At 44.9% G+C, this 124,369-nt stretch overlaps 1 protein-coding gene and 1 long non-coding RNA gene across 3 annotated transcripts; both read right to left on the reverse strand.

Annotated features, from left to right (window-relative positions):
* Positions 1 to 7,339: 7,339 nt before the first annotated feature.
* On the reverse strand, positions 7,340 to 24,572 carry LOC118218208. The gene is made up of 4 exons (XR_004763384.1): positions 24,198 to 24,572; positions 16,623 to 16,733; positions 9,323 to 9,450; positions 7,340 to 8,069 (listed from the first exon to the last, which is right to left on the reverse strand). It is a non-coding gene; the product is annotated as an uncharacterized LOC118218208 (long non-coding RNA).
* Positions 24,573 to 66,677: 42,105 nt separating this feature from the next.
* anapc1 (anaphase promoting complex subunit 1) lies at positions 66,678 to 120,994 on the reverse strand. Of its 2 annotated transcripts, XM_035400751.1 has the most exons (48): positions 120,808 to 120,994; positions 119,549 to 119,785; positions 118,351 to 118,512; positions 118,133 to 118,175; positions 117,893 to 117,993; positions 116,933 to 117,015; positions 116,299 to 116,372; positions 115,576 to 115,721; positions 114,898 to 115,118; positions 114,583 to 114,792; positions 113,922 to 114,017; positions 113,565 to 113,655; positions 112,967 to 113,032; positions 112,456 to 112,593; positions 110,950 to 111,093; positions 109,986 to 110,046; positions 107,359 to 107,546; positions 106,355 to 106,429; positions 104,876 to 105,141; positions 103,095 to 103,186; positions 102,069 to 102,217; positions 100,065 to 100,143; positions 99,335 to 99,371; positions 98,241 to 98,314; positions 97,418 to 97,596; positions 95,955 to 96,184; positions 94,106 to 94,224; positions 92,047 to 92,318; positions 88,360 to 88,594; positions 87,798 to 87,889; positions 86,873 to 87,007; positions 85,927 to 86,009; positions 84,871 to 84,949; positions 84,481 to 84,555; positions 82,937 to 83,007; positions 82,726 to 82,816; positions 82,284 to 82,337; positions 80,887 to 81,080; positions 77,908 to 77,994; positions 77,132 to 77,249; positions 74,564 to 74,641; positions 73,791 to 73,858; positions 72,932 to 73,070; positions 72,171 to 72,257; positions 71,384 to 71,479; positions 68,952 to 69,150; positions 68,015 to 68,149; positions 66,678 to 66,870 (listed from the first exon to the last, which is right to left on the reverse strand). In XM_035400751.1, exons 2-48 carry the CDS (start codon positions 119,759 to 119,761, stop codon positions 66,740 to 66,742), a joined length of 5,856 nt encoding a protein of 1,951 aa, XP_035256642.1. In that variant the 5' UTR covers positions 119,762 to 119,785; positions 120,808 to 120,994; the 3' UTR covers positions 66,678 to 66,739. The 2 variants fall into 2 exon arrangements, with proteins under 2 accessions (XP_035256642.1, XP_035256641.1); XM_035400750.1 differs by lacking the exons at positions 66,678 to 66,870; positions 68,015 to 68,149; positions 68,952 to 69,150 and adding an exon at positions 69,228 to 69,430.
* Between the last annotated feature and the right edge of the window lie 3,375 nt (positions 120,995 to 124,369).

Below are 124,369 nucleotides of genomic sequence, written 5' to 3' on the forward strand. Positions count from 1 at the left end.
ATGTTACAGCGATTACTCAGTGGGGGGTTAATGACCATTTTGACAGTTGCTGCAGGTGTGTATTCAACAATCACGTGCCGTGTCATAACGCACAGGTGACAGTACACAACGTCATCACATTTTACAGATTCTAAATACAATTTTTTTTGTGTAAAAACAGATAGGCAGAGTGTGTTAATTCATGTATTTAGTTATATATTCATTGGCTGCGATGATCAAGGCCTCCTCGTGTCACAGTAACTCTCTGTGTGACATCGGTGCCAGTGTATGAGAGCACATAGGCCCCACTTCATTATTTTGTTGTGTGAAATCATGAAAATTATTTGGTTGATTTTTTTTAAAGCACAAGAGCTGGACCAATCAGAAATGACAAAAGGGTCACAGACCCTGTGTATTTTCAGTTGCCACAGGTGCCGTATTGGGGGGGGGGGGGGGGGGGGGGTTGGGCTCAAACATACTGTGCTGTATAACTGTGCGGGGATGGGGTGGTGGGGCCCAAAGTGGGATCTTTTAATTGGCTTAAAATCTCTGTCGGCGATTCTGTCTATACCCAAATACAACTGAAAAGATTTGTGCAGTACACCTCAGGCTAAGCGTAGATTGTGGAAGTGGTCCACAGTGAGTGGGGTTTGGAGAACTCAGAGCAGAGAGCTTCCAGGGGCCCCACAGTGTGCGAAACAACACAGGAAACCTCGAGATAAAACCGAAAAAAAAAACAACCCAGCCCGACGAGAAGATGAAGCAACACCCGCGGACCCAGGCGCTCGCAGCCGCCCCGGCCGCCCGCCCGGCGTTCAGTACCTCCGCGCTCGAGGCCTCCTTCGCGTGTTTGTTTACGGCCGCGCGGGACCCCGCGAACCACGCCCACGCGCTCGAAAAGGGCCGCCGGACAGGCAGACCGCCGCATCTCGGCCTGGCACGGCACGCGCCGCGAGTGCGGGTTACCCAAAAACGTTTGTGCGGAATGTGCCCTTACTCCCATCCCGTCCCGATACAACCAAGCCCTCTTTTAAAATCAAATTACTTTAAAAAAAAATATATATATATATTTTTTTTAAATCAATGTTGTCCTGTTTCAGATTCAGTGAAAAGTCATCATATCAGTCATAAATGCTTCTGGCCTGCCGCTCTTTGTCTACACAGAGAATCGGCAGCAACTCTAAGGAACTAATGGTACATGAGTGTAACTGACAACAGGGGAAAAGTTCATGGCTGTGGTCAAGTTTCCCCAGCCGGTGGTACCCCTTAACAGCATGCATGTATTTCTCACACACACACGCACAGCGTAATCTCCTCACAGGCTGCAGCAGTGAGGACAGACTGCTTGGCAGTGTTTACACTGTGCTGGACAAAGAGCAGTAAACGGGAGAGCTATTGCAGAACATGTCTGGGCGTGTCCCTCCCTGTCTGAGAGCTGCAAAGCCGGTCGCCCCGGGCACCGAGCGTGCTCAGTGCGATCCCGGCTGCGGCGCAGGCACTGACAAGGTCCGGCATAATTGTAGCCTTCGGAGACAAAGGCACAAAAGGCAGACGACCAACCCAGAAACGGTGACCTCACCACAGACTAATAAAAAGGGGGGGGGGGGGGGGGGGTGTTTTCCTTTTTCATGACACAGACACATGTGTTGATATTGTGTCTTTCTGACACACAATCTTACTCACGCATACGTGCACACACACGGACACTTTCTATTAAAGCTTCACCAAAACCTTTTTTTTTTTTTTTTTGTTCCTTGTTTCAAAATAAAATTTTGAAAAAACACAGTAGTTCATAAGCCAAAATGAATCACCCTAAAAGCCAAAGTTCAAGGCATATATATTGTAATTTCCAAACAGCTCAGAAAACAAAGACAAAATACGAAGTGCTTTTAGGCCAGGAATAAAACTAGGCTAATTGTTATGGTCAGGTTGGCAATTAAAAAGCCGTCAGGAAGAGCTCCAGAACCTGCAAGACCTACAGTCTCCCTTGACTTCAGCAGGCCCAAGGTAAAAACTGGATCCTTCGAGAATTCGGATATAAGCAAGGGGTTAATAATGAAGCGTGTTTCTAAATGCCGTGAGTCAGTCAGGCTTTTGTTTAAGGGGCTCAGTGTAACGATGTAAACAGAAATTAATCATACCTGCATCACGTAACCCGTGGCTCCTCAAGGTCTGCACTTCGACTGCACTACAATAGACATTGGGTCTTTTTACCTTTCTCCCTTTCATTGCGAGACATTGACCATGACATACCACTCTCAACACGTCCTCACTCACGTCCCGTCAGTTCGCCCACTTGCTGTTTTCAAGACATAATATGTATTTTTTTCGCGTTTATTCGCCGATGTAGGATAGTATGTACATGCTAAGTGATGTGTGAAGCGGCCGAGGCGTTTTTCGTTTGTCTTCCCGGCTGGGCAGAAAGCCGACGGCAGACAGAGCCTCGCGGTTCGCGTGTTGTGAGCACGTTGTTTTCTTTTGCATTTTCTAGCTTCTAACTTCCTGTATTTCACAAAGTCGCCAGATTTGCCGAGGGGAGCAGCCGAAAAGGCAGCCGCGACCCCGGATGTTCCACCTGCGTAGTCAGGGGAAAATGCACATTTCAAGGAAATGCTGTATGGCTGTATTCAACGGACACTTTCTAAATCACATTCAGTTAAGAGAGCAAAACAATACATTTTTGCACATAACACATCAAAGACGTCAAGAGTCAGAATTACACTTACCACTGTAACCAGTAAACTGCATTATGTGTGTGGACAGTGAATAGTAAGATAAAGCTATGTTTCACAACTAAAATAATTAGATCAAACTGAAATACTTCCTTCAGATGTTCTTCCTGTAATGTGGTTTGGTCCCACATCATTGCCCAAGTCTGTCTCTAACTCCTGTTTTGGCCACCAAGGATATTACAAAATCTTAAAGCATGCAGGGCACAAAAAATGGGGGGGGGGGGGGAAACAACCTGCTCGTCATGGCTACAGCCACGCTTGTGACCACCGTAAAATCCAGTTGAGGCATTGCCAAATCCTGTGTGATTAATATTGATAAGGGTAAAGAACATTTTAGCCATGTTTTATTTTCTTTTTTTTTTAGTCATGCTAGTAATATCTAAGAACAGTGTCTAGAAAAGGGACAAAGGCTAGAGGGTAAACAGGCCAGCGAGAATATTAGTGACTAATACTGTGCAATATGTGTATGAGACCTTTCATTTGAGGCTTCTGTTATGAGTTAACTTCCTCGTATATTAGTGGTTCGTGTTCAACTGAGAATATTGAGCATTTTTAGCAATCCAATCACCAGACCTGAAGCCAACCCCTGCCATCCCACTGAGGTTGGGGTTGATGAGGTTGTTTTGTTGATACAGCTTGCTTCTCTACCTCTAAGCTAAAGATATGGCAAAGGGTAGAGGAATGTTCTGGTAGCATACACCCTGAAATGTACAACACGTTCATTCTGAAATGGGTACTAGGTCAGAGGTGGCAACCAGCGCTGGTCCTGGAGAGAGACAGGATGAACTAGCCTGAGTCACATGAGTCCACAGAACGACTGGCAGATAAAAGCTGAAGTAGGAAGTAGCCACTGACACCACTTTGTTTTCTTATTTGCAGTCATACTTCACAAATATGTGTATGAAAACGGCTGCATCATCTGAAATGTATTTATTTCCATTTTACCTTCATAAGTACACAAAGGATCTCCAATATAAAAACTTCTCAGTGCTGCATAGACGAGACGCAGAAAATTAGGACCCACGGGCTGAGGAAAAATTATACCTCTAAAAATACTTCACCTACATAGAAACCACCTGCAACTCCAACTGTAAGACACGAATGTCAGACTCCAGCACCTGGGGCCACAGTGTCTGCAGGCTTAACTCCAGTCCTGGAGGGCAGCAGCATCTACAGGTTTAACTCCAGTCCTGGAGGGCAGCAGCGTCTGCAGGTTTAACTCTAGTCCTGGAGGACCGCAGCGTCTGCAGGTTTAACTCTAGTCCTGGAGGACCGCAGTGCCTGCAGGTTTAACTCCAGTCCTGGCGGGCCGCAGTGCCTGCAGGTTTAACTCCAGTCCTGGCGGGCGGCAGTGCCTGCTGGTTTTAAATGCGTTTCAACACTTGTTTTTCATCTAAACTATAGATCAGAAAAATCCACACACCTTGTTCTCAAGGTCTTATTGACAGGAAACAACAAAAATCTGTAGACACTGAGGTCATGTGATCGGGTCACATGACTTATCCCTGATTACCTGCCCGAACAAAATGGTATAATGTAGTGCTGCCCAACCCTGTTCCTGGAGATCTGCCACCCTGTAGGTTTTCATTTCAACCCTTATGTGGCACACCTGATTCTACTAATTAGCAGCTCAACAAGATTGCTAGCTGTTGAATGAAGTGCACATTGTTAAGCCTGATTTATACTTCGTCGCACGACCATTTAAACAAGCGTCGTGCGACAAAGTATAAATCAGGCCTTAGGGTTGGAGTGGAAACCTACAGGACGGCAGATCTCCAGGAACAGGGTTGGGCAGCCCTGGTGCAATGCAATGCAGTGCAATGCAATGCCACTGTACTGAACTGCTGCTGATGAACACAAGTACTGTACAGCAGTGGCTGTAAAAGCAGCCCCAGAGGGTAAACCGCTTCCTTTTTGAGTATTTTTCACACAGGAGAGGAGTTGCTTCGGCCTGCCATGAGAGATAAGCACTTAATTGCCTGGGATGGCGAGATAACTGGTAAATAACCCGCGTTTCACCCGCACGCCTACGTAGCCCTCAAACGGAGCCCTCTGAAACTTGGCATGCGCTGATCTGATAACACTGTGGCACAGGATTCTTGTTGCGTACTTGAGTCATATCACAAGGTTAGGGTACTTAATTTGGTTTTGTTTGTTTTGAGTTTAGCTCTGAGGTCAAAGGTCAGAGGCCTCTCTCGAACGCGGGCAGAGCACAGGGTTTCCTAGACGATGGGCCTTGGACAGGCTGCAGGCGGTCCTCACTGCCGTTTCAACTTGAAACGGCAGCAAATGAACCGTGACTTTACCAGAACTGCATCAAAATGATTATTTTAATAGTTTGATACCTTTCAGACACCTGTAGTATTCATCCAGATTGCTGAGAATTTACACATAGAAGCATTTTACACTCACCAATATTCAGAACAAAATTTTGATTACTGTCATGTTTAGGTTAGTAGCTTGTTTTGTAGATAAGCCTTTTCACTGAGAATTCTCAAAAAACCTTCTGGACTGATTTCAGATTTTACTGGCACCAGAAGAGTTAAAGTATTTCAAATACAAATTTTTACCCAGGTGGGAGTTGTACCACTGCATAGCGTATGACTCTCCGATACACACAGCTAGAATAACAGAGCTTGTTTGTTGAATTTTACAGTACATTGTAACATGCAAAACACTCTCAATGCGTTCATTTTGCCACCTTTACTCTCTCCATTCATCAGAGGCAAAATCTGCTTCATGTTCCTGAACTGTAATCTCTTAAATTTCACTGTTTTTGTAAGAATACCAGTGTCTTCCTTTCACTTGTTCTGAAAATCACAAGGAAAATCGTGCCTACGATTATTAGTTCTGCAGGCACTGTTATTTTTCTCTCTCACTAGTTTAAACACTGTTATTTATTTTGCCAAAATCAAATTACTTTTTGTTTTCTTTAAAAAAAAAAAAATGTCAAGTGCATTGAGTGACGTCAGTTGCTTATTGTGTAACTGATCTCTGAATAGTCTTTCAGAAAGCCTGGGTTCCATTTGTAGCATAACCACAGATTCTATGCACTTACCATAAACTCAGCTCCCATTTTCCATCCATCCCCCCTGCTTGGCAACTGCAGGAGGTTGGTAACAGAAGTTGTATCGCAGCATATAATTTCTGTCGCCACAGGACCGTACTCGACTATGCTCCTTAACACCTTTTCAGATGATGTGTCAAATCAGTTATACGTTTCAGCTAAAATTGCACAATTGTGAATGTTAAGAAGACTGAGCTGTGTGTCTGCCGGGTCAGTCTAATTTGTGTGTGAGCCAGAGACAACATAGCTAAACTGCTGAACAAACTGGGAGAAGCAGACAAGCTAAGGGGGATGGGGAGATGTGGGAACGGGGAATTGGGGGGGGGGGGGGAAGAGTCCCCACGGCAATGTCCCCTCAGTCTGGCTGCTTCCTGGTTGTAATCACTGTAAGGAGGCCGGGTCCCCATGGCAACATATCAGACTGACTGCTTCCTGGTTGTGTGACAGTTATGAGGCCTCTGCTACGCCCACCAGGTCTATTTCTACCCTCCTATAAGGGCCATTTCACTTGCAGTGTACGACGTCAGTGCACACTGAGCCACAAGTCTCCACAGCAGGCAGGCGTAGAAGCAGTGGCTAAACTGACTTTTCAAACGACTACTGACCTCCACTCTTTCAGGCTCAGGCCCTACCCTCTGAATGTTGGTCAGACCACAACTGAGGCATTTAAGCTGTTACTTTAAGAGTTATCTTCAATTCCATTTTTCTCATCTCTGGTCGTCGTCGAGCGATTCACGCGGCGAGTCGTGGCCTGCCCCGCTGTTTTCGTTCTCCGTGCGCATGCTGACTGCAGTTACTCATTTCCTCACACGAGGACGAAAAACGAAATTTGAAACCGATTTGAAAATAAAGTGTAAAAGCAATAGTACAGTACGGTATTGAAAGGGAGATGGCTTTGAAAACTAACAGGTTTTTTTTTTTTTTTTTTTTCCATCAGTGTTAACTTCACCGTCATCAAAGGCCAATATGAAAAGGAGACAGCCCACACAGTGGTAGTTCAGCCTTTCTGACAGCCATTTCCTTTCCTGGGGGGGGGGGGGGGGTGCTGTCTCTTGACTGACCGACCACTGTGTGAGGTAGCTGCATAAGTGTGGGTGGAAAGTACATTATATACACTAAGTTATTTTTTTCAGGCTTATCTTGTGACCCACCTCCATCCTCCCCCCCATCTCCCCAAGGTTTGGGAGAAAGGGGAACAGACAACATCATCATCACAAAGCATTTGTTCTCGCAGGGCAATCACCCAGAGTGTCCTGATAAAAACAAATACAATAACCTTTCACATCTGATATGAAAACATCCGGACGTTGCCACGGCAACACCCAACCCTGGCGTGGTGGAGTCTGTTGGCAGAAGCAGTGCCTTGTGGGTACTCTCTCTCAAGTGCTGGTGTTTGCGGCTGAGGGATAAATGGAGTCCTCTGCTCATTGTCAAAACAGCAAACAATTCTCCAGTGGCAAGCAGTCTGGCGTGGTTTGTGTGACTTATCCGTCAGTTGGAGAAGAGTCATTTACAGTTGTGTTACAAGAGTATGGTGGAAAAAAAGGGTTCAATGAAGAAATAAACTTTTTTTCTTTTATTTCTGAACTATTAAGAGATGTGATTAAAAAACCACTACATAGAAGGACAAAAACAATAATTGTAATGTAATGAATGATTGCAATGAAGTCCCCATCCAATGTTATCATACAGGTTATTGTTGAAAGACTCACGAGATACTCATATTTTGAAACAACATCTTCAGAAATAGCACTTATTAAGATTAAAACCACTTCCTACTCCGGTATTTTTTTAAAGATGCATTCTATCCTGGCCTGCTGAAGCCCTCCCTCCCCGAGCAATGCTAGCGCCAACGATGTGCCAACGATGTGCCACCTTGCAGCGCTGCCAGCCAAGGTAAGCGCTGGCACAGTCTGGATCCAATACCACAGTGTGCAGCCCACCCATGCACTGGAACATAACACAACAGCGCCTTAACCCTTTGAAAAATAGTTCTTTTGTAATGTTTTTTTTTTTTTAATTCTATGTCAGTGTTCTAGAACCAGTTTTGCATGTTACATCAGCAATAGAATGTTCAGTTAAGAACATTCCAATCACACCAGAAGTTGGCATGAAAACCAGATACAGACAGGGCCCTCATTGCCCACCTCTGCCGTAAAGGGTTAAAAGGATGAGCCGCCCAGCAGCACCAGACATTCCGATTCTGTTTAACGTTCACGGTGACGCGTGTTCTGTGGTCAGGAAGCGTGGCTTGTTTTTGGGTCGTCCTTGAGCCGGCCTCTGCAACCAACCTGTGTGGAAGGACACACTTTTCAGTAAGAAATCTCCTTCCACCCCCCTGGCCACCAAAAACAGTGCTTGGAGTGAAAACGCTGCAAAGCAATGCCAGGCAGGAAGGGGACAGCTTGCCCCTAACCCCTCTCCTCAAACACTGTAATGTAGCATGTAGCAGTGTAGCATGATGGTTATGGGCTTGCGACTCAAAAGGTTGTTTGGTTCCATTCCCGGCATTGGTGTTGCCGTGGTACCCTTGAGCAAGGCGCTCAACCCGAACAGCTCAAGTAACCCGACCCGACCGTAGGGCCAGTCCACACTCTAGAACAGCGCCTTAATAGGACTAGGCAACTCACAGGCCCCAACAAACTGACCTTTTTTAAAATCAAACTCATGCCACTGCATGATCTCCATCAATGGCAGAATCACATGCTTTAACTCCACCACTTTCTTGTTTTTTCTACAGTGAGAAAAGCTAGCACCTGTTCTAAGTCTGGATGACATGGGGTTCTGTTTCTGAGGTCCAGGATTTACACAGGATGAGGTTTGGAACAAAGAGGACATTGCTGAAGTGATAGTAAAATAAAACAAAAAAGAGGAACATGGTAACTTAAGAAGCTGGTATTTGATATTCACACCTGGGCAGAGTGTGACAAAGGTAAATAACAAAAATCTACATTAGATTTAAAAAAAAAATTTTTTTTTGTATTTCATTTAAAAATTTTTTTATTCTTTTACAGACTATTAGCGAACACTGTGCAGAATAACAGCCTGGTCTACACATTACATTTAACATTGATTTACACAGTGTTAGTAAAAACACACTGATAGAACTGGGTTGGCGAGGCTCAACCTTTTGAGGCCTGCCCATGCCCTGAGCTCATCCCTCATGAGGCCCTATGGGTAATTCAATTACGGCATTTATTTTTATTATTGTCCCCAAATTAGAAAATCAGCGACAGAATGCTACAGTAGACGGTTACTAACTTCACAGGATCTTAATCAATATAAAAACCAGATGCAAGCCCCAACAAAATAAAATATCCAGTTAGTGTATACAGTAATATCCAAACAGAGCAAGGTACTTAACCTGCATTGCTTCAGTATATATCCTGCTATATTAAGCATGCAATATAAATGCAATGTAAAGCTTGTGTAAGTCGCTCTGGATAAGATGGTCTGCTAAATGCCTGTAATGTACTGAATGTCTGTAGTTTGTGCCACTGATTTTGTATGTACTCTGCCAGCGTAGCAGTGTAAGTGAAATTACCTTTTTATCGAATATGGAATATCCCTTCTGGTCCTTGTAGTCTTTCAGTCTCTGAATGAGGGAGGGGGGGGGGCAGGCAGTGGTTTCAGGGGGCACCACCCTCCATTTTGTCCCCCTCGGCGAGGGTCCTGAACAGGAAACAGAAGGAACCAATGATAGATTTACATTTTAGGCATTAAGCGGGTGCTCTTATCCAGACAATCTTATTCTCATGGAGATAATGTCCGCTCATAAAGATTACATATTTACTGAGGCAACTGCTTGGTACACCTTTTGCTCAAGGTTACACTGGCTGAGCTCCACATGGGATTTGAACTCGCAACCACAGGGTTAGAAAAGCTTACATGTTTCTTCATGATCACTTAAAAATACACTGCCTCCCAAAGATGTGCTATATACCAAAAAGGCACATGAACAGCCATATTTTATTTTGCTTTTGCTGGGGAGTTTTATGCAAACCCTCATCAGAATAATGAGCGTCAGAATAACTTTTTTATTTTTAGGAGTTTATTTTTATTTTTCAGTTTGTTCATTAATATTTGATAAATGAATGTAAATGCTCTAGAAAAGAACTTTACTGCTTTTTCTTTAACCGTCAATATATATATATATATATATATATATATTTTTTTTTTACAAATCTAATTTGGATAGCACTGTTTAGCCTCCTAGAAAATAATTAGATCACCAAACTCAGACAGTGGAAAAAAAGGTCTAAAAACAACCCACAAAAATGTCAAACGCAACTGAAAAAGAATCTGGCAAGAAAAAAAATTACAGGAAGAAGAGTTTAAGTTTAGGTTAACCTCAGCATGTTCAATCTTTCAGTCACCTTCACCTCTTGTTAGAACTTTGCCCCTTTTGCTCTTAAACTCTTAAATTATAAATACTTAATTCACAGAACATTGTTGTTTCAAACTTTACCTCCATACATGTGCCAGTCACATCAGTAAATTACTGTGCTTCACTAGCAAACACAATGGTGAAGAAAAAAACTCACAAGAGTTGTAAATCACTTTTTCCCCTTCAAACAGGAATAAGGCTGCCACAAGTGACTTATAACTGTCCACGGAAAAAAAACAAGATGTAAAGAACCCAATAAGTCAAAGATATTTTTCAGTCATAATCCTTTCAAAATACAGTATCTTTTTTTGTACATTCTTGGAGCCACTATATCCAATAACTTTCCTGGACACAAACAAAAAAAGAAGCATTTATTTATTCAGTAGTTAAACTTTATGAACTTGTTTCCCCCATTTGCAAGTTTAACTTTTTTTTTTGTTTTTTTGTATAGTGTCAGTGACGGCACAGTATTCAGGCAAGAATATCATTCCACCATCCAAAGCTTGTCAGTCTTTGGCCTTTCTTCCTAGAGTCCATCGTTGACAGCGTAAACAAACTGCACACACGCAGCACGCAAAATACGAAGAAACTGAGCCGAGGGTTCGAGCTAAAAATACCAGGTTAATTCACCGTTCCCAGCCAAAATCGCACCACGTGCTATTTATAGCGCGAAGTTCGTTCAGCGTGCCGGTTGCCGACGGCAGCCCCGCGGTAACAGCCCCGCCAGAGTTTGACGAGGCGTTTCGTGAGGCGACGCGGTTGGGCGTGCTTGTTTATGCCCGGTCGGGACAGTCGACTGTAACTAAAGGGATAAGCGGCAGAGACGTCCACGGGCAGGAAGGGGCCGACGATGAGGGCGAAACCCGAAACGCCAATTAAGGGGGCCGGCGGCAGGGACCGAAGGCCTTGTGGATACGAGCAGACATGCTGCTGCACCCTGGGGCCCTGAACTAGCCCAGTGGTCCACTACCCTGCTGTTCAGTCTTCTGTATATACACAAATCAAGTTCTTATACTTCTTCTTCTTCATAATAATAATAACAACAACAACAACATCATCATCATCAACAACAATAGTAATAATAATAATAATGTGGATTTGCAGGTTTGATTCCCAGGAAGGACACTGCTGTTGCACTCTTGAGGCACTTAACCTGAATTGCTTCAGTATGTATCCAGCTGTGTAAACTGTGTAAAAATGTGTCTGCTAAATAGCCTACCAGTAATGTAATGTAATGAAATTGCATGAATAAAAATTGCAAGTGCTCAATAGCAACTTTTACCACCAGCCACTAGTGAGGTAGATTATCAAGTACTGTATGTACTGTGTTAGCTTTATTAATGGAATGAGCCAGTAAAGACGATCTTAGTTGGCTACAGAAGTGTAATATTGTTTGCCCACAGAAGTGTAGTTGTAGTATTGTATGCTAGTCTTTACCAAGGGTGGCCAAAGCGGGTGCTTTTCGGTTTTCAAATTAACATCAGCTACCAATTCAGACCGAAGCCACAAGGTGAGATGAGTTAACTGCCATAAACTTTAAACGAGTCCATTACTTGCTGAGTCACAATGAGAACCAGCAGCACTCAGCACCAGGGTGCTGGGACCCAAGCACTCATGCTTTTTTAGTGCCGGTTCACGTTACCGTATTTTTAGGTTATGTTTCTATGGTTTTTTTTATTTATGTTTCTCTTCTCTTACAGATGCAATCTGTAAGCATTCAGAAGTTGCGTTTTTGTGGTTCTAGGGCGAACTTAGTTCCTGTAACACGCACGCAAGTGCTTGAGTGACGTTGCCTGTTTACTCGCTGCTCTGGGAATGTTGTTCGCCAGGTCGAGCGTGATTGCTCTTATTAATCAGCTGAATGCGCTTAATGTTTCTCCCACATTTGTAAGTCACTCTGGATAACAGTGCCTGATAAATGAATGTAACGCGATGCAATTTTGCAAACCCCCGGATCAAGATATATCACCATTAGCCATCTTCCTTCAAACAGAACTGCTGCCAGGTGCTCGACGGACAATGCCAAGGACCAGTGACCTCGCGTCATAGTACACAGCAAAACTTTCAGCAATAAATCAGCTCCACAAAACGTGTATGAGTCCAGCAGGAAACAGGTGCATTTTAGTACAGTTAAAAGTACCATATCAGAGTTGATTTGACATCTGCAATCTGCGGACACACTGGTACATACTACATGTGACCTGGGTAAGTCACTCTGGATAAGAGCATCTAATAAATACCTGAAATTCAATTAAATGCTTATCAGCTTCTCCATATTTCCCATAAATAAATAAGACTGAAATGATAAACATCACATACTCATAAAATGGCCAGTTGTAAAGTAAATCAGATGTAGACACCACCAATAGAAATCTGTAAAAGTTATTCATTTTGTGCTCATATTAAAATGTGACACTAAGCGTGCTATGACTCAAGAAGCACGTAATAAAAATAAGATTTTAAATTGTGATCACCAATGTAAATATCAATGGATAGGCACCAGAAAATCCTCTAGTCAATCAACGTTCAGTGTGGGCGCAGAGGTGACATTCAAAATCAGCCCTCATACAATAGACACATTTCTTCAAGTTTCAAATCACTGATTTCCGTCAGATAACCATTTTAATCCATGTAACACATAGCAAGACACTCTGCATGTTCTTAAATGTCACAGGGTCATTTGCTTGAAGGAATCCAGTTTTATGAAGTTGGCATTTTACTTATTTGGAGAAAATAATGGTTAAGAAATTCATATTTACACTGTTTAGAAACATAATGTAATATGATTTGTTCTTGCAATGCAAATTCCAACGTTTCTTTTTAAATAATGGTATTTGTATTTTAATTTATTTTAGTTTTTCAAGGAAGCACATTAAAAATCATAAGGCCCCTTCCCTTCTAATAGTGTTCCTGTTTTTTCTGTGGTCCTAGTAATACTTTTCTTCTGACTCATATTGAATATTACCTAATACACACACACAGACAGTCTGGACTATTTTCGCATACAGTAATTTGCCTTAAACAGCATAAAATGTGCGTTTTGTTTTGCAAAGCAGTATATTCTTGCATAGTTCTCACTTGTGGCAGTATATCCCGAGTTAATGTCGTTGAGCTGAATTTGCAAGGTCAACACACTTCCCCTGGAGTATGTCAAAGGTTGGGTACGTCTGGATGCAAGCTTCAAGCTTTATAAGTCAGATGGCTCAGCATTCTTGCAGCAGAAGGTAGCAAGCTTGTCAATCAGGCAAACACTTGGCAGTTTCTTTTTTTTTTTTTTTTTTAAAGAAATGCAGCAGTAACTAGTTTTTCTCGCTTTACTCGCTTGCTAGCATTACCTAGCCGACAAGCTAGCTAATATTAGGAAAACATGTTATATTTCGGCGCGCTCGCCTAACTTGATTTTGCTGTGTACGAACATGGCTCCTTGGTACAAAAACAAACTTGAACCAAACCCAGGTGCAGAGTGAGGGTTTAAATTATGCTGTTTGAGGGTTTGAGTCATAAATCGGAATCATGACCCCATCTGCACCCTGTCCCTCGTCATGAAAAATTCTGATTGGGTCCCAGGACTTTTTACAACACCGCTCCGAGCAGGTAATTTGTAATAATTTGTTGGATGATAATAATTTGTTGCTCATTATGACTGGTCTCTAACTCATTACCAATGGCAATATTTTTTTAAATGTTTTCAGCTACTGTGGGTAGAGACACACCGAATTATTTATTTTTCTGAAATTTACTACAAAATGGATACCACTTGCAGACACATTGTAACAGCAGGCTATTACTGACCAGACAGGTAAACTGAGAAATCATTTCAGCAACATTATCTCACTACAAACACATCATGTGTCATAGTGAATTTAACACCTGTTTTACACAAGCATCCAAGATACATTTAAATATTGTCATATTATGTCAAAAATGTTTTTTTTTTAAATGTCTTTTTCTTTAATGCATTTCCGCATTCATTAAAATGTCTTTTTTATTTTTTTATTTTTTATTTTTTTGTTCTGAAAAGAATTTGTTCAAGACATTTATAGTTTTAATTAATTGTAACATTTTGTGTAATGAATGTTAGTGTTAGCATATTTTCATAAAATATTTCTTCTACCATGCATCTACCATGGTATTCATTGGAATTTTTCTTCTGACATTGTGGTAATACATCCAATAACTGCAATGATTTTAAAATGTAAATATCCTGTAAGCATCCATCAAGTGTAACACACAAGTGCATAACTGCCAAGAAATAAATCCAATCAAAATTTTGTCTGTAAAATATTTGCTCAGTCATAAACGTTATGTAAAAACACAAAATAATATTATCATTTTTTTAAATTTAAAACTAGGATCTGATGGAAAAAATAACAAGTCTCTATCAACTGACCTTCAGGTTAACACACAGCCAAGCCACAGATATGGCATCCCAACTCACAACTTTCATGACCTATGACCCTCACAGAAACTGTACTTATCTACTCTACAATGGTGGCAGTAGGGTTATGCAAACCAAAAGTATCACTTTTTTTAACTGCTTGTGGGGGGGGGGGGGGGGGTTTGTTGGCACTTTTCAATTAACGTTAAAGATTAACCATTTCTTAGAACACTTTTTAGAAGAAAATTGCACAACCTAACAAAAAAAGGAAAAATCCATGAGTCCATGGAAACACAAGTTTCTAGTATTTTATATTGTCTTGCAAAAATGAAAAGCTGATTAGTTGAACAACAATGGTACCTTAAATTGGTTGTCAAAACAACTAGTGTTAGCGTAAGAACCAGTGAGAGGAAAGGGCAGACAATAACTTTCTTTAAAGATTAGTCCATTATCTCACGAGTGTCACTTTGCTGATAAACTAAATTTAGAAAGCGATGCTGGAAAGGGGCAGAGCGCTGGGGAAACAACGCTGAACGGCCGTGGCAGAGCACATTCTCTCCGTATGCAAAGTTCGTTACCTTGCACAACATCCTCGCGCGTGGCCTCACACGAACGGCAGGCCGGAAACAAACTCGGCAGGTTTACGCGATGTCCCGTGATTATAAAGTGCCATGGACGCTAAACGGGAAGTTTGTAGTGTTTTCCACGCCATAAAAATAAGCCATGCCCCCCGCAATAAAAACATTATCAATGGTGTGCGTTTCCAGTATACAGCTCAAAATATATGGATGACAAAGCGTTTTTCTCGACGTTCTCCGTTTAAAATCCCTCTAAAGCATGCAGAATAATAATCATAGTAGGCTATGCATTTTGCCAATGCGCACTAAACCGTTACATTTTAAAACTGAGCGTGACTGCATATCCAGCACATTAACCTTCCTGCTTCGCAATATAATATTGCTCATTCTAAACGCTATTAAAGATTTTAAAAAATATTTTAGCGCGAGAAATCCCTGTTCCTCCATCTTTAGCATTCAGGCCACTCACCGTAAGTCTTTCTGCAAAGCAGATCAACACAGGACCATCCTATGTTATGACAGTATGGAAATAGAATATACCGTAATACACTGAAACTAAATATATAAACATAATCAGAATGAGATAACACCGCACAACATATGGGCAAATATACACATTCTTTCCAGCGCTTTGATCAATCCACGGGTACAGCGATTATCTGGTCCAAAACTGAACAAATCTAGTCCGCTTTTTAAAATCATTGTTTCAACAAAGAAACACCTAACATGATTTCCATTAGTTTGCTTATGGGATTTGGGCTGGACCGTAAGTAATGTATTCTATATCAGGGGTTTATTACGTTGGGCACGGAGTCCCCGTGTGCACGGTGGTTTTAGTTCCAACCATAACTGTCATTCTTCAAGTACAGTATAATAAGCTGTTCAGTATTTAATTAAATTATTTTAATGTCTAAAGAGATGGTACACCCTCTAAATGTCACATTATGTCAGAAACAGATATTCACGTCAAAGAATGAATATTACTTATTCATTCCAATACTTCCAATCAGTCAGATCAGTTCTCTAGTGTTTTCATTTACTATAATGTGCAAAGGCAAAATAAAAAGTATAAAGAGATCATGTCTTGTATTGATTAATTGACTGACGCACAGCCGAAATCAGGGCAGGCCTAAATGCTGAAAGTGTGGACACCTTGCCACAGAAACCGAAACATTTGTAGAAAATGTTTTTAGTTCAAAGACAGAGCAAATGGCAACAGGCCAAACGTGCGGCGTGTTAAAATCGGTTTCGGCACAATGTCACAGGGACACGTTTTCAGCGATGTCGATTCACGAAGAGATTGGCTGGAACAAAAAGGCAGCACCGGCGGAGGCGTCCTCCATGACCAGGGTTTTCTCAGGAACCAAAAAGGGAGGGTTAGAGATTTTACCCTGTGAGACATGGGCCTGTGGGCAGGTCAGGCCTGCTCTGAGCGTGCTCAGTGGCTCAGTCATCAGTGTATAAAGGTAAGCGCTATAAGTCAACAAGGGAACATACTCACTCCTTCCTCATGACCACCCCGCCATGATCTCACCGGGGTGGGCGAGTGGGACGGGGGGGGCTAACCGGCTCCTCCATCTTCATTTCCTCCCATCATCTCTTCTTAAGGAAACTGGCAGAGGAAGACAAATGAAAATTTATTTTAGACAGTCAGCAGAGGTTATTATCCAGAACAACTTAAAAGAACACAACATACAATTTTACATATAAGGCATTAATACAGCTGGAAATGTATTGAACCAATTCAGGCTATGTACTGTACTTAGCTCAAGGGTTCAAGAGCACTGTCCCTTTCTTGGAATTTAACCCTATGGTGTAAGGTCACAAATATGTGATTAGAATGTTCTCAACTGAACATTCTAATGCTGATGTAACAGCCTCTACTTGTAGTTGAAAGCAACAGAGTTCTAGAACACAGATGTAGAATTCTGGAAAAACATTCTAAAAAATCTGTTCTTCAAAGGGTTAAACACGCAGCCTATCCCAGTTCCCCAACCATTAATCTGCACTTCAATTCCAGTTAGCCTTATTGCTACTATACGCTTACTCCCCCCAAAGTGCAATGACCATTTTGCCAAACACACTGATGGTGTGACATACACATACAGTTATGCACATGGACATAAACTAAAATATAATGAGCTGAAAAACATAGTGACATGAATATTGAATACTGAATCACATTGAATGCTGAATCAATATGCCTGCTCAGTTAGTCAACACTTGGTATTCAACATACAGTACTGGACCAAGCAGATACAGAGTTTACACTCTCTAGCAATAGTACAGCACATGTAACACTATACTGCAATATGAATAAGTAGCATAAAAAAATAGAGCTCTGTAATTTGTACAGTAGACATTATTGCTTATACCACAGTACAATGTACTGCTTGTAACTTTCTGTTGTGTGTATTATGTACATGCATATATAATACAGCCAGCAGAAAGGTTCATTTTAAATTTAGGTCATTACTGCCATTAAAATAAAGAACCATCACATTATACCAAAGTTACCCTGTTGGCTGAGAGGGAGCAGGGTCAAAAAAACAAGAAAATGTTCAAACAAACTGCCGGTAAAATAGATTTAAAAATAGCACCTTCAATGGTAAACAAAGCAGCTTCAAACAGGAAGTGAGCAGCTAATATCAGTGTGTTAGTAGAAAAAAAAAACCTGCTAAAGACAAATGTTCAAATCCAGTTAGAAGTTTTCTCATGGAAAAGACTGAACACCCCTGATTACAGAAAATATTGTGTGCACATAAACACACGATATACCATTCAAATGTACCAGTGATACACAGGGGGAGTATGTAGTCTTGGTTCTACTAGAGCTGGTTTATAGTGCTGAAATTATGATCCATGTTTACCATACAAAAGAAAATTAAATGGGAAGGAAAAATTGCCATAAAACCCAAAACATCCAAAGACTGGATTGAAAAACAGTGCTAGTGTAACCTAAATATACAATCATAACTTTGTAATGTGATGAGATTTGGAATTTGAATAGCAGATTATGAAAGTTTGGGCCATTAAAAAAGCATAAACTATTTCTTAACTCCTTTCCATCACACAATTTTGTTTGTGCATTACAAAAAAAAAAACACACATTACCCAAAAAACCCAAATACAAGGAAATATTTCAAACTGACCAAGTTAACCTAAGTTAGAAATATAAATCACAATGGCATTGGCCTGCTGTTTTATATATATTAGCCTGCACACTATGAATACTTCTAACAGCTCAACATGAAGACCAACAAAAATATAGAATAGAACACTTTACATGGGTTATTTACATCTAGAAACTTTATATTACATATTTTGAAGAGAATTTTGCATAAAAAGTGACAGAACTTTCATATGTAAATCTGGGGCCATTTTCCCAAAAGACACCAATATCTTGTAAAAAAAGGCAGCCATAAAAACACTGCTCAGGTTTTTTTTTTTAAAAGGCATTTGTTGTTTGCTGAAAGGTTAAAGATTTTCCTACTGAAACTGAGTGGGTTGTGAAAGAACAGCTAAATTTCCCCTCCACGGCAGTAATATTATCACCCAAGCCATCAAAGTTTCACAATGACTTTTTTGTATTTATTTATATAAAAAAACAACCATTAAATACAAACAGCAAAATTCAGATTGCATTGCCATAATTAAAACAATATTTATGCTCGAGCAAAAAGACAGGTAGCCTTTTCAAACAAAGCACATGTGGGAAAACACAGAAGGCTTTGCTATAAAACAGTATACAACATATTTTTAATTCATTTTCTTTTTATGCAGCAATAAATATCAATCACAACATGTTAACCTTGTGTCAACATAACCTGTAAGAGGCTCACCATTTACATGCATACTTTATATATAAAAAATAACACACCTCAAAAGATCCACAAAATTCTGCCTTCGATAAGAAATATGGTTTACTGTGCATTTTTTGTTATCAAAATTAGTCATGATCCACTCGATCGCAGTTTGACGAGTTCTTTGATGGGCTCCGCGGTTAAACAAAGAGAAGTTTTGAGAACACTAGTCTCATTTTTCCCCTCACAGTGCTCGACTACAAAAAGAGACATGATGAATAAGCTGCACTTAGAGCAAAACTACACAAAGTCACATCCACTGAGGTCATTTTGCAACAGCAAATTAAAGTCCAAACAAAACACATTCAAATGAAAGTCTAGAGGAGAACCTGCAGTTTAGAATACAAGGCTGAAATTATGGCAAAGGGGAAATACCGCAGAGCAGAAATTACAGTGAATATAAATTGAACGTCGAGACATAGAATTTCTCTCTATACTAAAAATTATTTTACAATTATAAAAATAATTTTTGCGGTTTAGAATTAATTGAACAGAAGGTAAATTAAGAGACGGTTGGTATTTGACAAATCTAGATAACGGTCAGACAGAGACAATCCTCCTACACATTGGCAACCTAAATGATCAATATTGAAACTCGCACGCACACACACAAAAAAAAAATACGAAATGATACCACAATGTATTTTTCACAAGAGGCTTGAGCAGTCCCCACGATTCGAGTCAATGTAAACAAAAGCCAAGACCTTAACTGTCCCACTCAGTCTGTCAAAACAATTGCTACTCAGCACTGAAAATGGACATTAATTGTGCAATATGAATTTCAAATTAAAGAGGCAAATTAAAACAAGAATATTTTAAATCCTGACTTTAGAACTACTTACAGAACATTAGTGATTCAGTAAAATGAGAAGGAATTGACCCAACCCTGCAAATGTGTGTACATACATACATATATATACATACAAACATACAATAATAAATTATAATACTAGGAATAATATAATATAATATACTATAATATTGGAATATTTTGTACTGTATTGTTTAATTTATTAAAAACATAATTATTAACATTTGAATTCTTACAAAAAGTTAAATATTCTGTATGTCTGTAAAGATTCCACTTTCGATAAGAGTGCTAAGACCCTCTGTGAGTAATATACAGGCAAGAACGATGACAAATTCTGAAACTGATCCGCGTCATTTGCTATTTGTTAGAACTTGCTCTGACACAGTGAAGCCAAAGCCTCCTACTTCAAACGACAATTGTCCTACACACTTATATTTCAAAGTGAGAATGCAGAAACACATAAGGAAGTCACAAATGTGTTGAATAAAGCAAAGGAGAACATCTCATCAACTGGTGGAACAAACATTTAACAACCCAACAAGAGTCACACAGACATTTTTGTGGCTTGCAAGGAACACAAAAAAGAAACACTACTCGTACCTAGTGGAAGAAAAACAAACAAGATCACAGCTAATGCCAGTGTTATGTTATTGCCAACATGCTAACCAAAAATTACACCTTGCACATTATTCCTGTACAACCAGCTGAAACAAAATTGAGCAAATACTAACTAGCAAACAGCTTAACCGGGGACAGGGGTTACAAATTAGCTGCCTAGAAACCCTATATTTAATGCTTCTGATGGTTTTTTTTTTTTTTTTTTTTTTTTTTTTTTTTTAAACCTGTAATAATTTTAATTGCATTCACGCTGATAAATAAACAAATGAATGAAATGAACAGTCAAACAAGGCTGCATCTGCAGTTGTTTTCTGGGCAGACTGAGAAGCAGCGACAGGCCTTTCAGCTTTCCTCAGGCAGCCCGGTGCGTGTCAGCCTCTCTCTCTCTCTCAGCGAACCACAGGTGGGTGTCCTGACTCAGACACAGACAGACAGACGGCCGTTTCCACGGCGCACCAACAGAGTGACATGCGCGTACATCCACGCAGGGCTGATAAACTCGATAAACATTTCCCTGTAACCGAGGCCTAATTTTACACTCGCGGTGTGCAGCGAAAAGCTCGGGAACCTTGATGTTTTTCATCTGAAAAGCCTGCCCACATTAAGGCTCTGATTGCTTCTGATACATTTCTACTGCATACAGAGGTTCTTTTTAATAGGGTAGAGGATCAAGTGTCCAATGAAACTACAGTTTAGTTATCTTGTTAATATGCATCAAAACTTTATTTGTTTCTCACTTCCTAGTAAAATGCGATCATGTCAACACAATACTTCTCAAAATACTGTGTGTGTGTGTATATATATATATATATGTGTGTGTATGTGTGTGTGTTAACATTTTTCATACTTTATTTATAAAATATGATTGGCTCATGGTGTTTAACTAGTGTCCATCAAAATTTTGATTCACAGAGCATGAGCTATCAATTTGCCTCTCATAATCTTAGATGTCATGAGGCTTCACTCAATTTCAAATGTACAGAACAACAACAAGGCTACGGCCGTCATGCCATAGGGGGAAAATATTACGCTATATTACAATATTTCAAGTTAATTCACAGGATGTTCAACCAAGGTTCCGAGAAGATAAATAAAAACCTTTCAAGTAGAAAAAAATGATGCTTTATGCGAGAAAACAAAACTGAAAAGGGCCCTGTGGTTTCACAAAGACAACGATGTATTAATATCAGCCAAGCAATATACCGTGAGGGGTGTTACTGACATTTAAGCTCTCCATAAGCTTCATTTGTGCCAACTGCCTAGACAAAGCAAACCCGCCTCTTATTAGAGCTGGGGGGTCAACTCTATTTCAGTTCATGTCAATTCAGGGAAGAAACTGAAATTCAGTTCAAGAATTGTAAAAACATTTTTTTTTAAAAACCATAATAATAATGTCCACAGTGCTTACGAGGATGTTTTTGAATTTATGAACTGGATGTCAAAACATTTCCTGAATTGACTGAATTGAAAAGGGAGTCAAACAGAACTCTCCAATTTGCTGTACACCTTCTGTGGATGCTCAACACTCTCCCGACACAAGTTTACACACCAGGAGACTGTTGGTAGGAACTGGTGGGTCATGAGATTTGGTTGAGGTAGGTTGTAAAATAACTTTAACTAACATTGACATTATAACACATTCCAAATACATTCACTGTGGAGTACATGCAGTTGCTTTGACATGTATGTACTAAATATATTGAATCTACACATATGTTCAGCCACATTTAAAGGGTGGGTAAGAGAAAATGAATTCAATAATTAAGAGGATAGAGACTTGGGAACGGCTGTTGTACATAAACACTTTACAGTGTTGTTAAATACGAAGTTGCAAGGATAAAGTGTACAGATATCATATTTACTGTTGATTTATAACTTAGTCGTGGACTTTGTTGAGGGATGAATTCTATTTTAATCTTGGCAAAACATTGGGATTTTGTCATTTACTATGGGACACATGCATCACCATTTCACCATTCATTAGTGACATCTACTAAGGTCAAAGGTCAGAGACAACCAATAGAATTTTCCATTCAGCTTCTTTTCTTACCCAACAGTGTATTACATCTTTTATTCAGATGCTTTGTCCTCGGATCCATAAATGAATATTGCCAGCAGCAGGTTAAAGATGTCGACATTAGGCTGGTAAAAGACATTAAACTGAATTTGTCAGGCCTTTAAGTCAGACACATATTCAACTGGAGCGCATCCAACAGAGAGCGGAGAGAAAGGCCGTATGAGTTTAAATGCAAACTGGTGGATTCACAAGTCAGTGCCGGCCACTGGGCCACAGATGTGTTGTTCACGTGAAATAAGGACAGAACATCAGTTCTATTTTCAATTAGGGTAGCCACAGTACAGAGGTCCACTAGGAATATCACTACGTCTGAGGTTTATGTAACAAATCCAGCATGATTTATGCAATACCTTTTTTCAGGAAGCTTTGGTTTCGTAGCTCTAGAGTCAGACTCTTGTGTTTAAATGTCTCAATTTACGGTTCTTTACAACCCTCCACGTAGAATAAATTTGTCCGACCAATAATTTGATTACACATTACACAAATGGGCATTTTGAATGGCCAATTTGGTTTATACATAAAATGAGCCTGAAACATTACACTACCATCAAGTGAACATTTTTAAAAAACATCTTTACTGGATATCAATTATGATTTATGTTTCCAACTGTTACTTGCAATTCTTAGCATATATATTTTAACAAGTCTGTGAGGAATTAGAACAGAAATATCGGTGCTATAAACTTATCCAAGTAATGTTTCAACAGTAGAGTTCCTTTGAATTTAAATATTAGAGAAACCTTTAGTAAGCATGATTTTTAAAAAGGTCAGATTATTATATTATTATACTGTAAATTACCATGAACCTAGGATATAAAAAATTAATAGCAGGTCTTTTTTTAGTGTCATTTCAAATGTTCTGGCATATAACTACTCACAACAATTTTGTACATGGGAAAAGTTAAAATTTCAAACCTAAAATCAGAAGTACTAAATATGATAATTAATAAAACCATATAACTGTCTCAAAGCACAGGTGAAAGAGCAGAATGAAAATACCACAGTCGTCAGTTTAAAAAATTTTCAATCCAGTTCTTTAACAAAAACGATGTCAAAGTGGAAAATATGCTCTACACATTAAGGAGAATACATAGCCAATCAGTGAAAATATCTATATTGTACAGTAGGTCATGTCCAGTTCTGGATTCTCCAACAGGGACCAGAGAAACTGCATGCTTGGTTTCTCCCGTCACGGTGAGGCCAGGTATCAAAACAAACTCGGCCAATGTGCTATGCGTTTCCTCTCGGTGTTTATCGCACTTGCACACACACACGTATTACAAATCCTGTCCACATTCCATAGGAACAGGGCGGTGACAACAATGATCTGCAGTCATATCTATTTACATGACACCAAGAAACACAACAGCTAGGACACACGGGACAATTCCTATTTAGTCTACAGAGCACGGTGTCTTGATTAAATATTAAATTATACATGTACCTGTTATATACATATATATATATATATATATATATATATATATATATATATATATAGGTACATGTATAATTTAATATTTAATCAAGACACCGTGTTGTGTGTATATACATATATATAATCTCACAGGCACACAGTGCTACAAAGATGACACCTTAAAATCTGAAACATCGGCAGAAAACAATCCAAGTGTAAATCTTCAAAGGAAATAAGTTTTCAAAGAAAGAAACTTCAATCAACAGTATTTCTATGGTATATTTACTGACCCCATTTCTTGCACCGATCTGGTGTCGTCTCTGTACAGCGTTACAGAGGGAAAAGAATTGTGTTCGTGTGTGCGCATCTGTAGTCACTTTCGAATATCTAAAACACTCGTGACAGAGAAAGCTCATTTTAACCCCGACTGCTCTCATTTTTCCCACTGACTAAGAGTGAAATAAGTGAAAAGGATAAGTATGTCTTTTTTTTCTTCTAAGAAAACCACAGGCTGTGGAGCCGTGGTGGGAGAGTGAATCATATATGAAAGGCAGCTCGCACCAGCCTACATAAACCCGCGCGCTCGGTGCATCGCGCATTTTCTCACCTAGTCGTTGGATTAACGTTAACCTTACTGTCGTCCAACGCATTTGCAACAGGAACTGTTTCCGACGCTTAACTTTTTCAAACGAATTACGTTTTGGTTTTAACATATGTGTAGTAGGCCACGTCCTAATATAGTAATGAGTGCCCGTGGGAAGAGTTGTTTTAGATGGGCTATGCCATCTTTTCATGTCTTAATCCTTTGATCATTTTTACATTTCACAAAAAACTTGCAAAACCTCCAATTATGTGACTCAATACTATAAGCAGATACGTTTAACAGGTCATAGGCCTACACACTTACACGCTAAACAGTTATTCTGTAGGCCGACATGGCACCTTGAGTAGAGGTGGGAGCTCGAGCCTCGGGGAGAAAAATCATTAACATAAGTTCCGAATCTGTCACTAGGAACATAAACCAAAATTTACAACAAACTAGGGTTTACACTCATGCCTAACGATGCAGTTGGGTCTGCTTAGTATCTGGTGTTAAATTTAAATTGGGTTCTAACGAAATCGGTTGGAAATAAAAAGTTAATTGATATATATATTAGTTAATTGATATATATATATATATATATACACACACACACATGCATACATACATACACTTCTAAAGGTTTCTGCTTTCAGGTTTTCATAAATCGAATTCAGGGCAAGTAGTCTATAAAAGATGTCACATGCACAGGAATAAAAAGTCCTTCGCCGACCCTGAAACAAGTAAAGTAAATACAACCAAAATGCATTGTCTTGATCACTAATAAGAATGACGGGCTTTTGAAATGCAATAAAAATGAACGACTTCAAGTGACTCAGAAGGCTCATATGCGCATACACGTGAACGTTAGAAAAACACATCCCTCTCCAAAACCTCACAAATGTCAAGAGACAAGATGCACGTCTATTATTATCATCACGCCCTTATCGTACAGGAAGTCTCCAGCACGGGCCCTGACATTTAATCAATTGTTTGTTCAGAAACCAGTATTAATAAACACCGTGAAACTGTACAGATTCAAATGATTCCCACAGGTGCATCTGAATCATTAGTGAAACGAGATAAATAGATACATTACGAGATTCACTGAAGCATTCAGTTATCCTATATCAATAGAAGCTGATTATCTTCTTTTAAAACAGTAAACAGTATAATTTTTCCCCCTATGTAAAAATTGAATCGTTTTTTCGCGTGTTTAAATTTTGTTAGTATTTACAAAGGCGACATATCAAGGACTAACAAAGAGCAAATCGGTAATTCACCATAAATTACAATACCCCGAATCAGAATATGAATACATTTTCGTATGAATACATAAATTCATTTACTAAGTTTAAACATATTGTTCATAAAGTATAAAGTGTGTGCCATTGTTTGTCACAAGTTACAGCTTCCCGAATAAATACAATACATAATAGGCTATCACCTGTAGTCATGTGTACGGTATGCTTGTATCCAGTTTAAAGACAGGAGGGGAACTATATTTTTAAACAAATTAATACGGGATGGAGAAAGTCTCTGAATTTTGCCCATTTCAATATATTTATATTTCCAGACTTTAAAATCTGATGACATTAAGATCATATTTACACTAATTTCTGTAAGAGCTGAAAGATATCATACAACTTAAAATAGCAAAATAAGTCATTTTTATTACAAGATCGAGATAGTACACTAAACTAATGTATAGGTAGTGGAAGTTATATGCCTAGAACATAAGTGTTCCTTACAGAAAAATAAAACCACATTCTTCCTCTGACATGTCATGATATTCAAATCTGAAATTTTTATACTGTCTTTTTTCTAGGTCGGTATAAACATTTCAGATTTGGAGACAGTTTACCACTAGGCCTAGCATTTAAACAAAATGCCACAGGAGTATCTGAAATTAAAAAGAATCAAAAACAAAACTGCATGATATTACAGCATAAATGTGTGCATTATTAATTTGGACAGACAGAAATAAAAGGAAATATGCTGTATTTTTTAATACAGTAATGCTGCATCACAGTGATACTGGGATATGTATGTGAAATTACATTGCATAGAACCCCAAGTGCAAGCCATAATTGATAATTGATTCCAGACATAATTTGATTAATAATGTATCAAAGTTATCTTAATGTATTTGTTTATTGTCAATTGTTCACCCTTGATTATTGAAGGGATTCACTCTTAGAATTTACTGGCAGGCAACAGTCTAATAAGTAAATATATGAGCATCTAATCTATAATTCAGAAATACATTTTTTTTCCAAATGGTAATTTGGTGTGCATTTACAAGTGATTGTTTTTTTCACAAATTATTCATCAAACATCTTACAACTGGGACAATCAGTGTTCAATCAACACGGTTTCTCACTTCTAAACACACATAAAACATTCTATAAAAAGTGATTGCCACACTTACTGTATTTATTTAATCACCGAGTACTATTCTTACAATTATGCAACCTGAAAAGGCCACAGTGCACTATGCCCTCAAATAATGCTACAGTATGTTCTGCTACTACATGTTATCTTGAGGTTACATACGGTATGCTTATTATTGTGTTTAGATATAGTATATACAATAAGACATTTTCCATTTTATGTAACATAAAGATGTTGTTTGCGAAAGTAACTGTGCTGTGCCTATATACCATTCATCAAGGCTTTATGGGCTGGGCACTTTAATGTGCTTTTTTAACACACACGCACACGCACACACTTATTAGGTGAACTACCGCGCAGTTAAACTATGGTACACAAAGTAAATATTGGACTAGCGTCAATTTTCACCGGTATCATAACTCCTTCAGACTGGTTTTCGATGTGGTGGCAGAAACTAGAACAAAGGGAGTAGGTGGTTATGCAGACTTGTTTTCTTGCATGAAAAAGTCAAATGTCAGTCCAAAAACAAACATTACAAATCCAAAAATATGGCCATCTGAACACACTGATCAGGCAAATAGGACAACTTGTTTGTGGGGAACTACGGTTGCGGTTATGGTAAACAACGCTTCATAACTGAAGACAAAAACGGAAAGTTTGGGGGACATATTTCATGCCGTTCGCTCGCGAACACAAACACCCAGCCGCGTGCTACTCATTTCTTTAATAATATTGCCACCTACTGTTGGTAAATGAGTATCACCGCTCTCAGTGAAGACCACAGGCAGTTGCACATAGTCACCGAAGGGGTTCCAGACAGCTGTCTTTGACTTGCAATCATTTAGTGAGTTCATTAATTATATTCATGGCAAACACCTACGCAGGAAGGGATTCTTTTCGTGACAGATCAAAAGTACAAAGTGATGAGTTCAAAATGACCGATGTCGATTAACATGCCTAGAGGCTACCCCCACCCCACCCCCCCGCCCTCCAAAAAAAAAAACCAAAAAAAAAAAAACAAAACTTGGCGTACAAGTTTAACCTATAGATGACCAGGTTGTTTTTCACAAGATCAATTCCACCTTTGTTTCTTTGTCTTTTAAAGTGAGTCACACAAGCCTGACAGGTTGACTAAAGCAGAGTCACGACTTGAATATATCTGTTCATGGTAAAAAATTTGTTAAATGACCAAACCCTACTCAAACACGCCTAGTTCTTTGAATTACCAATTCTTCTATCTTATGTGTCGTGGAAATGTAAGCCCGGACTTGCCCCAGTACTTAAATAAAACAATAAAGTGCCGCAGTTGAAAATGTAGGCTTATGCTTTGTCCGGTCTTCGTTTATTTGGACCACGACAGAGAAATATCAACGAATCATCAGCCAAAAAAAAATGTTCTGACACTTCAATAATGGTGTCGGGATATTCTTGAAATACAAAATATACCACGACTGTGAAAATATATAAGGACCGTTTTGGGACAAATCCTTCCGTGGACACCTCCCATCTCACAATAAAAAAAATGTGAATAAAGGAGTTGTTCAGAATGAATTTTTAAAAAAGAAAGAAAAAAAAAGATGTTGCGCACTTCGCTGCACAACGCCGTGTATCTGCAGCAAAACCCATGACTGGTTTCAGAAGGTATGACTGAGCCCTCTCATTCCTGTCAATCATGAGACGAGCGGCATGATTTCTCAGTGTCCCACCCTCCCACGCAGTCTCGGTCTCGCCCACGCTCTCATTGATAAGAAGCCCTCTCGGTGCTCCACAGCTGAGTCAACGACAGCTCCCCTGTTAAGCCCTGCCCTCACATACTGAGGACCCACAGGCCTCGGCCATGGCACTGAGAGCCAGTGGCCACGCCACGCTGACACTATCACTGAGAACCAGGAGTCACAGCATACTGACACTATCACTGAGAACCAGGAGTCAAAACACACTGACACTATCACTGAGAACCAGGAGTCACAGCACACTGATATCACCACTGAGAACCAGGGAGTCACAGCATACTGACATCACCACTGAGAACTAGGAGTCACAGCATACTGACATCACCACTGAGAACCAGGAGTCACAACACACTGACACTATCACTGAGAACCGGGAGTCACAACACACTGACACTATCACTGAGAACCAGGAGTCACAGCATACTGACATCACCACTGAGAACCAGGAGTCACAACACACGGACACTATCACTGAGAACCAGGAGTCACAACACACTGGCACTATCACTGAGAACCAGTAGTCACAACACACTGACACTATCACTGAAAACCAAGAGTTACAGCACACTGACACTATCACTGAGAACCAGGAGTCACAGCATACTGACATCACCACTGAGAACCAGGAGTCACAACACACTGACATCACCACTGAGAACCAGGAGTCACAGCATACTGACACTATCACTGAGAACCAGGAGTCACAACACACTGACACTATCACTGAGAACCAGGAGTCACAACACACTGACACTATCACTGAGAACCAGGAGTCACAGCATACTGACACTATCACTGAGAACCAGGAGTCAAAACACACTGACACTATCACTGAGACCCAGGAGTCACAACACACTGACACTATCACTGAGAACCAAGAGTCACATCACACTGACACTATCACTGAGAACCAAGAGTCACAGCATACTGACATCACCACTGGGAATCAGGAGTCACAACACACTGACACTATCACTGAGGACCAAGAGTCACAGCACACTGATACTATCACTGAGAACCAAGAGTCACAGCATACTGACATCACCACTGAGAACCAGGAGTCACAACACACTGACACTATCACTGAGAACCAGGAGTCACAGCATACTGACATCACCACTGAGAATCAGGAGTCACAACACACTGACATTATCACTGAGAACCAGGAGTCACAGCATACTGACACTATCACTAAGAACCAGGAGTCAAAACACACTGACACTATCACTAAGAACCAGGAGTCACAGCGCCCTGATATCACCACTGAGAACCAAGAGTCACAACACACTGACACTATCACTGAGAACCAAGAGTCACAACACACTGACACTATCACTGAGAACCAAGAGTCACAGTGCCCTGACATCACCACTGAGAACCAGGAGTCACAGCATACTGACATCACCACTGAGAACCAGGAGTCACAGCACACTGACATCACCACTGAGAACCAGGAGTCAGAGCATTTTTATACATTTATGTTCTCAGATCGCTTCATTAATACTGAAGATGCAGCTAGCATATCCATGAAGCTGTATTTAAATACACCTTAGTGACACATATCAGCATTTTTAATTAGATCACTGTGTAGCTGCACTGAGTTTATAAAAATTGGCCTACTGACATAAGAGGATGTTCTTCATAGGCAACATGTGAACTGAATCCTCAAATTATGAAAAACCAAGGAATGTATTACGTGTACATGTGTCAGTATATGAGACACACTGCTAATATTCATTTGATTTTGTGTTTAGTTTTGCATTTCTCATACTCAGTGTTTTGGGATAGAGCAGCCTGCTCTAACTGCATTAATATCTAGATTTTTGTCTGGCAGAGGTCATTCTGCCGTGCTTTGTTTTGACTGAAACAGAACATGAAACAGACCGAAGGAAGTAGCCTATCGCACGCATTTTTTTATTTTTCAGCGTGACTGTGGTGGCGGCGGCGGCGAGCTCCCCGGGGATGAGAGGACAAGACAGACTGCGTTGGTGGGGACACTGCCTGGAGCTCTGGAGGCATTTCCCCACCTACAGAGAGCTTTCAGACCAGACACACACACACACACACACACACACACACACACACACACATACATATATAATATGCACACACATACACACACACACACATGCATATACATATATATATATATGTATATATATGCACACACAAACGCATGCAAACACACAGAAACACAAACACTCACCTTGCCAACATGCAGAAAAATTGCAATGGTTTACTTTTTGTGGTACGGTGTAGCAATAAAACAGAAAAGGTGATAAGGATCCAGTTTTCTGTTGGACCCCATAGGTTTCATATTCATTCAGCATTGACTGCGTTTCCAAAGTGCAACAGAGTGGGTGATTCGTACATTCTATAACCCATGTAGGAGGGAATGTCATCTCATGGCACTGTCATTTTTTTACATATTCACTTAAAAAATAAATGCCATTACAAAATACACATGAATACAATTATTTTGAGACAAATAAAGATTTTAGAGTGTGATTTTAGTCATATATTGATGGCAGCTAAAAGATTATAGACAATACATAGATTTTAGCAATATATTAGCAACAGCTAATAAATTAAATACATTCCCTGAGGCAGGAACTCCATGTCTAACACAGTCTTGCATACAAAGAAAAATGTTTTCACGTATTATACAAAGAACCCCCAGAAAAGTTCAATCATTCAGACAACCGATTCCAGACAACTGTAAGTCACTCAGAAATGGACAATGGAAATATCACTAGCTAAACTAAAGCCAGCTTGGCCACTATCTGACAAACATGAGGAGCCATTTCTGTAAAAGCAGCTCCTCTCGTCTCTGATATGAATTCTAGTTCATAGATTGTTTTGCAATAACCCAGAAAGGCAGCCTTCCACTTACACTTGCACTACACAAATTTTGAGCCTGGAGCCATCGCGTGTCAAGAGAGGGGTCGAACAGGGTCATATGATACACACGAAAAAAAAGAGAAATGTTGCATATACCTGCGCTGGTTACATTGTACATACAGCCGGTTTGACAAATGTTAAAAAATAAACATTTCGATTCCATATTCAATGCACCTTACACCTGACAATGAGCAGTGTTAAGCTACTCTATCAGGGCAAATTGAACAGCAATTTTGCAGTGTAGTCTGCATTTTAATAAAGGGCAGATCATTTAAAAAAAAATTCACTCTTAAGGCAGGTCATAAACTCAGAAAGTTCTGGAACCCCTGCCCTAAACCAAGGGTGCCCAATCTTATCCGAAATGGGCCAGTGTGGGGGCAGGCCTTAGTTTTTAGCCAGCCCCAAGACACCTGGCTCAAGTGAATAACTAATCATGGTCTTCGATCCAAGACCTTGATAAGTAGAATCCCGTGTCTTGGTGCTGGGCTAAAACAACAACCTGCCCCCACCTCGGTCCTTTTTTTTTTTGCATAAGACTGGAAACTCCTCCCCTAGACAGCGAGTGTGTGACAGAGAAAGCAGACTGAAAGGCGAACCTTTCTCAGACAAGGAGAGAGGTTAGAGAAAGTATGGAGCTCTCTGCACACGGCCTTCCCACCCGCCCCTCAGCACTGTCACTTTAACCTGCGGCTCAGATGGCTGTCTCCACAGCCAGCGTGTCTGTCAGATCAGCCAGTCATCCATTACTCAGCTAACGCAGCTGCAGCTGGGTCTGGCGCACCACCCTCATACAAACATAAAAAGAAAACAAAAAGCCTTATCTGCAAGAGGGACCATTTAATTTACATTTAGCAGATGGATTCAGTGACTCATATAAGGGCATATATATACATATATATATATATATACAGTATGGCAAAACATTTATAAGAGCAGTTCTGGTTAAGTATATTTCTCAAGGGTATGCTTCACCTGGAATAGACCCCACATCCTTGCAATTACAAAACCGATTCTCCAATCATTACGCCACAATGCAGTACATGATGGCGTACGATTTCCTGACATCAGCTATTAATTGTGATAAGCTGATCTTGGAATGTTCATGTCAAAATTATTTTTTGTCAGTGTTCTAGAACACCATTGCTTTCAATTACTTGTAGTGACTGTCACATTAGCATTAGGATGTTCAGTTGAGAACATTCTAATCACATATTTGTGATCATTCACCTAAGTGGGGTTAGATTGCTAACATGTCTGTGATCAGTGTAATATAAGCTAAAAATATGAAGGGTCAGTGCAAAGTGGCTAGTCTTCATTTCCCTGAAGATTGCACAAATACACAAAACAAGAGTCAGCTCAATGAATGATGGTTCAAGGTAATTAGTAGAACTTATGTTTTCACTTCGGGCATTTTTGGCCATTTTATATTTTTTGTAAAATATATTTGTGTGTCCAAAAAGAAAGTAAACATTGTACAATCCAGAGTCCTAGGAAAAATATATTTGTGAACACACATATTTACTGGTGAATCATATGCCATTTTTAGCACGACTCTGTAAAGTGCCGTACATCACAGACTTTCAGAGGGATAATCTCTACATGGGCGTGAACACAAGGTCTGACCTCATACTTGCAATCAAACCTGTTACGGATCAATACCGCAACCAATCAGATTTATGGGAGGGCCGGACTTTGGCACAGTTTCAGGGTGCAGGAAGGACTTTGCCATTTACCTCAGACCCTGAATTAACAGCATTCTCAGGAGAAAACAAAGAGCAAACTCAGTTCTTAATAACAAAATGGGGGTGGGGTGGGGAGGTAAGTATCTCTGCAATGCTGAACAGACGTGACAGCAACTCCTTGTTTGTTTTGGTCGAATCGGTGTAGCAACACGACGGTGGTTAGTCGCAGCGCAGAGGCGGCTAGACAAAACCTCTCTCATGACCCTGCGACCCCGCGACCCTGCTGCAGTCCCACGATAGGACTGCAAAAAAATAGTTTTGACAACGGTGAAGACACGACGACAAGGTCAAGGACAACAAGGTCAAGGACAACAAGGGGCCTGGGAGGTGGGGGGCGGTGGGAGTGGGTGGGTGGCGGCTGGGGGGGGGGGGGGTTAATAACAGGAGCCACCTGATCGTGCATGGCCGTGGGGTGTAAAAAAATTTTTTTTTTAAAAAGGCACAAAGATGGGCGCGCACAAGTCCCCCACCCCCCCCCCCCCCCCAAAAAAGAGCAGTGACGCATTTAGCGCTTTTCGTAATACGCCTGCACCCCGCCCGCCTCGCCGCCCTGCTCTCGGTTTGACCGAGCAGCTGCCTGCTGACTGCGCAGCGCTCCATGCAGACACCTGCGCAGACCCGATGAACCCTTCTGCACAAATGAGTGTTCTCACATGATCACTTGCACTGTGCTGATTCTTACTTCGACATATTGAAATAGGCAAAAATGACTACATAAAAGGGGATGGGGGGGGGGTGGGGGTTTCAGGGTTCAGAAGCTGCCATCTAAGAATACAACAATAACCGTAAATGAAGCCACAATGACACTCATAAAGAGAATGTGAACAACACAGGTGACTAGAAACGTATAGAAAAATACCAAGCTAATGAAACCTATATTTCTATTCACCTGAAGCTGGCATTTGTTAATTTCATACTGAAAAAAATAACGCCTGTAAACACTATACGTCTCCTTTTCGAAGTACAAATCCATTACTTACAACACTTAGGACAGCTCAGTAATTTGAAATAATATAGTATATGTGACAGAAATACCAACCTACAAACAACTTAATATCTTTTAGTCCTGCAGTTTTGTATTTACTCACTACATAATATGGACACTGTAATTACATTTACAGTACGGTCCATCATTATTAAACATCACAAACCTGCTTTTTTTTGCCGCTTTAAATAAACATCAGGAAAAAATTCATCTAAAAGCATTTTACTACCATATGGGTAAGGATAATGCACAATACACACCCAAATGTATTTTGTGACCACTGGATATCTGAAGACGTATCTAAATGCAGGCATACAGACCATGAAAGAATGACAAATTCCCATGAACCAGCCCCAGGGGTTCAAACAGAGCTGTAAAACAAGAGGAGTGGTAGGGACGGGCATGTCTGGGCATGTAAAATCGTCTGTTACGTCCAATCGTTCAGTAGATGCTCTTAGCCAAAGAGACTTGCCAGAGGACTCGGTGTCACAACCGAGGCAAACAGTTAATACATAAACCTTCAACATAAACTTGAGTGCCACAGCAGGCAGACTAAGAATGTAATTCTTCATATTGCTCATTGTGTTATATTGTCCTATGACCTGGTGAGGCTTTTTTGTCCTCTATAGGGGACAACATGAGTCTCTGATCTTAATAACCATAAATACCATATAGATTCTACTATGCAGAAAGCAACACTACACGGGACATTCACTAAAAATAAAATAAATATTTCAGAAAATATTTTCACATGAAACATTTTTGTCATCCAAGACACTTGTATTATGTCAAAAAAACAAGTAATTCTTTATCTTTTTTTTTTTGGCTGGATATGTAGCCTAGCTAGGGCTAGTGAACACAGAGTTCAGCATTAGTTGAGCTAAGATGCCAGATACTGTAGATGGGGGATGGTTTTCAGTCTGCAGTAGAAGACAGACCGTGACTGTGCTGTCAGTGACTGTGGTGGGGTGCTCATTTCTTAACGGCCAACGATGTCATCACTGTACTTCACAATGTTAAGCTCTAATACCTCATCTATTGCTGACTAAACCAGAGAACGCTGCCTCAGTAGATTATTGCTAAAGAAGTAGTCTTTAGAAAGGACCTGTGACATACGCGTACAGTGGATTCAGAAAAACCGTTGGTCAGATTAGCATTTTAGCAGTTTCATATAATACATTTCCATTATTATCTGGTTGTAAATTATACACAATAACGTGACATGATATTTACAAACTGTTTCCAGTTCAAAAAAATAATGCAATTCAGATATCACATACTTTACATGATTTAGGGAATATTAATTAACATTAAGTGAAGATATCACATGGAGTGCAACTTAAATGCCAAAAATGTAATATCAATCACACTGCAGATGAAGATCACATCACAAATACACTACTTCTTGTTTTATTTCCTGCATTTCAGTGTGAGAGAGAAATTTTTATCAAGTACATAAATAGGTTTTTTTTTTTTTTTTTTTTTAATCTTGTGCAATCACATTTACTGTATACTGTATTCACCAGGACTTACTTTGATAGCACTCAAAATATTGTGTCAAATTCAGGGCACAATGAGAGAGGTCAATGCATTGAAGTGTTAATGTTAACTTCACATACAAAAAATGTTTTCTCCACCTTTCAAAAATCTGAGGATGACCAAAAAAAAAAAAAAAAAACCCAAGACACAATTTAAACAAATGCTATCAATAAACGTTGGTTCTCAAAAATGACAAGTAAATGTGAGTCAGGAAGAGGCAGAAAAGTATGTACATAGCTGCATTTGCGTTCTGTTTCATGAATTTGGAATACTGTCATCAATATTAAACATTTCATTCAATTTCATACAAGTTGGAGCTTATCGTTATTTTCCCAGGCTGTCACATGTGCTTTTGCAAATGAACTGCATTATGGGAGATGATAATATTTGTTAGCTGAACAGGAAGCTGCAGAGACTTGAATTACTATACTGTATTGGCTAAAATAAAATAAGTATATAAACATACATATACATACTGTACATACACCTACTCATACAGTATATATGTATATACCATTACATCTGCACTACTATAAGAACATAACATAAAACATTGAAATGTGTAGCATTCTTCTTAAAGGAAACATAATCTGAAATGTACTAGTTGAGTGATTACTTTAAAATGAACCCCAGGGAAAGTCTTTAATTGGATGTGTCAAGCAAGGGCACATTAAAGCAGCGGGGTTTACACGATTGATTTATAAGTACATGGTACCACATGTCCAACCAAAAACTTTCCCTGGATTTTATACTCTTAAAGCAATAGAACCAACCGCACCAATTATCTTTCAGGTGATCAGTTTAACAGGGTACACTTTTGGTAAGACACTGAGAGAAGACGACTTCAATTACAGTACGAAAATAAAGACCTGCCTGAAGAGCTAAAGAGCATTAACTTCCCCTTTTTGTCCTATGGGTTCCATGCTGTTCGCCAGCTCCTTTCGTAAAGCCATCATCATTTCCAAGAAATATATTAAACAGCTCTTCTATCACTGCTGTACACACATTTCAACATGTTTCTGAATAAGTAACATAATTTGTAAAATCTCTTGGAATGCAGATGTATTTTAACCAACGTAGCATTTTAGTGTTCAGTAATGTAGCACATATACAGTACACACAGGAAATAGCACTGAATATTGATGTCCAGCGCTCAGTATTACAAAAAAACCGTATTCAAGTAAAAATATTTCCAGTTAGTAAAAATGTACATAGCAAATTTATTTTAAATACATAATTCTTTATTTTTTATGAATAATAATTTTCTTTGCCATGGTTGCATCCTTACTCGCACAAAATTAATATTAACATAAACTGTTTGTGGGTGTGCAGGAGAGTTCAAAAAATATCCTGGCATCTATAGCAAGTTAAAGTATTGTTTTTCAAGTATATATTCGATCCAGATGTATCAGACACAGAAGGCTGACTCAGCATGATTCACTTCAGTCGAGCAAACTCATATATTCTCATACAATTTGACCAGCGAACTAGAAAGAGGATCAATACTCACACTGCATGTCCCTTTCTAGCAGAGTGTCCTATTCAACACCCTGAAGTTTCAGTGAATTTGTTCGATTATGACTGAGAGGCTGTTTCGTACTGACAACACTGCATCAGTGCACATACAATATTACCAATACGTGACTCACCAGACCATTTTTACCATTCTGTTCACAAAAGAACGTCACTTTTCACAAGTGAATAAAAGGTTGAGACCACCCGGAAGACCATAAACACTCTTTTTTTTTTTTACTATTAAACAGACTTACTAGCAGTGTCTGAATTCAGTGAGACTTGATTGATTATTTCATCTCTATATTAACCCAACCAACTCACAGCCAGAAATTCTACCATAAATACGATGCTTTTCAAGCTCGCTATGAGACATTCTTACAGCCCACTCACTTGAGAACAAGAACATTAAAGACAAAAGACATAAGTACAGTAAGAGGACAAGCTGAAGATGCACATTTTCGAGGCATGAGATTTCCGCGAGACTGCATTAGCACGGACCCATTAAAGTAAGCCTCACGTATGAAATGGGTACATTAACAAGACTGCATCAAAGATCGGTAAAGACATGGATGACATGTGTCATCATTAACTCTTACCTGCTCAGGTTCATTCCACTGTCCTTATCCCAAAAAGGCATGCTTGACCTTGTTGTTTAACTGCTCAAATTAAATCCAGTAAAATAATTCCAGACTAAACTGCTGGCAAATCCCTACCATCCTTTCTTCAGATAATTGGGACTTGGATTAAAATATACATACGTATAGGTATAAAATATATATTTGCTACCATACATGACACCAGAATTGCACAAACGTCCCCTAAACCCACTTTTAAATACCAAACAATTGAACACTGTAACTGAAGTATTAGATAGTTTTCTTTTTTTTTTAAGTCTTCTTTTTTTGCTGTTCTGGAGGGTGACAGTGAAATTACTCAAACAGATAGCAGAAGCGGTGGGTTTTTTTTTTTTTTTAACAGCAACAGAGTGCTGACTCATCTCAGTCAGGGCGGCCCACGCAAGGCCGTGTGGCTGTGATGTACAGATACAGCTCCCATGGGCAACAGGAGGCACGGACCCACACTCTGATTACCAAGAACAGCTAGCATTTTTAAACATGCACCGGCCTAACTGTCAACATTTACTGTAAGCGGGCTAACCAGACAGAAAGGCGCGCGTGGGGAATCATGTACCACCCTGACTCCACCTTGAATGAGACTTCTTGCACAGTGCACCATTGCTGATCTGCATCGAGCTTGAAAAACAGTGGGTTTCCACTCAAAACAGATTATATTTTCCATGATGTTTCAATGATTTTAGGATAAATGTATCATTGTCAGAAGTTTTTTTTTTTTTTCTGTTGCAATAGTCAGGGCTACTTTGAGCTATCGGGCTACTTTGCGAGATTGCACATACAATATGAGGCATGTTACTTTCAAAATATTTTTAATTGATGACTTTTGAGAGTAATGTAAAAATGAGTGAGCTGTTCAATTAATAAGCAAATGTAAACACACTGATACAGCAAGAAAAAAGAAAAGTGAAAGTAAATGATCTCAAGCTAGTGAGTTAGCACTCCCTTTCCCCGGCCTTTTTAAAACATATTTGACTACAGTCCAAGTCCTTCAAAGATAAAAACATTTTCAAGAGTTCTCAAGAACCGTGGGAACCCTGTAGAGGCTTATGTAATCCTGTATCCTCTGTATGTGTGCATAATTTCTGCTCTGCTCCACGGAGTATGTGTGGCGAGTGTTCCGATACAAAGGTGTGTGTGTGCTGAACATCAGTGGTAAAGTGGCTTGAGATCATGAGATTAAAGGCACACTATAAAAATCTATCAATTATTTTGGTGCAAATTGAGTTCAGGTCAATTTCATTAGTTAGACAAATTAGGTACTAGATGTATTTTACATATTTAGATTTATATTTACATTTATACTATATTAATAAGTTTTTTCCACAACAAAATTTCTGTAAGTAGCTACAGGTATACATAATATTTGTTTCTTAAATGACCAGCACCACAAGCAAGAACTGACTTAAACAGGAAGGTTTTTGACTTTCTGGCTCTTTGACCTTGGAATAACCTTGAGAGTTTCATTTCATTAAAGGAATTTAAATCAAGAATTAAGCAAGAAATGCTTGAAGTCAGTAGTTGTTTCATTGGTTATTCTTTTTTTATTGTGCATCGTTCATGTGCTATTGAATAATTTTTGTATTTATTTATTGAGCTGCATTTTTGCCAGGTCTCCATTGTAATATAGATCTGAATGGGCTGTTTGGTTAAATAAAACATCATCAAACTTATGATTTGCAGATTGTTGAATGGCTTGTCCTATTTTAACCCTTTGGGTTAAAACTAGATGCATGTAATCAGAGGACTGCTAATTCTGATCTGGGACCCCTGCTGAAAATCCCAGCTAAGACCAGCTGGGACTCTAACCTGATTTAAGATGGCTTATGCTGTGTTTTCAATACTTCCAGCTGGTCTGTGGCTGGTCAAAGCTGGTCTCTAGCTGGACAAAGCTGGTAAAAGCTGGTTAAGCTGGCATAGTCAGCTGCTGATCAACTGGTGGACTAGCTGACTATATAGACTGGTCAACTGGCGATCAACTGTTTGACCAGCTAAAAGTTTTGAAAACACAGCTTAAACCATCTTGACCAGTTTAGGCTGGTATAAATTTTCAGCAGGGACCCCACGGTATATGCTGGGTTTATTCTGAACCTCTGAATTTTGACAACTTGTTGTTATTAATTAAAAGTCTTTAATGTCTATTAAGGGATTATCTACCCACTGAAAACCACGCTACTTTATATATTCCATATATGCATATGTATGTCACAAAGAATAAATTCACATCCCAGGGCATTTTTATCTATCTTATTGTACATCTATCTGTTTGAAAACACAGGTAAATGAAAAATTTAGTTATTACATTCGTAAAAGATCTGCACTCAATATTTTTCAGTTTATCTCAACTAAAAATAACTGTCTGCACACCTTTCATGAATATAGTTACTGACAGGAAGTTTCTATTCAATCTACAAGAAGATATGAGTGTACATACATCCATCTGTACAAAGTTATATCTACTTTAATCAGACATTTACTCATCATTGACTCATAAGACATCTGACAAGCTATTTTTCTGGAAAAGGCTACACTTCCAGTATAAAAGTTGTGCAAAATGAGTATGTTCCTTTTTGTACTTCCTTTTTCTCCCCAAATTTGAATATATACACATGTCAGCACTTCGGAAAGACATGAGTCAGACTAATGAGCAGCTGAACAGGTGGACTTGCAGGGACCCATCTGCCCAGCAGGGGTCCCAGGTGAGTGATGTAAAATTTAAACTCCAACCGACTAAAATACTCCCTTCTCTGGGTGATGGCTGAGCCAAACAAGAGAAACATTTTTTGTGGATTATGTACATTTTTGCTAATATATATTTCTTTATCGAATATTAAAATCAATTTGCTAATGTCTAATATAATGGGTAAGGAGCAGGTAATTGAACCTGTGACCTTTAGGTTACCTAAAGGTCACAGGTTCAATTCCCATGTTGGACACTGCCATTGTGCCCTTGAGCAAGATACTTAACCTGCATTGTTTCAGTATATATCCTGCTGTACAAATGAATGCAATGTAAATGCTATGTAAAAAGTTGTGTAAGTCGCTCTGGATAAGAGCATCTGCTAAATGCCTGTAATGTAATGTAACGTAATGTAATGTGAACCATGTGTTGTGTTTGCAGGCCTCTCTATCTTATTATTTTGTAATGACTACAATTAGCCTCCATATTGGATCTTACAGCCAAACCATGTGACCAAAAATTTGCTTTGCTGTTTAAATTTTATACTCATTTTTTCAAGTGTCAACAACTAAAAAATAGGATACTTAATTTAAAAAAATAGATTATTAAAAATGTGTTGTAAATGTTCATGTAAATAATTAAATAGTGTTCTCACAAATCAAAGACCCTGACATATTTCAATGATGGGAATTTAATGTGGACCCAAATGTATATGATACATGAAAAGTGCTTCTTTTAAAGAATAAAATGTGATCGAACAACAGCTGTGACTTTCCGCATGTTCCTACACAAATATACTATGAGTGACTCACTTCTTAAGAAAACAACACCGCCATACTCAAATGACCTCCGCCCTTCAGTTTTCGACACGCAATATCTGAAATGGAGCTACGCTTTTGCTGACTTGACCCTTCCGATATTGGCAGCAATATTGTGTGCTGCATGTCGAAGAAATGTGTCACCTGAAATGTCACATAACAGCACAGCAATTCAAATATCGAAACAAAATATTGCCCTAACACGGATTGTAAAGGGTTACTCACTACATCTATCTGTACAATCTACGCACACGGATTACCCAGCAGGCATTTCAAGGCTGTCTTTTGAAAGAGAAAGGACAAATATGGAGGCAGAATCACATATGGTGTCCACAGGAGTCTACAGAGGACACATACATTGAAGTGCCATATATCATACATATATATTACCTATATATAAAAATATACTAACTGTAGGCATTATATGCACAAAGGATATTTTGACTGTAATGATAGCCTGAACCAGCAACTAAAGGATATTTAGCACAAAAAATACATTTTGACAATTAAGACAGTCTTAAGACAAATGAGACATTCTTATACTGTTCCACTGTTACACTGTTCTGTCCACTAAATTATGCTGCGGTGGCAGTCATTGATTTCGGTCACAGTGCAACCGTTACATTTCTGTACTCTCAGTCCCGTTCACGCATTGGTGGACAACGCTACTCTGCAATGTTTTACTTCCATTCAAAGTAACACTTTCCTGCATCTCCAAACTGCGAGGTTCTACAGCCAGGCGGTCAGGGACAGCAAGGGAAGAAGAAGAAGCAGCAGCAGCAACAGACGTCAAGCGTCCGTCAGACAAGCGTTTCTTACCGAGACTCCTTGCCGTTCTCCACTCATCTGAGGCAGAGGACAGGAAAAAACAACGTCCAGGTACGTCTGCCAGCCTTCTTGTTACACAGAGTCTGATAGCAGCCCGCTTTCCACACACAGTTGATTGATGTCCTTACACTAATTCTCCTTACCGCCCCCCTTCCTTCCCACCAACCCCCCTGCCCTGCCCCACCCCCACCCCCCTAAAGGAACTGAGGCATCCGAATGACTCAGTGAAAAAAAAGAGCTGAACAGCTAATGGAACACAAATGCTCGCGCTGAGCTGACTCACCCTAGCCACAACTTCCTCTCGCTGCGTGCTTCTCATAGAGCTGCTCATGGCTGGTCAAGTTCCCAGGATCTATCCCAGGATCTCTGTCACCAGGGAGGACTCCCCCCCCCTCCCCCCCCCCCCCCCCGGAGGGCCCAAATTCACTTCCAGGGGCCGGGGCCGGGGCCGGAGGCGGGTGGGGGGGGGGGGGGCCTGCTCTCCCACATCGTTTCCATGGCAGTGGACAACCACTACGGATGCGCTTCAGGGGCCTGGAGAACAGCAGTGACCATGGGCTGATTTTACCCACCCGTTTTTTAACGCTCAACTTCAGGCGGGATAGGAAAACTTACTCTCTCAATTTCAGCTCGAAAGCAATGTCCAGAACACAAACGTCGAACCTCAAACCTCGAATGTCTTTTCAGCAAACTTGTTCGCGCCAGTGTGCGCTCTTCATACTGTATAAGTCAAAATTCTCACTGGCTTTATGACGCAAGTAACCAGAAAAATGAAACCAAGCACACAGCTGCTGTTTAATATTCAAAATGCCAGCTTCTCGAAGCAATTTACTGTAAGTTGAAATGCAAAGACGTTGACGTCAAAGATTCACTATGACCAATTTTTTCTTATGCTATACAGAGATAAAGTCTTTTACAAAATAATTGCTATGACACATTGTCACAGCCTCAAAACAGGATCATACTGTCATCAAATTGGAAACAGACCAAAATGGCAAGCCAAAAATCAGGATTAAGGGTAAACTCGCTCTTTCTAAAAACAAATACTCCCCTCTTCCCACCCTCCCACTGGGCGCCAAGACGGAAGTACTAAGAATAGAAGGGTCATGGGACCAATAACAGCACACATTATCATACCTCCCAAGCGATAGTTAAATATTGCTATGTTCAGACCTATAATAAATAAAGTTGTCAATGAATGAAATAACTTGCCAGTTCAAATACTGGAGGCAAAGCCCAGGGTTTAAACAGTGCTGGATACTCCAGAGTCGACTATAAGCCGAGAGACAAGCCTGGCTGGCTTGAACATTTTCTAGTGTTGCAACATACATAACATGAATAACAATGTTTGTTGAGATGAGAGGTCAAGAACAAGAATAAGAAGGAGAAGGAGGTGGAGGAGGAGAAGGAGGGGGAAAAGAAGAAAAGTAACTAACCAAGCCCCGCCCTGCTTAGCTTCAGTGCCTCTTAGCCATTGTCATTGTGATAAATGACAAACCCACTGAAGTACTGGACAATTTTAGGTATTTGGGTACATTCATAAACAGCAGATTGAGCTTTACTCAAAATATAGACTTTAAAAAAAAAAATTATTTTTAAATGCATGCAGTGATTAGATTTGCTTAGAAAGCTAAGGAACATTGCAGTAAGCCATAGGTTCATGAAATGGTGTACATAACCTTCACTGAAAATGTTTTGACTTTAAATATGACCTCTTGGTATGGTACCTTGTACATGGAAAAATAGAAGCAAGCTACTGAGAATTGTAAATCTTCCAAGCAAGATCATTGGCAAACAACAGAATCAACTGAATGATATGTACAGTGTATATCTGCAAGAAAGCCCTAGGCATTTTAAGATGGAAGGGATCATATAATAGCACAACTTACAATTGAATTTTTATACTGTATTTTACCTGTCTAATTTAGTATAGGGGACGTGCAGTAAGGATTTGTACTGCTTATATTACGGAATTCTGGACCTAGTGTATGAGGCAGTCTTATGTAATTACTGTAACCTCGTTATCTCAAGGTCTGAATGTTGAATGAGACTCAAACGTGAGTGGTGATCGTTTATGTTTTTAATGGATGTATACATTTCCGCCTAGTGTGGACAATAAAGTCTGAAGTCTGGCTTCATCCATCAGGCAGGACAAAGTCACGAGACAACACAGCTGCCTACTGTGATGGATTGCAGTACAGACTTCTCAAGAATACTGTGGTGGGGTGCACGAACACGGAGAAAGACCTACAGTTAAAAGAACAGAGTTCTACACACAAGTGCGTGGGACTGATAGGGGGGTTGTGATTTGAGTCTAAAACTGCTGAGTAATTACAGGAGAAATGTCAACAGTTTTGAAAGCTGCTGGAAATGCAGGCAGAATTTCAGGCAGTTAAGGGCGATTCAACTGTGACATTCACCAGTAGAAGAACTGTAAGCTGACAGCCTTGATCCTTGTTCCTACCAAAACATCCTGCATGTTAAAAAACAGTACATTGGATGACAACTATAATAAGCTGTTACCTTATTTATCATAAATACGGTGCAAAACACAATTTCAAAACGCGCTCAGAGGTTTTGATAAACGGCTAAATGGCTCAAATGAGTAATAAAAACATCTATACACGGCATGAGCGACTGGTGTTTTTATCACCTTTGTCATTGCCCACTCAAAACTGTGTTGTTATGGCAAAGTTCCAGTCTTACCAGAAGAAGGGGCCAAATAAATGAAGCATGTGACTTTTCAGAAGTCATTACAAAAGACGTCGATTTCTGATAAGAGGGCATGACGAGTTTCGTTCACGTTACCAGGCAGTTTCACAAGTTCGTACACACTAATTCAGCGGGTATTCTGGGATTCACAGTCCCAGTATGAACAACTAATCTTTGTTTCAGTAACTGAACGTGCACAAATATACTTCTTCTCAGCACATAATGGGCCTCATTCTCAAAACTTTTCTTAAATTGTTCTTACTTTTGTTCTTAAAATGTTCCTACAAAAACCCAATATGGGATTCGCGACACACGTGCAGACCTTTGTTTGTGTGTGTATCCCCCAGGTGTATGAGATGATGAATGCTGACTGCTTGTAAATTTTACGTGCAATCCTGTTCATGTGATTAGCATAAGGAAACAGCCATGAACAGATACAGATAAGAAAAAAATGATGAATGGCAAAATGTTCTTGGAAACGTTCTTACACACAATCAAATGTGTCTACAATGTGTCTACAAATTCAGAGTAGCTAAAGATAAACAGCAACTGAGATGTAAATGCATAAGGGAAATATAGCAATCTTCACAAGAGCAATCATTTTAGAGCAGTTCTTCTTCTTCTTCTTCTTCTTCTTATTATTATTATTATTATTATTATTATTATTATTAATTTTAAGATCATGCAAGTATCATGATCTTGACCCAATGCTGGATTCTCTCTAATCTGCAGGTACTGGTGAGCACAAATGGGCTGAATGGTGTCATCATTATGGGTTCTAACATTCTTACGTAGCCCCTCCATTTCTTTATTATTAATAACTATGCCGTACGCAAAGGCGGTCTTGCTGCGCCCATACATGGTTGGAAAGTAACACCCTCATAGTCTGAAAAATGAAGTTAATCCGGTTAAGTATAACTACTTCAAAATATTTTTTTAAAAAAAAGGAAAACACTGTTTTCAATGGTTTCATTTTCCCTTCTCGAGCGCTGCCTCGTATTGCACCCGAGAAGAGATTCTAAACCATGACGTGTCACTCCTGCAGCGCCACTTACGGTATCTCCACGCTCACCAGGGCCGTTTCTGTATTGATTCTCACTGTAACACAGGTGCATGACTAATCACTGAGAGCGCCAGCGCTACATGTTTTTACGCATCGGGTTTCTGTTTGAGAAATAATCCTCTGACGTTTAAAGGTCAGGGGAACCTTTACCAGACGTGCGACAGAAGAACCTTTCAATTATTGCTTTTTGTGCAGGATTTAAATGCTTCCATGGGCGTTATAAGCACTTATATTTATCACCCACCCACACTAATTTTAGTAATATTCATGAGGGGAATGTGTATCTACTTAATTCATCTTAGATAAGGACATTACTGTCCTCATGAAACAGACTGGCTGCCTGAGAGGTAAAATTGAAAGGACAGGAGCAGCCGAGTCAGCTCTCTGGTCAAAACCCAAAAACCCATCTGTTTACACCGCATAAGGTTTATGGTCTGCTCAACAAACCTTAAACCTGAGCATTCGTCCTGGATTAAATACCCACTTTTTGAATTATGCCACATTTAACACTACACCCTAAAGTCCATCGACTACCTAAAGAGCTATATCTTCAGTCTCCCTTGTCCACCCACCATGGCTCTGTGATGCTAGTCAACAAGGGATCATTTTGCCTGAACCACGCCAAAGCCTTTGCTGGTCTTTATAATAGTCTCCAAAACACATAAATGTAAGCTAACGTGCCGTGACGTCAGGTGGTCAGGTGATGTCACAAAAAGGAACTAAGAATGTGCCAGCCGTAGTCAAAAAGGTTGATCCTCTCTCCAACGCTTAACTAAGCGGGAGAGGCCTTGTAACTCTCGTCGAGCGGCAGGCGGAGAGAGCGGCGAAGAGGCCGGAGAAACACAGCGCGGCTGCGTGAATTCCATACACGCTCATCACGTGACCGACAGAATGCGTCTCCCGAGGGGGGAGGTGGGGGGGTGACAGGAAGTGCTCCACACATGCCACCGCTTCCGACAGAATATTCCCACGCTTCTGAGCCGGGACCTTTCGCACGCATCGCCACAGATACTTCAGATCTGCCAGATGCTCACTGCCCATGTTCACCCCGTCCGCTCTGCTTCTGAACTGTGGGTTACTGGGGCTATGCTGCTGCAGTGCGGACCGTCCGTTGCCCTTGGTTACGTCTCCTAGTTGAATTTTCAGAAGATACATTGAGAGCAGGAATCTTTAACGGAAGGGAGACTTTCGATGCTTAGTCTATGATGCTTAATATCTGGTCGTCTGTAGTATCTGTGGTTTCGACTGCATTCTTGGACGGTGGTGGTCCTGTTTAACAGCATGTGACACGGGGGTAGTGGAGGATCATACAGTGTTTCTGCATGGCCGTTAAGTCTGGATGGTTGGGGTTGGTTGTCACAAGTATTCAAGAGTGGCCAACATGTTCTAGAAAAATCTGTATCAATATGATGCAGTTATTATGGTCCATGGCCCCTATAACCAGAGGGTTATGGGCATGAGTCCTTTGCACAGTTGTAACAGTGCATCTGAAGCCTTGCTGTTGGTAAAACCCATTCAGTTTCACTGTGGACGTAAGTGCAATAATGAGGCATCATTTTCACTCAGAAGGTGAATTTCGAAAAGTGAAGGAAATGCAGTGGGGTGTAAATCTGTGAAGGACAGAGCACTGTGCCCCCCCACTGTGAGTGGGTGGGGGCTGGTGCCCTGGGAACGGGGATGCGAGCGCAGTATTGTGTAGGAGTCAGGCGGAAGTGAATCAGAGCCATCCAAATTTGGCGGGTTCTCGCCACATTGCACTACTCATTCCTCGGTCCATTTCACATGCAGTATTAGCTGTACTTACCGGCATTTATGCACCAGTTCATTTACCACTTTGGAACGGAGAAAGAAAACAGACGGAAATGTTTTACATTAGTTATATTCAAAGAGTAAATGGCATTTTTATCAGGGGCCGAGCATCAGGTGAGCTATCATAAAGTTGGCACTGGCACGGAGAACCAGCGTCAGTCCAACATCACACATCGGTGCAAGCCAAGAAAAATACAAAGTCAATGTTCTAGAATTCCATCAGCATTAGAATGTTCCGTTAAGAACTTCCATTAAGAATATTAGAAAGTTATGAACTTTCTAATATTTGTGATCGTACACCTTAAAGGTTTAAATATTATTGGAAAATGACCACCCCGGGTTCACGACTATGGCTGTATGCGCAAAGCTCATATAGTGGTTTATAATGGTATGCTCTTGCTTCTTGCTCGTCATACTATGGCCCCGCTGCGAGTGGCTGCCTGTTTCAGTAGCTCTCCTGTGTTCATCTATACCGTTTTAAAGCAACAAAACTCTTTTTTTCTCCTGTAGCTTTGTTTCAGAATTGGATATCTACTCCCCTTGACTTCAATATATGCTGCCAAAATTCCTTATGATAGAATAACGGCTTGTTCCCCCCCCCCCCCCCCCCCCCGCAGTCATAACCTGGCGTTGGATGGATGAGGTCATACAGTGAACATCTGGATGGCCATTCCTTAGCACACCCTATAGTGTGAGTTCTGTTTCACAGCCAATCAGAGGGCTGAGAGGATGCGTAGGATTGCAGGATGAGAGGTGACTCAGGCCGGATCCTGGATGACTGGCCTTTGTGTTGGAACCACGGGCCACTCAGAGCGACCGTTTTTTCCCACGACCGGAATGCGGTTCAAAGAACACGACAGCTTGTCACTTCCTGTTCCTTTTGCCGTGTGCTAAAAGTCATGGCTAACTTTGCACGGCATCCGACCATGATAAATGTTCCAGGGAGGGGAACCTGACAACGTTCTCGGAAAGGTCCGGTCTTTTATAATCCCCCCACTGGAAGAGGTCGGAAAAAGGCGTTAAAGTTCTATTATGGAGGAAAATCCAAAAAGACTGCAAGTTTATGTTTTCAGGAACACACTTTGTATCTCTATAGGCCTACCGCAACTGAAAAGGTATAAGAATTAGAAGTCTTTATAAATTAAACTATATCTTTTAGTTTTAATTTAGTTGCTATCGGTGCTAAGGACCTGCTCACCTACTGTTTGTTATGAGCAGATTCAACATTTTGAGAAGCACGGCATTATTTTGTGTAAATGGAGACCATGGTTACCAGTTAGCTCAAGTTCCATTTTGATTTCTTGACTCTCACGCACGCACGCACACGCAAAAGCACATGTGAACGTGCATGCGCACACACACACACACACACACACACACACACACACAAACACACACACTCACACTCACTCATACACATAAAGGTTCACCTTACAATGTGTAGATCTGAATCAGACATGCTGGGGAGACAGATCTACTTTATATGCGTCGTATTACCTTTCGTTACTGTCATGTAACTTCACAGTATGTTACAGATTAGATTAAGATGCAAGTAATGTGTACTTCAGAGTCCTGCACACAATCCTGTTATATTCAAGGTAGGCCAGAAATGGCCAAACTGGCAAACGACACTATCTAGCACATACATAAAAGAACCAACTCATAAACAACACCAGAAGAAGGGGAATTCTGTGGAATGACAGATGTCTTGACTGTGGGCATAGACACACATTCTGGAATGTTCACTCTCGGCAAAGATTCCACTGGATGAAAAAAGATATGAGCTGCAGGCCACATCTACAAGACCACGTGACATACCTCCAAGATGGCCGACCATCGCATCCCACAGCCTGGGTGACCCAAACTCTTGATACGGGTTCAAGCAGATAAAATATGGCAGAGTCATCTCTTCAACACTCAAAACAAGGTGTGGGATATGTCCGAGTTTTCACCTCTACGAGCAAGAAGAAAGCAAAAGATGTACAACAAAGTATTTTTCTAAAATCCTAAAAAAACATCAGTACATTCATACTGCTGAAGACAAAAGACGATTCATTTCACCCCCTCAAGCTTATTCTATGGATACAATTCCCACACCAGATTTATTGAATAATTCTGTGTCAGAACACAGAGTTGAACACCTTATTTGGCTAGTCTACATTTTAAGAACATCGATGTTAAAGAGTCTAGTCCTGTTCTTTCTGTTTGTGCAGTTGCTCATGTGATTTTATTTCATGTGATTCTATATGGATGAGAGCTGTTTCCAAAGGGAGAAGAAACGTGAATGTAATGTAAGCATATAAAGTGCCATTTAGACCACACTTTCAGGTTTACATTATAAAACACGAATGAAGCTTAAATCACAGCGCAGTGTACCGTAGAGGATAAAACATAACTTAGCTAACTGTTACAACTGTTACAACTCTTCCCCATTTTTTGCTTATGAGCACATTACTGTGACCTCAAGAAAACTTGTCAGTTTGTCATTTTAAGAAATGACGCATAACATGTTTTAGACATTTTCTTGTTAACTGATTAATTTTATACATCGTTTATTTACAATGGAAATTAAAAACATGCGTGGGTGTGAGTAGGTTGCAGTCCCACAAGGTTTCCTAATCTTAACAAATACAAATATTTCCCGTATTTGCTTGCCTCCCTGTCAGTCAGTGTCGTTTCTCTCAAAACCGAACATCAAATTTTCATCAGTTCGACAAAAACGTGACTGTTTGCTGTTTGCTGGTTTTTAACCGCAGTGTGGGGGGGAAGCATTTTTTTTTTGCGTTAAATTGCAGGTGACGAAACCACACGGTGGACCAACATCGCAACACCTGGCGCTCACACAATAAAAGAAAAGAACATTGTGCATCAAAAAGCAAAACAGAGGAGACAGACGCTGGGCTTTGATCTCTCTGAACCAAAGAGAGAAGAGGCGAGTCTGACGTGGTCTTCGTTTTGAGGAAACTCGCGTTTTTTTATGCGCCACCTCAGCAAAAAAAAAAGGCTCCCTACGCCATCCGTGCTGGTCGTCATTCGCCAGACGCCCAGTCATGTCTGGTTTTCAAATTATTCGTAAAAGTGCTGTTTGCGCTTGCCGTTCCATATTGGTGTCAAAGTCCCATTAGGACCAAAGCTGTGTATCCCAGTGCTTCAAAATCAACCCCCCTTCCTTCCTTCACCTTATCTAAAGAGCAGAGGCGATTCTGGAGACTGAAGGGGGGGAGGGTTGTGGGGGGGGGGGTCCTAGCCATAAAATCCCATGGGGCCCTTCTGACCAACTGTCATCATGTTACCCAAAACCCCTAAAACTCAGCCCTCGGAGGCCCCCTAGTGCTCGGGGCCCCAGGCGGCTGCCGGCCTGTTCAGGAGGCCTCTGCCTCTACCATAAACAAGCGAAAACAAAATGGCTGAAACCTCCCTAAAGACTTTGCATCAGTGAAATGAGAAAGGAAGACAGGGAGGGAGGCTGCTATTTCCAAACATTCGGGGGGGGGGGGGGCGGCAGATACGAGCTGGAAGAACAGTGCTCAATCAGAAGTGTAGAACTCCAGTCCTGGTGGGCTGCAGTGTCTGTGGTTTCCTTTCAACCAGTGACCAATGGGGGCCTCGGAAACAAGCCGTTCATAGCTGAAGTGAATCATTTCAGCGCTGAAAAGCACCGTAACTGCGCAGACACTGCAGCCACTCCCGGGACCGCACCGCAACGCACGTTCGGAACGCTGGTTCTGTGGTCTCTCGACACACGCGCGGTACAGCAGATCCTCGTTTCAAAGCTTCACTTGGGACTAACGGTCCATTTAGACCTGCTCATCCTGGATCTGCTTCAGAGGGTGAACAAGAAAGAGAGCCTTACGAGGGAAATGAGTCGACACAAAGGCACTGAAACTGCGACAGATTAGCACGGCTCGTATTTTTACTGAGAAAGAATAAAACTCAGGGCGGATTACTTCATATTTGAGAGAAAAAAAACCAGTCACATAACAAAGAGGCAGACATGACACAATATTCAAGCCCCTTTTTGAAATCAAAAGAAATGCCTTCTGTACAAATGTCACCGACAGTTTCCTTGTTTGACTCATTTTATGCTGAAACATAAGACCCTGGCCTGGGGCAGCCTCAGGGCTTGCTGTTCAGCGTTTTCACCATTAGCCATTTCAGGTGTGACATCACAAATATGCGATGAGAAAGTTCCTAACCGAACATTCTAATGCTGATGTCACATTCTCTCGGGCCCTGGGAGAGCCACAGATTGTACACAGGCGCAGGGAGAACATGCAAATACCACACAGGGAGGCTGCAGCAACAGTGCCAGGCCAGACAAGCAGCTTTCCCACAGCAGCAGGGGCAGAGGCAGCATCAGCGAAGCACTGAAAAGCAAAGCAGCTCGTGCCTAGAATCACGGCTTGGCAGAGGAGGCCCTGAAATTGTGGAGCTGCAAAAACAGGAATTGGAAGGAGACACGCACTGTGATTCACGGGTCCGTCCTCAAGGCTGTTCACCCGTCACCTCTGCCAAAGGGAACTGGATCGTGAGCCTCCATGAACACGACGCTGCACCAGACTGGTGTTTGCTGAGCGCTAGCTCATTCCGCTGGACCCTGGAACGGCCTGTCGCCCCCTCCACCCCGTGCTAGACCGTACACAGCGGCCCGTCTGCACGGTACGCCTTTCACAACCCAGAAAATGGCCGACAGCGGCTTTTTCCATGCTCGGCTAATTGATTGTGAAAGCATTAAGAAACTGAATCAACTGAAAACTCCCGGGTTAAATATTGAAGCCAAGTATTAATCTGCGTTATAATACATCTCGGAAAAGTTCATTTCTGAATTGCAAGGAGAAAATATAAATGTTATTAAGCAAAAAGGCATGGTTTGGCAATAGGAGTGTGTAATCTATACCTGCTCAAATGAGAACATGACCTCACCTTAGGGACAGAGGGTATTCAGTGCTGTTCAGACACACCCTCTGGCGGCACCCCACCGACCCCCCCCCCCCTTTCCCAGCCTCCAGCCCGTCCCAACTCACTGTCCAAATGCGTGTGCGCTTATTATGAGTATGGAGGGGTGCATTGTGGTGGGGGGGGGGGGGGGGGGGTTAGCAGCTGGCCTCTATGACTGACTAATCTTATGTGTGAAAACAACCCCGCTCGCTCTCTCACTCGCCACGAGCACAGCAAGGACCCACAGCCCCTTTCAGTCAGACCGCGGAACACAAAAACCGCCAAATCAATATCGTCCGATTCCAAATCCCGCCGGAGAGCCGCCGCGGAGACGGGAACGTTCCGTTTCAGAGCACAGCAAGGGGGGGGGGGGGGGAACGCATCAACAATGAAACATCGAGCGTCGGGAGGGTGGGGGTGGGGTGGGACACAGTTAGGTCATCAATATTAGCAATTCCCTACAGTGCGCCTAGGCACGCATGCCTACGTAAGGAATGCATCTGAAAGGGAGTTAATTAACGGCATGGGGAGAACAGAGCACTCTGGGAGGCAGAGACAGTGGGACACATCCATTGATTGCCAATCCTGGGTGCTGGGCTCTTTGGCTGCTGAATTTGCTTAGCTATGCGTCCATTACGACACAGGAAACAAATCATCATGCAAACCGTGTGACAGCTCAACAGAAGAGCGAGCCAGTCATTCTTCATTTTCAATTCTGAGTGGGTTTAAAAACACCGGTGGACACGAAGGTAATATGACATACACTAGAATATAACACACACACACATAACGCACATCACGGTTTCACTCATCCAACTCTCATTGCAGTTTGAGAAAATCTTATCGGGGGTTTTAATCACCATTTCTCACAAACACAGTTTGGCAAGTTCAGCAACTGCTAATACTAACTTGCCAAGGAGAAATGTAACACTGCTGTTTACCTGTTCGTCAGAGTTAAGGACCAGTGTTGATTTAAACACGGGCCTTTTGTGATATGAATTGCACTTGATTTAAAGGCACACATTCCTCTCGCCCCACCGGACGTCTGAAAAGCAGCGATGCCCAGGCGACGCGTCTGTACTCCTCCCAGCAGCGCCCGTGGGGCAGACAGTCTAAAAGGCCGGGTTATCAGGTTCTGAGAAAGAAAGGGCTGTTTGAGGAGCCGAGTGAACTCTCTGAACTCGGCCGCCACGGCAAGGGCGGGGGCGGGGGCGGGGAGCCCCCCCCCACCCCCCACCACCCCTCGGGACTCTGGGAAATTCTGGAAGGGGCTCACGAAGGACCACAAGGCCGTGAGTCACGGGCCCCTGGCCGCCACCGGCCCAGACACCTGCGCCTCTCCACCTCTCCCCGCGTCTCCCCCGGCAACCACACCCGGAGCTTTGAATAAAGGGCTTGAGGAAGAGCTCTGTTTTCTGCTGCTTACTTACATACACAATCATGACCTAATCCTTTCATTTAAAGCAAGCGCATGCAGGCGTTACGCGTGCTGAAAAGCATTCGGTGTTTACAGGGTTCGCACTCATTTTAGGAAATCATTTTCCAGGACTTTTCAAGGACAATTTTAGACTTACAGACATGAAACATGGACAATGCTAGCCTGAAGCCGGTGGTGGACCGAGGGGGGGGGGGGGGGGGGATTGTGCAAGTACCATAACCATTCAAAACTTTGTGCTGCATGTAATCGCAGCAGCTAATAAAAATGAGAAAAGCGGAGAAAAATACAGAAAAAAATACAGAAAAATATGCAATCTCACCTCTAAATATACTGTTTAATAGCTAGACGTATAGCCTAACCTACAATTTTCCGGGACCTCACAAATATTATATATATATATATATATATATATATATATATAAAATATATAAAGATCATATGCTAAATGAATAGCCAAATCAATTTATCGCAAAAACAGCATTGTGAGCCCAACTTCAGGAATTAAATATTACAGATGTTTGTATTTTAGAGGCCTGTCTAATGCATGAACATTGACCATGATTTAAGTAAAATTTTATTCACTGCAGCAAAGAGAGAAATGCTGCCATCTAGTGGTACAACTATTCACTGCTCTCCCTTCGTAGGTAACCTGTGATATCCATGAATCTACTGCATCACTGCAGATTTTAAGCATAATAATTCATTTTAATAGAAAAACTACATACAGCTATTTCAGGAACACTGCATGTCTATATTGATATGAGAATACATATTGTGAAAATGTTGACAGGATAGAATACGATGAGAAATTACATTTAATTAGGTACTAATGGAAATATTATACCCCATAAAAGCAGTCATCTTGAGAAATTACGTGAGAGTGACGAGAAATGTGATGTGAGAGTGATTTGGTGATAATAAAAAAGAGGACGATGTGGGTACCTGACTACAATTTAACATACGTCTATTACAAGTGACTTAATCACCTATTTCCTCTAAAAGGTCCCTATAAAAGTTCTGACACACAAAAACAAATGTTTAGTGTTAAGACAGCTTGTCCTAAACTTTGCATTCACACGTGAAGAACTGAAGGAAATATTTCAAATGTTGCAAAATGGAAGAAGAGTCAATTTGTCTATAATCCACTAGATGGCGGTAGCGGCTTGCGATAAAGTATACAGCCGTTTCTCAACAGTTGTTCACTACTGTTCTGACGGTAGAGCTCTTCTGTTCTTAGTTGAAGTGCAATAAATTATTTGTTCACCTACAAATAGAAATAATACTATTATAAACCGGTGTATATTTTTGGCAAGCCTTTCCACCAATATATATATATATTCCTTGCATTATATTACATATAAATGTTATTATAATGTCTTTCACAAACAAGTTTGTTCTCTTGCAGTACTGGATACAGTGACATGAAATAATGAATACACATGTTCTCTAGTTAGATGTCACCATGTTCAATCATATATAAAAGATAGCATTACGTATGTGAATACGTCACTATGAGTAATCAGAGAGTTCATATCGTGGATTAAATTACAGTCTGAGCTGCATAGCAACTGTACACTCACTGTTGTACTCTAGGAAATAGACTCCACAACAAGTCTGGTGCCTGTGCAACAAATCTGGCCATTACTGCCCAGCCAGTCCATAATTTCTGAAGAGCATCGATGTAACATAGCAACGTGATAATGCCTCCTAACTCTGGACGGAACTGGGATGCCTCCCCATAATCACCAGTCTGAACACAGGAGAAACAAATGGGTTGCTTGGCAACATGTGGCTTTTTTATTTGGAAAAGGAACTTTATGTATATGCTTACATTCACAGAAAGAGTCAACAGCAGTTTACTTCTCCATTCCTGAGACCTTGCCTGGGTTGCAAGCTATGCTTTCACAAAAAAAGGCAGTGACATGTGTGCGTGTTATTGTGAGTGTGTGAGTATGAGTGTGAGTGTGTGTGTGTGTAAGTGTGTGAGTGTATGCGAGTGCGTGTCTGTGTGTGTGCATGTGCGTGAGAGTGTGTGTGTGCGAGTGCGTGTCTGTGTGTGTCTGACAATGTGTGGTAAAATGTTCAGTTCTGACAGCAGTACATTTTACGCATAGAACACCTTTGGCTGGGGTCATGCAACTCTCTAACTTGCAAGAGCTGAACTAACACTGAACATTCGACTGTGTGAGCATGCTCGAGAGAGAGAGAGAGAGAGAGAGAGACAGAGACAGAGAGAGAGAGAGAGAGAGATTGCACCCTCAGTGAGCCTGAAGCAGAGCTACACTTCCTCACCAAATGTGAAAAGTAGAAGAGAAGCACATTTTTAAAAATCTGAATTAATAACAAAAGGTTTTATTAACCTATTAGATGAAGAAAAACTACCAGTCTTACTAGGGGATGACTCAAAGAGCTGTGAGTTAGCAGCAGTCTATGTTGCTGGCTGCCATAAACTGAGGGACAGTGAGTGACAGTCACCTGACACACATTGCTGCTGTTATATTTGATGACAGTTTATTTGTTTTGTTTTGTGTTGATATTAACAATCAGTTTTTTATATATTTATTTTTAATTTTTTAATTTTTTATGATTATCCATTTTCTACTTCCATCCACTATATTTTCCACTATTTCCTGTAGTATGTTTTCTAATTAATGTTTAGCTTTTCAATGTTTAAACGCTTACTTTGGCAATATGTACAGTGTTACATCATGCCAATAAAGCCATTTGAATTTGAATTTGAGAGAGAGAGAGAGAGAGAGAGAGAGAGAGAGAGAGACACAGAGAGCGAGAGAGAGAGAGAGAGACACAGAGAGCGAGAGAGAGAGAGAGAGACACAGGGCGCGAGAGAGAGAGAGAGAGACCAGAATATGCATATCTGGAAGGCTTCTCTATTTCATGCATTTCTGTTTAGTGCATATTTGAACATTTGTTTGGGTCATGACTGAGGAGGAAGTGACCTCTGAATAAAGCAATGCAATGCAACTGAAACTGTGCATTCAAAAAAAAAAACAGTAGCAGTAAAAGACAATACACCGGTATATTAGGAGCATAAACCAGCAGGAGGATAACTAATATGGGCATTGTTTCGCAGGCTCTGTTATCATAAGCCCTTCTGAGAACTCCATTATATACCCGAGTTCTGAAAGTGCACTATGCTGAGCGTTCTCTCTCACCCCCCTGGGCTCGGGCAAGGCGGGAACTCCCTCTTTCAGAAAACAGGACAGACGCAAGGGGTATGAGAACCTTTTTTTTGACGTCCCTCAGCAGAGTGACACGCTGGCGTCTAATTTGAAATCGTGTAGCCAACCGACGGCGTCCGTTTGAGTTGCAGCTGACAAAAAAAAAATCTTTTTATGAATGTAAGTTTCACGGCGACCACTTCCTCTTTGTTGAAAGAAACAATCGCAGGATTTACTGGAAACTGGTTAAAAGCAAACAAAACTGAGAATTTAAAGGGTAACGTGCAGGGCAGGCCAGGCTGGAGAAGCTACCTTATAAGGGGTTATTTCTGGTGCTTCCTCTACAGGTTTTAGCTTTCTGTCATTAACTCCCCGAAGGGCCCTTACCAGTTGGGGCATACCTGGTGATGACTTGTACAACCACTTTTAAAAGCTGATACATGTCAAATAAGTCACGGACAGCTTTGGATTTCAAAGCCTTGGCTTTGGGCTAAAATGTGCTGTACACTGATATTAGTACTTCAGGGAAATACCAAAATCTCTTTAACACAAATACTCTTGACAAAACTCCTTGACTCCTGTTGCCCCTGCATAGACACAAGTTGCTCTGAAGACAATCTGCCATACCCAGCAAGCTGCATGGTCATGTAAGCAGAACTGGAACTGTGTTTCATTTTAACAAGCAAAATTATAGGATACTATAATACAGACAAACAAACAAACAAAACAGACACCATGGCTTATCATTGTTACATGTACTCGGTTATGAATGGACTGCATTTATATAGCGCTTTTATCCAAAGCGCTTTACAATTGATGCCTCTTATGAATATTGCCTAAGGTCATTTCTCCATAATGCAGTGGCAGTGGCAACACATCCTCACTTCACTTTATGAATTTGTTTTCTCACAGCTGTCCACATGTCTCAGATGGAGTAGAGACACACCAGTGAATAAAATGGCTGCATTTTAACACTGAGATGGTCTTCATTGCCCTCTAGTGTGTTATCTGCTAAGCACTGTTTATTTAGGGAAGGGAGAAAAAAAACACACACACACACACTACAGCCTACTTCCTTCCACCACCATTTTGTCTTCCTGGACAACTAAATGTGAGTAGTTAAAAAATGAAGTTATATGCAGCACTAATTTTTAAACCTACACTGTGTATCTCTATAGTACTGTATAATATGCACTGCATGCAAATAGAAAATATCCTGTTTGCTGCTTATCTATTGAAATGAAATGATAAGCACAATTTCTTTTTGGCAAGGACCAGAACACGTGGACAGGCTGCTGGTTGTAATCAGGTCTTGGTGTGAGCTATCTAAGGGAGCAATGGAAATCACCTTTCGATTCACAGAACGGGCGGCGAATACAACCAGCCCTTCTGTCTGACAGTAACCACATTAATGAGCTGGAGAGTGGGAAATCCCAAAAACAGTCATTTTGAAAGAAAGCAGAAATAGGCTAGGTTGTTAACATTCTTTAAAGGGGGGGGGGGGGGGACATTGCTGCAAAAAAGAACACTTACTGTAGCTTTAGTTTTTTTTTTTTGTTACGGGTTCCCCTTTAATCCATACATGGTTATGCCACGAGCAACCCATAACACTGTCTAAAAGATCCACCACAGGTCTGCATGGGGCTCAGGCCGGAAACATTAATTCACGGACAGTAATACTAGGAGATGCACGAGATCTTAGCTAATCATATCTAAAGTAATGCGTTAATAGGCATTTGTGTTCTGCTTGTATACGCGCGGGTACGGCTGTGTATGTATTTCGCATGCATTCGTATGTCTTCATTGTTTATTTTTCCTTATTTTAACATACCTTTAAGGCCCAGTTTTCTCCCATGTTGTCACTCAACACTGTCCATAGCCAACTTGTAAATAGTAAGGCGCAAGAAGTCCACCATCCAATACGATAAATCCAGAATAATAGTAAAGAATGGGCAGCCTTCATATATTCAGCATCGAATGTGTCACATCAGCAGGCTTGCCATCGAACGTCCCGAGTCACATATGGTGGCATGGTGGCTACAGTATATTGCGTGCGGTGAATATACGTTCATGTGGAACGTTCATACGTTCAGGACGGAGTGTAGCACAGTGGGTAAGGAACTGGGCTTGTAACCGAAAGGTCGCAGGTTCGATTCCCGGGTAGGAAACTTCCGTTGTACCCTTGAGCAAGGAACTTAACCGAAATTGCTTCAGTATATATCCAGGTGTATAAATGGATACAATGTAAAATGCTACGCAAAAGTTGTGTAAGTCGCTCTGGATAAGAGTGTCTGCTAAATGCCTGTAATGTAATGTAATGTGGCACCAGCAAACAGAGAAATGGCTAGGTGCAACATGAACTGCATGCAATACGGCCTCATGACACGACACGTTTGATGCCAAGCAGCCGTAGCAGGCAGCACCCTGAACCTCTTTACCAGGTTTGAAGGTTATACAGGCACCATATGGTGAAAAATGACTTTAAACATTCATAACCCATATTTTTCCATTCACAATTTGGTCCATCAAGCAAGATTGACACACACAAAAAAATGGCAATGGCAAACATCAGCAGGCATGACCACCACGCCTTACCATGCCACAGATTATTACATTTCCGCCCCATTACGTTAACTGCATGCAGAGCTTCAGGTTCCTGGAACACAAGTCACCAGGAGGCTTGCCTGAGCAAGCGTTGGCTTTGGCGGTCTGGTGAGGTTTGAGGCATGGCCACCATACCATACGAGACGTACCGTGCTCAAAGGCTACGTGTTCAGGGCCTGAAGGTCCTGTCAGTTTTATTGTATGAATGAGGATTTTTTTTTTTTTTTTTTTATAATGAAAAAAAAAAACATGGTAAAAACTCTCATGTCTTTGCATGGAGAATGTTAAGGGGCATGGCTGGCACAGGGTAACTGGTATGCAGTATTCTTTCACCATTCCGATAACCCATTAAGGCACAGGAATCAAGGAACTGGAAACTGAGGTGTGCTGCGTGTTCAGGGGGTTTGGAGGCATGGAATCAAAGTGGTAAAAGGGGACGTGTAGTTGTGACCGGCACCGTAAGACTAGGGGTCTCAAACTCCAGTCCTGGAGGTCTGCAGTCCCTGCTGGTTTTTGTGATTGCCTTTAAATCAGGAGCCAATTCTGGCCTTTGAAACAAGACCTGCTAACTCTTTAGCCAATTGACTTAAGTGCTTAATTTAAGTGCAACAACACATCAAAAACCAGACACCGCAGGCCTCTGGGACTTAAGTTAGAGATCCCTGTTATAAGTCATACGAACAGACACTATGCAATTTTTTGTACGTTAAGCTCGCAATAAATCAAAATACGGCTAGGTATGTCGTAAGATGCTTGGGAAATTAAGCAAGGTATGCGAAAACGTCGATTTTGGGAGCCGTGCCCAGTAGGGGGGCGTGGCCTCAGTAGCGCACTCGGTCTCTAACTCATTCGCAATTTGGAAAGTAGCCTACCCTTCCTACTGCTTATTCTCTATATAGCGTTAAACCTGTGCATTGTTCCCCAAGGAGCAATTGCGTCAAAAGCGGTGCTGGAAAAGTGGTCATATTCGGCGTGGCAGTGGGGCATTTGGTCCCAAAACGAGTTCAAACATGCGTGATTAGTTTAATTCCGGTCGACCGAACTGGGGATGTATAAATCCAAGACGAAAAATATCAGATTCATTGGTTGATAAATAAATAAAGAAATAAACGCTTGCGATTAAAGTAGGCTTCTGGGCTTGGAAGCTTAAAAAAGCATGCAATGACACATGCAGATAGCTGAGGACGAAATATGACAAGAACTAACTCTGCGCATGTTTGAATTGTCTAACCGCAGTCCACGCTTGAAATTTCTCCCCAGATACAGTTCAACAGGTGGTGCGTTTAGATGTTTGAACACACCCCCTCGCTGCCTCCGCTACGCAACGCAACACAGACGACTACGTGACTCGACAGTCTAACCATACATTTTGAGCAGTCTCTCGTTTGAAAAACAAAAAGAGGAACAGGAAGTTTGACATACTATCTAGCGCATCACACTCCTCTTCCTCTTGAGATAAAGCAATATCTCAACCAACCGACCAGCATGCTGAATACTTTGAAATGTAGCCTAATGAGACCACTCTAAAAGCGCCATGAGGAATTTGCTTTGCTAAAACACTTTCATGAATGTGGTATTTTCTGCGAACATAAAATGTCTACACATTTTCCAGCTGGCACAAATATTTGAAATGAAACGACGATGAAGATTATTTCTTAATTTCTGCTCACAGAACGGTACTGTTTCTCGTGGGGAAAAGGACTTACCTTATACTCGTTTGATTGTTGTAGATGAGAAGCATCTTTCTTTTTCGTAGACTCGTTGTAAAAAGTGTTGTTAGGTTGGAGTCGCAACTTGAATGAACTCACTGGGGACCTAGTCTGAGTAACTCATGGTAAGCTGTCGCACATTGTGAAATAATGATATAATTAACCCCGCTCTCTGCTCGCCTTTTCTCGTTTGTCTTTTCCCCCCTCCAGTTCATTCGGAACTGCGTTCAGGTCGGTCTGAAGTCATTCACAGTGGTTGGACCGCGGCTTTCCCCTTCAGTGCTAGTTTGTCGGTCACACCCACCCTATACACAGAACTGACAGCGTGTAGCAACCCAACGGCTTTCTAGATCACTGTGAATGAAGTTTCACTCAAAAGAGGTTGACGATCGTCCGCCCATTCCTTGACTTTGACAGGCCTTTCAAAATTGCATCATTCAAATAGGCTGCAATGACAGGGGCGCTTGTAGAGCCGAGCATTACGTTGATCAATTGGCAAAAATTATTTAGATAACGTTTCACCGAGGAAGCATATCAACATATTTTTTTCTCAGTGTCTCTGTTTTAAAAACAAACGACAAAATCTTCTAATAACCTACGCATAATTTTCTATTGCTTTTTATTCTAAATTGCCAATAGGACAGAACACATTAGAATAATGTTATGACTACCAGTCCACGCGATTCAAAAATTATGACGGAGAATAAATGGCTTTTTGCTGCTTATAATAATGTCAGGAAGAGGAAAAGGAGAAGAAACAAAAAAATGCGTTCCTCACACGGGAGGCGATGCAGTGGTGACCAGTTTCACAGGGATACTGTTGTATTCTGAACTGGTATTATTCCTGTGTCCTTCCCTCCCGAACTGGATCTAAAACAAACTTTCAGCAGTCAAATGGAAACATGCAATCGAAATTCGTTCCCGTCGTGGAATGCACTTTTTTTTGCCCCATCTCGAATAAAGTTTGGAGGACCACGCCTCCATTGCTTTGCATAGTCAGATGTTGAGTGTAATTTCTTATGGGTGGTTCATTTGTATGCATGTGGAATTGAGTAATAAATCAGGAATCAATGAAACACGAGCTGAGGAATGTTCCGACACATTTCCGCTTAGTGGCAAACTGCAAGGTCACACATTAGATCATGGATCTTAGTGTTCACATACCGTCCTTGACTATTTTTTTAAAAGGTCTGGAAATGGTGTCTTCATTATGGCCCAACTTTGTCATGAAAAAGTATCTCAAACTAAAATCCATTTTCACATATACCTTCCCCTGCTTATGCATAGCGCAATTTGCAAAATGTAAATGATTACATTATGTTAGAATGCACCTCAGGAACGACACTGTCGCAAAAAGAAGTTTGGGGAAACTAAAGCACAAGGCCAACACCCTCAGAGATCCTAAAATATTTTTGGGAATTTTAAAGGAAGATGCCTTTGGAGTTTAACTGTAGTGTCATTCTGGATTTCCATGTATCCCCAACTTGATTGGCAATAGTATATCTCACCACTGACATGTACGATAGCCCACTGCGCAGCATGTACTACCGATTGTCATTAAATCTCTCAGTTTCGGAGTAGTTTGGTAACTGCTGGCGTTCGAACTAAAACGGCTTTCAAACAGACACTAAAAAAAACTATCTTACTTAGAATGAATACCCTCAGAGGAAGCCCAATCCACCTGACAGGAGAGATAAACAGTTCTAAACAAAATCAGCAAGTCTCGCCAGAGCTTTGCGCGTTCATGAGAAAGCTCCACTCACTGCCCCTATGCCAAAACTTATAGTAATTCGTTGTATCGCTGTCGCAAAATGAGACAGGTCCCTTGTGTGTGCGTATCACGCCACATGCGTGACGTGTCAGGCCCCGCTCCGTCTGCAGCCGGCTTTCTCCGGGCATCTGGGCCCGGATGGAGACTGCAAACGCGAGGCTGAGAATTCCTCAGATGTGGAAAGAATGGCATGTATGTGTACCCTCTGGCTGGCTAAACAAAGTTTTTTTCCTATAAACAGACTCAACCCAACCCTAGAATTCGCTCAAACACACAACGGCCCGGAAGCCTCGCATGCCTCTCCAACAGTGACTCTTATTTTACTTCAGAAAAGCGCAGCCCTTTGTGCGATTGTTCTCATTGACGCGATTGCCCCGTAATTACGGGTTCAGATTTTCGCCACGCGTGCAGACACTGAAAGCCCACACGGTCACGTTCCCCTTCCACCGGAATGTCTCGCAGCCGGAGAGTAAGAGGAAGTAGGGTACTGAATGAGCTGCGCGGCTTTTCAGCCCCTGAGAACCATGCGATTATGGACAGGAAGTAGCATTCTCTTGAATGGAGTTCAGGGGAATTTGATGACAGCCCTTCCAGAAGAGTGCTATAATCTTTTTTAAGCGAATATCCTGGATGAAAATGCCTGTGTCAAAAAAAAGAGCTGCATTTCCTCACGCATATTCATTTAGATGGTTTCACACTTGTTCAGTAAGTTCCCCTTGCGAGATATGACTTCATTTTTGACTTCAAGAAAATTTTGGTGCTGCCAGAGCTTCATTCATTGTTTATGCCTGTAGACTGCTTGAATATTCAGGTGAATATTCATGTAAGATCATTTGGTCTCACTGTATGCCCAGTAAAGTTATCCTATGACCTACATAAGGGCTGCCCAGCCCTGTTCCTGGAGATCTACCATCCTGTAGGTTTTCATGCCAACCCTAACAAACCACACTTCATTCAACAGCTAGAGATCTCCTTGAGCTGCTGATTAGCAGAATCAGGTCTGCCAAGTTCGGGTTGAAATGAAAGCCTACAGGACGGCATATCTCCAGGAACAGGGTTGGGCAGCCCTGACCTAGAATCTGGCCACATCTTGCCGACACCACTCCCCATTGACCCGAAAGCGAACATTCCAATCACCACCTTTGCCTTAACCGTGACTGGCGCATACTCTCGCAAAAGTTCCGCCGTGTTCCGTGTGGCCGACCGGCGTCCCGCCACGCCAGGGGTGACATAATCGCCTTCCCGAACTGGCTAAAGAAATTTCCAGAAGGTGCGGTCTTCGGTGGGGGAGACCTCGTCAGGGCACCAGCACACGCAAGGCGTGATGTTATTCGATGCCACCGGGCTAAACCCTGGGAGAGGAATGCAGGAAACAATCTTATTTGAGGGGGGGGGGGGGGGGGGCAGATACAGTGACAAATGGGCTTCCTAAACGCAGCATACGAACAGGTTAATCTTCATTTTCGAAACCCCTCTCTCTGTGCGTTGAACGTGCTCCCGTAACAGGCAAGGTTCTGGGGCAAAGATGTCAGTCAGAGACTCAGAGATCTGAGACTCCCAAGCGTGTAATGCATAATGTCCAGAGGGTAAAATTGCTCTGACATATATATTAGTGCTATCGCTCTCTCTGGGTCCCCAGTGTTAGAGTGATGGTCACCCATGAGCAGCACCACGGGCCTACTGACGTGAAACAGGCACCCTTTAGCTGGAGCTGCCCAAAACATCTTTTCAGACATCCATCTTGTCAGCATAGGGCATTCAGTTTCAGTTTATGATAACAAGCTTAACCGGACACACTTTCTTCCATTAGTTCCCCTAAGACCTAGATGAACACATGCAACAGTCAAAGGTGGACTTCACAATGCAATTTTCAATAGGATGCAGATTCACGTTTGGGATACCTTCAGGTAAGTTGCTTGTGGGAAGCGGGTCTGCAAACGTCTGGCAGCTCGCCCTAGCACGGCGCAGGCAGAAGCTGTGCCACAGGAGACACCAGCCGTCAAGAGAAAGCCTCGAGGCTCAGCGCAGCGATGACAGGTTCATAATGCTGGGGGGGAGGGGGGGGGGTTGCAAGTTCAAATGCCTGGGTAATGCTCAAGGTGATCATATGCCAAGCTGTCGCTCAGCAACATCAAACAGGAAGAACACACACAAAGCAGGGGGGAGTGAGATGAAAGATCATGATCCAACGTTTCCTTGGCTGCCTGTGGTACAAAGATACCGCTCGATTATACAAGGTGCACGTGTAAACAATCCCTGATTGTAAATGATACATGCACATTAATGTTTCCTGATTATATAAGGTAAGGTACATGCACACGAACATTTCCTGACTCTATAAGGTACACGCACACAAACATTTCCTGATTGTTTCAGGTACATACACGTGAATATTCCCTAACTCTATAAGGTACATGCACACAAACATTTCCTGATTGTATAAGGTACGCACACACACACACACACAAACATTTCCTGATTGTGTCAGGTACATACACGTATATATTCCCTGACTCTATAAGGTACACGCGTGCAAACAGGGCGTGTGAGCTCCTCAGGGCAATAAAACAAAATATTACTTCATTACAGAAGGCGCAAACAAAAAATGAAAGGGAGCTGGTTCTGCTGCGGCCTTTCCCACGGGCTGTTTCCTAGGAAGGGTGGAGAAGCATAACCATGAACGCCACGGCAACGTCAGACGCAAACCATTCAACCCGCGACATTCATTAAATTCCCACACGGATACAACTAACCACTTATACTGCAGAGCTCAGAATTACAGGGTTAGGGTTCTCTCTGTGTGTAGCATAATCTGGAGCCATCCAGCTTGAGAATGAGCTTGAGTGCCACATTACAATACTGTTTTTATCGCGATCTATGCTAGCTTTTAAGTTAAACGGAACAATTTTAAGATGCATTACAATACCTTTTGATGAACACTTTTAAAGAAAAATGTCTGAGATTCTGAATACCATCCTCAAAATGTTAAATGGCAAATGGTAAAGTAGCCTTGAGGATGGATCTCCTTGCATTCTAGGACCGAAAGCAAAGTTAGAACAAGAAAACATCGCTGCTAGAATAAAGCTTTAAATACACTTTTTTTATTTCGAATTTAAATTCACATTGTACAAGAAAAAAAAAAAAAGTTTTCACATACATACAAAAACATTTATGTGCATTGTTTAATTTTGAACGGCGTGTGGGGAGAAGACCCCGCGGTGCTGTGGAACCCCCGCAGGCAGCGATGGCGGACTCCGGCGGCTCAGAAGACGGGGGGGCCGGCCGCGAAAGCGTCGCCGTTCCTCAGCAGGAGGGGGGCCAGGCGGAGCACGGAGCGCACCGGGACGCCCAGCTGACTGAAGCTCAGCAGCAGCTCCGCAAACGTCCTGCAACCTGGAGAGAGAGCGCAAGGTTAAAGACTGAACACTGCAGCGCGGGATCAAAGACTGAACACTGCAGTGCGGGGTCAAAGACTGAACACGGCAGTGCGGGGTCAAACACTGAACACTGCGGGGTGGGGTCAAACACTGAACACTGCTGGGTGGAGTTAAACAACTGAACACTGCAGTGCGGGGTCAAACACTGAACACTGCGGGGTGTGGTCAAACACTGAACACTGCTGGGTGGAGTTAAACAACTGAACACTGCAGTGCGGGGTCAAACACTGAACACGGCAGCGTGGAGTTAAACACTGAACACTGCTGTGCGGGGTCAAACACTGAACACTGCAGTGCGGGGTCAAACACTGAACACTGCAGTGCGGGGTCAAAGACTGAACACTGCAGTGCGGGGTCAAACACTGAACACTGCAGGGTGGAGTTAAAGACTGAACACTGCAGTGCGGGGTCAAACACTGAACACTACGGGGCGGAGTTAAACACTGAACACTGCAGTGCGGGGTCAAACACTGAACACTGCAGTGCGGGGTCAAACACTGAACACTGCAGTGCGGGGTCAAACACTGAACACTGCAGCGCGGGGTCAAACACTGAACACTGCGGGGTGGGGTTAAACACTGAACACTGCAGTGCGGGGTCAAAGACTGAACACGGCAGCGTGGGGGGTTAAACACTGAACACTGTGGGGCAGAGTTAAACAGTGAACACCATATTTAGGAACAGTATAGTTGCCAGGGTCGTGTCACTGTCATTGTGCTCTTAAGCAGCTTAACTTGAATAGCTTCAGTATATACCCAGCGATGTAAATGGATACTATGTAAAAATGCAAATGCTAGCTGAAAGCAAAAGGTAAATGCCTGTTATGTAATACAACGCACAATGCGACTATACAAATTTCCTGTTCAGTATTCAGCCCTTTGTCAAGCCCGGACTTGAACACCCTGTGGTGTTCATGTAAAGTAGGATGCACACCCAGAAAATTCAGCAAACACTGACATACTGGCTTCTCTTGGAGCAGATAACTGGGGGGGATAACTCTGGATGGCGACATCAAATAATGTCGCCATCCAGAGTGACCTGAAACCTGATAGCAGTTCCCTTACCATATGACACCAACACCCCCAAACCTCATCACCTACCCTCCATGTGTGTTCCAGCCATTATCGCAAGGCAGGGGATGGAGTGGTAGACCAGGAAGCAGGCCAGCATGCTGGTCTCCATGTCCTTAGTGTAGGCCTGGCCGCTAATGTAGGCCCGCAGGACGTGGCTGTTATCTGTAAAGAGGAGTCAAAGCAGATGTAGCTTCCCTGGTCAGACCCGTAATACTACAGTACCATGAGCCTGACCAGACTGCTCATAACCTTACAGCACTATGAGCCTGACCAGACTGCTCATAACCTTACAGCACTATGAGCCTGACCAGACTGCTCATAACCTTACTGCACTATGAGCCTGACCAGGCTGCTCATAACCTTACAGCACTATGAGCCTGACCAGGCTGCTCATAACCTTACAGCACTATGAGCCTGACCAGGTTGCTCATAACCTTACAGCACTATGAGCCTGACCAGGCTGCTCATAACCTTACAGCACTATGAGCCTGACCAGGCTGCTCATAACCTTACAGCACTATGAGCCTGACCAGGCTGCTCATAACCTTACAGCACTATGAGCCTGACCAGGCTGCTCATAACCTTACAGCACTATGAGCCTGACCAGGCTGCTCATAACCTTACAGCACTATGAGCCTGACCAGGCTGCTCATAACCTTACTGCACTATGAGACTGACCAGGCTGCTCATAACCTTACAGCACCATGAGGCTGAAATTGCATAATTATTTTTAAAAATGCTTCATTCCAAATAACAATTCTGCAGATTCCTGGCAATGCTGTGAAACAACTATTCTCATAAATAGTCATAAAGCACATTTTGGTAAGTACTGTTTTGCTGTAACCCAGGTTTGTCCTGGGTGTGACCCAGGTTAGGCCCGGGTGTGACCCAGGTATGTCCCTGGTGTGACCCAGGTTTGTCCCGGGTGTAACCCAGGTTAGGCCCAGGCGCGTCTCACGCTCACCACAGAGCCAGCGGTCGAGGGTGTTGTCCACAGAGCACTTCATGACGGGCAGGAACTCGGAGCTGAGCAGCAGGCCCCGCCCCTCGGGCCTCCTCATCCTCTCCTGCAGCACGCGACACTCGCACACGTCCAGCACCAGCCCCAGCTGCCCCAGCGCAAAGGTCTCTGTCATCTCCCCCTGAGCCAGGCTCTTCACTGCCTGAGAGAGGGACACGCCCGTCACACACGGGTACACACACACCCACACCCACACCCACACTCGTACACGTCCAGCACCAGCCCCAGCTGCCCCAGCGCAAAGGTCTCTGTCATCTCCCCCTGAGCCAGGCTCTTCACTGCCTGAGAGAGGGACACGCCCGTCACACACGGGTACACACACACCCACACCCACACCCACACTCGTACACGTCCAGCACCAGCCCCAGCTGCCCCAGCGCAAAGGTCTCTGTCATCTCCCCCTGAGCCAGGCTCTTCACTGCCTGAGAGGGACACGCCCGTCACACACGGGTACACACGGGTACACACACACATATATGCCTCCATTGGCTTAATTATAATTCAATACATTTTTGGAAGCCTCCTCAATAATTTTGCAAAGTGGGAGGTGGAGGGGTAGTAATGTTGACAGGAGAAGACCAGGAAGATCAAGAGGCAGAAGACAAATATCTTGTGTTGTCTAGCAAGAGAAAGTGTCGTAAAACAGAGTAACCAGTTCCCCTGACGACAGTGAAATGGCAACTATGATCCGCTGGTCTGAAAATGATGTGTATCTGAGAAAAAGCCCTTGCTGTTAACAAGAAGAAAAGACTCTAGTGGACCAAACACCATCAACACTGGACCAAAAAGATTGGGAAAAGGCAGATGCACATCCTTTTAGACCAGCAGATACACAGTTTCACTATAGCTGAACTGGTTTCTCTCTACAGAGTTCTTCCTGTAGTTGTGGGGCAATTTTACAACCGTTAGACACCACGAGATATTTGTCTTCTGCCTCTTGATCTTCCTGGTCTTCCCCTGTTGACATTACTGCCCACCAGCTGGACCCGTCCGAGTGTGTACTCAACACTGCACCTGGAGATCTGAAGCTTCTTTGCAAGTCCTCATGGGGAATAACCTTGCCACAATGTGTTTACTTGGCCTTGCACATCTAAGCCTAATGCTGCCTTTGTTATATATCTTGCAGCTTTAGTGCCCAATTTACTTACATTATAGGCCAATGGCATTAGGCGACCTGTGTTTTTAAAAAAACTTAATGTAGATAAGATTTCAGTCAATTTAACCACCTCTCCAACTCCCTCCTACCACCCATGTGCAAAATGGTCAGACAGATTCTAAAATTTTGTGGATTAATTGTAATTAAAGCCAAAGAGGCTATTTTGAGGAAAGTCGTGTAAGATTATTTTAAAGTAAGTCATCTTTTTGTGTCATTGTAGGAAGAAATGGAAAAGAAAATGTATATTTTAGTTTGTTCTTTAATAACTGCGCATATATTAACTGCATTCTAATATCTTTGCCCTGTACTGTACATATACATGCGAGCGCACACGCATGCACCCCCCCCTCCCCACACACACGAAAACTGTCACACAACACTTCCACACAACAAAACTCAACACCGACAACACCAATACTCAACACTCAACACTGTTCCACGCACCTGAAAACCGTCACACGCCACAACACCATGACAAACACATTTTTGACTCTGATGAAGACGCAGTAGCGTCGAAACGTTGGTCGTGTTTGCACATTAAATATTTAAAAGAAGATCCGTGTGGCCGTCTGGGTAGTGTAGAGGTTTAAGCACTCGCAGAGACCCGGGTTCAAACCCCAGCAGCGGTACTTCCGGCTTGGTCAGACGTTCCTACGAACGCAATAGGCAGTCTACACCCTCCCCAGGCCAACAGAGGATAGCGCATCGACCAGGACTCTGATACACACAGGGAATTGGTATAAGGACTAAATTGGGGAGAAAATGGGAGAAAATGGCAAAAAAAAGAAGACCATCCATGGGCTCCAGTGCCTTTCCCCGGGCTAGTCCTTCTAAGTGAAGTTACCCAGAGTGCCTTTGCTGATCTGTGTGTCTATTACCGAGGGCACCGGGATTCTGACGAAGAGTGTGTCTCAACGCTGTTACATAACGCAACTGTCAAAATGTCACATAACTGTGAGGCACACAGTCACACGGCTCGGCAACAATGGAAAGCGTCTGTGCCAACAGCACACGGCCGCAGAGAAGCTCAAACACGTCGCTGCGGCCCGACCGCAGAGAGCAAACACTGAGGCACAGAGGGCTCTGTTTGCCTTAGCTCCGGGCCCTACAGCCCGAGCCGGAGACACATAATCTAACATCTGTGACGGGCGGGGCCGCGGGCGGGGGGCGGGGGAGTGGGGGGGGGGGGGAGGAGGCGCGGAACGGACGGCTCGCTCACCTGATCTATCGCTATGTAGGTCGGCAGCATCTCGGGGTTCTCCTGCGTCACGCACTCGTACAGGATCGCCGAGAACAGGGCCAGCGTGTCTCCTTTCTGAAACACGCACACACACACACACTAAAGACCTGACGCCGTGACCCGGGGAAGGGCGGGGCGGGGTGAGGCACCGGAGCGGAAATTCCGCCGCCGGACGAGGCCGTCGAGGAATTCACGAAAGAGACGAGGCGGCGACATTAAAAAGCCGCGGTGAACAAAGAGCCAGGAGAGAGAGAGAGAGAGAGAGAGAGAGAGAGAGAGAGAGGGAGAGAGAGAGAGAGGGGGGGAGAGAGAGAGAGAAAGCGAGAGAGAGAGAGAGAGAGAGAGTGTGTGGGGGGGCAAAGCGCTTTGAGACGCAGACGCAGGGGCGACATAGCTCAGGAGGTAAGACCGATTGTCTGGCAGTCGGAGGGTTGCCGGTTCAAACCCCGCCCTGGGCATGTCGAAGTGTCCTTGAGCAAGACACCTAACCCCTAACCCCTAACTGCTCTGGCGAATGAGAGGCATCAATTGTAAAGCGCTTTGGATAAAAGCGCTATATAAATGCAGTCCATTTACATTTACGCAGCCTCAACATGAAAGGAATCTTTCAATTGCATTGAAAAGACTGACTGGAATAGGGCGGGAAACAGCAGCTTGATCAGCCCTGTGACTGCTGTGTGTCTGAGTGTCAGTCCCTCACTCTGGGGCCGCGTGCACGGCTACGGCTTTACGATGATTCGCGGTGGCAGTTTTACGATGAGCTCACGTGTTTCATGTTTTCGGCAGGCTTGCAGAAGTACTCGGCGAAGGAGACCAGGGCCGGGTCGGAAGTGAAGGTGGAGATGGCCTCGGGCTGGGGGGGGAACAGAACGATTAAAAACGCCCTGCTTCCTAAGGGAAGGGGAGGTGGGGGGGGCATAGGAACGTCATTGCGCCGGTCCGCAGGGATCTCCCCTGGCTCAGGCCCACGGCAACACAAACAGAAAAATAAACTGACATCGATTGGCTGGACGTCTGTGTGTAACAGGGGGAGAGACCAGAGGATGAAACACAGCCGAGTGCCCTGTTTCACTAAGCGGGATCGCGGAGTTAGCTGGATAACTGCATTGAGTAAAACCCGGAACCCTCCCAAATCTGGAACACGGATTGAAGTAAAAAGAGCTGTTCTGAGTTTCACTCAGCGCAGTTATGCAGCTAACTCAGTACACCAGCTTTGTGAAATACCCACCTGGCCTTTATTAAGCCAAAAACAGCACTGTGAACATTTATTCAACACAGGCTGTGATATGCGAGAGAACGCAATGGTTGCAGGTTCAAATCCATGGTGGGCCACAGCCATTGTAATTTTGAGCAAGGTACTTCACCTGCATTGTTTCAGTAAATATCCATCCAGTATTTATTTTTAATCATTATTCTTAATAATAACAATATCAAGGACTATTTTTGGGGAGGGGGCGGGTCGGGTTCCAGTGGGCCTCTCAGACAGAGGCAGGAACAGCGCCCCTCGGAGCGAATCGCGTGCCGTACCTTGAACGTCCACACCTCGGGGTTCCTGTTGTGGACGTTGGGGGCCAGCAGGCTCTTCCACCCCCGCGGGTCGTCCTTGTAGGGCAGCTGTCCCGCTCGGAGCTTGACGTACAGCACCCCGTCCCGCGCCAGGATGGACCTCCGGGACAGAAACGGGAGCGGTCAGGAACTCTACACCTCTCCCATGACCATGCTACACCCGGTCCCCATTACACACTCAAGCATGCCATTAAATAAATTTGTGATACCTTAATTTATATTATTTTAGGATTTATTTAGATTTTTAAACTCGTTGATCGGGAACTAATGTTCCAGTCGGTCTGTACTAATAATCTGCTTGCTAATGTAACCTGGCAGTACGAAAAGTAGCGCACAGAAAACAAAAATGGCTGCCAGATGGGAACATGCACACTAATGGCTGCTATAAATTTACTAAAAGTTGCCAATCGTATGGCGGTTAGAGTTCACATTTACATTTAATCATTAGCGGACACTGGATATTTACTCAGGTAACCCAGGTTAAGTGCCCTGAGCAAGGGTACAACAGCAGCACTGCAGCTGGGAATCAAACCCGGAACCTTCCGAGTTGCAGGCCCAGTTCCCTAACAACTGCACTGCACTGCCACCCCACGCCAGCACGGTACGGTAACGTAGCGTAGTCTAATCTTAAGAAACGTAATGCCTAAAAACAATCCGAGGTCTCCTCGTCGTTACGTCCGCCTCAGTCAGACAGAGTGATTTAGAAATGAGAAAGAAACTTCGAACTGAAGTCTTGCGACGGAGGCCGCTATGAGGGAGCAGTCAGCCGCGGTCGGCCGGCCTCCGCGGCGGCACGCGATCCCGCGCTTTGAGCACTCACTGCAAATGCTGCGTTCCTCTGCTGATATCGATCGCCAGCTCCCAGTATCTCGGCCCTTTGACTCTGATCTGCAGCAAAAACACCGCGCGCACAGAAACTCTAAATGAATGAGGACTAAAAAGACCAAGGCTGATGTCACCTGGGCAATATATATATATATATATATATATACACATCAGGGCATTTAGGACAATACTGAGCCCACACTGACGAATGCCTATGAAAAGCCATTAATAGTACACTTTTAATGTGAAAAATGGCAAAAAAGCATTGAAAAAAGACATGTAATGTTTGATATGACACATAAGGACATTTAAGATTTTGTTCAAATTTAAACAAAAGCTTCACTGCATATTTTTCAGGAAATGAAGCAATCTCGTCTTCACAAACTATGTTCAAAATAGTTAAGTCACTTTCTTTTAAGGTCTTTGATTAGCCCAGTAGTGTGGAAAAAAAATAGCAATAGTGACTAAACAGGAGCATGAACAAACTGACCACAGTCTGTACAGCACTACTTCAGAGCACAGACTGTATTAAATGACTACAGCATTACTGCAGGGAAGTCTGTATTACATTACATTTATTTAGCACACGCGTTTATCCAAAGCGACGTACAGAAGGGCAAATCATGGTCATTAGACAACTCCAAAACACAGGTTCCATAAGGTATTTAATGTGACTACAGTACTACTCCAGAGCACAGTCTATTTAATTACTACAGCATCACTTTAGACAGGACAGTGGTGTGGCGGTTGTTTCCATGGAGACGGTACCTGTTTGAGGAGGTGGAGCTCAGGCAGCATGGTGGGGGCCATCAGCTCCACAGTGGTTTCCCCGTACCACTGCGTCTCCTGCCATCAGCACACAACGCATGTACACACACACGCACACGTACGCACGCAGACGCACATGCACATATACATGTACACGCACACACACACATACATGTACGCAAGCACAGGCGCACAAGCACACATACACGTACGCACATACACGCACACGCACACATACACGTATGCACGCAGACGCACATGCACACATACACGCACGCACACGCACATATACACGCACGCACACATACACGTACACATACACGCAAGCACAGGCACACATACACGCACGCACACACACACACACACGCACACATACACGCACGCACACGCACACATACACACGCAGACGCACATGCACACATACATGTACACGCACAGACACACACACATGTACGCAAGCACAGGCGCACAAGCACACATACACGTACACACGCACACACAGGCACACATACACGCACGCACACGCACGCACACGCACGCATACACGTACACACACAGACACACACATACACGTACACACACAGACGCACATGCACACATACACGTACACACGCAGACGCACAGATACACGTACGCACGCACACGCACACATACACGTACACACACATGCGTGCACAGAGACACAAAGCGACACGGTTTATACTCTGACATGCTTCCTCACAAACACATCTGCACTAAAACACGGTGCTGACGAGCTGGGAAATAATTTTAGCAACCAACGCGGCATCAATCACATCCAATTTGTCATTAGTCATCTGGTCATTACATCACTAATTGCAGGACCTTTTTGTTTTAAATAGCACATACACAGACGGATAGAAAATGACCCTTCACAGAAGACATACCACATTAAGCCCAGCTGACATCTGACTTCTATTCCATTACATCACAGATGGACCCTGTCTCCACATGGGTTTGGAGACAGGCAGGGTGTCCCTCAGAGTGAACGGTCTGTGTGTGTGTCAGCGTACGTGCACGCGTGTGTGAGTGTGTATGTATTCATGGTGTGTGTGTGTGTCAGCGTATGTGCACGCGTGTGTGAGTGTGTATGTATTCATGGTGTGTGTGTGTGTCAGCGTACGTGCACGCGTGTGTGAGTGTGTATGTATTCATGCTAGGCGTGTCCATATGTATTCATGCTGCGTGTCTGTATATTCACTCAGTGCGTGCTTAGACGTGGCTGGCCTGCCTGCGTGTGCTTGTGTGTGAGCATGGGCATGTGTTTGTATGAGCGTGCACGCAAGCACACACAACCCAGACTGTGTGTACGTCCGCGCACGTGAGATTTGGCGACTACTGATGCACAAACTACTAGAAATGTAGTCATCAAGTTAACCTACAAGTTTAAACTACATGAATTTTCACAAAGCTTTGGTGGATTTGGATCGTCAGGAATTGAATGTCAAAATGGAATGTTCTGGAAAGGACAAGAGGGGTGTGTCTGGGTGGAGCGTGCTCCCTCAGGACAAGGAGGAGAACGCTCTAATTCGACACTCTCACCCCCCCACCCCCACGGCTCTGTAGCCAAAACAAGGGAAGAGTAAGGGGGGGGGGGGGGGGGGGGGGGGGGGGGGGGGAGGGCGGGGGGGAGAGCACTGCTCAGCCTGCAACAGCCCTTCAACAGACCCAGTTTATTTCCCCAGTAAGTCTCTGAAGTGCAGCCACTTTATACAATAATAAAACCCCAACCTCACATCGCTGACCTCCATGTCAAGTTTCTTTTTTGTTTGCTTATAAACAGAAGAAATCGGGGCCAGCGGCGTGACATTTATACACACTTTCCTGGAGGTTTAAGGAGCAACCTCGTTAGTCTAGAATTCCGAGAAGCTAATCGCTCCATTCCTAAAAATCCTGCCGGCTGCCTCCTGATCATTCTGCCCTTCCGTGTCTCACACTGAGCGCAGACGTCCGTTCTAATTCCAGAAAGCTGAGTTTCCGTATTTTGCAATTACAGCAAAGGCTAAACGGAAAGTGTGTGGCGTTCAGGTATAAGGTACCTTGTAGGTGACCTCCAGCAGGGCGTAACAGCGTTAAGGTGTTGGTGTTTGGTGGTGTTCAGTTGTATGGTACCTTGTAGTTGACCTCCAGCAGGGCGTAGCAGGGTTAGTGTGTTGGTGTTGGGTGGTGTTCAGGTGTACGGTACCTTGTAGGTGACCTCCAGCAGGGCGTAGCAGGGTTAGTGTGTTGGTGTTGGGTGGTGTTCAGGTGTACGGTACCTTGTAGGTGACCTCCAGCAGGGCGTAGCAGGGTTAGTGTGTTGGTGTTGGGTGGTGTTCAGGTGTACGGTACCTTGTAGGTGACCTCCAGCAGGGCGTAGCAGGGTTAGTGTGTTGGTGTTGGGTGGTGTTCAGGTGTACGGTACCTTGTAGGTGACCTCCAGCAGGGCGTAGCAGGGTTAGTGTGTTGGTGTTGGGTGGTGTTCAGGTGTACGGTACCTTGTAGGTGACCTCCAGCAGGGCGTAGCAGGGTTAGTGTGTTGGCGTTGGGTGGTGTTCAGGTGTACGGTACCTTGTAGGTGACCTCCAGCAGGGCGTAGCAGGGCTTGCAGGTGTCCACGTCCACGGGGACCAGCAGGCGGGGCTCAGCGGCCAGCACAGCCAGGTGCCGCAGGGCCTGCAGGTGATACCTGTGGGGAGAGAGGTGCTTTAACCACACAGAAACACACTTATCCCTTCTCTCTCACAGAGTATCTATCCCTGATCTCTCAGAATACCTATCCCTGATCTCTCACAGAGTACCTAGCCCTGGTCTCTCACATAGTACCTATCCCTGATCTCTCACAGAGTATCTATCCCTGATCTCTCAGAATACCTATCCCTGATCTCTCACAGAGTATCTATCCCTGATCTCTCACAGAGTACCTAGCCCTGGTCTCTCACATAGTACCTATCCCTGATCTCTCACAGAGTATCTATCCCTGATCTCTCACATAGTACCTATCCCTTCTCTCTCACAGAGTATCTATCCCTGATCTCTCAGAATACCTATCCCTGATCTCTCACAGAGTACCTAGCCCTGGTCTCTCACATAGTATCTATCCCTGATCTCTCACATAGTACCTATCCCTTCTCTCTCACAGAGTATCTATCCCTGATCTCTCAGAATACCTATCCCTGATCTCTCACAGAGTACCTAGCCCTGGTCTCTCACATAGTACCTATCCCTGATCTCTCACAGAGTATCTATCCCTGATCTCGCACACAGAATCACTTGGGTGCCAAACACTGATGTGATGAACAGAAGCGCCGTCTCCGTGGAAACGGTCGGGTGAGCGGCGGCCGTACCTGTTGTCAGTGCTGTGAGCGGGAAAGTGGGGGTACAGGGCGCACAGGAGGGCAGCGATGGCCGAGTTCGAGGTGCTGAGGGTGTACCTGCCGAACAACAGAAATGACATCAGGCCTCAGGGTCATTCCGACCAGGCAAGGGCGGGGCCAGGGGAGACGGGCCGACTCGCAACCCAAATACCAACCTCCCCCACCCCCCTGCGGGTTTGACTCTGCTGTGCTGCCAGCCCAACTCTATCTGTAACCCCCTGAAGCTCTCTATTGTCTGATTAAAGTGAGACATATTTAATAGGAGGCAGTCTGTCTGGAAATCACATTAGTGTAGCTTTGCTCCGAGATCCGGTATTGGTCCCAGCGCACGGCTGTTGCCAGAATGTTACTTTTTTGGACCGACAGTGTTCACAGGAAAAGAAACACTTAATCACAAAAAACTAAACAAAGCTGTTCAAAACGTCTGGAAACAGTTACATAATGACAAGAATGTACTACATGTGCAAATGATATTGTCTGCTTAATGGACAAAAACAAATTATAAAAGAGGACTGTGTCTACATGTTCAAGCATTATGAACTTCTGATGTCACTTCCTGCTTGAGAGCTCTCACTGTATGACTGGTTGGATTGATATAATCTTGTCAGTGGTGGGAATATTGATTTGACGTCCTTCATTTGACACCAGCTGTTACACACAGCGGTCTCCTCACAGGGCAGGTGAACTGTTCTTCTCATTTTAATGTTAGAAAGCCAAACGCGGTTCAGTCACGGTAAGCAGGGTTGACTGTGCCCCAGGTAGCACTGGTGACTCACGCCAGCGCTGCTCTTGAATAGCATTCAATAGCAGAGCAGAGCGCTACATCAAGAGCTCACTCTCCAGATCCTGCATCAAAAGAACACCACTTGAGAGGGGTTGGAACAAGTGAGGGAGGCTTCACCCCAATTTTTTTTTTTTAAACTTTTTTACCAGCTTGTGTGTGGTTGTGTGCGTTTGTGTGTACAGTATGTCTGTGTGTTTGTGGTTGTGTGTATGTGTGTGTGTTTGTGGTTGTGCGCATGTGTATGTGTGTGTTTGCACGTGTGTGTGTGTGTGTGTGTGTGTGTGCTTGTGCGCGTGTGTACAGTATGTGTAGGTCTGTGCTTGTGTGTGTGTGTGTACAGTATGTATATGTGTGCGTGTGTGTGTGCGCGTGTGTACAGTATGTGTATGTGTGCTTGTGCGTGTGTATACAGTATGTATATGTGTGTGTGTGTGGGGTATGTGTATGTGTGTGGAACAGGCTCTCTGTTGGCTGCGTTTTTTTTTTGGTGGGGGGGTTGGGGGGTTCTTGGAAAAATCAGCCTTGCTCATGTTGGGGGCGTTCTGGGAGTTGCCTTGCTCACGTGTGGGTTTGTCTGTAACTGGAGCATAGCTGGCCTTTATCCTGAATGACTTCATCTCTGATTGGTGAAAAGCCAGCCTGTAGCTGGGGCAGGCTTGTCTCTGACTGGCTGAGCAGAAGCCAGTGTCTGCTCCTCATTAAAGCTCTCCTTCCACAGGAATGCAAGAGAGGAGGCGGGACTGCACCCTCTGCGCAACCCAGCAAGAGAGATATCCTTCTGCTGTAACCCACCATGAGAGAGATATCCCTCTGCTTTACCCAGCAGGAGAGAGATATCAGAAGAGCTGTTTTAAAAATGCTGATGAACAAGTTTATACCCAAACACACTCATAAGGTGTAATACAGGAACTATTCTGAGGGTGCGGTGCTGTGCAGGGTACTGTTGTTCTTGTGGCTTATGAATTGTACTGGGGAGTACTCAAAAGGAACCACTTCATGAGTAAAAAGAGATCGCGGTTAACTGACTAATCCGAGAGAAGAATACAGGTATTGTTCATACAGAAACAGGAAACTGTTGCCATTCCATTTCAGTTCAGTCAACTCAGAAATTTAACTGATATTCTGTTTAAAAAATAAAATAATATGTCTCTGATGACATATTAAGTGAATGAAGTTGGATTTCTATCATCTCTGTGAACTGATGGAACTGGAAAGGAAATGACCTCACACACGGAAAGGTGCTGCATATCACTGCTGCCATGAGTACTGTAATGTTGTGTACCGTCCTTGTAATGTGACATTTTTTTTCAGTAATGTAACTGTAACAGGAAGTGTATTCTAATGTCGTGTAACAAATGTAATGCAACCGTAACGCAATGTAACTAATTTAATGCAGTGTTATGTAATGCAATTGCAATTCAGTGTAATGTAATGCAATGGTAATTCAGTGTAATGTAATGTGATCCAATGGTAATGCAGTGTAATGTAATGTGATGCAATGGTAATTCAGTGTAATGTAATGTGATGCAATGGTAATGCAGTGTAATGTAATGTAATGCAGTGTAATGTTATGTAATGCAGTGTAATGTAATGTGATGCAATGGTAATTCAGTGTAATGTAATGTGATGCAATGGTAATGCAGTGTAATGTAATGTAATGCAGTGTAATGTTATGTAATGCAGTGTAATGTTATGTAATGCAGTGTAATGTAATGTGATGCAATGGTAATTCAGTGTAATGTAATGTGATGCAATGGTAATGCAGTGTAATGTAACGTGATGCAATGGTAATGCAGCGTAATGTTATGTAATGCAGTGTAATGTAATGTGATGCAATGGTAATTCAGTGCAATGTAATGTGATGCAATGGTAATGCAGTGTAATGTAATGTGATGCAATGGTAATGCAGTGTAATGTTATGTAATGCAGTGTAATGTAATGCAATGGTAATGCAGTGCAATGTTATGTAATGCAGTGTAATGTAATGCAAATGTAATGCAGTGTAATGTAATGTGATGCAATGGTAATGCAGTGCAATGTTATGTAATGCAGTGTAATGTAATGCAATTGTAATGCAGTGTAATGTAATGTGATGCTGTGGTAATGCAGTGCAATGTTATGTAACGCAGTGTAATGCGCTGTAACGGCGAGACGCGCGTCCTCACCTCCCCCCTCCCAGGAAGAGCAGGCCCAGGGCCATGTGGTGCGCCATGTGGAAGCCGTAGTTCATCTCGCCGCTGGTGCGCTTGTGCAGGAAGCGGCAGAGCTGCAGCACGCGCAGGTTCCCCGACCCCGCCATCACCATGGAGATGGCCAGCAGAACCATGCTCACGCACGTCTGAATGTTGTAGTGGCCCGTCTGCGGTGGGGGGGAGGAGAGGGGTATTTAAAGCGCAGATTTGGGGTAACTGTGTAAGCAGAACCTCTCCAGTATTCCTGTGTTCACTGAGCTCTTAGTGCACTCCATTATCTTCAGTCTTTTAACTGGTCAGGCACCAGTCTCCCAGTTTGCCTCTAAACTGGCTCGATTTGGAATCTTTTCTTTTTCCTCCCAAAATCTGGAACGTCCAACCATACCAGACCTGAGTCAAATACGTATTTGTTTTGGATTCAAATACTTTTCTACGCTTTACTGATCTTCTCTAGTGTATTGGAACCAATAGAATACTCAATGCAAACTCCACCTCCTGGTCACATTGGCAGGCTCAATTACACCAGGCAAGATCAACAGAGCACAGAAAAGTATTTGAATACAAAACAAATACGTCTTTGGCCCAGGTCTGAACCATACTCACGCCGCAATGCTCATCGCAATCTCCAACATCAATCCAGGAAAGCGTGGACAAGCAGGTCCACATTGGAACACACACCCAGTTACATTTCACAGAAGGGGCGCGACACAAAAACAACATCTCTCCTCATAAAAGCGGGGTGTTCCAGGCTGGGGGTACACCCGGTTACCTCTGCACTCAGGGGGTTAAATTTTATGTGTCGGGGGCCAAATCCAACTACCTCACTGAGTCATCTGGTGCTGGCTTTCCCACCCCGGGGGGCTGTTACCGAATTAGCCAGCCAGGCCTCTGGAAATGAGAGCCAAATGATGACTCCACCCGACCGACCAGGCCTGTTTGCAATGCAAATCTGCCAATCAATCCTGACGAGCGTGAGCGTCAGAACGCACGCAGGAGAGGATGCCAGAGGGTTTTTTCTCCCCACTGGGAGTTTTTTTAAACATTTTTTATTACCTCATGTGCTCGCTATTTGGGGGTTCAAGCCTGGTGTTTACTCTTTTTGCTTCATTACCTGCCCTTTATTTTTATTTTTTTGCGAATCTGTGAAGCGTCTTTGTGACTGTTCTCTGTAAAAAAGCGCTATATAGATAAAAATTGAATTGAAAATTGAGTTCCAGGCAATCTGCTTTTAGGCAACTCAGGCCATTATAAAGCGTCTTAAGCCTTTCTGGTCATCTTAATCAAATCATTTAATCGATGTGATCGGGGGGGGTCACAGCCCCGTACCCATGGATACGCGGTAAAGAACTGTGAGGGGGGGCTGTACTCACCACGGTAGCCGCGGTTGTTGTCAGGCACTCCATGAAGGTCCTGGCGAAGCGGTACTGTGGAGAAACGACAGCACACGGTACAGCGACACCGTCCGAGAGCCTTACTGCGGGGGGGGGGGGGGGGGTCCCAATCTTATCCGAAAAGGGCGGGTGTCAATGCAAGGTTGTGTTCTATCCCAGCACTAAGACACTGGATTCAGCTAATTAACTAATCATGGCCTCCAATAAAGACCCTGATAAGCGGAATCTGTTATGTTAGTGCAGGGCTGAAAGGAAAACCAGCACCCACACCGGCCCTTTTTCAGATATGATCAGACGCACCGGCGTCATAGGGATACAGAGGGTTACACGGGAGACGGGGCTGGAGATGGGACGGGGGACAGGACGGGACGGGACGGGGGATGGGGGACAGGAGGGGGGACGGGACGAGGCGGGCTCTTACCAGACAGTCGAAAGCATCGGAGTTGGCGGACCCGGCGAAACGGAACCCCACGGCCATGCAGGCCCCGGCGATGATGTAGTCATGGGCCTGGCTGCAGAGGACATAACCGCGTGCAGAGTTAGCGCTTGCACCCGCCATCATCATCCCCCCTCGCTCTCACAAGCCTTTGCACCAGCATGCACGCCTGCGTTCCGGTCGGGTCCAAACTCACGCTAGAGTCTCTATGTTCAGATCCTCCGAGACCGGACCTTCTTCCTGCCACACGAGGTTCTCCTGGATGATCTAAGGGTTACAAATAATAATAAAGCGATCAAAATAATATTCCTTACACCGCCAGTGCCAGTACAGGACTATTTTTAGGGCATGCAGTACAGGTAGGCTTGTATGAAATTTCCACGCAGACCTGGGAACTGCATTGATTACAATCTCCAAATTATCTCTGGTGCATGAAGGTTCGAATACAGTATTAAACGAGTTTTAAAGTAAGACCATAAAAAGGCAAAACAAACGTGTGAAAATATGGCAAAAGGGATTCTAAAGATTGTAGTGCAGAACACTAACACCTGGGAGTCACTGAAGTTCATACAAACACACTGTAATGGACAGAAATAGTGGCACCAAAGACTGCACATTCTGAATTACACGAGACAGAACTGCTCATTACATTAATCACTCAACACACGCTCTTATCCAGAGTGACTTACAAAACTGCAGAACATCAGCTTAATTGCTTTATTAACAAACCGCAGGAGGTGCATCACCTAGTCAAACTAATGAAGTACTCCTACAAGCGTCAATCTGGCTGGTACATTGTGCAGCTGGGGTGGAGACTTTGTAAAAGCAGTTAATAAGCTAGTCACCATGCCTGCACAGAATACTACACTGCTGGTTTAAATGTTATCAAGGCAACACGAAACGTACCGTACACAGTATGACTCAAAAATGTGTACATGATCTAGAAATCAATAGAACAGATCTATATATCAGTTCATAATCTAGTATTCAAAATCAGATTAAACATGCAAGATAGCATACAAAAAAACTAGCAAAGATGAATTTGACTGAAATGTCTGACCTCACAGCAGACAAAAATATTGAGTGGCTCTACAAGCTCGTCACTACGTATACATGGTCTAGTGAACGAACCAATGGTCACACAGTAACGGGGTGCTCCAACACTGGCCCTGAGGGGCCGCAGTGTCTGCTGGGGTCCCCAGCCCCGGTCCTGAAGGGTCGCGGGGTCTGCTGGGGTCCCCAGCCCCGGTCCTGGGGGGCCACGGGGTATGCTGGGTCTTCCTTTTTTCAGACAGCACAGGCAAACTGTTGGCTGTGTTAGCGAGGGTGAAAAGCTGCAGGAGATGCAGCCTTTGCAGCTCCATGTCAGGAGGAGCTCAGACACACAGGAGGAGCTCAGGCGGTCAGAAGGAGCTCACACTGCCAGAAGGAGCTCAGACGGTCAGAAGGAGCTCACACTGTCAGAAGGAGCTCAGACGGTCAGAAGGAGCTCAGATGGCCAGAAGGAGCTCACACTGTCAGAAGGAGCTCAGACGGTCAGAAGGAGCTCACACTGTCAGAAGGAGCTCACACTGTCAGAAGGAGCTCAGACGGTCAGAAGGAGCTCACACTGTCAGAAGGAGCTCAGACGGCCAGAAGGAGCTCACACTGTCAGAAGGAGCTCAGACGGTCAGAAGGAGCTCACACTGTCAGAAGGAGCTCACACTGTCAGAAGGAGCTCAGACGTTGGGTCGCACTCACCTGAGGTACGTTGCTGTTGACCCAATCAGAGTTGGGCACGATCTCGTCCCACATGATGAGACAGCGGGCCAGAGTCTGTGGGGAAAAGAGTGCGTCACACATCACACCTCAGCCTTCTACAATCTCACCGCCATTTTCACCCCATTCCCGTCGCCCAATCAGTGCCCCGGCTCTTCGCCGCAACACAAACTCCTCTGTCAATGCGGGAGAGAGAAGGCAAGCACCGGGGAATTGAACCTGCAACCAACGAGAGCTGCGAGCACAGTTCACTGACCACTGCACTGCACTGCCGCCTGTGTGTGATGTCACAGCTGCAGGGTCTTAACAGGGCAGGAGGCAACACCGCGCGCGCGCCATGCAAACTGCCCGAGGGCCGAACGCCCCACTCACCCTCAGCAGCAGGAACTCGGGTTTGATGAAGTCCAATAGGAACATGGTGTCCGGAGCCTGCAGCCAATCAGCGATAGACCTGGGGGAGAGCAGCAGAGGCGTTACGAGGCGCTGCACCCAGAGGTCAAGGGGTCACCGGACGGTCAGACGGAGGAATTGATTTTAATGGAGGCAGGACCAAAATTTCAGCGGGGGGGGGAAGCTGAGGGAATCCTTGAGCCTGGAACCCAGGAACAAGTTAAGGCTGTCATGAAATTGTAGATGTAAAAGAATTCCGCCCCCTTTTCTCCAAATTTGGAAGGTCTCGATTCTTTTTTTTTTTTACATACAGTAACAGCTGGATAAATACTGAAGAAATGCAGATCAACTACCTTGCTCAAGGGCACAAAAGCAGTGTCCCATCTGGGAATCGAACCTGCAACCTATGGGTTAGCCCAGTTCTAACCATTATACTGCACTGCCACTCAGGGTGCAGCCTCCATCGTCGGATCGGGACAGTGCAAACCAGCTCTGTACTCTCTGCTGGGCCGACAATGGGAACTAGCTGGGCTTGAGTGTGGCAGGAAAGGCAAAAGGAGATTAAAATCTGAAGCGGGACTGAACTGGGACAAGAAGCAAACATGGCCCTAGGTGGCCAAAATAGCTTCATACACCCAAAACATCCCGATACAGGAAGGAATCAAATAAATATTGAAAATACCATTGTCGGGTTTGCTAGAGTTCTGTACACAGGATTAGCAATGGTTTGATAACATAACATAACATAACATAATGATGAGAACAGGCATTCAGCCCAACAATGCCCGCCGTTTTCCTGACTGAATTGTACCAAGTGCTCAGGAAAATGGCGGGCACTGTTATGTCACATCACTTTATGTTGACGAGTGGAACAGCAGGAAACACAGGCAGGAACTGAATCACGGAACTGAATCACTTGCGGTACGTTACGGCTCACCAGCGAAAGTTGCTGGTTACACACGGTGTAAACAGGAAAGTGACAAATGTTTTCAATCCCCACCCAGGGAGAGAGAGAGAGATCCCAGAATGCACTCCTACCTGTTGTTGGTTTTCAGGTAGATCATGGCCAAAGCCAGAGTCGCACCAGGACAGGTGACGTCCACATTTATGGTGTCGCCCTCCTGTTACGAACACAGAGATGGACACAAAATATAAGCAGCCATTTTTCGCTTTGATAGTCATCTGACAAATAAACAGCCGTTTCAGATGAAGCTCTGAACACAAGGGAATGTTTTGATGCAACTAGATCTGTCCTGGTCCAATAAAGTTCTCCTTCAAACTTACACACAGATGCTTCTGAACACACAGCCATGCTCACACACTAACACACTCTTGACCGCTTGTACAAACCAATTTATGCACATACTACATTAGTACACACTCCAGGGATGCACAACTGCGGTCATAAAGGGCCAGTCTGCGTACTGGTTTTTGTTCCAACCAATTACCTATTGCTCATTAAGAATGTCCAAACCATTTTGTAAAAAGCCAAAATTAGAGCAGAACAGCCTTCTGGGGAAAGGTGTTCTGCTGTAAGATCTGGCACCTTAACCTGTTTTTCTTGGTTCAGTTCAGTAAATCTTCATTGTCCCCAAAGGGCAACTAGTGTAGTTTTAAAGATCCAGAACATTTAAATGAACTCTGAACCAACATTACAGGACGGGGTAGAGCTTAAGGGAAGGGAAGGCTATGCATAAAGAAAAAATTCAGATCATGTGCAAATCGGGCAAAGCTCTTCAAAAGTTTGCAAAATTGGTGCAAGGAAGGTAAAGATTGACCCATTTCAGCTGTACAGCTTCAACTGCCTCAGGGATGAATGAGAGATTCGCTTTGGGGGGGATTTTAACAGGGTTGCCATGCATCCACAGGTTAAATTCTGGTTATAGAGGTGAGTTGGATCATCCAGAATGGCGGTAGCCTCATAGCAGGACAGGTTGCCGGAGAGGAGAGGCGAGGCGAGACAGCCAGCGGCCGCGGCGGGCACCTTTATCTGGTAGCTGGGCGACTTGTGCTTCTCCCGGTTGATGCCCACGTGGGTGCGACGGTGACCCCCCACCATGTACTGGTACAGCTGCTCTGGGACGTTGAGGTCGGTCATGCCGATGAGGTTACTGCCATGCTGCAGGGCATGGCAGTAAGAACACAAAATGGAAGAGATAGAGAGAGAAAGATGTGTGTTTGACCATCCTTTACACTGAGTTCACTTTTACGGCAAGTTAAGAATTTCATATATTTGCAGCTAAGGTCAATATGGTACAGCTGCACTTCAAATGGAAGTACTGAGTACATACAGTAGGGATAAGTCAGCATGTTTGGCAAGTATCCAACCGCAAGATCATCAATGCATGACTTGGGCCTATATCCAAACACACTGTAATTCAAATAAACAGGACGCGTCTGCCATTCATCAGGGGAGCAGAGCCACCCTAAATTTCCCTCTGCAAAGAGCCCGTCCCCTTGCAGCCGGTTTGGTTTATTTGAGCGCTCGGGCCCCCGGGGCGTATTTGGATACCGAACCAGGCGGAACCCACATCCCCAGCGCTGCGAGATGAGGCGATACAGCCGCCCGTTTGAACCGGGCTGGCGAAGGAGGCGGGGCCAGCGGGAGCCCTGGGAGTAAAGGAGCCCGTAAAGTAAAGGAACAGGAAGGAACGCAGGCCGCCATATTTGCTCACCGCTCCCCCTCCCCCCCCACCCCCCGGAAACGACGCAAGAGGCGGCGACTTCGGGATCTGGTCGGGAGGGCGTTTTCCCTGTTTTTTGGGAGGGAAAGCAGAAGCTCTCTGCTGAACACCCCCCCCCCCATACAGACTGGTACTAGAGAGAGGGACACTGGGACCTCAGGGGAGGGCGTTTGCCCTGTTTTTGGGAGGGAAAGCAGAAAGAGGCGCTCCCCGCTGAACACTCACCCCCAGGCACACCATGCCCAGCGCCAGCCCGGCCGCCAGCGAGTACGACTCCCGATCGGTGCAGTACTCCATCTCAGGACCCGGGGGGCGACCTTGAGCCAACAGCAGCCACAACAGAGCACCATTACCCAAACGCAACATACTGCAATACACGGCCAAATGTGCCCAAATTCAAACATAACAAATATATTTCTGAATATATTTCAAATAAACTGCAACATTTCAAAACAGCAATGATTCGTATGACAAGTAGGGTCATCTTACCGTTTTCTGGATTTCATGCCCAATTCTGCTCATAATTATTTAATTAGCCCAATCATTTATGAGATCCGACATTTTGGCTTTATTTCTCAATAAGTGTTCCAGAACTCAATTACTTCAAATTAGCAGTAGTGATTGTTACATCAGCACTGGAACGTTCCGTATAAGGTGTGAGATCACAACTACGATTAGAATGTTCTTAACTGAGTGTTCTTAACTAGCGGTAAGCTGCCATCCTGCAGCCCTCCACAGGGAGTCAGCACCATCGCAGCGCTGCGACGGCTCGGGGTGGCGCACTGACCGATCTCGGCGAGGAGCACCTCGGCGTTGTGCCGGTGCCCGGTGCCCTGGTACACCAGGCCGATGCCCACCACGGCGGCCACCTGCACGTTGTGCGGCACGTCCAGCTCGGTGGACGTGGGCGGGAGCAGGGCGGGGATGTGGATGCTCAGCAGCCGCGTGATTGACATGTCCATGGTGCCCAGCTTGGCGGCCGAAACGCCCAGGAGCAGCCCGATACTGGTCATCTCGTGACCCTGAGAGAGCAGGGGGGCGGGGGAGGGAAGGGGGGGGGGTCAGCCAGGGAGGAAAAGCATCCTAATCACAGACCACAGGTCCTCAAACCTGGCCCTGGAGAGCCACCGTGCTCCGCTGGTTTTAAGTTTTGTTCTTGAACTTCTCAATTCGAGCATTTTGTAGCTCTCCAGCAGACTGCACTCGGTAGTTCCCCGGCTGAAGAATATTTTCTCAAAATACCGTGACGGTACGGCAAACTCCAAAAGCATTTGGACAGTGACTCATGTTTGTAGTCTGAACTCGGTATTTTCGCACTTTGGAACTGAAAAGATACGATGACTGTGTGGTTAACATGCAGGCAGCCTAATTAGAAACAGCTGTGAAGCTGTTCTGGTAGTTAAAAGCTACTCTTGGTGGTTGAAATTGTGGGACTACATAGGAAGCGTGCAGTAATTTCTGAACTGTCCATCCGATATGGATGAAAACACTCTCAAGTTAAAGCTGTCAGTCTGTACTTTAACCACACTCCCTACCGCAATTCCAGAATACTATGCCAAATCTACATAAATGCCTATAATGTAATGTAATGTAACAACAACAACGTGTCACTGTTCAAATACTTTTGGAGTTCACTTAGCCACAGAGAGAAATAAGCCAGCTGGCTTTCTTGTGTTTCTATCCTCGACTATTTTTAAAGGATTACTGTCTGCTATGTAGTCTTACTAAATCTTGTTTTTAAATTGTCAGATAAATTCATTAATTCATTCAAGAGAGATGAAAGATGATGTGCAATCACATAATGAACATGCATTGGGGGTGGCGAGGTCAAGGTTTTGGTGGGGGCCCTACCCCAATGTGTGGGTGCAGCGCCCCCCTTAAGGCTACTGAAGGGGAATCGCGAAAATCACTTCTGCTAGGTGCAACTTAAAAACTTTGCATAGCTGAAGCTCCAGTTTTTGGATAGCTGAAGATCCAGTTTTTGGATAGCAGAAGATCCAGTTTTTGCTGAAGCCTTATTTTCCCAGTGTGCACCTCACTACATCATCTTTAGTTCATAAACTTAGACCCTCTTTGCCTGCTCCTCCCACTCCCTCTCCAAACCGCCACCTTAAGTTTCGCGTGGCAAGCCTACAATGTCTGCCTGCAATCAGCTTTTTTTTGTCAACTCCTACATTACCTATAATAGAATTCTCAGCTGTGCCGTGTCCCAGACACACAGCTGTTGCAGAGTCCGCTGAGCTAGCCAAATCTTCTGCATCTGAGAACGTTTAGAAATGCCCCTTCTGATTCATAAGGGCAAAGGAGAACTAACCCTTTCACACCTACACACGCTGCCAAAAACATGCTGTTCAACAGATGATGCCTGCCACGGTCTGAAGTCATAACCAATGGAAGTTCTGTGTAAGTTTTTGCAAATCGCACGCGATAAACTACAGAATCCATCCTCGCGGGCCAGTAAGGAAGAGGCTTTCAAGAGACTGTGGGGGTGGGGGGGGGAAGGGAACTGTCCTTTTGAAAAAAAAAAAAAAAAAAAGCAATATTGACACCGAAGGCCCGAGAAAGTCTGAAAAGAGAAAGTGAGCCGCGGCGATGGCTCCGCCCACCCGCGCGCGCCTTCCGCCTCGGAGACGCGGGTAGGTACCGCCGCTGGCCGCGCGGGGACATCAAAGACGGGCCTGACTGGAAATGAAAGGGTTAAGCGTGCGTCACGGACATGGAAAATGTCAAAGCGAAACTCGCGCTCGCATCTGCGCTTCCTCCCCTGCTTTCATGCGAGAAAAATAACAGGATGAGAGCGAGGCCGCGGGCGAAATTCTGCAAAAACGCCGCGCGCGGCGGCGGGCGCCGCGGGCGCAACGAGAAACGGAAAAACACGCGCACCGAGAAAAAAAAACAAAAAACGAAATGCAAAAAGCTGCATAAACGTGATGCGAGCCTTGTTCGTTCCTTCTATATATTTTATTTTTTAGCAAAATCAACAGCATAGGGTGTACAATCTGCAGCAGGACCTCCCAACCTCCCCCTCCAATTCACACCAAGCCCGTTTTTACACTCGGTCTGGCGAGAGTGGGGCACAAGGTGCGAATTTCGCTCCATTTCACGCGGAAGGAAGGTTTCGGGTCGAGACCGGCTCAACAAAAAAAAAAAAAACGCGTGACATGAATGACACTTTCATCATGAATGAACCTGACGGACGCGGTGGTGACCCAAAGCGCTCAAGCTGGGGTTATATTTTATATTTAATAAAAATGCCATTTTATTTAAAATACAGACTGAGCTCTACTGGCCAGCCTCTACATCCTCCAGCTAATACAACAGAGCTCACCTGAAGCTCACACTGACCTTTGAGTGAACTGGCACACTGACAGCTAATATAACACACAGGGACGCTAATATCGATAGTCATATAATCACATATTAAAAACCAGGAACAAAAACTTGAACAGCACACAAAGCAAACCCTAATCTACTCTCTATTCAAAGTCTAGCGTCAAGATTTTTAAGGTTTGAGATAACTCTTAGCATTTCACAAAGGATTGGGATTATCAGCAGGACTTCTTAAAACCAGATTACTGTTGTGTTTACTTACTTGCCAGTCAGATGTCTGTGCCTAAACCTACGCGATTTCCAGACCTTCAGAGCAGTGGGCCCACAGTTCCTGCAACCACCCGCTCACTAAACTGACAGCACCCCAATTCAAATACGGAATTTAAATCTATCAAATGCAATACTGTGTGTTCTATAACACGATTTAAGAGCGCACAATATAAACAGTGACCGGCGTTTCATTTGATGCCGTGGCTGTCAGTAGATACAACATAAAGTACATATTGTTACTTCGATCATGCGTATCCAAGTGGCCCACTTCAGCCACGCCCATTGCTCAGCCCGTGGGAAAATTCCAATTCCATTCAGTCAGTTCATGAAACAAACCAAAATTCTATTAGTCATCTGAAACCTCCAATTCGAGAATTACAGGCGTCTGTGAATTCATAAAAACTGAAGTGAGTTCATTTCATGAACAGAGTGAACTGAAGCTGAACGGATTCCAAAGCAGGTCCAGAGCCGCAGGTTTGGAACTACCGTATTCACTGCTGGTTTGACCAGCTGTTTTGCAGAATTACTGGCTATGAACATTCTTACTGTGCTTTCTCTGAGATATTGCTGATAGTAACAGTGGTGTTCTCCACTTTGTCACAGTGGATAAGACAGGGGTGTCAAACTCAGCCAGCTTTTGTGGCTTCCTTTCAAATCAGCAGTCAATTTAGGCCTTGGAAAAGGCGTGAGCGGGCTCCAGCAAATCAATAACTTATATTAATGACTTGAGTGCTTAAACACTCTGAAAACACAGTCTAGTTGGCACTTTGGCCCTTCAAGACGAGTCTGACACCCCTGGAATAAGAGCTTCTGATGTGTTCCATGAGTGTAATGCAGTCCTCCAGCCTGTAGGGGGAGGGGGGGGGGTTCTCACCTTGGTGAGGTAGTCGTGGATGTTGAGCGTAGCCAGCTTGGTGAGGTGACCGTTGAGGCCCAGGGCCATGAGGAAGCCCGCGTACTCATTGGCCAGCTCGGTGCTCTTGGGCTTGTTGTAGGCGATCCAGGCAGAGTCCACCTGGGAGGCGGGGGCGATCTTCAGGCCCGCCGCCACCCCGTTGTGGAAGCTGGACCAGGCCGTCATGTTGGGCGGCACGTCGATGTTCCCGCTGTTCAGGTCCACCATGGTGTTCCTGGGCGGAGCCCGACCTGCCAAAACACAGCCACAACGATGATGGGGCTCAAATGGAGTAGGAGGGGCTTGCCTGGGGTGGGAAGTGCTTGACTGGAGTGGGAGGAGCTAGGCTGGAGTGTGAGGGACTGGACAGGAGCAAAGTGGGAAGGGATTGACTACAATGGTAAGGGGGCTGGGGGACTGTACTGGAGTAAGAGGGACTTGACTGGGGTGGGAGGTGTTTGACAGGAGTTGGAGGTGCTTGACTGGAGTGAGAAGGGACTGACTGGAGTGGGAAGGGCTTGACTGGAGTGAGAAGGGACTGACTGGAGTGGGAAGGGCTTGACTGGAGTGGGAAGGGCTTGACTGGAGTGGGAAGGGCTTGACTGGAGTGGGAGGGGCTTGACTGGAGTGGGAGGGGCTTGACTGGAGTGGGAGGGGCTTGACTGGAGTGGAAGGGGCTGGATTGGAGAGGTTGGGGGGGCTGGAATGGAGTGACAGTAGCTGGGGGGGTGGGGAGGAGAGTGTCAGATCGACGATGGCGTGGTGGTTTGGATGGTTTGAGTACAGGAAACGCAGATGCCGTAATTTCCTACCGTCTCTGAACACTGCATTCTGAGCAGTTATCCCTCCCACAAAACAAAAAACAACATGACTCAACAAAAATAACAGGCAGGGTGGGTCTAATCCTTCACCAGTTCAATGCACAATGTTACACACAGCAGGCCAGTTCAAAGCAGGCCAGTCCAGTCACATGCAAGTTGAGTCTACGCAGCAGAAGACTGTTCTTCCAGCCCAGCCCCCGTCTCAAATCACCGAGATCCTGACTAAAGAATCTCCGGATGGGCTGCTTTAGTGCTGGTCTGAAATAAAACCCTACGGCTCCAAGCCTCCTCACCGGACTGAGCCGTATGGGGCGTCACGTGGGCCCCAATTCGGACAAGGAGGACGTGACGGGAATCGGGGCCCGGAGAGATGTAGCCCACATCAAATGAGCTGGCGAAATGTTCAGACGCCTCCGCGCCTCCCCTCCTGGTTCTCTCCTCCGGCGGCGATGGTCACAGGGTGGGGTGGGGCGCCCACAATGGCTGGAGGGTGCGGGTCTGGGTCGGGACGCGCATGGGAAAATTTTTTACTGGCCTTCATGACGGTCGGGGGGGCCTGTGTTGAGCCTTGCGGTCGGACATCAAAAAGAGCCGCCATTTCCTTTTTGTATTTTTTGATCAAAGGAACAAAAGCTCTACCAGCCAAAGGGAAAACCATAAAGTCACACGCACAGCAGACGCCAGCCTCCTCTCCCAACCGCCGCCCCGACGCTCCACTCTGGCGCTTTTTGGGGAACGTAACAAAGAGCAGAGAGCAGAAATAACAGCTCTGATTACCGGCAGGCAGTTACGCGCGGGACGTGCGCCCGACGGATGACCCTCTTTCTCGGGGTGTTTAAAAAAACACGCCCCGGGAGAGAAGTTTAACGGCAGAAACGGGCGTAATCAGAGCGCGGTCGTGCGTTCGCCGTGCGCATTCTCACCCGAGAACAGGGAGGGGGCGAGGAGCAGCGGCGGTTTGTCTGGGGCTTGGACACAAACACGCAGACCGAGAACCCGCCGCCGCCCATGCAGCAGCAAGAGCTCGTTCCGGCTCGCGTCGGAAGAGGCGCCCACCGCCCCCTTTTTCAGTTTTACTGTAAACAGGTCAGAGGGCAGCCATCTCGCCCTTTAACAAACAGCCAGGCGCTGGGAGGGAGGGAGGGAGGGAGGGAGGAGAAACAGGCAGACTGACGGACGGGTGGATGAAGAGAAGCGGGAGACGGAGAGATACGTACCGGTCAGATTCAGCTTTGGGACGGGGAGGGGCTCGGTCGGGACGGGGTGGTAAGAGAAGAGGGTGAACAGCCCCCTTCCCACAGGAAGGGCCATGGTCCGCTGGCAGAGCTGCAGCAGCCTGATGCGAGACAAAGAGAGAACAGGCCTCAGAAGCCAGGGAGTGGCCGGGCTGCAGCAGCCTGACAGGGCATAAATGGACCAGGCCTCAATGCGCAGGCCAGCCCCAGGCTGCGGTCTACACAGCACGGGTAGTATGCCCACACCATAAACAGTTTTAGGTGAATTTCAGGACTTTCTCCACGAGAAGGCCTCATGGAAGTGATTATCTAGAACACATTCCCTGGCGTTCATCACTTCCTGACGGCGTTCCATCACAATGAACGATTGGCTCAAGGAAACAAGGAAAAAAAAAAAAAAAAAACGATGGAAAAAACAATCACCGATTTGGAAAGCACGTGCATTTTTTATTATTATTATTACGGCATCAAAAAAAGTCACCGCGACCCAAATGGGAAAACATGATACATAGCATGTTCTGCGAGGCAAAATGACGGTCATGTGCATGTATTAAATGTGAGCAATCTGAAAAGAGGCGTGCAGCGTTCCCTCAAAGCACGTACGGGATTAAGATGATCCATCAGCGTAGCTGTCACACACAACCACCGGCTCCTGCGTGTGCGTGAAAACAGATTTACACCCTGTCTCTGATTCGCTCTGCCGTTCCCATGACGACTGCAGACCGATGGCCGCGACCGTAAAAAAAAAAAAGTCACCCGCGGATTCCCATTTTAATGCGTCGAGCCCCAGTGCGTTTGAACATGCAAAAAGGCTGTCCGGGTGTCAAGTGCACAGACTCCGGCCAGTGCCCGGGGAACGGTGTGTCAGACACGTAATTCACCATTTAGCCGCTCACAGACACAGGAAGCCTCAAAGTGCTCGGCCAGCATAGCCTGGAGATGAGACAGAGCAGGAACCGGAGGGGGGGTTACCCATCTGAGGTGTGAATGAGAGTGTGTGTGTGTGTGTGTGTGTGTGTGTGTACGTGCGTGTCAGAGGGGGAGTCCATACCCAACACTCCTCCTCTTTCTCACTAGTTAAAATATGCGTATTTCTTTAAGTTAATTTTGGGCAACCCGGAAACAAACAATTTCATCTCCGGTTCTTCGGAAACATTCTGCTGCCTTTATCGTTTCTGAATTTTGGTCTTTGCACACCCTTGGATTACTCTGGGACAAAAGCTGCGGTTTGGTATCCGCTTTCATTCATTTCTTGCACGGCTGCTACCGCTACCTAACGCCTCGGCTAACCAAAAGGACGTTCACTTAATTTGTACCCTGAAGTACTCAGCCCTTCAGCCACTTAGCCCCCGACCACAACGTCTGCTTTTAAAACTGGTTACGCTCCAGTATATAAAGTGTGTAACCGGTCTGTATTTAATGCGCATTACGCCTCTGGCCTCCATTTAAAGCACACTATATCTCTGTATTTAAAGCACATTATATCTCTGAATTTAAAGCACATTATATCTCTGTATTTAAAGCACACTATATCTCTGAATTTAAAGCACATTGTATCTCTGTATTTAAAGCACACTATATCTCAGAATTTAAAGCACACTATTTCTGTATTTAAAGCGCACTATATCTCTGAATTTAAAGCACACTATCTCTGAATTTAAAGCGCACTATATCTCTGAATTTAAAGCACACTATATCTCTGAATTTAAAGCGCACTATATCTCTGAATTTAAAGCGCATCACGCCTCTGGCCTCTATTTAAAGTGCACTACGCATCTGGCCTCAGTTGTTGATGTGCCCTCTGGCTCCGCCCCCAGGCAGCCCCACTCACTTGTTCTCCTTCTCCTCGATGTACTCGTGGTCGCTGACCTCGGGGAGGTGCACCACGTTGACGCGGACGGGCCGGGAGCTCTGGAGGAGGCGCCGCGCCTCCTGCACCCGCAGGTCCTGGCTCCAGATCAGCGAGGTCACCTCCTGGTTGACGTCGTTCATGCCGTCCTCCTCCTCCTCCGCCGCCTCCGAGGCCGCCGGGGCGTCCAGCGTCAGCCCCGCCCCCACCGTCTGACCGCCAGAGAGCACGCCGAGAAGATTCACTTTCACCCATCACTGCTAGGCAACCCCGCATTTTCACCTGTTCTTGCTAGGCAACCCCGCATTTTCACCCACCGTAGCCAGGCAACCCCGCATTTTCACCCACCGTAGCCAGGCAACCCCGCATTTTCACCCACCGTAGCCAGGCAACCCCGCATTTTCACCCACCGTAGCCAGGCAACCCCGCATTTTCACCCACCGTAGCCAGGCAACCCCGCATTTTCACCCACCGTAGCCAGGCAACCCCGCATTTTCACCCACCGTAGCCAGGCAACCCCGCATTTTCACCCACCGTAGCCAGGCAACCCCACATTTTCACCCGCCTTTGCCAGGTAACCCCGCATTTTCACCCGCCTTTGCCAGGTAACCCCACATTTTCACCCGCCTTTGCCAGGCAACCCCACATTTTCACCCGCCTTTGCCAGGCAACCCCACATTTTCACCCACCGTAGCCAGGCAACCCCACATTTTCACCCACCGTAGCCAGGCAACCCCACATTTTCACCCACCGTAGCTAGGCAACCCCACATTTTCACCCACCGTAGCCAGGCAACCCCACATTTTCACCCACCGTAGCTAGGCAACCCCACATTTTCACCTGCCGTAGCTAGGCAACCCCACATTTTCACCCGCCTTTGCCAGGCAACCCCGCATTTTCACCCGCCTTTGCCAGGCAACTCCACATTTTCACCCGCCTTTGCCAGGCAACCCCACATTTTCACCTGTCCTTGCTAGGCAACTTTGCATTTTCACATACTTTCGGGTAACCCGGCATTATCACCCACTGGTACTAGGAAACTCCACATTCTTCAGTACCGATAGTTTCGAGGAAACCCCACAATTTCACCCAACGTTTCCAGGTAACCCCACATTTACACCTATTGTTGCTAGGCAACCAGTGTAAATTTGATTATTATTTTGTGGTTGTTAAGATTAGCATTTGGTTTGTGTCTTCTTACCTACATGGTTTCTTTGAATATAATAGGATAAAGGTAAATTTAGCAGAGCTAAACTGCAACCATGAGCCGTACATATTGTTTATATTGTTCAGAAAAGGAACAAAGATCATATCATTTGCATATTTACAGTTTTGCGCACATTTTACTTTAAAATCCCAGTAATGTCCTGGCTGGGTATATTTGGCCCAGGCCAACAGTAAAAAGAACACGAGTCAAGAAGAAGCCTACCGCACACCAGACTCACCGATTTGCCTTTCGCCAGAGTGACCTTGTGCGCTTGCTTGGTGAGGTCCTGCCGTCCAATCAGCAAGCAGACATCTTCCGACCAATCAGAGCAGGGCTGCTCACGGCACTGGTAGATGGCGTCACGGATTGGGAGGGCTATGCCAAAGGGGACGGAGTCCAGGTCCTTCAGCGTGAATCCTAAACAGGCAGGAACACGCTCCTGTTTAAATTACCACACAGATCTTCCACATTCACCAGATACTCTGCTCTGCACACACACTGCAATACTGAAAGCCCTGTGACAACAGTCTAAACATCTTCCTATAGTTCCTTAAGGAGCCTCACCAAATACATTATTCAAGCAATGGGCTCTCTGTACTTTAATACAGCACCAAAGACACCTGTATTTAAGGAGGAGAGGGGATGGTGGGATCGCAGGAGCTGAGCATCTGGTGAGTCTACAGAATCTTTGATTTTAACCAGACTTCATGGCGGAGCATCTTCACTGTACTTATAGTTGACTTATACAACAGTTTCTTTGTGGAAGCCAGTTTGTGATCATACTACACGGTAACCACAACTGTGCACAAAAACATCAGCAGCCGCTGCATTTGGACTGAGGAAGAGTTCCCGTTCATGAGGGAACGGGGCGAATCAGGTGCCTGCTGGCAGGACGTAGGCGGGACCACAGACGGGTAACCCGCCGTGATTGGAGCGCCGTTTCAGCGGAGCGTTACGAGTGGCCGCGGGCTCCGTGCGGGGATACGTCGCGGGGTCGAGAGCCCTCCAGGGTTCTTTTTCAGCCGTGGCAAGTTTCCCGCGAAAAAGAGAGAGTAACGTGCCTGCCGTCGTGAGCCAGATGACCAGCTTCTCCGCCAGGCTGCAGTAGGGGGCGCTAGGCTTCACGCTGCTTTGCCTGAAAGAGAGAGAGAGAGAGAACACCCCGATCATTCCCTTTAAAATATTAATCCAACACAAGGTCACTGCCATCCCCTTTAATACATTAACACAACACTACACCACTGCCATCCCCTTTAATACATTAACACAACACTACACCACTGCCATCCCCTTTAATACATTAACACAACGCTACACCACTGCCATCTCCTTTAATACATTAACACAATGCTACACCACTGCAATCCCCTTTAATACATTAACATAACGCTACACCACTGCCATCTCCTTTAATACATTAACACAATGCTACACCACTGCCATCCCCTTTAATACATTAACACAACGCTACACCACTGCAATCCCCGTTTAATACATTAACAGAACGCTACACCACTGCCATCCCCTTTAATACATTAACTCAACGCTACACCACTGCCATCTCCTTTAATACATTAACACAATGCTACACCACTGCAATCCCCTTTAATACATTAACACAACGCTACACCACTGCCATCCCCTTTAATACATTAACACAATGCTACACCACTGCCATCCCCTTTAATACATTAACACAACACAACATCACAGCAATCCTGCATGTAGCCATAATAAGCCCGGTCCTTGCTAAAGTTAGATGTTCAAAATAAACACACGTTCCCGAACACATTCCATTTACAGAGAATACAACCTTAGCATATTATTGCTTAGCAATACGACACGCGTATGTAGAAATAACTACTGCAGGGGATACTGTTATTTTTTTAACTGAATCTGAACGCAAAGTAGCATGAAGGCATTTATAGCAACACAAATGTATAATCACAAGCACTGCCTTTTTTATTCATTTAAAGAGTGTGTGCCTGTGCGTGCGTGCCTGCTAGCTTGTTAGCATGCATGTGTGTGTGCTAGCATGTTAGCGTGCATGCGTGCTAGCGTTTTAGTGTGCATGTGTGTGCTAGCACGTTAGCGTGCGTGCGTGTCTGTACATGTTAGCGTGCGTGTGCCTGCAGCATCGTCCTGTCACGCTTACCTCCTGAAAGACAGCTCATTCAGGTTTTTCTTCTGGCCTGCGGTGGGGAAAACAGGCGCACGTGAAGACCAGGTCATTTTTCCATCACAGGAAGTGCAAAATAGGTCAAAGAGGTCAGGGAGGGGAAAAACAATAAGAGCGTGCTGTCGCTCCAGAGTTCATGTTATGAGCAGCGAATCGCAGAGGCGATCCCACGCTTTTAAAGGTGGAAAGGCTTAATCATTCCACTCTCGAGATGATAATGGTCCTGCAGCAAAAAGGCTTAGTGAAGCACAGAACTGTGACACAACAACACATCTCCTTTCTAAACAGCACAAAGATCAATGCAAAAACAGGACAGGCTGCTCAGTGCGCCACCGACTCGGTCCTCCTGAGAAAGGAGATGAGATGCAAGAAGAATGGCCTTTGGGCACTGTTTTTACAGAATTAAAAATTAAAAATTTGCATATGTACACATTGCGCGCGTTTTCTTTTTGTTTTAAGATTGATGTTCATATAGATTGTGCACACAAAGAAACATTTTCAGATAACTGCAGACAAGCACAACAGAGATCATGAAAGGATAAGAGCCCCCCTCTTTAGGGGCTGTTTGACTCAAACGGGAGACAAAGATGTCATTCCTCCTCCGGGGGGCGGGGTCTCAAGGCCTCTGGAGGGGCCTGTAAATGCCTCGGGCCCGGGGGGGGCTGTGCTTCTTGATGGAGTTAGGCCAGTGGGGAGGGGCACCTACCCGCGGTGACCTTGGACAGGTACTTGGACTCGTCGCTGGACACGGCGTTGTCGTTGCCGACGATGTAAAGGGCGAAGCTCTGTGAGGGGGGGGGTGAGGGGGGGGGGGGGTAGGTAAGAGAAAGGCACACCCCAGCACAGCAGCACACTCATAATTGACTGGCCTCTTGTGTTGCCAGGGTCTTGATTGCTAACAGCGGTGGAGAGAGGCCTTTTTAATTTACAACGCGGCAGGAACACAGAATGACAAACACTAACGAGCACCGCACATCCTCAGAAGACAGGGGTCGAGTCCGAATCCTTTTCTGTTTAACACCTACACGACTTTCTGAATTTGCTATCGATTATGAGTTAATCATAACCTCACGCTCTGCTTTTTTATGTGGCACTGCTCCGGCAGCGACCACGTTTTTTCCAGCCCATAAATTACATGTACGTTAAGTTCTTGTGAAATTGCTTTCTTTGTATGCCGTGATATGAAAGGGGTGCAAATTGAACAGTGGTCACTTGCTTACTCATGCAAGCAGAGCTACACAGAGACTCAGCAGCTCTATACACCCATGCACTGTTGAATTACTGAGCCGAAATATTTTCTAATGCAAGTAATATTTGTTGCATTTTTCTTATAAAAGTTGTTGTCCGTGTTTGTCTGCTTGTTCCATGAAAGCAGAAGTCTGGCTGAAGTTAGCGTTTGTGCTGTGCTGTAAAGCCATGTTTCTTCGTTTACAGCGCCCCCTCTGGCTGTGGGTGGGGTCCTTCGTTTACCGCGCATCCACTCCAGCTGTGGCGGAAAATAGCGCACAGCGGATACCCGGGCAACGGCTCCGCGGCTCCCCGCCTGGCCTGCGCTACCCGTCTGCTTCATAAACGCTTGTCATGTGACCTGCGCACTGCGTTGTCGCAATTTTGGTATGGACAAAGGGGAGAACAAATCTATTACTTTTTTTATACGTCTTTTTAAATTTGGTATTTGCTTAAGTTTGGTATTGTCTCCAATTAGTACAAGATGAACAGGATGCATGCTGAGACGTAACAGAAAGACAATTTCAGTCTTATAATGAAATCTGACCTTCATAGCAGCCGTCCTACGAGTGAAATAACTGCGTTCACGATGCTGTTAGCATCCTTCACTACAATACTACTGAACTTCCGGAAAATATTTATACGGTCACCTCAATAAAATTTACATTCTATGCAAATCAAAGACTTGGGAATATACTACAGGTGTTCATTAACATGACTGTTATATGACGGTAGTCACTTGATACCTTTAAAGCAGACAGTCACAGAAGTAGTAGTAGTGTAGTAGCAGTGGTAGTAGCAACGGTGGTAGTAGTAGTAGTAATACAGTAACAATGGTAGCAGTAGTGGTGGCGGTGGTGTAGTAGTGGTATGTCACAGTCCTATACTTTCGAAAACGCACTTATCTTCCCTCTGGAGTGTTGGAGTGTGTTCAAAGCGTCAGGCATGCTAAACAGGAGTATATTTTAATGGACTGTCTCTTGCATACTGGCACACCAGCTTTGATTTGTCGCCCCCTACTGCTGTGCAATGGCGCACACTAAAAACAGCCAGTAAGTTTGCACTCAACTCTTCATCATTGAATAAACAGAGCAATAGATACAGGGATAAATATGCTGATTTCCAGGTATGTGCACTGCTGTAGTGCAGTACAGCCTGTACAGAAAGCATGTGAAACATTACTGTCCATGGCAGGTAGCTCTGTGCATTCAGCACAACCAGCTGAAAGTCAATAGTGTTCAACAGGAATCGGCTTAAGCCTAGAACTTTAAAATGACAGCAAAATAATTTTTCATACTGATAACATGTTTACACATCCTGCCATGTAGTTTTTCCATAAAAGGTAGCTGCTGTGATTATAGTTAAGAGGGGGACCTCGCCTAGAGACTGCGGCTTAAGACCTGACTGCAGTTAGACAGCAAAAAGCAAACTGGTTTTCCGAAGAAAATGGCGAGCTGATGCAATGTTGAATTTTGGCACCCACCAGCACCAGTAGTTTGGTCCTCTTGCAGATTCCGGGCAGGTAGGGAAATGGAGAGACCTCTTTCCCCCGCAGGCAGCTGCTGAACCACCTGAAGATGCTGGGAGGCTCGGCCGACAGGAAGGCGGGCCGGTTCATCTGCTCCATCTGAGCTGCAGGGGGAGGAACAAAAACACGCCTGTCAATCATCGCCTCACTACGGCAACAAACATATCTCCTTCAACTGACCCGTGAGGAGAGGAGTTAAACACAGAAGCCTGTCAATCATCCTCTCACTATGGCAACAGACATGTCTGCTTCGCCTGAGCTATAGAGGGAGGAGCAAACACAAACACACATCAATTATCTCCTCGCCATGACGACAGACTTCTCTGCTCTATGTGAGCATGGCATGGGGAGGGGCAAAGCACACGCCTGTCACTCACCCTGCCATTAACCCCATTTTAGAGCCAACTGATGGGGCGCATTTCAGACACAGGGAGAAATAAATTGTTATCCACCTATTATTTTAGGGCTCGGCCTGGAGAGAGCCGGCCATTGACCCAGCGCTTACCCTGGTCCATCACGCTGGGCACATCAGAGTTCTGACAGGGGAGACCCAGCCATTGACCCAGCGCTTACCCTGGTCCATCACGCTGGGCACATCAGAGTTCTGACAGGGGAGACCCAGCCATTGACCCAGCGCTTACCCTGGTCCATCACGCTGGGCACGTCAGAGTTCTGACAGGGGAGACCCAGCCATTGACCCAGCGCTTACCCTGGTCCATCACGCTGGGCACGTCAGAGTTCTGACAGGGGAGACCCAGCCATTGACCCAGCGCTTACCCTGGTCCATCACGCTGGGCACGTCAGAGTTCTGACAGGGGAGACCCAGCCATTGACCCAGCGCTTACCCTGGTCCATCACGTTGGGCACGTCAGAGCTCTGACAGGGGAGACCCAGCCATTGACCCAGCGCTTACCCTGGTCCATCACGCTGGGCACATCAGAGTTCTGACAGGGGAGACCCAGCCATTGACCCAGTGCTTACCCTGGTCGATGACGCAGGCCTCCTTGAAGGTTTTGATGAATGAGGGATAGTCTCGCCAGTACAGATCGATATAGTCTTCTAGCTGCAGGTCCCTATTAAAAAGAAGAAGAAGAAAAAAAAGCCCATCCACAGAATGAGAAAGTCATGATGACCCAACAGGTTTATAGATTAACAGCCCAGCCCCCGCACCCTAATGACGACTCTAATCTGAATGCGATCAATACTTTTAATACCGGAAAATCAGAAACTAACCTTAAAATAAAAGCGCGGCCCACGCACTCAAGAGCACGATGGGAAAAAAAAAGCTCTTCCGGAGAACAAAAGACGGCAAGTGGCTGCCCCTCCACGCACCCGTTCAGCCGCGCGCGGCTTTGATTCGTCGCTCAAAGTTTTTTCAAGCGGCGCCGGGCGTCTCCAGGGAGACGGACCGAATCCCCGGCAACACCGCCGCCCGCGTGACCAGCGGTGAGTAAGCCCGGCTGAAGCACCTCTAATTTTGCCGCCTCAACTCAACTTGACATTTTTTTTTATTGTGCGCGCCCGGGGTGGGAATAGGAAAAGCGTGGTTGAACTGCGTGGCCTGCCTCCAATCAACTGTATTGTCTTTATCTTTTGATTCGCAATTAAAAAGAGAGTCGGTTTGTTTGGTTTTGTTTTTGTTCTTGTTCTTCGAGGACACGGTACAGAAAGTTCCAATGATCAAATTCTCACCAAACTGTACATACGCTTTTTTTGGGCAGACGTCGAATGACTCCAGGCCTGTATCTTGATGCACGTGAAGAAGGTTTATCTGAAGAACAGATCCTTCGGCAAACGGCTGTCTTTAGTGATGGGAGAATGACATATTGTGACCCCGAAACTGGGTGGAGCTGACATTCGCTGTCAATCGGTGATGCAGCTGAACTTTGAATCAATCAAAAAGTTCAGTTCTTCACAAGACGAAAGGATTAGTTCACATCAGTGAGTTACCGGTAGCATGCGTTAGCTCCACCCGTTTTGGTGTCACGTGATGTCATTCTCTCCTTAGCAGCTGTCTTTCTGCGTATGACATGAACGATAAAGCAGTCATAAAGCTGTATTACACCTTTAAGGTGTGAGATCACAAATAGGCAATTAGAATGTTCTTAACATTCTAATGCTGATGTCACAATCACTGCTGGTAACTGAAAGTAACAGTTCTAGAACACAGACTTAAAAGGTTGAAAAAAAGTCTGAGGTGTGTAAAATGGAAAGCACTAGCTCAGGGAAGGGCATATAGAGGAACCGTATAGCAAATAAACGACAAACTTGTACGAGCTCCAAAAAAAAAAAAAAAAAACCCAAACGATTTGACAGAATTACCGCCAATGACAACGGCAGCTGAGCCGGGGGCCATAACCCAACTGAGCGGTTACACAACGGCCTGTTTAAAAAGCTCTCCCCAGGATCCCCTCTGCCCACTTCCTGCCAATGGCCCTGGCGCAAGGACAGCAGGGCAAATACCAGTTTAATTCTGTCAATTTCTGAAATGAAGAGAAATTCATTTCATGGCTTGACAAATGGGCATGGCGTTTGGTGAGGATTCTGGAACGGAGTCTAAATTCTGGGTTGAAACAGAACTAAATTCCCAGACTCACAGGGTCAAGAGGCCCGTGCTTTATCTGCAATGCGCACAGAGCCAGCTTTCAGTTTATTTATAAAATCATTGTGTATACGCACACACATCTCAAACCAGATGGAAAAAAAGATACAAATAACCTGCGCACCTGGCCAGGTGTAGTCCCACCCCAGTACCCACATACCTGGCCAGCTGCTGCAGCAGCACCACCAGTGAGCGGGTGCCCCTAATCATCAGGTTGTCCAGCTTGAGCTCCTCGTAGAGCAGGTGCAGCACGAAGAAGACGGCGGGGATGTGGGGGAACAGGGGGGCCGAGGGGTCCAGCCGCAGGGGGGCGGGGCCATCGTCAGCACAGGGCGGGGCCTCCACAGGCTCCAGCCGCAGAGCTCTGCTCAGGGGCAGAGACTCCACCTGCCAGTGGTAGTCTGAGCAGCGCTGGTACTCCCAGTCCTGCACACACGGGCATGTACCACACACACGCACGCACGTACCACACACACACACACACACACGCACACATACACGCACGCACACACCACACACACACACGCACGTACCACACACACACACGCACGTACCACACACACACACACGCACGTACCACACACACATACACGCACGTACCACACACACACACACACGTACCACACACATATACACACAAACACCACACACACGCACGTACCACACACACAAACGCACGTACCACACACACACACGCACGTACCACACACACACACAAACGCACGTACCACACACACACACGCACGTACCACACACACACACAGGCATGTACCACACACACACACATGCACGTACCACACACACATACACACAAACACGCACATACCACACACACGTACCACACACACATACACACACGGACGTACCACACACACATACGCGCACGCGAAAACACACACACACACACACACACAAACACGCATACCACACACACACAGGTATGTACCACGCACACACACGTACCACACACACATACACACAGATGCACGTGTACCACACACACACACACACGGACATACCACACACACACACGTACCACACACACATACGCGCGCACGCACACAGGCATGTACCACGCACACACACGTACCACACACACACACACACACACACGCACGCACGCACGCACGCACGCACACACACACACACAGATGCATGTGTACCACACACACACATACGCACATACCACGCACACATACCACGCACAAACACATACGCACATACCACACACACACACAGAGCACACACACACACACACACACACACACACACAGATACAGACACAGACACACACACACAAAATGAAACAGGAGAGTCAACAACTCCAATTGTAATCCTACAGTTTCTAGATTGAATTCTCGATGCAGTGTCTGCAGGAGGCTGAGCTGGCAGTGAACTCCATCTCAGCTAAATTCAGCCAGTCTGGGAGGCGAACCGGGAACTGCTGGGGCTCAGAATATAGAAGGTGGGAAAGTGGGGACGCCGTCTTTGGGGCTTTCCCCACTAACGATCGAGCAGAAGCGGTCAAAAGGAGCCGCAGGGCAGCCGCTTTCCAAACGGCGAGGGCGATCGAGGCGCTGACGTCTGCGGACGGCACGCATCGCTCGGCCTTCCTCAGCGCGGCGGCGAGAACGCTTACATCGTCCGACCCCGTCTCCGAGGGGCGGGCCTTCTTCGGCGCAATCACAGGGGAGAGAGGCACTTCAACGTCAAGCTGCGGACGAATTTAAAAAAAAGAGCGGGTCAAAAAAGGCAGCCCCCCCACTGTCACCTTCCTTCCCCATTCCCATTCCCACCCCCACCACAAACCCCCCCCCATACTTCGGGTAATTACTAAAGCCTATGCGTGCGTTTAGAGTCATGTGACCTTGTGACCTTGGTTTGAGTATCTCTCCAGCACCGCGTGCTCCACGCACTCACGCTGCCCCCACAGAGCGGAGGTGGCCGTCCGGGGGCCTGGAGAGCTCGCCTCCGCCTTAAAATCAGCGACTGACGTCGACCGAAGAACGCACGCGAGGCTAGGTAATCATCTGCTTTAATTCATCAATCAAGCGCCCAGAGAAACCGGTGGACTCGACGGCCCTGACAAGACAAATTCACCGACATTACAAATGCTAGTGAATTTTATCTGTGGCCGGTAAGTCAGTCTACTCTACCCGTCGCTTTGGCATGTAACCACCCATCACCCGAAGGTCCTTCTCTATTCTAAATGTCTAGTTCTCTAGAAAAATGGTGAAATTGGCCAGTGAATTTTGGGATGAAACAGCCTCTGTGGCCAGGGGACGAAAAGGTTAAGATTACTGCCCTGATATATAGCACATAGGTTCACTGAGTGCATTACACCGGCATGCTGTCCGTCACCATGGGCGCTGAAGTGATGTGGGATCACGGTAATTTCGCCAGGCGGTCAGCGTGAAGCGGGGGTGTCTGACTCCAGTCTTGGAGGCAAACAGGTTACTGGCGGTGTTTCAGATTCATTTGAGCCCCCTGATTGGTTGACCCGCTCGCACGCCTCGTCCCCAAGTGCTAAATCTGCTTCTGTTCTTTCAGTTGCGGTTCGACCTGCTTGGCTCTCCGGCTCTAGAGTTTAACCACCGTGGTGGAGCGGGGCCGCGAGTGGCGCCCCCTGGTGGCGGTACTCACGTTGCGCGTCCAGGCCAGCCGGTCGGTGTTGTAGCCCATGAGGGTCATGAAGCAGGTGACGAACAGGCTCCACTCCAGGTGCGCGCTGGGACCGCCGGGCGCGTTGTAGATGTTGTACCACTTGATCAGCACCTTGGCGGCCGTCTCCTTGGGCAGGATGAACTTGATGGCCTGCAGGCACTTTTTCACTGGGGGGGGGGGGGGATGGTAGGGGGGGGTGGGGAAAGTGCCGCGATCATTCCGGGTCGTGATACCTCCCCCGCCACAGACAATCAGCGCAGCGATTAACCCGCCAGGCAATATTAATTGGCAAACAAACCAAAAAAGGTCACGGCAGCGCCGGTTTAAATGCCATTTCATTAAAGGCAGAAAGTCCCTTTCCTCTGTATAAATCACCCGCTAATGCGGGAGGAAGGGTAAGGGGTTCGCTGGCGGAGACTGTATCGCAGGACAGCGCGCGTCAGCACGGACGCTGCCGCCGGACGCCGCGCGGACGCTGAAGCGCGTAAAGAGCAGGAGAGGCTCGCTGGATTCGCAGAACGCCAGAGGTTACAATCCCACACACACTCCCCCATCCACATCGCCCCCCCCACCCCCCGTCATCCCCATCCCCATCCCCACCCCTAAATTTGAGCAGCGCTGGTCAGCTGGCTTTTTAAATCAGAGCAGTTGGCTGCAAGCACGCAGATACGACAGATCAGCAGATGAACTGATCAGGCTTTGTGTAGCAGTCCCACTCTGAGCAGGTACACCAGGGGGACATGAACACCACAACACAATAATAACAGCACATTTTATACACAAAGAATATTTTGTACAAGGAACCAAACAGCTTCACAATGGAAGAGAAAGACCATACAAAAACAGGAAGGGTAAAAACTTGTGGAAATAATATACAAGTTAATACCCACTATATAAATGTATGGTGTGTGTATCACACGGTATTTTAATCACTGCAGGTGCTTCTGTGGGAAAAGCTGAGCTGTCTTCGTTGCGTCCTGCGACGCGGCCCAAAGGGTTGAGGAGCAGAGCCGCAGAGGCAGCGGCTCGTTAGCGTGATTACGTTAGCCAGGCCGCGGCGCAGACGGCGGTAATGGCGGCAGACGGCAGGCCCGGGAGCCGGTCCCGTCTAATTAGGGCCCGCCGGCGCTAAGTGGAACTAACGAGGGAGGAGGGAACGCGCTTCCGTCTCCGCGCGCCGATTTCCCGCTCCTGACCCGCCGCGCGCTGTGGCTCCGCCCCCCAGCTCCGCCGCACGGAAACGCCATCGGGGGGGGGGGGGGGGCTCGTCGAAACCGGACGCGGCGGTCGCCGTGACAGCGAGCAGCCTTCCTCTGAACGAACGCGGCTGAAGAGCGGTTCGTTTTGGCTGCTGAGAAAATGGCGGTTCCTCAAACTCTCGCCAAAGAAATTCACCGCACACCGTAAAACTGAAAAAAAAAAACGGTTAAGGTGCTTGGAGAAAACGCTTTCCTCACCCTTCTGACGGAGCAGAGAGGAGGGCTGATGTACGATAGCGGCTGCATGAGTCAAGCGTTCCTTCTGGAGAAATACGGCCACCACAAGCGCAAGACCGCTCAGACGTCCAGACGCCCAGACGTGACGCTATCGACTGCATGAATCAGGCCTGCTCATCCTATTCTGGCACGATGTGTGATCAATTTTGGTCAGGTGCTGGTCGCAGATAAACGACCCTAAACTGAACTCTGTAACTCAACCGAACCCCACTGATCTTCTTAAAACATCTCAATTTCGTTTGGCTTTTAATGTTGTCCGGGCAATTAAAAAAAGTCAACAAATTAAACAAATAAAGAAGACATTTATACGATAAAATTAATTTTTTTAAAAACTAAATCGGGACGCAAAAAGGAACAGTTAACACACAGTTAAATGGGTAGAGGCGCGTTCGGTATCGCGGCCAAATACAATGCAATCTTCCCAATGACAAATTAACACAGAATAGCCGACTGGAATTGCAGGAAGCCAGCGGCGCTGTGCCACAGCGATTTACGTGCGAGCGCCTGGACGAGGCTCGGGCCCGACGGGGACAGCGTCGCGGCCGCGCCCGGACGGCTCTAATGGCGGCCGGCGGCTTTTAGGCGCATCGATCCGCCCCGGAGCGCGTGCGCTGCCCACGCCGCGTCTGGCCGCCGCCGCGGTAATGGCCTCTCCGCTCTCGGCGGGGCCGGCCCGCACCTGCAGCCCCCAGCCCGGCCTAACGAGGTAATGGAGCCGGGGGAAACCCATTTCCGCCATTATCCGCCACAAAGAAAAAAAAGAATAATGATAATAAAACCGGCGCGAGCCGCTTCCCGCCGCGGAGCGGGATCCATGGCGACTCGCCCTGACGACGGTGCCGCTGCGTGACGGGCGTGGAGCGGAGGGAGGGAGGGAGGGAGAGAGGAGACGCGCGGTGATTTGCTCAGACGTCACGGCCGACGGAGACGGCGACAGACTGCTCCCCCGACGCCGTGGCGACCGAGGCGCCGTGGCGACCGGGTTTTTCCCGCCGACACGCGCGAATAACGACACAAACGGCTCGTTCTCCCTCCCGAGCGACTCGCTCGCCCCTGGGAAACCTGCGCACGGACGGCCGGCTCCCCTCCTCCTCTGCGCACAGGCCTTACCCAGCTCAGACGTGGCGATCTCAGGAACGGTAATCCGAAGCATGGCGCCGTTGCTCAGCTCCTGGGCGGGAAGAGAGGTTGCCGAGTTCAGAGATGCGGGAGCGCGACCGTTACGAGAAGCGCCACTCCTGTGGTACGGGCGTCACACAGGCCTGGACCAGGTGTGTGACGGGTGACACAACGTCGCTCTGCTGTTAACGAAGACCCCCCTCGCTGGCTCTGACGAACAGCCCCTTACACTGAACGCCTGCTGCATCCTTAACGGACCCTTCAGAGGACGGCGTTTGCTGTTCGGCTCTGTGTGGAACTCGACGAGCCCTGCAGAAGCACCCGACGCCACGCGTTGAGTCGCGCCACCTCAACGCCACTGCAGCTCTGCGCGGTGCAGCAGGAACGCAGCACAACCCCTCGGCTCAACCACGCCCAACCGCGAGCGGGTTCGAACCCCACAACCCACTGGCGTCTGGATTCTGGGGGGGACTAAGAGCTTAGTGCGATCTGGGGGGGGGTGTTCTGTCATGTGTGTGCTAGTGAACCTCTTGAGTCATGGACCCTTAGTTCAAATACAAAGCAACCAAAGCTAAGAGCAGAAGGAACGTAGTTTAGTTCCTTATGTGTTTTTGGGGTGTTTTAATCCAGACCAAAGTGTGTGCGCACACACACGTGCTTGCGTGCACACATGCACAGAAATGGCTGTAAACTTTAGTTGGGGCATTTGTTTCATGTCGTTCAGTTGTAATAATGTTAATCTGCACTGTCCCCAACAAATACATTCACAAATAAATAGACTTGGATAGACACGAATGTACAAACATGCACGCGCGCGCACACACACACACACATCAACACGCGCACACACACATACACACACACACACACACATCAATACGCACGCGCGCGCACACACACACACACACACACACACACACACATCAACACGCGCGCACACACACACACAGCTCACCAGGGTGACTCTGTTGTGCACGGGGTCTCTGAGGGTGTGTACGTAAGGCACGGTGTGCTGGAAGGTGCAGTCCTCCAGCCAGGAGGAAGACTCGTGGTGCTTCATCGAGCTCCGCAGCTCCAGCACGGGAGAGGGCATCACCGCCTGGCCAATGGGAGGACAGGAAGGGGAGGGGGGACTCGCCGTCATTGGCCGCCCTTTTGACGAGCGCTGTGAACGCTGCCGCGGGGCCGTTCTGAAGACTGACGCCCGTCCGCGAGCGCACTCCTAGCTTTCTAAAAATAAAGCGGCGTTTTTGAGTGACGCAGGCAGTGCGTGACCGCGAACTCCGCGATTCACATCCTATTATTACAGCGCGTATGCGAGGACAGCGGCAGGGAGGCTCACGAACATTTTCACATCGTCTTCAGGGTGCATTTTGCCCCATCCATGTCCAATCCGTATCCCTTTTTTAACTTACACACTCTGGACTGCCTTTCAGACAGACTGTAATGATGAATTTGTAAGTTGGTCAGTTTATTTTGTTTGGTGGATATTTCTCCATCCATTCACACCCATCTCAAGGCTGCCAAATTGCAAAACGTGTGAGATTTTGTTCAACAGCTGCGGGGGGGTGGGGGAGGGACCGGTGGGAGGAAATCGCATTATTCAAAATATACTTTCACGCGAACATGAATTATGAATCGAAACAATAAATCTGCAGAATGCGTGACATTACCCAGGCTGAGCCCGGGGGTACAACCGCAGTCCAAAAGCATGAGTCACACAGTGCGAGACTTCCATCTTCATCTATTCCAAAATTCAATTTTATCCCTCAGACAAATCTACTGCTGCATAAACAAATGGAAAAAAAAAACGTCACAAATATTCACACCCCTGTTTTCAGCACTATCCGCACCCTGCCGTCACAAGGATAACACTACACTGGAGGTATATACCATAACGCTTTCTGCGATTGGTGAACATACTAAGGGGGGTTATTTTAGCCCTAACCCTTCAAACTGTATCTTTCCAGATCCTTTAGAACCGTTGGTCTGTATCTGTCCCTCCGCAACTCAAACCCCAAATTTTCAACCGGGCTCATGTCTGTACACTCAGATGGCCATTTTGTAATGGCAATTAAACAGTTAGTCAACCCTTCCCTGGCTTTTTCCCTTCTGTTAAGTTTTTGCTTCACTATATTTTACAGTGTAGATGTAAAACAATGACGCTAAGGCCTGAAATTGCTCTAAAAATAGTTTTATTATTTCGATTATTATAGTTCTATATTGAATATGACATGAAACAGAGGTGTAAAATCCAGGTTTGGAAAGGAAAAGCCCTCCCCAGTATTTTGCTCCAATCACCTGGATTTTACAATTAGCACAATGCCTCAGCCAGGAGAACTGCTGAGTGAAATCAGGTGGCTGAGTTCATGTGCAGAAGAAACACGAGGCGGGACTTTTACTTTCTGACCCCAGGACGGCGAGCGCGACCCTGAGCAGGACACGCAGAAACGGAGCTCACCTCGTCCAGACAGCTGATGTGGCGGCTCGCCGCGTTGGCGGGGGTGCTGACGCTGTCCACGGGGGTGCTGGGGTGCGGCATCGGGTTCGACAGGCTGAGGGAGGGAGCCAGCACCCCCGGAACAAACAGCTTGCTCACCTGCGCGAGGAAGGACAAGAGCAAACCCTTACCCCTCTGTGAACGTGCACAGGTGAGCACGTATCCAACATGGCCGCCCAGAGGTCAGCCCTCTCCCCAACTATATCCAATATGGCCGCCCTAAGGTCAGCTCTGTGCACATTCTTAGCATGGATTTCAATGAGAAAAAAAGCAAAATTTTGCTATTCTAGCGCATTACCAGACCTAGTAGCTACTTAACTATGCTAACAAAATACCAATCCTTTCAGCTACTTAGCTATGTTAAGACATTACCAGACCTAATAGGTATTTAGTAATGCTAACACATTAACAAACATAGTAGGTATTTAGCCATTCTAACATATTACCAAATTGAGTAGGTATAAGAACTTACCCTAGAGACTCCGGTGTACAAAACAAGACTTCCGTTGGCTTCCAACACCAGCATGGCATCTATGTTCTGTGGCAAAAAATTCAAAGTGGTTATCACTCACACACACACACTTCAGATTCAACACAACAGTCTTCAGCAGCCAGAGTAAATAAACCACCTCAGCATTTTCTTTAAAGGGCAAATCTACGAAGTATAGCCAAATAAAAAAAAATTTTAAATGCTGTTTATTTGCCCAAAATCCAACCTGCATAAAGAGAAGATTATAATGCTTCAAAGGCAGCATATAGTAGAAAAACACAACCGTAATATGGTCAGAACTGCGAGTATTAGGTACAAATAGACAGTAATTGGTGATATTAGAAGAGTGATCTTTTCACCCAATTACTTTCAATCTGCAGCTAATTAACAAAGATCAATGAACACAGCAATGAATCACTGGAGAAGCTCTCAGGCTGGGTATATATCCTTTTTTTTTTTTTTTTAGATTCATATTTTCATGCAGCGTACTAGTCACTGTCCACTACAGAAGGCTTCTCGTTCTAAATCCGCCCCAAACTCCGGAAGCAGCTGTCCATCCCGCCCGGACATGAAGACATACCTCCAGTGGGGCAGCGTCTTTGGCGGGAATGGAGGTGACGGAGACGAATATCAGCTGGTTCTGGTCATTGCTTTCAATGAACTTCACACACCTGCAATGCAAAAGGTACGTACGTACATTAACCTCTGTGGGGCGTACAGTCTTTTTTGACAATTGCTGGAGTTTCCATATTCTGATTAATATCTGTTTTCCATCGCATCAAATTGACTAGTTGATACAAACCGCGACTTTAATACACTACAAGAACTTTTTCTTGAAATACAGTACATTCATGATGTATTGGACACAGGTGAGAAATTTGGGCTGCCAATAGAAACTTGGGAAGGCTACAGAGGACAGAAATGTGCTTCTGCTCACCTGAGTTGCTGATGGGACTCCACCAGGAAGCAGAGGAACTTGGTGTCACACAGGTCTGATATGATGAACACCTTGGAGGCCTGGCAGCTCTTATCCCTGTGGAACCAGGATGAGTCTTTAATCTCACTGATCAGGACCTCACACAAATCATAACATAACTCTAATCGTGACATTACTCCAATCAGGAACATTCCCTAATCATGACATCAGTCCAGGACGACGCTCTAATCATGACATCACCCTAATCATGACATTACTCCAATTAGGAACACACTCTAATCAGGACATCACCCTAATCATGACATCAGTCCAGGACCACGCTCTAATCAGGACATCACCCTAATCATGACATCGGGAAAGGGGAGCAGGAGTGGAGAATCTGGTGAGTGTGTAGAATTTGTGGTGAGGAGCAGAAAAGAGGTGTAGGAGTGGAGTATCTGGAGAGTGCGTAGGATCTGTGGTGAGGAGCAGGAAAGGGGTGTAGGAGTGGAGTATCTGGTGAGTGTGTAGGATCTGTGGTGAGGAGCAGGAAAGAGGTGTAGGAGTGGAGTATCTGGAGAGTGCGTAGGATCTGTGGCGAGGAGCAGGAAAGGGGTGTAGGAGTGGAGTATCTGGTGAGTGTGTAGGATCTGTGGCGAGGAGCAGGAAAGGGCTGGCTGACCTGCAGCTGGAGGCGTTCTCGGCCCAGAGATGCTCGATGCAGAGCTCGGGGACGATGGGCTCCATCTCGGGCAGGACCACAGAGTCGTTGAGCGTGCTGTTGGGCGAGGCCAGGAGGCTGTGACCTCGGGGCAGAGGGGAGTGGCAGGACATGTTAAAGCGCTGGGTCCCAGAGAAGGAGGGCGTGGCCATGCCAGGTGAGTGGGCGCGGCTGTGAACATAAAAACTCCAGCATCACAAACACGAAGTCCGCACATTCACACATGACACCTGAACACAGGCGGCTATGTTGGATATGGCCGGGGAGCGGGCTGACCTGAGAGCGGCCATGTTGGATATGGTGGGGGAATGGGCGCGAGAGTGCAGCCCTGGGGACGAGGTCATCCGGTTCTGGCTGTGCAGGGAGTAGCTGTGAAAGGGCGAAGCCGGGGAGTCCATCTTGGAGACGTTGCGGAGGTGAGTGTTGAGGAAGCTGGGGGCCATCAAGTTCTGGGGCGTGGCCACCTGCTCTGGGCACTTCAACACCATCGATTGCTCCTGTTTCGGTTAGGTGTGGGGTTAACAGAGATTCACAGCGAGGCTACGCACTGTGCAGTGTCTCACTCCAAAAAAATCTCCTGTTTGACAACTTTCAAAACAAGCTATCCACAGCAAGCATCACATCTCTCTGAACATCTTAGTTTTCTTAGCAGTTATTCTTCACTAGAAAAGCCCTCCCTACGGCACAAACAGCAACAAGAGAATATTAATTACGTCAGCTGAACAGCCATAGCAATCAAAGCTATGCGTTAGCACTGCGACGGGTCAGGAAAAAAAACTAAAATTACACTTTCTTTCTGCCGTTCACATAAACATGAGCATGACGATCCCCAAACTGCCATCTTTCCCAGGAGCCCAGCGGGCCGAGCCAGGCCGAACCAGGCCACGCCGAGTCGGACTGAACCTGGCCCAACCCGGGCCAAGCCAGGCCAAAGCGGGCTCGGGAAAGACCCACCTCGCTGGTGACTTTGCGCAGCGCCCAGACCGTGTGGGCGCACTGCACCGTGTCGTAGGTCATGATGATGGACGGCTCGCAGCTGGAGAAGACGATCCTCAGGGTGCTGTCCGAGACATACTGCACGCGGGGCGCTTCGAGAAGGCCTGCGGGCATGAGCAAACCGGTCAGAATCATAGAGCAATAAGGTTATGAGCAGCCTGGTCAGGCTCATAGTACTGTAAGGTTATGAGCAGCGTGGTCAGGCTCATAGTGCAGTAAGGTTATGAGCAGCCTGGTCGGGCTCATAGTGCAGTAAGGTTATGAGCAGCCTGGTCAGGCTCATAGTGCAGTAAGGTTATGAGCAGCCTGGTCAGGCTCATAGTGCAGTAAGGTTATGAGCAGCCTGGTCAGGCTCATAGTGCAGTAAGGATATGAGCAGCCTGGTCAGGCTCAGAGTACCATAAGGTATTAAGGCTAATGAAAATGCAAAAAAGCACACATCCCACAGCAGGTGCTGGATAAAAACTGTAAAGACACTAAATCAGAAAAAAAGAAAAATCCACATACTGCAGTATGTTCCCTTGTAGTAAATTAATTTATTACAGGATGTGACGTGAGCTCAGACGTCCGGTGAAGAGCATGTCGGCTTGAAACGTCACGTCGCTTTCAATAAAAAATAACAAGGTAGAATTTTTCAGAGTGCAGGTTTATTTTATTTTCTTAATAAACGAAAGGCCTGACCTGTGGACCTGCAGACCACAGGGGCGATCTCATCCAGAGGGTGCAGCATGCTGAAGACCGTGGGCAGAGGTTCCCTGAGAACACAGGAACCAGGATGCAGTTCAGTCCTTTCCAGACATACAGCTCAGAACCACACTTTCAGCCGTTGAAATTATTATTTTCACCATCATTATTTTTACACCGATTTGGAATGCCCATTTGTGATCGCAAGTCAACACAAGCGGGATTCACAAAGCCAAAGTGTTCACAAACATCCAACCCTCACTCCACCACTAGCTCATAGACTTTAACGACCTCACGGCATCATAATCATCATTTCCCAATAGCTATATTCAACATATACATATAGTCCCAACTACGATATGCTATATTAAAACCTGCACTATTCAATTGCACTACAACGTTTTTTCAGAATGATAGTAACACAGTTCTTATATTGTCCACTACAGGTGAATTTAGTATTGGTCGATTGGAGACCACAGCACTGATTTCTGACACATCGTCTGTTCACCAAGACATGTTTTCTTTGTTTTAACTTAGACGCATTCATTGCAGAAACAATGCTACCTTCGCTGTATGCGTGGTGTATTCTCCTTCTGTTTCACCGGAACAGAAAGAGAAGCGCCGCGTGTACCTGGGGGGGCTCATGGGCACGTCGGACGACGGGTTCTTGCGCTCAAACAGGAGGCCAAACTTCGTCGGCCACAGAGTGGAAACCTGCATAACAGAGACACCGGTTAAAAAACATTTATATGCCACAAATAAAAAATACAGTCTGGCCAAAAACAGTTAATTACGGTGTGTACATTAAGGCATTTTTCATTCTAAAGAATTCTCTAGTCAACTGTCAATGAGCCAAAACTGTCATTACTGCTGTTTAGTATTGAATTTAATAACAAGCAAACCCGGCCAAAATCGCCTTGTGTTTTCCCAAATTAGACAATGTGGCACAAATGTTTTGTGACAAGTATGTTATATATACACACAAACCTTTTCAGTGAAAAAAGTACATTATATTAGTACAACACTGACAACCAATCATGAGCTGAAAAAAGACTGAACCATCACATTTTCATAACATTTTCAAAACAAATTAGGTTGCCAGCTCAGTCTTCCTATCATCCAAAACAAACATCACTCTGGATAAATTATTCAAACACTGAAATAGCGTTGATCTCAACCTCTCACAGACATTAAAATACATAAATACATTTGAGCATATTCTGCAAAATTTCCAGAAAGAGTACATAAAACAAAAAACATTTTATAAGGCTTAAGCAAACATGGTTACACTAAGCTCTGCTGCTTTACGCACTCTGATTTTAAAACATAACTGACAAATGGCTTTGAGTGAGCAAATGGAAAATCCTGCAGCCATCTTTGGAACATGTGACCCCTGTAGCACCTCCTTTCTGACCAAGCTGTTCGCATAGCAACCACACCTGAAGGAGCAACCACAGCAACGACAATCAAAGGAGGGACCATAGTAACCACTCCCAATGGAGGGACCAGAGCTACCACTCCAAAACGGGAGACCATAGCAACCACACTCAACGGAGGGACCATAGCAACCACACCTGAAGGAGGGACTCACCTGAAAAGGCAGTGGGGAAATGAAGTCTTTCCCACTCATGCTGTGAACATTCACGCAGGTGCTCTGGACGATGCACACCGTTTGCTCCACAACATCTTGCTCTGAAACAGCCATTTTTACAAGTAAACAACGAACATTTCGCTTTTGCTCGTGCATACATAAATAAAATAGCTGCTGCTTTTAATATGTTGAAGTAAAGTACCTGGATATTTTAAAGAAGTATCTCAAAAGAATACTGACCACCCTTTTTGTTCTGAGGCACACCGAAGTTACACCACAAAGCCTGGAAGGATTAATTAAACAAGCAAAAAAGGTACATTTTATTATGAACAGTAAAATAGTCCGTACAGAAAGTGCCTGTCCCACAAACAGGCACTACTAAAAACAGTAAAGATAATCACAACAGGCTGCTCTTCTCCTCAGAGAACAGCTGCACTTCTGGAAGGTTCCGCTCCTACCTGCTGGACCGGACTGTCCACGGTGAAGGCCTTGTACACGTACGAGGCTTGGCTCTTGGTACCCCGGCTCCAGATCACCATGTTCCCTGCCACGTAGAGCTCCTCCTCGTACTCGGCTTCATCGTTGTCTCCCCCGGCACCTTTCCTCAGGTCCCACCACTCCTGGGAAAGATGGAGAGGCGTTAGCCGCATTTCCATCGCCAGGAGACAGTTCCGGTGCGTCCCGCCTTCCTACCCCCACCTACGGGCGTAGCCGATGTTCCAGCTGTGCCTCCTCAGAGCCACAAGCCAACACTTTTGACCCTTTCAATCTCTCTGGTTCTCGTTGGGCCAGCTGTGGGGAAAGGGGGCGTGGTCACGGGAAAGGGTGTGGTCATCACAACTAGCTTGTTCCAGATGCTATCATCCATCGTTCGATGGGAATGTGATGTTACATCTGAAGCCCGATAGCGGACAAGCAACAGTCCCGCAGTCTGAAACTTAGGTATGATGCTTTCAGACAGCACCTCGCTCAAGTTTCTGGCTTCAACCTGGCCAGCCTGTCTGTGTAATGGCGCTACTGATTTTGCCTGTCTTTAACATGCTGGTAATACTATGGGTGACATGCAAGCAAAACTGACTCTGTGCCCAAACACCATTTACATGGAACAGCAAATTGTCTATTTTTCAGGGGGGCTGTTACCTTAAATAGGCCACATCAAATTACTTATGTAGTCATAGGACACCCTTATCCAGAATGCCTTACATATAATTTATGCAACTGGTTATTTACTGAAGTAATTCAGGTTAAGTGCCTTTGCTCAGTGGTATAATGGCAGTGCGCCACCAGGAGATAAAATTGGTAAGCACTAAGCCATTTTCCCTTTCTCAAATGCATACAGCCAACCGCCCACACAATGGCAACCAAAAAAATTTAAACATATATGCACGGTAGTAAGCACAATTCGTTATCATTGTGGTGCACAATCTTTCATCTTTTCGGAGGTCCAGATTCAAGTCCATGTTTTACTCAAACCCTCAGATCAGACCAAAATGAATGTCTAGATCTGGGATTTTAGATGAATTCCCTGGGGAGTACCTGTATCAATACACATCTGTCACAGAAACTGACAATTACATTATCCACTGAACTGCCGAAACCAAATTTCAAAGACAAACGATAAAAACCGAGCAGAAAGGAGGATGCTTCGGCCGTTACCTTCTCCCTTTCCTGCAACGTAACTTCTTGGAGTGACCCCACCAGCCCGGCCGCCCCGTCCGAGGACCACAGCTCTGAGGCCGGCTGCAGCTGGCGCAGCTGCAGGTTCACTGCATTCGGGTGGTTCTTGCAGTGCTCACGGCCGAACGGAACAAAGGACTGCAATTCCCCTGCGGCTATCATTGTGGCTCTCTCTTCATAGACGTTCGACATGAGTTCCAGATATCAGCATTATTTCTGTGGGGGAAAGAAGACGAAGTAGACGGAAGACCATGCAAGACTATGCAAGAGGCAATGCAGCTAATCACGGACTGCAGTGTTAGATTTAAAAGCTTATGTTTTCCCGTTCAGAAAAAGCCAAAATACGTGCATATGAACAGGTAATTGGAAACACTACGTTAGCTCGCAATTGCTTCTGGCTTGTTGTCTTCAAGAGATGTCATTTTGCTAGCTAGCTAACTAGCTAGTCTTCAATGAAATGAAGATTATGTGGAGACCGATTCGATGACTGATAAATTGTTGTTAACAGAGAAGAAGAGCATACACTAAGCTAGATATATGTCTAGCTATCTACAGATAAATACGTTACGTTAGAAAGTTAACCACTCGCATTTAATGTTAATAATATAGCGTTACCAAGCTGGGCTTGTGCAGCTGCGCGTGCGTAGGGTGTCGAGCAGCGCGCAGTGCCGCGCACACAAACACAGGCGCCCGGTGCAAGGTACTGCTGTTCGCACATTCGCGCAAGTTTGACAGTTTCCCTTCTAGTTACACTAGCATAACGAGCTAGCAATGTGAATACATAGTCGGCATTATACTTCCATCAGTTGTGTCAATCAGAATACACCTTCGCTAGCTGCACACTGCAAATCTCAAATTTAAAAGATAGCTAGCTAGCTGTAGTCTTTGTAGGGGAGGTAAGATACATGTGCATAACGAGGTAGCAATGTGTTTACATAATCGGCATACCACTTCCATCAGTTGTGCCAGTGAGAATACAACTTTGCTTACGGGACACTGCAAACATCAGACTTGAAAAGATAGCTAGCTTGATAGTTAGGGTGAGATCCATGTGAATATACAATCAGGTTAGCCAATAAGTGAGGTGAGATTTGGTCGAAATAGAGTGTAGCTTACTAGCAAGTTCATAAACGCCTCATTTGTCAGCCATGGTGTAAACAGCTAGTAAGCAAATATAAGCTGACTACAAGTATTGCTAACTAGCTAGTTTAGCTATTGCGAGATGATGCTGTACGAACCTGTTAATAACGAATAGTCTATGGATGGCTCTCGGAGTCCTTGTCTTTATGTGGGGTCGTTCTGTTGGTCACACTTAGTATACTATATAACTGAAACATAAAACAACAATAGCCGGGCAAATTGAATGATTTAGAGAAATAAGAGTAGACAGCACCGTTTTCAAACGGCCGCGGCCATCTTGCTATCCCGTGAACCTCTACTGCAGTAATGCAACCAATCAGCAGAGTGTTAAGAGATAGCAAGCGCGAGAAATCGCCGTGTGACTCAACGAAATGATTATATCGGGATTCGAACACTCGCCGTGCTGGTGATTCTGTAAAATCAAAGTGGAACTTGTCCACAAAGTATACGTTTAACCATACCCCACCCCACCCCCTCACAAAAACACTTTCAAAATCATATCCGGGATAATAAAAATGTTTTCCAAACGTCATGGGAAATCTTTTTTCCAGTGAATCCCTGAGTGTGTGAATGCTCAATGGTTAGTTTTTGGTTGCGGTATTGAATTTAGTCATTTATTTCACACGAGCATAATAAAATAACAAAAAAGGCTAAAAGAAATCTGATAAAGAAATCATGCGTGCATGTAATGGTAAATGGTAAATGGACTGCATTTATATAGCGCTTTTATCCAAAGCGCTTTACAATTGATGCATGTGCAGGGTGATTGTATGCAGTGACTCACCCATCAATGGCAATTCGGGAACTAAAAAGGAATTTCAAAAATCAGTTTAGACTTATTTATTACAAATGGGCCTTCTGTACCTTGTTGGTGATATCACACATTTGTATTCCTGAGACTAGCACTGATGTTCACCAATTCTGTAATTTGCTCTGAGTCTGCTAATTGACTGTGGTGTAAAAATAATGTCATGTAAAATATGACAGTTGAAATAATCATTAAATACAGACAGCATATCCAGTTGAAATTAGTTAAATAAATAAAAGTTTTACATGCTTTTTTCCGCACCGGGTTGGCCTTTCACTAGTATGTTCTGGGAATTACTCAGAACTAGTGAGCTTTCTGGGAATGCACACGTGATTCCTGCCTGAGAGCGAACACCGGAACGCCACAACTGAAGAAGTAGTTAGGTGGTGCTTTTTGAAGGTACAAAGGAGCAGTGCAGCGAACTTGGCCACCTTTTATTATTGGAACTCATCAGCATTGTCAGCCTATTGTTGTGGTCAGCCCACAAAAAGCGATTAACTTAGCTGTGCCAATTACTGTAACTATGGCAGCAGTAGTGCCAAAATATCCTATCTATTTAGAGAACAACACATTTAATCATTTAATCACAGTTTTAATTATCACCATTAATGCACGCCTCCATTGTGGAATTGAATGCATCTGGTGACACTGTGCATTTAACAAGATGTTGACACTAAGGTAGCTGTTTCATCAACAACAAATGAAATGCTATTCAGAATAGCAGTGGATTTATTTTCAGCATTCCATATGAAAATCACGGTTAGTAAATTTAATGTTGATAAAACAAATAGCCTGGGTGCACACCAACATGGTTAGTGTCATACCAACTCTGATAGAGTACATTTCACACTGACGTAGTGCACTTTTATCCCTAGTGGACTCCATAAACATTTAGTGGTGAAAGAACACTGAACGCTTTGCTGTGTATTTAACATCAAAACCCACAAAGATTGAACATGTATGATGCAATGTCTGATGTGGCACTGTGCCCAATGCTTGTTTGTAACAGTTTACATGTCTGGCGAGATGCGGGTTTTCTTTTGTAATGTCTGAAATCAATATTGCGCCCTTCACAATAACCCTCTCAATCCAGTTAGCCTGGATCCAGGGGCTGAGCCTGCAGCGGGCACGCTCTCACATCCCCTCCGAGACGAGAAGTTATCAGCTCTAATTCAAAACACCCAAATTTCAAGCACGAGAAAATAGGGGAAACAAATAAGTAGCCCTTGATCAGCATGATCTTGAACACCATGGAAAATGGATACTTCATTGCACATATGAAGTAAATGTGCTTATTTACCATTATCATTTCTAATTGAGCGTGTTATGCCACCCTTGCTGTAAATTATCATTTTGTTGAACAGAACATGCTCCTCTGACCACAGTCTTGGAAAATGCAAAGGTCTAACTCATGAGCTAATTAGCTGTTTCGTTATTATATAATTATGAACCTTCTACAGAAGAAAATGTATTTTTCATGAGCGATATGGCTACAACAGAAGCACAAAACACAGTAATTCCAAGATTTAGCAAACAAACAGCGTAACACCTGGGAAATATCTGTTCTGAGTCAATTATTCAAGCCTACAATGCATAATTAACCATTTGGTAAACAGTTCAGAGTGAGACACTAACCCATTAAGACATTTCAGGAAACAGACCTGGCACAGACCTCAGTTCCTCCTTTCCTTTCAATAAGTGTGCATCTGATTGTGTTGTCACTTCTGCTGTACCCCGCGTTTCAGATAAGCGCATCTTTACTTGATTTGTTTCTGCTGTTGCTAGTCAGCAAACATAGTTGTGCATTAGCTCAGAATCTCTCTAACTGACTCTCTGTTGTTAGTTAAACGCGTTAGTGAAACTGTGTGTGCCCAGTATTGGTTAGCTAATTTCGAGTAGCTTCACCTGGTGCTTATCTGCCCTAAGGAAGGTAATGCAAGTACGTAATTGCCACCCCGTATTTATAGCTCCAGAGGAGGCCACCATAGGCAGCCTCGTCGTCAGTTTATCGTGTTTCTAAACCCAATTCCCTTGTGCACTTGTGGATCGCTCCCGACAACACCGCCACCCCAGCTGCACTGTCTGCGGGATACTCCTTCTCGCACACCCCCAGGGCCTCTGGCCGAGGCGGGGGTACCGGTTTGCTCATTTCCTTGTCCTGGAAGTTCTGTGTCCTCCCCAGTCCTAACCCTACTTCCTCCTCCTTTGAATTTCATGCAATTACTGTAAATCATTCTTCAAAATTTCACATTGTTCTGTACCGTCCTCCAGGTCCACTCGGCTCTTTCCTGGACGAGCTGGACACTCTCCTGAGCTCCCTCCCTGAGGATGGCACTCCTGCTATTCCACTGGGAGACTTCAACCTCCCACCAGAGACCTCCCAACTGTCCAGGGTTGCCTCACTCCTCCAGTCTTTCGCCCTATCCCTGTCCTCTTCCCCCCCCCCCCACACACAAGGCTGGTAACCAACTAGACCTTGTATTCACCAGAAGCTGCTCCATTCCCCAACTTACGGTGACTCCCCTCCATGTCTCAGACCACTTCTTTCTTTCTTTCTCCCTCTCCTACTTCACCCCACAATTCATCCAACAGCTCACCCGCAATAACTTTCAGGACAAACCTCTCTACGCTGTCACAATCCTCCCTCATCTCCACTGCTCTGTCTACACTTCCCCCTCCTGTGTCTTTCTCTAACCTGCCAGTTGATCTTGCTACCTCCACCTTCAACTCCCGCCTCTCCCAGTCCCTTGACTCAATTTGTCCTCTTGTCTCCAAACCAGCACGCTCCTCACCCCCCTGCCCATGGCTGACTGAGTCACTACGCTCCAGCAGAACATCACTGCGGGCTGCAG

Source organism: Anguilla anguilla, chromosome 18 (assembly GCF_013347855.1).
Source record: "Anguilla anguilla isolate fAngAng1 chromosome 18, fAngAng1.pri, whole genome shotgun sequence".
Classification (NCBI taxonomy): domain Eukaryota; kingdom Metazoa; phylum Chordata; class Actinopteri; order Anguilliformes; family Anguillidae; genus Anguilla; species Anguilla anguilla.

What these genes read in the sequence shown, in the direction of transcription:
- anapc1 (XM_035400751.1), bottom strand. Translation starts at nt 119,761, where the DNA reads ATGTCGAACGTCTATGAAGAGAGAGCCACAATGATAGCCGCAGGGGAA. An exon ending in TGGACAGTCCGGTCCAGCAG is followed by an intron (nt 118,176 to 118,350) that starts GTAGGAGCGGAA and finishes TAATCCTTCCAG; the next exon opens with GCTTTGTGGTGTAACTTCGG. An exon ending in AGAGGAACGCAGCATTTGCA is followed by an intron (nt 73,071 to 73,790) that starts GTGAGTGCTCAA and finishes TCTGTCCCGGAG; the next exon opens with GTCCATCCTGGCGCGGGACG.